The sequence below is a fragment of the Lithobates pipiens genome, unplaced genomic scaffold (assembly GCF_037356315.1).
Source record: "Lithobates pipiens isolate NorthernLeopardFrog02 unplaced genomic scaffold, aLitPip1_a1.2 Scaffold_25, whole genome shotgun sequence".
In the NCBI taxonomy this organism is placed as follows: domain Eukaryota; kingdom Metazoa; phylum Chordata; class Amphibia; order Anura; family Ranidae; genus Lithobates; species Lithobates pipiens.
In genome coordinates, this window is record NW_027507787.1 from 144,781,155 (window position 1) to 144,925,333 (window position 144,179).

The window sequence follows — 144,179 nt, forward strand, 5'->3', positions numbered from 1 at the left end:
GGGTCGAATACATCTGGCTCTTCCGAAAGTTGAACAACCAAGCGAAACGAGCTAGTGTTTGCAGGTGAAATTCCCATGAAGTAGAAGGAGCTCATTTGACGGACCCAGAAGTAGCATGTCATCCAGATAATGGAATATTTGCACTCCTTTGACCCTGAAAGTTGCGACGACAGCAGACAGTAGCTTTGAAAACATTCTCAGAGCCTTCCACGGAAAACCTGAGAAAGCGATGATGAGATGTGTCTATGGAAACAAGAAGATACGCATCCGCCAAATTGATGGAAACCATCCAGTCTCCTAAGTCCACCAAATTGATGGAAACCATCTAGTCTCCTAAGTCCACAGCGGAAATGATCGTTTCCACTGGCTCCATTTTGAATGGTGGAACCTTCTTGAAAGAATTCAGGACTTTGAGGTCAAAAACAGGTCTGAAACCCCCTGAAGCCTTTGGGACCAAAAACAGAGGGGAACATACTCTTTGACCCAATTCTTGCCTTGGAACCGGAAGGATGGCCCTTGCTGCCAACAGCTCCCCTATATATCCTCTCAAACATCTGTAGGAAGCCCAGTTTCTATGAACAAGGTCTGAGGGGGCCTTGTTCTGAACTTGAGGCGATCATGTGATCAAAATGATGGCTACAATCCAGGCATCCTGTAATTTGTCCACCCAAACCCCCCGAAATTAGGCTAGTCTTGCTCCTACTTGAAAGGGTTAAGTGGAGACACCTTCAGAAGGACTTATTTGAAGCCTTAGAAGCTTTGTTGGCCCTGGGCTTGGAAGGTTTCTGGAAGGTTGAACCGGCTCCTTTCCATGAAAAACTGTCGGTAAGTACTGGCCTCGCTGAATCCTTCTTTTGGATCTCTTGTTAAACCGAAAGGGCTGCTGTTGTATTTTTCTCTTCTGCATGATTAGGCTAGATCTGCCGCCAGAAAACCGCTAAATTGCTGATTCTAAGTCTTCCCGAAGAGTAGCTCCCCGTTGAATGGAATCTAACATAGACTGTGCTTAGAAGCCTTATCGGCCGACCAATGCTTCAACCAAAAGGCTCTGCGGCTGTGATGGAATGACCCATTATCTTTGCTGTCATCTTTTGAACCGGCTCCCTGCCCTGGTCAACAGCCACAAACTCTACAGCAGTCCTGAAAACTGCAAGAGAGAAGAACTTCCACTTCCCAGACTTTCATCTGAACATCCATCCACCAGCTCTGCTACCCAAAGCCTAAGGCTGGATTCAGACTCATGCACCCCCAACGCTCCCTGCATTCCGCATATCCGCACCACAGAACATGTCCCACAAACGGTAGCACAAAACTTTTCTTACCACTTCATCGCATCCTTAACAGCCTCCACCAAGGGGGAAACCAGTGCAAAAATCAAATGTATGCGATCCCAAGACCATCTCAGCCTCAGATGGATCTGAATCGCTATTGACGTCAAAGTTAAAACACACTGAAAACACATCATCTGAATCTGCAGATGCTGAAGATACAGCAGGATGAGCAGGATTCCTTGAAACACTGTTCAACCCTTCCTTGACTGTGTGCTTAATGTAGGATTTAACCTGGCGTGCATTAGCAGCATTGTCCTGAGCCGCCTCCTTAAAGCAAGATGCACACCTGCTTTCCTCTGATGACCTCAACTGAGCAAGCCCAACAGGATCCTTCTTCTGCCTGGGCTGGCGATGAAGAGCAATCTGAAGAAGAGGATCTTCACTGTCTGCGCCCAGATTTCCTCTTTCTAGATGCTTTCTGATGTCTTGACCTCTCTTGGCTCAGGTCTGAGCAACTAAAGTGAGATAAGGGTGAGGGAGATCGGGAATGCTGTGACAACAGGCGTCTATCCAGCTGCATGCGACTCTGCGATTTGTCATGTCTAGTCCTCTTTTTACTCCTTTGAGGCTGGAATGCTGATTAGGAATCTCTTTGTGGATGTTTAGCTCATGCTGGACCCTTCTCTCTGTAAAACAGAGGATGTGCTTTCTTTTAAATAAATAAATAAAAATAAATAAATAAAATAAACTTCTCCATCTGAGGCCGCGTACACACGGGCGGATTGTCTGCCCAACTTAGTCCGCTGAACCGTGTTTCAGCGGACAATCCGCTCGTGTGTGGGCTTCAGCAGACTTTTTCAGCGGACAGTCTGACGGACTTATGCCCCGTACACACGAGCGGACTTTTCAACATCCAAAGTCCGAAGGACCGAGTCCGTCAGACTATCCGATCGTGTGTGGGCTGCAACGGACTTTTGATTCGCCAAAGTCTGACGGACTTTAGAAATGAAGCATGCTTCAAATTTTCCCGAAGGAACTCCGCCGGACCCGGTCCCCTTCGAAAACTCCGCTCGTGTGTATGCTACTCCGACGGACTAAAACCGACGCTAGGGCAGCTATTGGCTACTGGCTATGAACTTCCTTATTCGAGTCGGGTCGTACGTCATCACGTTCGAATCCGTCGGAGTTTAGTGTGATCGTGTGTGGCCAAGTCCGTTCGGCCGAAAAGTCTGTCAGAACTCCGTCGGAACTCCGGCGGAACTCCGGCGGAACTCCTTTGGAAGTCTGTCGGACATAAGTCCTCTCGTGTGCACGGGGCATTAGTCTTTCGGAATTTTCGGAATTTTGTCCGTCCAAACTTGGTTTTGTCCGTCCAAACTTGGTTTCAGCGGACAGTCCGCTCGTGTGTAGGCAAGTTGGACGGACTAAGTATGGCGCATGCTCAGAAAGGATTTACACGGCCGAAGGTTGCATTGCAGTGTATTGGACGTCGTTTTTCTAGTCCCGTCGTACGTGCTGTACACGTCATCGCGCAAGTTTTCAGCGGACTGTCTGTTCATCGTGTGTGGTCAAGTCCGTTCATTCAAAAGTTGAACGGACTGTCTGTCGGATTGTCTGACGAACTTAGTTGGGCAGACAATCCACCCGTGTGTACGCGGCCTTAGTCTTCAGTGCTAAGACAGCTAGGCAGGCAGGCAAAACTCCCAGATCTATAAAGGCAGAGGATAATAATATAAAAACACTCTGACAGACAAGTAACACAGCAGTAAGAAATGAGAGTCCCGGAAACCAGGCTTACCAGAGCAGAGTAGCAGATTGATCAGCTGGAGACTGAGATTAGCCCTAGAGGACAGAGATTTCTGCAAATCAGCAGTGAGTATTTTGGTGTTTGCTAGGCAATCCAAGAGGAAGCTACCTCTGACCTCACCTGCTCAACTCTGAGCTTCCTGAAAGGAATACATGTGGAAGTGGTGAACCATAAGTCCCAGCGAGCCAAATCACTGCCTGAACACACAAAAAGATGGCAGGAGAGAGTGCCAACACCTGCCTAACGAAGGTATATACAGTCATTTATACTGCCAGTGACCTTTGCCAGTAATACACAGTCATTTATACTGCACCTTATTATCCCAGCACCAAGGTAACCTACACTTTTCAGGAGATTTACTGCCTCTATGAGGGATCTCCTGATACGATAGAGGCTGAACCTAAACAGAATGGATGGTGGATGGAGAAATAAATAAAAACAAAATAGAAATAAATAAACTTTAAAAGGTGTCCAGAGTGAGGACGAAAAAAGAACACTGGTGTGGGCAGACAGCCGCCCTTTATGTGCTAGGAAAAGGGTGGTCCTGGAGGGGTCAGAGGGGATGGAGCTGACCCATAGTAGGCTGACATGGGGAGGCCCGGGAAATATATATTTTTTGAGTGGGTCTTCATGGATTTTCACATTCAATTATAAATTTTTTCTGTATTTTGGTCACTGAGCACAGTTCATTTTTGTTTTCCAACATGTAATCTTAATGTGGAGAATATGCTGTATAGCTTCACTGTAAGTATGATCCACATATACTTACAGTATGTGGAAGATATGTAACTATCCCCAAGAAGTGCTGCTTTATTATAAGTGTAAACAGATATGGAGACCTGTGGGGCAATTCTAATTCATACCACATCCCAAAATAGCTGTAAATTAATAATGAAAAGTGAACCTGGACTTTAGTTGTATGGCTCCGCAGTCATTGAATCATCATAGAAGTAGATAAAACCCATATGTTTATTTGTACAAAAAGATAAAACATCCATGAAAACATCTGTTGAAGTATATCAATGGTGAACATCAATTGTAAACACCCTACAGAGGCAATATCAAAACAGTTAACATATATACAGTACATCAATTGTAGAAATAATCAGTGACTCAATATCAATGAAATGAGACTGGTAACTTGATGGAGAAACACCTCATGCTCGATATGTTTTGCATGTTTAGTTTAATAGCTTTATTGGGACCTGGGTGCTATAACAAAAAAAAAAAAAAGACCGGTTTCCAAATAATGGATCCACCAAACATTGCAGAGGCACCATTATTGAACATATAGCAAAGAAATGGAAGACTAAATAGTACTTATGTATTCAACCAAATACTATTAGTATACATAAACATAGTTCCTAAAAGAAAGAATCATACCAGAAAGGGGCCTGGAAGAACATAGACAAACAATATCCAAGCTCAATAGGAGCTGATAAATAAAGCTACTATCAAGCTCACCCCTAACTTAGCTGGTGAGACACTATAGCTAGCTTCTGTGTTCTTGTCAGGTCACCTGAGACCAGGTGACAGATGCACTCCGTAGGAGTCGGAAGTGCACCGCTAGGTAGTGGACCTTAGGACTGACTGCTGCGGATTGTACGCAGGGAGATTCAGGACACAGGTCTACAGGATCACTAATAGATCCCAATGGGAGCTGGAGCATAGATTCCCCAGGGCGTGGAGTCTAAGAGCCAGCAGATGTTCGCCAGAGCCTCCAGTGGTGAGGATGGACTTTGCTGCAGTCTGGCTCCAGGTCACGACCCCTAGGGTCTCACAGTTTACACTCACAGTAGACTACAGGAGAAGGAAGCAGCAGGCTGGAACGACAAGGATAGTAAGAGAATATGGCAGAGGTCAGGGCAACTAGCAGGCAGGGATGGTCAGAGACATGCAAAAGGTCAAGGTCGCAAGCAGACAGGAATCGTAGAGAACACGCCAAGGATGGTAACAGAGTCAAACATAGAACAAGCAGGAAACACACAATGGTTGATCAACACTGCTGGCTTGCAGTGCACAGGTTAATATATGGTTCCCTGATAGGGCCTGGGGTGGAGCCATGCTTAGAGGAGAAGTTATAAAAACCACCAGGTGGAAGTGGCTGGCCTCTTAGTCAGAACACATGAGGGGAGGTAAGCAAGCAGAGGAAGATCACTGTAGTACCATGACAGTTCTTCACCTAGAGCAGCCCCTTTCTCATAAGGCAAGCAGGCTTACCAGTTCTCGGTTGCCCCCAAGTCTAATACACAATGCTGTTGTGCTTTGCCACCACGCTGGGGCAGGTGTGACCTGAGCAAAGCAAACTACTACTTTTGGTTGGCAGGCAGGAAATGGCAAGTGGTCCATTGAAAGCCCAGGTACAAGGCAGGTGAGGTTCAAAATAGTCAGTCAATCCATACTCAAAAGGCAGGCAGAGTTCAGAGAATAGTCGTTATCTGAACCAAGAGCTTAGAACAAGTATTACACACACTATCACAAGCATCAGACTGTAGTCTTGGCTGGCTTAAATCAGATTTGGTGTCCACCCAGAGATCAATCACCTAGCAGGTGGACAGGAAGACAGGGAAAGTACATCATAGCCAAAACCAGGACGCTGGAACCTGCATTTATGATGCTCCATCATGCTGACAGCTGCAAAACCCAAAAACAAAGATCACAACTTTTTCAAATGAGAATGGCACTAAAATGACCAACAATGTGTTGTGGCAGTGCCCCCTTTATCTCCTCACCCTTCCAGTCAATGTACCTAAATAGAAGACAAAAAAACTGTCTGTATCAGATGCTGGCTGGCTTATCCAAGCTTGTCAAGCTAGTCGGTGCCTGTAAAGGAAGCAACACCCACCGCACCCGCATCTTGCAATGCACAAGTGTGAGGCATTGGATGGGATGTGCCACTGGGCAAGCACAATTTCCACACCCAAGCTGAAGAAGAATAAGATGGTGGCCTTGGAAATGCCCAGTGTGGCAGGGTGTGAGAAATGCCCTCCCCCAGGCAAAGCTGCACCCAGGCCAACCTCCTGGTGCAGGGGGACATTGCACAGACTTACCCCTAACAGCAGAGACTTGAAACAAACTGAGAGGGGGACAGGAGTAAGCCAGGCTCACCACACCCTATGGGGAAAAAGAACCCCCCTTATAAAAATGTAAAAACACACAGAAGACCAAAAGAAATACAACTAAATAGTTGACATTTCTCCCTGCATATACAGCACCGCCAATGCAGTGTCTAGATCAGGGGTGCCCAACTTTTTGAAGAGCGAGGGCCACTTAAGTGAATTTGTAAATGGTCACTGGCCACAATGAGCGGAGTGGGGGGGGGGTGACAGGTCTGTGTCCATGGACACAGCCCACTCTACGGGCCCTCTGATCCAATCCGATTTGCCCAGATGGAAGGGGCAGATCCCTTTCTATTTTTTTTTTAGGTAAGCGGGTGTAAACAGACACAAGTCTTTTTACATCTGCTGCTCCATAGAGGTGAATAGTAAGTCCGATTGGGTCAGACCAATCATATGAAAGGGTCCTAAGGCTGCTTTCACACTGATGCGCTATGATTTGCCCAAACCGCGGGTGCAACGCAGTGAAGTTGTGGATTTTCTGCGGGTTAGCTGCAATTTGCCGTAAACTTCTATTATATCCTGCAGGTGTGGCGCACTTTCTGAAGGTGCAACAAACCTGCAGGTAATAACAGAAGTCTATGGCTCAATGCAGGTAACCCACAGCTACACTGCACCTGCGGATCAGTTTCAAATGCGACCAGTAAACACTGCAAAACAGATATATCCATATATACTGTGAATTTAGTAGTAAACTTGCCTTTAATAACCGTCTTCCATTCTGGTATCACTGGCTGTTGCTGTCCCAGGCAGAGTGCATTTGGTATTACTTTGCCTGTGACAGGAGCAATTGCTATACAAGAAGCTATAGCCGCTGGCAACAATCACTGTGTGTTCTCCCAGAAATGATGGCTCCCCCGTCCTATGAGAACACAAAAGCTCCACTGGAGGGATTCTCCCATCAACATTAGTGTTGATGGGGAAATCAAGCCATTTTCTTTCCTGCAACCCATTGTTGCAGGAAAGAAAATTGCACATCTATAGCCCTCTTTAGTCCTATAGCTAATCTAAAGAGAGTGTATGCTTCTGATTGTCTACACACAAAAAGGCAAGTTCACTACAGGAAAGGCTTGAAACTAATATTTTCATTTAACTCAGGAGGAGTGGTAGCATGTAGAAGCTGGATCCATCTAGTCTGTAACTAAAGGAGCTTTTTATTGACATTTCCTCATCAAATTGAGATTGGTGCATGTTCTAATATTGCAAAGAAACACATGACTTGTGTGTCATATATATGACAAAGCCCCATGTGTCTTGAAATTGGTGAAACTATCTTCCTGGTATCTATTAAACATAAATGATTATTGATCCGTCCAAAATGGCCTTTTGGTTTTTCCAGCAGTAAAAGACTTTTTGCCGCGTACACGCGACCGTTTTTTCCGTCAGAACGCTGACTTTTTTTTCGACTGAGTTCCGATCAAACGGACTTGCCTACATACGATCACACCAAAGTCCAATCGTTTAGAACACGGTGACGTACAACATGTACGACGGGACTAGAAAAAGGAAGTTCAATAGCCAGTAGCCAATAGCTGCCCTTGCGTCATTTTTGGTCCGACGGAGCAGCATACAGAGGAGCGGTTTTCCTGATAGAAATTGATTCTGTCGGAAAGATTTAAAACATGTTCTATTTCTAGGTCGTCGGAATTTTTGAAAGAAAAAGTCAGATGAATCCCCACACACGATCGGAATATCCGATGAAATTATTCCGTCGGACCTTTTCTGCCGGAAAGTCCGGTCGTGTGTGCGCGGCATTATAGGTACACATCATAACATAAGCCACACCAATTGTTCACCATTGATGTACTTCAATAGATGTTGTCATTGATGTTTTATATTTTTGTACAAATAAACATATGGGTTTTATCAATTTTTGATGTGTGATTCTGTATCTGAGGAGCCATACTGCTAAAGTTTTGGTTCAATTTTCTGTATTCATTTATTATAAGTGTAGAAAAACAGCCAACTCAAGATTGTAATTAATATGTACTGTATAGCGCAACCTCCCCAACTTAACAATACCCTTTTTCGTTACTGTATTAGGATTCCCACTAGTGATGGACGAACTTCCGACGGAACGTTTCGCGAACCAGAACGTTCGCGGCGGGCACCATTGACTTTAATGGGAGGCGAACTTTGCAAACCTACAGGTCAAATTTGCAGCCACAAAATAATTAATAGCTGTGCAAACATAGTCCCACCACATGGCCAATGACATAACACATGTATGAGGTGAATCTGGGATCGACAACTACAAGCATTCTTTTTTTATATGGGAAATTGTTGTGACAATTCAGGACTGTGAAGCGCATGAAGGCAATGGAGGAGAGGGAAGGTCAGGGTAGGCAAAGAAGAGAGTGCAGGAGATGATCACCAGCAGCGTGACATACAGCAATGTCACCTGCACCGTGATAGAGTCATCTGACACCAGCACCATGATAGAGAGCACTGACATCAGCAGCGTGACATACAGCAATGACACCTGCACCGTGATAGAGTGATCTGACAACAGCACCGTGATAGAGAGCACTGACATCAGCAGCGTGACATAAAGCACTAACACCAGCACCATGATATACAGCACTGACAGCAGCACCGTGATAGAGAGCACTGACATCAGCAGCGTGACATACAGCATTGACACCTGCACCGTGATAGAGTGATCTGACAACAGCACCGTGATAGAGAGCACTGACAAGTCAGCATAGCACAGGGATGGTGGGAGCCACTCATAATGAGCATAGCACAGGGATGGTGGGAGCCCTTCATAATGAGCATAGTACAGGGATGGTGGGAGCCCCTCATAATGAGCATAGCACAGGGATGGTGGGAGCCCCTCATAATATGCACAGCAGAGGTACAGCCCCAGGAGGCAGTCAGCACAGCACAAGGATGGTGGGAGCCCCTCATAATAAGCAGCCCCAGGAGCATGTCAGCATAGCACAGGGATGGTGGGAGCCCCTCATAATGAGCATAGCACAGGGATGGTGGGAGCCCCTCATAATGAGCATAGCACAGGGATGGTGGGAGCCCCTCATAATATGCACAGCAGAGGTACAGCCCCAGGAGGAAGTCAGCACAGCACAGGGATGGTGGGAGCCCCTCATAATAAGTAGCCCCAGGAGGATGTCAGCACAGCACAGGGATGGTGGGAGCCCCTCATAATAAGCAGCCCCAGGAGGAAGTCAGCACAGCACAGGGATGGTGGGAGCCCCTCATAATGAGCATAGCACAGGGATGGTGGGAGCCCCTCATAATGAGCATAGCACAGGGATGGTGGGAGCCCCTCATAATATGCACAGCAGAGGTACAGCCCCAGGAGGAAGTCAGCACAGCACAGGGATGGTGGGAGCCCCTCATAATAAGCAGCCCCAGGAGGAAGTTAGCACAGCACAGGGATGGTGGGAGCCCCTCATAATAAGCAGCCCCAGGAGGAAGTCAGCACAGCACAAGGATGGTGGGAGCCCCTCATAATAAGCAGCCCCAGGAGGATGTCAGCATAGCACAGGGATGGTGGGAGCCCCTCATAATAAGCAGCCCCAGGAGGAAGTCAGCACAGCACAGGGATGGTGGGAGCCCCTCATAATGAGCATAGCACAGGGATGGTGGGAGCCCCTCATAATGAGCATAGCACAGGGATGGTGGGAGCCCCTCATAATATGCACAGCAGAGGTACAGCCCCAGGAGGAAGTCAGCACAGCACAGGGATGGTGGGAGCCCCTCATAATAAGTAGCCCCAGGAGGATGTCAGCATAGCACAGGGATGGTGGGAGCCCCTCATAATAAGCAGCCCCAGGAGGAAGTCAGCACAGCACAGGGATGGTGGGAGCCCCTCATAATGAGCATAGCACAGGGATGGTGGGAGCCCCTCATAATGAGCATAGCACAGGGATGGTGGGAGCCCCTCATAATATGCACAGCAGAGGTACAGCCCCAGGAGGAAGTCAGCACAGCACAGGGATGGTGGGAGCCCCTCATAATAAGCAGCCCCAGGAGGAAGTTAGCACAGCACAAGGATGGTGGGAGCCCCTCATAATAAGCAGCCCCAGGAGGAAGTCAGCACAGCACAGGGATGGTGGGAGCCCTTCATAATAAGCAGCCCCAGTACAAATATGACACCGCTCAACCTCTTCAAATAGGAGGGTACGGGCATATAGTACGGTGTGCTTTTTATGGACAAGGAAGTGAGCCAAATGAAGAAAGAAGGTCTGTGTGCTCGATTAAAAAAATTGTTTCTAGACATATACATGGTCTACTGGTCACATGTGTTGAATTCCTCCGAGATCCATGCCTCATTCATTTTTAGAAATGTGAGGTAGTTAACACTGTCGTGAGCTAGGCAAGTACGCTTATCGGTCACGATCCCCCTGCTGCGCTGAACGTCCTTTCGGACAGGACACTTGACGAGGGGCAAGCCAACAGTTCGTTTGCAAATTGTGCAAGCTCTGGCTAGAGGTCAAGCCCGCCCACCCAGTAGTCCAGGGGTTCATCACTCCTCAGAGCGTCCACATCGTCCGTTAACCCGATGTAGTCGGACAACTGACGGTCTAGGCGTTCCCTGATGCTGGATCCGGATGACACCTGTCGATGGGTCGGCTGAAAGAATGACCTCATATCCGAAGTCACCAACACATCTTCAAACCGGCCTCTTCTTGCAGGCGCTGTTGGATTGGTACCCGCAACTCCTTCTCTGGGAGTGGGAATTGCTCCTCTGCCAGCGCACGCAAAAGCAGAATGCAGCATTTCTCGAAGCAAGGCCTGGAAGTGCTCCATTCTGCCAGCCCTCTGTGACGGCGGTAACATTTCCGCCATTTTGTATTTGTACCGGGGGTCTAAGTACGTTGCCACCCAGTACTGGTCCTTGACCCTTATGCTTTTTATTAGGGGGTCCCTATTAAAATACTGGAGCATGAAGGCCCCAATTTGCAGTAAACTGGAAGCGGTGTGGTGGCCTGGCTCCTGCTCATCATCCAGGATAATGTCGTCCTCTTCATTCTCCTCTCCCCATCCACGCACAACAACAGGGATCCCAGAAAGGTTTAAAGCATGCTCTTCTTGCTCCTCCTCATCCGCCCCGCCACCATCCTCCTCTGACTCCTCTTCAGACTCCTGTTGTTCACTTGTCTCAGATAGAGTAGCCCCCCTGGGAATTCATCCAGCATTGCGACTTCCTCATCTTCCAGCTCCTGCTCCTCCACAGCTTGATCAATGACACGACGCAATGCACGCTCCATAAAGAAGGCATAAGGTACCATGTCACTGATGGCGCCATGGCTGCGACTGACCAGTTTGGTGATCTCCTCAAATGGGCACAGAAGTCTGCATGCGTCGCGCATGAGCAGCCACTGGCACGGTGAAAAAAAACCCAGCTCCCCAGAACCTGTTCTGCCGCAGAGTTCATACAGGTAGATGTTAACTGCACGTTTCTGCTGGAGCAGCCTATCAAGCATATAGAAGGTTGAGTTCCATCGCGTCAGGCAATCGCAAATAAGAGGTCTGACCGGCAGATTGTGTCGCCGCTGAATGTCAGCAAGGCGAGCCATGGCCGTGTAAGATCTTCTGAAATGGGCCGAAATTTTCCTTGCCTGCCGCAAGATGTCCTGGACCCCAGGGTATTTGACAACGAATCGCTGTACGACTAAGTTTAAGACGTGTGCCATGCATGACACGTGCGTCATTTTGCGCTGTCTCAATGCGCTAAGCAGATTGGCACCGTTGTCACACACCACTTTACCAACTGTCAAATTGAGCGGTGTTAGCCACTGATCTGCCTGTGAACGCAAAGCTGAAAGGAGTGCTGGGCCAGTGTGGCTCTTGGCTTCCAGGCACAACAGACGCAGCACGGCATGGCAACATCTCACCTGGCATGTCGAATAGGTTCTGGGGACCTTGGGCGGCGCAGCGGAAGAGACGCTAGCAGCGGAAAAGGAGGAGTCAGCCGAGGAGGAGAGGGAGGAGGATGGAGTAGGAGAAGGAGGATGAGACGGGCCAGGCCTGCATGCAATCCGTAGCGGTAAAACCAAATCTACACGGGTGCCACGGGTTACATGCTTGACGGCCGTCAGAAGGTTCACCCAGTGGGCAGTAAAAGTGATATACCTTCCCTGCCCGTGTTTGCTAGACCACGTGTCTGTGGTCAGATGTATCTTGGCACCGACACTGTGTGCCAGAGATACATTCACTTGCCGCTGAACATGGCCATATAGCTCTGGGATGCCCTTCTCTGAGAAATACTTCCTTCCTGGGACCTTCCATTTTGGTGTTCCAATGGCCACAAATTTGCGAAAGGCCTCCGAGTCCACCAGTTTATATGGCAGTAGTTGGCGGGCTATGAGTTCTGACAAGCCAGCCGTCAACCGTTGGGCAGGAGGGTTATCCGGCGTCATCATTTTTTTACGCTCGAACATTAGGCCCACGGAAGCCTGCCTTTTTGCAGAAAAACGTGAGCTTGGCGTGATGGAAGGTGGAGTGGAGGACAATTGTGAGGAGAGAGGAGAAGGAGAAGTAGAAGACGAGGCTGGATGGTGAGAGCCTGGAGTGTGGCTTTGTGTGTTCCATTGCTCCCACTGGGCTCGGTGATTGCTGCTCATGTGCCTTCTTAAGGCGGTCATCCCTAGGTGAGTTTTGGGCTTACCGCGACGAATGCGTTGACTGCAAAGATTGCAGATGGCAACGCTATTGTCAGCAGCGGACACGTTAAAAAAAGCCCACACTGCGGAGCCATGTGCCGGTGTCCTGGGAGCGCCAGATGTGACTGTACATGGTCGATGACTCGCTCCTGATACATTTGCAGTCTGCTTTGTCCCTCCTGTGCAATGTAAGTTATTCCTGCTTCTCCTCCCTATCTGCTGGTCCATATCTCCCTCTGAACTTCCCTCCTCTTCCTCTCTTGTGGGCACCCACGTGACATCACTAGACACATCATCATCGACGTCACCTTCCCCGCCGCTATAAGTAGAGATCTCGGAGTAGGCAGCAACACCGGGGACCAACCTCCTCCTTGGGCTGATCTGGGTACTGTCGTCAGACTGCTGAGTAGCGGTTGTTGCTACCTCCTCTTCCTGATCCAATACCAAGAGTGGCTGCGCATCAGAAATGTCTTGATATGGATCAGAAAATAATTCCTGTGATTCAAGCGGAAGGTATGTGGTGGTGGTGGTGGTGTTGGTGGTAGTGTCTTTGGGGGTGCACATAGCAGAGAGTGAAGAAGAGGGTGCAGATCGAGAGGATGAGGAGGGTGCAGAAGAGTAAGGCTGAGTGAGCCACTCAACCAAGTCTGGTGCGTCCTTTAAAGTAATTGAACACACCTTCTGCAACGTCCCACTTTGGCTCAAGCCTGTTAGTCCTGCCCTACCCCTACCACCCCTGCGGAAGGGCCTGCCTCTTCCTCTGCCTGTCATTTTTTAAATGACCCTGTGACAAAACTCTCAGTCCCTATACTGATATAGGACTGCTGCAGTATAGGGCAGCGGTCAGCAGTAGTGCACCTCAGCCCTATGTATTGTGGACCTATACCAGTCCTTACGGAATAGCAGACTGTACCTCACTCAACCCTATGTACTGTAGCACCCTAGACCAAGTTACCAGTCCTTATAAGGACCTTTGTGGAACAAGTAGGTTGTGACTGATTAGCAGACTGTACGTCAGTCCCTATACTGATGAAGGACTGCTGCAGGATAGGGCAGTGGTCAGCAGTAGTGCACCTCAACCCTGTGTATCGTGGACCTATACCAGTCCTTATGGAATAGCAGACTGTACCTCACTCAACCCTATGTACTGTAGCAACCTAGACCAAGTTACCAGTCCTTATAAGGACCTTTGTGGAACAAGTAGGTTATGACTGATTAGCAGACTGTATGTCAGTCCCTATACCGATGAAGGACTGCTGCAGTATAGGGCAGCGGTCAGCAGTAGTGCACCTCAACCCTATGTATGGTGGACCTATACCAGTCCTTATGGAATAGCAGACTGTACTTCACTCAACCCTATGTACTGTAGCACCCTAGACCAAGTTACCAGTCCTTATAAGGACCTTTGTGGAACAAGTAGGTTGTGACTGATTAGCAGACTGTACGTCAGTCCCTATACTGATGAAGGACTGCTGCAGTATAGGGCAGCGGTCAGCAGTAGTGCACCTCAACCCTATGTATTGTGGACCTATAGGAGTCCTTACGGAATAGCAGACTGTACCTCACTCAACCCTATGTACTGTAGCACCCTAGACCAAGTTTCCAGTCCTTATAAGGACCTTTGTGGAACAAGTAGGTTGTGACTGATTAGCAGACTGTACGTCAGTCCCTATACTAATGAAGGACTGCTGCAGTATAGGGCAGCGGTCAGCAGTAGTGCACCTCAACCCTATGTATTGTGGACCTATACCAGTCCTTATGGAATAGCAGACTGTACCTCACTCAACCCTATGTACTGTAGCACCCTAGACCAAGTTACCAGTCCTTATAAGGACCTTTGTGGAACAAGTAGGTTGTGACTGATTAGCAGACTGTACGTCAGTCCCTATACTGATGAAGGACTGCTGCAGTATAGGGCAGCGGTCAGCAGTAGTGCACCTCAACCCTATGTATTGTGGACCTATACCAGTCCTTATGGAATAGCAGACTGTACCTCACTCAACCCTATGTACTGCAGCGCCCTAGACCAAGTTACCAGTCCTTATAAGGACCTTTGTGGAACAAGTAGGTTGTGAATGATTAGCAGACTGCAGCAGAAGGGCAGCAGTCAAGTATAATATTCTTTCTATATTTGGAAGAAAGAATATTATACGTGTACAAGCCTATTACCATAGCAGTCCTGAAAAGAACCTTTGTGGACCTAATAGTAACAGCTACTGATTAAACTGACCCTCACTGCCTCACACAGAGCTTCCCTATATAAACTGACAAAACAGAGGCTGCTGGAACAATAACTTGAATAGCACTTTTGTGGACCTAATAGTAACAGCTAATGATTAAACTGACTCTCCCTGCAGCACACAGCGTCCTGTCACTCTCTCTACACTGACAAGAGACAGGCTGCTGCAACAATCAGTAGCACAGCAGTGCCTCAAACCTATATCCTGAACTACACCTAACACCTATACCAGTCCTGAAAAGAACTTTTGTGTTCCAAATAGCTAGCGATTTAGGTCACTGCAATCTCTCCCTGCTCCACACAGCAACCTCTCCCTATAGTGACAGAAGAAAGAATGTAAAATGGCCGCCGGATCGGGTCTATTTATAAGTTAGGGGGAATGTCCAAGTGTCCATGTGCTGTAATGTCTCAATTGGCTGTCCTGTACCCCATGATGCATGTGTCATCATAGTTCAAAGTTCTTTTACACAGTAAACACGGAAGTCCGCCGGGCGAACGGCGGCAATAGTCCGCCAATCGGGCGGACCGCGAACAGCCGAAATTCCCCGCGAAACGACCGCCGGGCGAACCGTTCGGCCATCCCTACTTGGGAATTCTTGAATGTTGCCACCCCTAAAACTCCTACCCTATACGCCTTGCCCAAAATTCACAAAAATGCCTCCAATCCCCCGGGGCGCCCGATAGTGTCAGGCAATGGCTGTCTTACGGAAAATGCCAGTGCCCTGATTGACGATTTTCTTCGCCCTCCTTTTGAGGGGTTGACATCCTATCTGCAGGATATTGCGGATCTACTGAGGGTTTTGGATGGCATCTCTATTCCGCTGGGATCTTGGCTCGTTTCTCTCGATGTTGAGGCCCTCTACAACTCCATTCCCCATGACCTTGGTGTCAGAGTTGTGGAGGACTTCATTTCCGAGAGCAATGGGGCATCCATTAAATATAATTAATCCATCTTGAATTTACTCGAATTTATTCTGACCAATAACATTTTTCTCTTTGGACGTTCCCACTACCTCCAGGTGCAGGGGGTGGCTATGGGGACCAAATGTGCTCCCTCGTATGCCAACCTGTACCTGGGGGGTGGGAATGACATCTCTTTCACAGAGATGATATGCAGATTTTCATGGACCAGATCCCTATTTGGCGATGTGTTTTTCCTCTGGATGGGGAGCGAAACAGATCTTGTGTCCTTTTTTGAGATCCTCAAGGTGAACATTTTCAACTTAAAGTTCACGATGGAGAAGAGTCAGTTGGTGCTGACCTTTTTAGACATACAAATTTTTGTTGACCCTCAGGGAAATATTGGCTCTACCTTATTTCGTAAACCCTCGGCAGCTAACACTGTGCTGCATGTGTCCAGTTCGCATCCTGCTCCCTTGGTGGCCAGCATTCCTTTCGGACAGTACCTTCGTTTGAAAAGGAACTGCAGTGAGGAAGCCCATTTTGAAATAGAAGCCAAAAAACTTCAGTTAAGGCTACACCAATTCGGATATAGCAATAGATGCCTTAAGAAATCCTATTTGAAAGTGAAAAAACTAAAACGGACTGATTTGGTCCATGGAAAATGATCACCTAAACCTATGTCGGGGTTAAGATTAATTATACCATTCAGTGGCCAACATTCCCAGGTACGTGACATCCTCAAGAAACACTGGTATCTCCAAGTGTTTCAAAACATCTGCGTGATTACCCTGAGATTACTTTCAGGAGGTCGCGATCATTAAGGGACTCTCTGGTGCACAGTCATAATGATCCTTCGTTATGTGTGGACAGGAGACATTTTGGATCCAGATCCTGCCACAAGTGTAATTTTTGTAGATATATTTTCGCAACCAAACAGATTCTTTTACCCACTGGTAAGATCTATAGACCTAATTTTCTGGTAAACTATCAATCAGTGGGAGTGGTTTATATTATGATATGTACATGCAACGCTTACTATGTTGGAAAGACCAAGCGACCATTTTTTCATCATATCAGGGCTCATGTTGCCCTGGTGCGAGGCAAAAAAATGGAGACCCCTATCAGCCGGCACTTGGGTCTTTTTCATAACTTTGACGATACCCAGATGCATTTTTTTTGCATTGGAACATGTCCCCCAAGGGGACAGGGGAGGCAATTATGATCATGTACTACTGCAACGTGAGGCATGATGGATATTTGATCTCCATGTCACAAGCCCCCCTGGCCTTAATGACACTCTGAGTTTCAAGGCATTTTTATAGTAGAATTATGGGCCTGTTTTTTTTTTCTTCCCCTCACAATAACTATTGTATATTGTAATTGTACGCTTGAGATTCATGATTATCCAGGTTATCTGCTAGAACTCTCATCACAATATAACGTGATACTCTAATCTATCTTGATTTTATCACTGTATTTAACCACTTGCTTACTGGGCACTTAAACCCCCCTCAGTCCCAGACCAATTTTCAGCTTTCAGCGCTGATGCACTTTGAATGACAATTGCACGGGCATACAACACTGTACCCAAATGAAATTTTTATCATTTTTTTCCCACAAATAGAGCTTTCTTTTGGTGGTATTTAATTACAGCTCGGAGTTTTATTTTTTGCTAAACAAAAAAAGATGCAAAAAAAAAAATCATGTTTAATAGTTTGTTATAAAATTTTGCAAACGGGTCATTTTTCTCCTTCATTGAAGTGCGCTGATGAGGCGGCACTGATAGGCTGCACTGGTGGGCACTGATGGGCTGCATTGGTGGGCACTGATAGGCTGCATTGGTGGGCACTGATAGGCTGCACTGGTGGGCACTGATAGGCATAGTTAAGGCGGCACTAATAGGCACAGATAAGGCAGCACCGATGGGCACAGATAAGGCGGCACTGATGGGCAAAGATGGGCACAGATAAGGTGGCATGGATGGGTGGCACAGATGGGTGGCATGGATGGGTGGCACAGATGGGCACTGATAGGTACCACTGATAGATGGGACTGATGGGCACTGATAGGTGGCACTGATAGGTGGCTCTGATAGGTGGCACTGCTAGGCACTGATGGGCGGCACTGCTGGGCACTGGTAGATGACACTGATGGGCACGGATATGTGGCACTGGGGTGCAGCACCTTTGTTGAGGCAGATTGTGGGCACTGCTGGGTGGCACTGTGGGCACTGCTGGGTGGCACTGCTGGGTGGCACTGTGGGCACTGCTGGGTGGCACTGTGGGCACTGCTGGGTGGCACTGCTGGGTGGCACTGTGGGCACTGCTGGGTGGCACTGTGGGCACTGCTGGGTGGCACTATGGGCACTGCTGGGTGGCACTGATGGGGGCACTTACTTTTTTTAATGTGGCACTGGCAGGGGGCAGGTGGGCACTAGCAGGGCTGGCCATGATCGGGACTGACAGCGCGAGGAGGAATAATAGCCGATTACCGACTCCGTTATATCACATGATCATCTGTCATTGGCTGAAAGCTGATCACGTGATAAGGGGTCGGGATCGACCCCTTGCACGGATCGGTGATCAGGCGAGTCTCGTAGACCCGCCGATCACAGAGCGCGCCGCGCGTGCCCCTCAGGGGGCGCGCAGGGCGCTCGTGCACGGGACTACGTCTATTGACGTCGTCCCGGAAAAGGAGATCCGCGCTGTAGCTGTCATTTGGCTATAACGCGGATCTCAAGTGGTTAATGTAGGTTCTAATTAAACTTATTCTCAAAGGGCAAAAAAAAAGAGCAATATAAATAAATTATTTTTTTTCATTTGCAGTTTCTCCTGTTTTTTTTTTTTTTTTGTTTTCCAGCTATTGACTTTGCGGTCCTGTTCAATGGAAATTTGTAGGTTCTGTATATAATTGTATTCTATTTTATATGTATTGCACGATGCCCTCACTATGCACACGGCACTAACAATGTTTTCAGTACATGTTTTGCATTCTTTCAAGTCCTGATTAGAATTAGCCTGCCTATGTAACACCCCTTATTACCATAAACGTACAATTGTAATATTAATGTGATACCTATGTAATCATGTGTATAAAAACCTTCAAATGCGTCATAATAAAGGAGAACGGTTATTTGGAAAGATGCTGAGCGTATCTTTTATGTCTGTTCCCTACTGCAGTAGTTATTAATTTGGAACCACTAATCAATATGAGGATAGGAGTTGCCTATCATCAAAATATAAATTTCAGGTGGCGAAGCCAGCCAGGTGGGGTTATCAGGTGACCCTGAGTATCCGAAACGAGGAGCTTGAGACGATCCGGGAATTTCTGATAATCAGCCGGCTGAGGTAAGCCTTTTGCTTACATTTTGAGTTATCAGAGTTCCTTGATTGGTAAGGCATTTTCAGGACAAAGGGTACCTATTTTACTCCCCTTAATCGAACTCTATTGATTGGTGGTTATATGTTATGTTGTCACTGTCTACTGTCCATCGGAGTGTTATAGAGAAAGGGAAGAATAGTGCTGTTCACAGGTATATGTAGTACTAGATAAAGTAGTTTAGAGGCAAGAGGGTATAGGCACACGTAGAGAAGACTGGCCAGTCATTATGGGCATTAAATTAAGTAAGGGAATGATGGGTAAGAGACCCTCAAAAATGCTCAGAGCAAGAGGAGCGCTATATATGAACCGAAGGTGCGGTTCCGCCTATACTGAGCCCCTAGATTAATGGTTAAAGTGGACAGGGATCCACAAAGGGTAACTGGGTTACCACCAAAGTCCACAGGGACAAAGAATCATGCAGAGTATACAGCTAGAGAAACAGCTATTTATGTGAGCAGGATGGATCAAGAGTGACATTAACACTAGACAGAAAGGGACTTTTGATGTTAAGTTGTGGGATGAATTTGGGGTCAGTCAAGAAACAGTAATGAGAGTTAAAACAGAATGCTTTATATGTTGTCAGAGAGGGAAGATGGGATGAGCACTATGGCTGCCCGTCTGATCATAGAAGGTACAGTATGTGAAGTAAGGTATTACAATACATTGGATGCAAAGAATATCAGAACAAAATAAAGAAAGCAGAAGTTTAAGCAAGGAAGTATTAAAAAAGCGTTAAAATAAAGTGAAAGAATGATATGCATGTGTTGTGTACATATGGGAATAATGTAAGCAATTTTAGAGATATATTTGAGTATGTTTGTGAATGCTGGAACCTTTAGTTCTATCGCTTGTGTCATGTACGCAGATGTGACCCCCTCCTTTGTGCTCTCCTGAAAGAATGTGGCTGGCATGAGAGGTTGGTGATAAGCTGGAAGGACACCATGCCAATTTCAGTTTTTTAGACAAAACATTTATAACAAAATGTGCCGGTTTAACAAATCTAATGATAAACAATGTGATCACAATTATTTTTGAATCTGTTTTCCAAACATGGTAAAAGGAAGGTTACATTTAACTGTGCCTCAAGCCGCGTACACACGTAGCCGTCTGTCCGACGTACTTAGTCTGGCGGACGTCCGCCAAACTGTCCTTCGGAATTTTCAAACGGGCTACTTACCCACACACGGCACTTTTTCAGCGGACTAATACGGCGTACTAAGTCCGCCGTACTTTCAAAATGAACGGACTCGCCCACACACGCGGAGGAAAGTCCGCTCATTTGGAGCGCGTCTCCAGGTAGGCGGGGCCCGCGAAGGAGACATCGCTGGCCCCGCCGCCTGGTATGGACTTAAAGGGGAACCCCAACGCCGAAAAAAATCGGCGTGGGGGTTCCCCCCAAGTCCACAACAGACCCTTGTCCGAGCACGCTACCCGGCCGGCCAGGAAAGGGGGGCGAGCGAGCGCCCCCCCCCCCCTTAGCCGTACCAGGCTGCGTGCCCTCAACATGGGGGGTGCCTTGGGGAAGGGGGGGTCGCTCATCCCCCCCTTTCCTGGCCGGCCGGGTAGCGTGCTCGGACAAGGGTCTGTTGTGGACTTGGGGGGGACCCCCACGCCGATTTTTTTCGGCATTGGGGTTCCCCTTTAAGTCCATACCAGGCGGCGGGGCCAGCGACGTCTCCTTCGCGGGCCCCGCCTACCTGGAGACCCGCTCGAAATGAGCAGACTTTTCTCCGGGCGGGAAAAGTCCGCTCATTTCAAAAGTACGGCGGACTGGCATACCCACGGCCGGATTGTCCGCCGAAATGCGAGTACGGCGGGCAGATTGTTGTGCAAACCGAAATTCTAAGTCCGCCGTACTGTCGGGTCAAAAAAGTATGCCGGAGGCTACACACGGGGGGATTGTTTGGCGGACTTGAGTTTGCCGGACTTCTCCACCGGATTGTTTGATCGTGTGTACGCGGCATTACACAATTTGAATATCCTTTGATAGTGCATTAAAAAAAAAAGAGAGAAATTGAGTAAAGTGAAGTAATATGTCCCCCTTTAAGGACATCTATCTGTGCATATATATTAGTGTGTGATATTGAAATGATCATATGAGTATTAATTTCTAATATGAGTTTAACAATTTTATTAATAAATATAGATATATTGAAACTGGTTTAGACAACCTTTGGTTGGAAATGAAATCAAGGTTAATAGGGAAATTGGTAAAAATTTAATTAGTTTAGATTAAGATAACAATTTTGTAATTTTACATTTATTGAGTGGAAAGAAAAAAAAGATTAAGATGAGGTTGTTAATTTGAATACAGCTGCAATAATGTTTAACAAAGCCAAGATGAATGGGATACATAAGGAAGTTTTTCTACAGAAATTAAATCTTAAAGTCTGATAATAACTTAATGTGCGGTCCATGATGTGAGAGTAATAATAACATTTAAATATAACAGACCCATCACATCAAGTCCACACACCCTGTTAGGATAGCTGCTGCCTGCAGCCAGTTGTTTTATAGTTTTTGATGGCCAAGTGCTTTCTGGTCCATCATACATATTATTGGTCCTTTTGTTTTTATGTATTTTTATTTTTGAAATCCAAAGCAGAATGTGTGGATTGTGAAATGATGTGCCCCTTTTCCTTGTAAGTGCAGTGGGTATAAGTAGAAGAATATTTTGGATTTATGGACATCTCTGCATGACTGCAGGGTATTCTTATCATTTATTATAATATTGCCAGGAAAAAGTTGTCTTTTTGAAACATGAAACTGGTGTTCTTACACAAACAGCATGATAGAAAACAAGCCATTGTTATATTTATGCAAGCTGGACCCAGTAATGAAGGTTTCCCCCCGATAGATCAGAGCTGTAGCTTTATGCAAAGTTGCTATTAGACAAAGTTACAGATATTATTTTGGTTGAATATTTAATTTTTAATGGTCCGATATTCTGTACAGCAAATATATAGCTAACTAAGTGTTTGTCTAATGAAAGGTTCAAAATATGAATTTGTTTTGTGTGTTTATGTACAAATCTAACAATGAAAAATGCATACATTTGAATCCAGCCACCTTATTGCCTCTATTGGAGGAGGCTGGAGACAAAGAAAAAACATATGTGTTAAATTGATGATGTAGGAATCAGCTGCTGTGAGCCTAGTGCAGGACACACTCCCTGAAGACCAGAGTATTTACTTTTTTGTAGTGTTATTCCTGGTTTTATACTGAGGATGAAGTTTATCACCCAGAAGGATTCCCTGTATTCAGAGTCATTGGATCCCTTTTCCCCAGCTCAAGAAGCAGAGCTCCATGTTTTAGCAAAGCCTGTGAGCTATAAAAAGAGTATACATTTATATAGATAGTCGAGATATAGAGAGCTTTTGGTTCCATTTGAAGGGCCAGAAGTTTGTTTTTACTTCGGCGGGTAAACCAATCAAGCATGCCAAGTTAATTTGATTGGCTGTTTTCAGCCTTCCAGGTTCTTGCTGAGGTAGCCATACTAACAGGAAAACTCACACATGGAAGCAGACCAGGCGACTCTAAGGATGCTGCATTTACAGCCCCAGACACTTGCTGGGTCTGTGCAACTCACAGATTCCACCCTAGTTCTGGCCCAGTATAGCTGGGATTAATAATTCAACTTTAAGGCCCCCAGAACGAGAAGCACAAGTGGTCCACAGAGGGCAACTTCTTACGAAACAAGACTTTGGAAAAGGTGATCATTTATGTTTGCCAGACACTCTTTTCCCTTCAGCTTGACACATGGACCGTGTCATCAGTCACAAGTAGTTATGGCTGCCTTAGTAAATGAGCGTGGTATAGAGCCAGGGTTCTCCACAGTTGTTTTTATAACATACCACTTCTTGTTTTACCTGTTACCAAAGGTGTTACCAAAAGCTGAACATCCCTTCCAGAGATAACAAAAAGATATATCCAGATGCCCAAGTCAGGATCTTACGAGTATGTATTTTGTTTGTATGGACATGTTTTTTGGATGTCCAGTGGCAAATGCTACTGCAATGGCCACAGTAAAAAAGTGTTATCAGAAGTAGTTTTTAAGTACAGAGTGCAGAATCTACAGAGAGTAACAGAGGAAATCATTTTTATAGGAGAGTCCTTACAAGAAGTTTTGAGGTTTTATTTTTACACCCCCTGCTGTCTACAATGTAGCGGACAAAGTAGAGTAAGAAACTAGAAAACTTTTGCCTGAATGTTTTATTATATTTTATCAAGCCCCTAAGTGGATGTTGGACTCTCTCCCTTTGGGATTTGGTTTGGGAGTGTGTTACGCACTTGCTTATATTTTGTCTCAGCATTCGGATCTCACAGGGAATGTTGCTGATTTTTTAAGGTTTTTGACAAACTTATTTATGTATTTTCTCCCCAATTCCAGATCCTAAAAGTTTGGAAGGATCTAAAACTAAATCCAGATGACTTGTGGATTGTTAAGAGACATTTATATATAAGGAAATGTTTGGAGACTCAATACAGCATCTATTTCATGTACAGTTTTGCAAAACTTGAAGAAAAAGTCACCTGGATCCACACCAGACACTGCAAAAATGTCTAAATTAAAGAAATCTCTGTGTTTGATTTGTTTCCCTTTTGTGTTCACAGTCTAGGGCAATTTTTGATTCAATTACTTTAATTGTAAGGGATATATATATATATTTGAAAAGTAGTTTAGCCATGTTGAAGTCATATTTGTCTTTTGTACCTCTTCCATTTTATGTAGAATTGTCTGTGTTTACATATGCTGATAAGTCAACATACCAGCAATTAAGCTAGAAGGCCATTCTGACCACAGGAGTTTACAGCCAGTACTCTGTAAATATGTCTTTGTTTTTCACAATGAAAAGTCATTTTGTAATGAAAAAAGCTGCTGAGCTTTTATTTTCTCCACAATGGTGTTTTTGCCTCTTTGGCCAGGACTACCTCCACCTAAGCGTGTGGAGGTTCCAGGTTAAAGGTGATAGCGGGTATGGTTAGTGATCAAAATATTGATCAAAAGAGAGGAGACTGTAATGGAAATTTGTAGGTTCTGTATATAATTGTATTCTATTTTATATGTATTGCACGATGCCCTCACTGTGCACACGGCACTAACAATGTTTTCAGTACATGTTTTGCATTCTTTCAAGTCCTGATTAGAATTAGCCTGCCTATGTAACGCCCCTTGTTACCATAAACGTACAATTGTAATATTAATGTGATACCTACGTAATCATGTGTATAAAAACCTTCAAATGAGTCATAATAAAGGAGAACGGTTATTTGGAAAGATGCTGAGCGTATCTTTTGTGTCTGTTCCCTACTGCAGTAGTTATTAATTTGGAACCACTAATCAATATGAGGATAGGAGTTGCCTATCATCAAAATATCAATTTCAGTCTGTATGGGCGCCCAGAGGCACTAATCTTGTCCATCTCTTTGATCAGTCTAATGGATGCTCTATTTGCCCCTTTATTTTTCAGCTTCCACCTTTGGCTTTTCATTCGCTTCTGTCTGTCTGGATTCTTGTTGGCTTAGCTTTGAGTCAATTCCCCCCGGCCGGCTTTGTTCCCACTTGTCTCTGTTCCCCCTTCCTGTCGGGTGACAACAGGGAGACCCCTGGGTCTCTTTCCTTGTTGGGGAGCAGGTATCCGCCCTATATTTGGCGGAACGCCCCCAGCCTTGGTTCCTATCCTCCCCGTTCAGGGAGGTAGGGCACTGACAGTTTCCAATATGGCCAGCACTGTCTCGATGACGCAATTTGCATCATCCTGACATGCGCACTACATTCTGGCTTTGGAAGCCTTCTGTTAGCGGCCAGCTGTGAGCGCGTCCACGTCCCTGCGGTGACGTCAGATGCCAGCAGGATGGAGAGGGCTACAAATAAAGTCCCAGCCTGTCCCCCGACGTGGATAGCTGTCTTTCCGCGCTGGGAAACTAACTGGGAGTCTGACGAGGGACTACAAACTCTGTTTAAATCGGTTTTGGCTACCACTTGATTATAGGTAATCAATCCTTTATTCCACCCATTTGCAAATTCTTCTCTTTGCCATATCACCGCTGACAGATGACACATTATTCATTATTATGTGTCATTCTGTGGGGCTGTCGGTGCTATTGTTTTTAATTATGTTTTTTTGTTTTTTATTTTTTATTTAGGGGTGTGCAGACTTTTCCAGTCTTTTCTCTCCCCCCCCCTTCTTTCATGATTATGGATTTTCTGACATATTGCTCTGCAAATATGTGTGCGTTTCGCCTACCCGAATTCAACAACTGATGATTGATCCCATAACCCCTTCTCTCTCTTTTTATTGAGGACGTATCAATAAAGGTAATTTGTGATTATAGGGAGGTAAACGGTGGTCGATAATAATATACTTTCTTTTTAAGAATATATATTTTTTCCTTATGATTCATTGTACATCTTTTGATTTTTTTTGTTGTCCCTCCCTGCAGACCTAACTGGACGGGGTTGTTGGCTCTTTGCTGGGAAGTGTATCCTCTCCCCTCCCCCCCCCCCCCCCTTTTTTTTTCTCTCCCTGAGATAAAGCCTCTTTGCTCAGAATCACTGGACAGCGATCATATGGGTGAGATTTCTTTCATGGATATTCCTGGTTTATGTGCGTCTCAGGCTGTGGATAATTTATGTATTTTTATTATGCTACTGTTTTTATTATTTTGTACTCTTTTGTTAAATGCACCAATATATAATCTCACTATGATGTATTTTTTCATCAGTTTGTTGCTACGGCAAGTTACAAAACAAGCTACACCACAAAACTCTTTTTGGAGAGAAATATTTAGAGTGTGGAAATGCTTGACCAGATTTATATGATCATATCATACTAATGCTGTAAAATGTTTGTTTTCTCCTGGTTCTTTTTGGTGCATGGGGTTTTTGTTAAACCTATTTTTAAACAATAAAATTAATTTATAAAATGTTTCCATTATTATATATGGTCAATTTATTTAATTTGATACCGTAAAAAATCCCTAAGGCTCGTTAACTTCCAGCCTTGTCTGTCCCCTTCTCTGCTTTGTTAGCCTTTTTGTGAGTTGGCGGGGACAGTAAAACTGTAGCTCAACTTCCTGTATTTACCACCCTACCCTCAGCTGCCAGTGTGAAAGCAGTCTTATTGATTGACATTGTTTGCTCTTTTCGCTGAGAACAGACACATACACTGCAGAAAGACACAGGAGGGCACAAACACCTGGTGCATTATTACCAACACCATTTTTTATTAATAAAAATATACTCACAAATGCAAGAAGATACAAGCTTCTCAAATCACAACTCCAGCATAGGTGATGTTCAAAAACGATGTGGTTGAAAAACTGATGCGTTTCAGGGGACAAGCCCTCTTCCATCAGCTCTGAGGAAAGGTCCCTCGAAACGCATCAAAGTTCCAACCACATAGTTTTTTGGACATCACCTATGCTGGAGTTGTCACTTGATAAGCTTGTATCTTCTCATGTTTGTGAGCATGTTTTTTGCGTTTTTATTAATAAAAATGGTGATGGTAATAATGCACTAGGCGTTTGCCCCCTCCTGTATCCTTCTGCAGCGTATGTCAAGTTTCCTTACTTGAGGAGAGCAGCATTGCTCTGGGCAGTGCACGTGCACCGTTGGTTGTTGCATACAGCAAGCGCTGAGGTTCTGTTGTGCTTTTGAGAACAGAGACAGTTTGCAGAACAAATCTTTATTGCAGAAACAAATTACATTTTAACAGGGGTTCAGAGTCTGGAGGACCTCTTCTCTCACTGTTCCACTGCCACAGAAACGGTACCTGGAAAGCAAAAGAAAGATTATATACCATTTGCAGGGGTTCCACAGCTCAGGAATATCTGTAGAAAGATTGACTAATTTTTGTGTCAGCATTTAAAAAAATGAGATTTTGACTGAATATTGGTTTTGGTTTGCAGTCAATAGTCAAGAAAGAGAATAAAGTAGATTCCTTGTTTCATTTTTTTTATTCAACCCAATTACCATATTTATCGGTGTATAACATGCACTTTTTTCCCCCTAAAATCAGGGGGAAATCGGGGGTATGTGTTAGACGCCGATCCCCCGCTGTTTCTAAGCCTTTTTGCCGTTTTCGGCGGCTTCTGGGTATTTTCGGCCACACTCGGCCGTTCTCGGCTATCTTTGGCCGTTCTCGGCTATTTTCAGCAGCACTTGGCCGTTCCCACCAAGAACGGCCGAGAACTACCGAGTGCCACCGAGATACACAGGACATCCGCTCTTTATCTCGGCGACACCATTTTTAAATGGCAAACACACAGACAACGCTGCAAACGACTGACAAAGCAAAATGGATGGCTGCAAATGACACTGACAAGGCTAAATGGATTGCTGCAAATGACACTGACAAGGCTAAATGATATATTGCTGCAAAATACACTGACAAGTCTAAATGCAAGGCTGCAAATGACTGACAAGGCTAAATGCAAGGCTGCAAATGACACGGACAAGGCTGCATTGATGAATGTAATTTTTTTTCCTTAAACTTTTTTTCTTTTAAATTCCCTCCTAAACTTGGGGTGTGTGTTATATGCCGGCTTGTGTTATACACCGATAAATACGGTAGTTGCTATGTGCCGCTGCCCTGTGTGGTGTGTGATTATAAATTACCTTGTTTTAGAGGTTGTATGTGTCTGATTATATAGGTATAAAGGTTGTATAAATCTAGTTGTATAAGTCTGGCTGTATGGGTATAGATGTTTTAGGTATAGTTTGTATAAGTCTGTATGTATAGGTATATGTTGTATATTTTTGGTAATATAGGTCTAGTCGTATTGGAATATTTTGTATAAGTCTGGTTATATGGGTATAGATTTTTTTAGGTCTAGTTGTATAGGTATACGTTGTATAGGTCTGGTTGTATAAGTCTAGTTGCATAGGTATAGCTTGTATAAATTTGGTCGTACATGTATAGGCTGTATACTTATAGATCTAGTTGTTTATGTTGTATAGGTCTGGTTGAAAAAGTATAGGATGTATAGGTCTATGTGTATAAGCATAGGTTTTATAGGTGTAGTTGTGTTGGTATAGGTTGTATAGATCTAATTGTACAAGTATAGATTTTATACAGTAGGTCTGGTTGTATACATATAAGTTGTATTGGTTGAATAGGTCTAGTTGTATACAGTAGGTATAGGTATATATTGTATATGTATAGATTGTATAGGTCTGTATCTCTACAGTCTATCATACTCACGATTTCCCATTTCTGCCATCCAGTACTGTTATAGAGGAGGCTCCAAGTGTGGGAAATAGAGGATTAACAACATTGTTGTTCCAGACAAACTTTACTCTGTTCAGAGCTCCTGGATCCATCTCCACGTCAATGAAGCCTGAGTAGGTATTTGATGAGCTAATGCTTCCCCTATGAATAATAAAATAAAATAAAAAGGATGCGCTATCTGTTTTAGGTCGATTGCTGAATAGTAACGTCTTGACAACATGGTAACCCATATACAGTATGCAATGGCAAGAAAGGTGAACTTTAATGCCCAACCCCCACACATATGCATCCATGATCAATAGAGGTTGTTTGCTGAGAGCCCTATGCAGTCAGGGATGAATGCACAAAAGACAGAAGCCCTACAATTCATAAGGCCCTAAACACAGGTACCACTCAATACAGCATTCCGCCCAGTCCAGCTACAGCCTGTCATAAACTTTGACAGGCTGTAGGCAGTGGGGACGGACACCTCACTTGTTCCTGCCGGGTGCAATAAAATGCCAGGTGGGACACATAGCAGTTAAGCAGCGACATATATATATATCATGTGACATTGGGGGATGTCTAGCTCAGTGGTAGATGCCTTTTCAGTAAGTTCACAGCGAACAGGACCTTTAGTTTAAGGGCATGGTAGCCCACTTTTATTAAAAGGAATAAAATAAAGGAAAGTTCATACATGCACTTGGATACCCACACAGGGGTTCTTATCCCAAAAATAATAACAAATGAAAAAATGCCAAGCCACCTGGCTCTCTTCAGTAGTACTGCCACTTAGGCTTTACTCTTCAGCCCTCTTGGCCATATAACAGGATTCTCGTACAACTACTGTACCTCTTTTCAGCTTCCTTGCTGCTCAGGCCTTCCACTTTAGGCTCTCATCTGTCTCCTTAGATGCACACAGCATCTATCTAGAAAGCAGCCTCTTACTGCTAGGGTTTCCACCTGTCCGGGATTCACCTGCACAGTTCGGGTCTGGAATCATGTGTCCTGGTTTCAAACTTCCTGAAACCTGGACACATTATTCAGACTTAACTATGACTTCCCAGCAGGGATGCTGGCTGCAGCTGTCTAAGCTGAGGGTGTCCGTTACACTCTCTTTCACACTGCCCAAAGCCAGCAGTAACAATCCCCTCCACCCCATGCATACACAGACAGGAGAGGAGAGAGAGCTTGATCTGCTCTTCTTCCTCCGGCACCTACCCCTGTGACTTCCCACATTCCAATACCCAGCACTGTGCCTCAGAAAAGGAAAGTGGGGGCCGGAAATTTGAAATCCAGCAGCCTCAGATACATCTGGATGAGAGGTGCTGACTGCCAAGAGGTGAGTGAGCTCACCATCCATCCCTGTCTGTGACTGAAGTCTCCCCCCTTCTCTCTCCTACCTCTGAGTGGGTACACTAAGGTAAATCTGAGTTCTCAGAGCACCCCTTATATCAGAGTTCCCCTTTACAATAGAAGCCACAGTGTCCCCCCTTACATCAGAGTCCTCTCCGTGCATCAGAGTTCTCAGTGTTCCCCCTTAAATCGGGGTTCCCAGAGCATCCCTTATGTTAGAGTCTCCAAAGTCTCCCTTACATCAGAGTCTGCAGAGTCCCCCCTTACAGTGTAAGGGAACTCTGCGAGTTCAGATGTAAAAGGGGAACTTTGTGGATTCAGATGTAAAAGGGGAACTCTTGGGGTCAGATGTACTGTAAAAGGGTAATTCTGTAGATTCAGATGTAAAAGGGAAACTCTGTGGACTCTTATGTAAAGGGGGACTTCATATGATTACAAATGTTTTTTAATTGCTAAATATATGTATAGTTTATACCATAACAAAAATTGCTATGCGCCGCTAAAGTTTTCGGGTTTGGCTTGAAGAAAAGGTGGCAACTCTACTTACTGCTCTGATCCTCAGACTTGGGTCTCTGGCTTACAATAGTGCACATCTGGACTCCTTGGGAGGGTGGAGCCCAGAACCCTAATCCTGACTCTGCCATAAGCCCAGCCCAACCTGCTCAATCAACCAGCCAGACTCCTAGCTGTTCCCAAACCCCGATCCCAGGATTGAAGATTGTCAAATCCATAGCATTATGGATGGGACGGACACTTTGGAGGAAGTTAATAAAACAGATTCCTCCACATTAAATACCCCTGGAGACCCTCAACCTGCCTATTTGAGAACCCTGGGTGACAATTACTAGGACAGGGAACCGTACTGTCACACACATATACATTCAGTCTGACATTCAGAAAATCTTTTTTGCAGGTAAATCTTCTAGGTCCATGTGTTTTAATTGACAGAGATTGCATAGCTCCCAACTGTCCCTGATTTTGAGGGACTGTTCCTGATTTGTAACAATGTCCCTCTGTCCCTATTTCCTCCTCATTAGTCTCTCATTTTGGTCTGACCTATATAGTTGTATGTAAAATGCACTATTTATCTTTCAAAAAGTGTTTCCCTGTGCTAAACCTTTCATTCAATTTCTAAATTATTGCATTTGTACATTTCAATAACCATAATTCTTCTTTAAGGAGAATTGAACAACAAAAAAAAAAAAAGATTGGTTAAACCCACAAGTGCTTTTTTTAACACCACTATTCCTTCAATTATCAGAGGTGTTACAGGGCATTTTACTTGGAGCAGCTCTTGTTAACCCATCCTTTTCTCTACTATTCCTTTATATTGGCTTTTAGATTTTACCAATGCAGCAATTTAGAAATTGGAAGAAAGGTTTAGCACGGGGAAACAATTTATGATAGATAAAAAATGCATTTTATATACAACTGTAGAGATCAGACCAAATTGAGGGACAAATGAGGAGGAAAGAGGGACAGAGGGACTTTGTGCTGAATGAGGGACAGTCCTTCAAAATCAGGGACGGTTGGGAGGTATGTAATAAGTGTCCCTCATTCCCATCTCAAAAAGTTGGGAGGTATGGTGATTGCATCTCCATTAGTTGGTGAAAGTCACATTCACTGCTTTATACATAGACCCCTAAGGCTGGGGGAGAAAGAGCTAGAAAATTCAGGGGTCTCAAACTGACGGCCCTCCAGCTGTTACAGGTCCCATCATGCCTCTGCCTGTGGGAGTCATGCTTGTAACTGTCAGCCTTGCAATGCCTCATAGGACTTGTAGTTTCACAAGAGCTGGGCGGGTGACAGTCTGATACCCCTGAGCTAGATGATGCAGTGAAATCAAAGTAAGCCATTTCAAGACAGGAGAGGAGCCTGTACAACTGTGCAAAACTGAAAGGGAAGGCTGGAGTTCAGCTTTAAATTCATTGTCAAATTTCTGTGCCAAATGTGTACTTACTTGTAAACCTGATACTGACGAGTGTTTCCATTGGGACCAAAGAGAGAAACCTGAAAGTATCCCTGCACGCTAGCTCCGGTGGTCTGCACGCTCACCTTGTAACGCCAGCCTATGGGAATGACATTAATTCAATTGAAATGACTGCAAGATAGTGTACAGCAGAACAAACAGACAGAATATAATAAAAAAATATATAATATAATACAAATATATTATAATATAATACACATGTAGCTAAGTGCTGGCTATATCACGTTTGCCATCCTGAGACATTCTTTAACAAAGATTGCATTGAGCGTTATTCCCTCTAGTGCTCAGCCTGGGGATTGTGACATCATTTCCCTACTGCATAAAGAGAGAGAGAGAGAGAGAGAGAGAGAGAGAGAGAGAGAGAGGCCAATACTGAAAGCAGGGGGTCATGGGACATGTAGTCCAGAAATCTGGAATTTCAATGGATCTAATGTTGCTGCAAACTACAAGTTCCTTAAAAAAACACAAATAATATCTGTGTTTTGGCTAAATATAAGCTGGATAACAATATCCGCGGCAGCTAGCACTAAAGGTTTGATCGTAGAACCACTAGAACAGATATATATATAAAAGGTGCAGCACCAATCAGAAAAAAGTTGCAATAAAAACTCTGTAATGTACAGTCCTGCCATAAATCACCACCAGCGATAGATGATAAGTTGGTGAAAAGTCTCAGCGCCAACAGTGTGTAAAGGTATTGAATGCACTCGTCACCACCAGTGTGTAGAGGCAATCCTGCTTACCAGAAAAAGTTGACTCTCAGATTATAAAGAGTCAGGGAACGTGTATAATAAGGAGGTGAATGATCATCTAGACATCCGTAACAGCATCACTCCAGCTCTTACCAGTTATGGAAGACGCGATCCCAGCGCAGGAAGCACTTTCCCCAGGTAAGGGGATGTATATGTATACAGCTGCCATTTTTCCCTCAAAAAATGTAAGGGCACCACAATAGTGTAATATTATTTAAAAAAACACTTCTTTATTCAAAGGTAAAATGATGTACTCACATTTCTGTAGATAAACAACAGGCATAACTCTTGTGAATAATCTGTATGTCGAGGCGTGCTTACGTTGTCCCGAACCGCCTTACATGTTTCGTAATCATATTACGTCTTCAGAGGCATGGCGGCCGAACGCAAGCACGTCTAATATGCTAGTCTCACCGGAAGTGACCCGCCGAAAAGAGTCAGCTCTCATGTGATTCACTATGCATTCCATGGACTGGAAAAAGTTATAAGCCGATCCCTCAGCTCTCAAATCACATAGGTAATAAGGTACTATAAAAAATAATTTCTCCACTTTATAAAAAGAAGCCAAATCATTGCAAAGGTTGTATTTAACTGCCCTTTGGACCAATTCAACACTCACATAGAAATCCACTAATGAAAAGTTTAAAAAGGACACGCAAAGTGAACATGCCATCTAGTGGACATGATATATACAATATTTAAACATTCTACACAGATGCATTTAGATTCATAGAAATTCATACCATTAAATTTATTCAAGAGAAAAGTGGACAAACAGGAAAATATATCAATAGTCAATGTATTGCAAATAAAAAATATAAAAAAATATTTTTGTTGTTATATCATATAAATAAAGAAAAATATAAATGATAAAGATCGTACAAAAAAACTCCAAAATTATTCAACCATTATTTATAAAGCAGTTAACATCCCACTCTATATTCATTCCAAATGGTGAATTACTCTTAAGGTCATAAATCCAGCGGGTCTCTATTTTAGAGATTTCCCATTGGAGAAATGTGGAGAAAATCTGTCAATACCCAAAATCAGTGTCCCCTTTGGTTCCTTTGCATGACAAAGTGCATAATGCTTAGACACACTGTGTTCAGGAAAAGCACGCCATATATTACCTAGATGTTCATTAATGATTTAATATTGTATGTTCTAGATGTTACTGCAGAGCGAAAGTTACATACACCTCTATCTGTTAAAGAATTAATGCGGCACACAGCGCATTTTCTACATGGAAAAAAAGCCATTTAAGTCCTGAAAATATATTTTTCTTTAGGATTATCCACACAACATTAGGGGCTACATATAGCCGTAAAGGTTGTACACAACCTGAGGTTTATCATCTAGCCTAGGGCCCAACAGACTATCATTTTTGAGAACCTTCCAATGACAGGCAATTATTCGTTTAATATCTTGGTATTGGTTAGAATAAGTCGTAAAAAAAAAAAACGATTTGATTCAAATTTTCTCGATTGTGGGTTTGTCCTCTAATGGCTGTGTCCTATCCAGAGTAGCAATCTCAGAGATAACATTATCCAACTCATTAAGACTGTAGCCTCTATCAATGAATCTAGTTCGCAACGTGGAGGCCTGCTGATGATAATCATTAACCACTTGACCACTGGGCACTTAAACCCCCTTTCTAACTAGACCAATTTTCAGCTTTCGGTGCTCTCACATTTTGAATGACAATTACTCAGTCATGCAACACTGTACCCAAATGAAATTTTTGTCCTTTTTTTCACACAAATAGAGCTTTCTTTTGGTGGTATTTAATCACCACTGTTTTTTTTTAATTTTTTGCGCTATTATCAAAAAATACTGAAAATTTGTTAAAAGAAAATATTTTTGTTTCTTTAAAAAATTATTGCAGAGTATTGGTGAGTATTGGCGAGTATTGGCAGAGTATTGGCAGAGTATTGCAGAGTATTGCACAGTGTTGCAGAGTATTGGCAGATTACTGCACAGTATGGGCAGAGTACTGCACATTATTGGCACTGAGCAGCGCTGTGGGCAGTTCACATCCAGCCCACAGCGCTTTTGCCATCTCTCCCCCTCTCCCCCTCTCCTCTCTCACTGTACTGATCGGTACAGAGAGGAGAGGGAGGAACAAGTGATCGCTCCGTTATTTGACGGAGCAATCAAGTGGTAAACGCCCGATATCAGCGGGCACTTACCACGATCCGTCCGGACACGGCGGTCACGGATGTTCCCGGGTGCGCGCATCCATGGACGCCCTCCCAGAATAAGCTTACCACACTGTAGCCGTCTTTCAGCTATGGCCTGGCCGGCATGTGGTTAAGGATGGTACAATTCCAACGTACTCTAAGAAACTGACTCTTAGGGACAGACCTAAGCCATGATGGGTGATGACAACTGCCTGGCCAATAAAGCTATTACGGTCTGTCTCCTTAAAGTAAGTGGTAGTAACCAAAGCACCATCCCTGACCTCCACGCTAAGATCCAGAAAATTAATCCTTTCATGACTGGCTTCATGTTGTAGGAGAATACCCAAAAAATTATCATTCAAGCGGTCAATATAGTTATTGAGGGACTGGATATAACCCTCCCACAGGAGGAGGATATTGTCAATATACCTCCGCCATAGGAGGAGCTTAAATCTCCGATTACTATAGACGCATTCCTCGTCCCACTTGGCCATGAACAAATTTTGCGTCTGTGGCTACTCTCCTACTCTGCACATAGAAGGTGCCGCCAAACCAGAAGTAGTTATGATTCATGGGGAATGTCAAAAACTTCAGGATGAAATCACGCTGTGTGGGTAACAAGCTAGGGTCACGTCCCAAAAAGCAGTCCACAGCATCAAACCCATCCTTATGACATATAATGGTGTACAGAGAGGACATGTCAGCTGTCTCCAAAATGTATCCCTACTTCCACTGCATACCACAAAGTAGATTTAGGATTTATGTAGAGTCCTTTAAAAAAGACAGGGTCTGCACTACCAAGGGTTGCAGAAATCCAACAATGTATCTACCTACCCTAGAAGTCACAGAATCTATCCCACTGATGATTTGCCTAGCGGGGGGATTAGCCGGGTCCTTGTGAACCTTCGGAAGTTAGTACATCACTGGAACATGTGGAGCCATAGGAACCAAATGGTCCTTCTCCTACTTATGCCCTGTACACACGGACGGAATTTCCAATGGAAAATGTGCGATCGGATCTTGTTGTCGGAAAATCCGATCTTGTGTGGGCTCCATCTGACTTTTTCCATCTCAATTTCCAACACACAAAGTTTGAGAGCTGGATCTAAAATTTTCCGACAACAAAATCCGATCGTTTAAATTCCAATTGTGTAGACAATTCAGACGGATAAAGTGTCACGCGTGCTCAGAATAAATTACGAGACGAAAGCTATTGGCTAATGCCCTTTTTATCGTCCCGTCGTATGTGCTGTACGTCACCGCTAGGGATGAGCTCACTTGCATGGAACATGCGCAGAGCCCGTCAGGAAGTCGGTGCAAGGCTGTGCTAATCACTGGCAGTGAGACATTGCCTGATCTCTGCAGCCTGTGATTAGCGCAGCGCTGCGCCGACTTCCTGGCGGCTTTGCACGTGTTCCATGCGAACACGTCTGAGCTCATCCCTAGTCACCGCGGTCTGAACGATCGGATTTTCCGACAACTTTGTACGACCGTGTGTATGCAAGACAAGTTTGGGCCAAAATCCGTCCCCAATGAAGGGGCCAACATACCAGGGGGGTTGAATAAAGAAGCATTAGCCAGCCCAGAATATCTAATGCCATCGGCTTCACTCCTACTCGTGACAATAGGATTAGAGATCAGGTGGCGTTTTATGTTAAATTTACGGATGTATTTCTGTATATCCATGAATACACCAAACTTATCTAATGGTTTTGGGGGAGCAAATTTCAGACTATGATTAAAAACCAGTTTTTCTTGATCCATAAGGGTGGTCTGACTCAGGTTAAAAATGCCTACATCATTCATACCCTTTTTCTTTTCCTTTCTGCTCCTCCTCCCCCCTCTGGTCCCTCTGTTTGATCCATATTTGATTTGTTTCTCTGTCCGCTCCCCCGAAAAAAAGGGGGTCTAAATTGATTATTAGGATTCCGAGGTGGACCAAACCAACCCTGTTCTTGATTCCTATACCTGCCCGGAGTGTTCATAGGGTTCATAGTGTCCATAGGGTGACCCATGATGTATCTATCCATGGACCTACAGATTATTCATAAGAGTTATGCCTGTTGTTTATCTACTGAAGTGGGAGTGTATCATTTTATCTTTTAATAAAGAAGTGTTTTTTTAAACAATATTACACAATTGTGGTGCCCTTACATTTTTTGAGGGAAAAATGGCCGCTGTATACATACACATCCCCTTACCTGGGGAAAGTGCTTCCTGCACTGGGATCGCGTCTTCCATAACTGGCAAGAGCTGGAGTGATGTTGTTACGGATGTCTAGATGATCATTTATCTCTTTATTATACGCGTTCCCTGACTCTTTATAATCTGAAAGTCAACTTTTTCTGGTAAGCAGGATTGCCTCTACACACTGGTAGTGACGAGTGCATTCAATACCTTTTCACACTGTTGGTGCTGGGACTTTTCACCAACTTATCATCTATCGCTGGTGGTGATTTATGGTAAAACTACAAGTTCTGGCTTGCTGGAGAGAGGAGGAATGCTAGGTGAGCAGACAAATAAAACGGTCCAGGGATTGGCTCACTCTCTTGGGACACGAGGCCTGCAGCTACATGAGTGAGAGGCTAGGCTCCCCTAGTTGGTGTGAGCGAGCGCCATGCCTGGAAGCTGGAAGGCACAGAGGGTTTTCTGCATCTGAGCCCTATTCCTGGAAGCAGATCCTCAGTCATCGACTTCTCATTAGCAGAGTAGCTATCCAGGGCCACTCACACCTATGCCTACACCAACCCTGATGAATCCCCGATCTGATTGCAGACCTTTCAAGAGCCTGTTCCGGGACACCCTATCTCCACACAAGCTTTGATATCCTCAGGATTGGCGAGTGGGCAGAAGCCCACCCTAAGTATTACATTCAGAGACACTGCATGCAGACACCTTTACCCTACCCTGTCTACATTAAGGGCCCTCTTCTGGGGAACACCTTGATTATGCTATTAACCTTTGCTGGTCGCCTTTGCACAGCAACATCTTTGGGCCCCAACATAGCTATCTGAGGATTCTGGATACCCTTACTTCAAAAACTTTCCCACACAAAGGAATCAGCCAACAACACCTGTTAAAGCACCTTAAAGGGTAACCATAAATGGGAACTCTCACTCAGGCTATTCATTTTGTTTTTTGTTATTTCTTTTTGCCTGTGGCATCAGGACTAAGAAGGAGCCGACTGACAAAAAGTCTTTCTTCCTCCTCTTGTTTCAGGGGTCATAGATTTCCATTGAGATCTGTTGGTTTCTACTGCCAGGTTCACTGTTATTGCCATTTCATTGTATATTTCTGAAATTCTGTTTATGCCAAAGTTGCAACTTGGGAGAAACCAACATTCTAAATTCTCTTTCTCTTGTTAACTCTATAATTTCCAGTAAATATCCATTTGAAATCTCGGTTATTTCTATGGTGTCTTGCAAGGTTAGGGTAACCTTTGGGGACAGTCATCTTCCAGCGGCCCCATGGGGCTGCCGCTACACCCATATATTTCAATGTATACAAACTGAATAAATTCATCATCACCAGATGAGATTTGGGGTGGTAAGCTAAAGTCATCATCAACCCATATTTCACTACATGCTAACCAGAACATACAGTAATAAACAGGTATTATCATATGACATACCGTACATGATATACCAGAAACCAAGTCCATTCTATTGGAACCAGTTATTATTATGTTACTCTTCAATTTTAAAGGGTCAGTTTATCCAAAGTTGTTATTGTAGTGTTTGATGCTGGAGAAAAATCCCCTGACACTTTGTTCTTTCTCTAGGGGACTATTGGTAAGATCTGTCTCTGCACCTCTGCTGTGCCCATTTTAAGGCATTCCCACTGTAGCAGATGACATTTTGGACAAAGTGTCATGCAGATGAAAATTTTGTTTTTGCCTCAGAACGGTAGGGGTTCTGAGGGTTAATTATGTAGGTTGGTCTTGACATCAGTCTAGCTGGGCTGTGTTAGAAGTTCTGCCTGGTCATGTGAACAGGAAGGTGCACATGACAGGCCAGAACTAGGCCTGGTTGGACGTTTTGAGTATCAGTGGGAGTGTCGGGCCCTGCTGGGGAGTCTGGGAAGGGGCATTTAAGATGTGTGGGTCACGTGTTCAAGAGAGGAGTTTGTGAAGCCCGTGTGGTCTGTTCTTGTTCCAGGACAGGGGTAGCCCCGTGAGGGGTCCCGGTCATGGGGGGTTCGGCATCCCACAGCATGTTCCTGTTAGATGCCCCCAATAGACCCGTCTGGTCTGGGGCAGGTATCCGTCTGTCCCCGAGTCTCAGAACTGGCTGGTCCGAGGCACAGTAACGGAGGGAGGATTCAAGGTGTCCGGGTGTGCTCTTGGCTAGGGAGGACTCTTCGGAGGAGGGCCGACAAGTGGAATCCTGAGAAGTGCCTGGTTACTGAGTTTAGAAGGACATTGATGAATCCACGCTTTTTCCAGTACTATTAAGGAGACAGAGAGCGTTCCAGGTACTGAAGAAAAATGTTCCTGTTCACCCTTAGTTACAACTTGTACACCTTCATAGGAGTGTTTCAAGTTTTGAGTCAACGTGCTGACTGCCATGATCTCTGGCTAGAGATCTGTTCAGCCTTGAAGTACCCAGCTGCGAGTGACTACTCTCTGGGTGGAAGCGGTAACAAATTAAGAGTTATTTGGCTATATTGAGGGCATCTTGATTGTAAATTGTCCCCAAGTCAGTGTATTTGTGGCTGGGGGACTTGAAGTTGATTTGGGTGGTAAATGCAGCCAGTTGGTTTAATAATGGTGCCTTCAAGTACCCCAGAATTTTCTGGAGATCTGTTACTATACTGTTATTGTATGTATAAAGTTGTATATTATTGTTATAATTGTGTTATTTAATAAATGGCTGCTATTGCCTTTAAACGCCATAAAGGAAGTCTCAAGTGTCTTTTGTTGTGGGGGGCACGATTAAGTGAGGTGGAGTTTTTGGGTTTAGGGCAGCCATAATACAGTGTCTTGAAAAAGTTTTCATATCTCTTGAAATTTTGCACATTTTGTCATGTTACAACCAAAACCGTAAATGTGATTTATTAGGAATTTTGGTGATAGACCAACACAAAGTGGCACATAATTGTGAAGTGGAAGGAAAATGATAAATGGTTTTAATTTTTCTTTTAATAAATCAATATGTGAAAAGTGTGGCATGCATTTGTAGTCAGCCCCCAGTCAATAATTTGAAGAACCACCTTTCAATTACAGCTGCAAATATTTTTGGGGATGTCTCTACCATCATTGCATATCTAGAAAGTAACATATTTGTCCATGCTTCTTTGCAAAATAGCTAAAGCTCTTTCGGATTTGATGGAGAGCATGTGTGAGTAGCAATTTTCAAGTCTTGCCACAGATTCTCAAATGGATTTAGGTCTGGACTTTGACTGGGACATTCTAACACATACATATGCTTTAATCTAAACCATTCCATTGTAGCTTTGGCTGTATGTTTAGGGTCATTGTCCTTCTGGGAGGTGAACCTCTGCCCTTGTCTCAAGTCTTTTGCAAACTCTAAGGCCGCGTACACACGGGCGGACTGTTCGCCCAACCTTGTCCGCTGAACAGTGTTTGGGCGGACAGTCCGCTCGTGTGTGGGCTTTCAGCGGACAGTTTCAGCGGACAGTTGGACGGACAAAGTCTTTCGGAAATTCCGAAAAACTGTCCGCTGAAACTGTGTTTGAGCGAACAGTCCGCCCGTGTGTGGGCTTGTCCGCTGTACTTTCGAAATGAGCGGACTGTTCCCGCTCGGAAAGTCCGCCCATTTCGAGCGCGTGTACAGGTAGGCGGGGCCCGCGAAGGAGACGTCGCGGGCTCCGCCGCCTGGAATGGGCTTAAAGGGGAACCCCAACGCCGAAAAAAATCGGCGTGGGGGTTCCCCCAAAGTCCACACCAGACCCTTGTCCGAGCACGCTACCCGGCCGGCCAGGAAAGGGGGGCGAGCGAGCGCGCCCCCCCTCCCGAGCCGTACCAGGCCGCGTGCCCTCAACATGGGGGGTGCCTTGGGGAAGGGGGGGCCGCGCGGCCCCCCCACCCCAAAGCACCTTGTCCCCCATGTTGATGAGGACAAGGGCCTCTTCCCGACAACCCTGGCCGTTGGTTGTCGGGGTCTGCGGGCGGGGGGCTTATCGGAATCCGGGAGCCCCCTTTAAGAAGGGGGCCCCCGGATACCGGCCCCCCACCCTATGTGAATGAGTATGGGGTACAATGTACCCCTACCCATTCACCTGTGAAATAAAGTACAAAAAAAAACACAACACAGGGAAAAAATATTTTATTGCACAGCTCCGGGGGTCTTCCGTCTTCGGGGGTCTTCTCGCCGGACTCCTCCGCTATGTGTGTGTAGCTCTTTTACTAGCGGAGGAGTCCGGCTTTCTTCCTCCCTGCCGCCGGCCTCTTCTCCCGACTTCGGGGGTCTTGTCCCCCTCTTCGGTTCTTCTGCCGGGCCACCGCGCCTTCTTGTAGCTCTTTTACAGGCGGTGGCCCGGTCTTCTGTCGCCGCCGCCGCCGCCGCCTTCCGTTCTTGTTCTTCTTCTTCTTGTTCTTCTTCTTCTCCTGGAGATGTTGACTCGACGATCTCTCCGGCCGGAATGCCAGAGCCGCGCTGTGCGGTCACTTATATAGTGACAATGGGGCGGTGTCACATGGTATATGTCACATGGGTTGGTCACATGGTGACCCCGCCCCCTTACGATGTCATAGTCCCCATGTGACATCAACCCATGTGACCAACCCATGTGACATATACCATGTGACACCGCCCCATTGTCACTATATAAGTGACCGCACAGCGCGGCTCTGGCATTCCGGCCGGAGAGATCGTCGAGTCAACATCTCCAGGAGAAGAAGAAGAAGAACAAGAAGAAGAACAAGAACGGAAGGCGGCGGCGGCGGCGGCGACAGAAGACCGGGCCACCGCCTGTAAAAGAGCTACAAGAAGGCGCGGTGGCCCGGCAGAAGAACCGAAGAGGGGGACAAGACCCCCGAAGTCGGGAGAAGAGGCCGGCGGCGGGGAGGAAGAAAGCCGGACTCCTCCGCTAGTAAAAGAGCTACACACACATAGCGGAGGAGTCCGGCGAGAAGACCCCCGAAGACGGAAGACCCCCGGAGCTGTGCAATAAAATATTTTTTCCCTGTGTTGTGTTTTTTTTTGTACTTTATTTCACAGGTGAATGGGTAGGGGTACATTGTACCCCATACTCATTCACATAGGGTGGGGGGCCGGTATCCGGGGGCCCCCTTCTTAAAGGGGGCTCCCGGATTCCGATAAGCCCCCCGCCCGCAGACCCCGACAACCAACGGCCAGGGTTGTCGGGAAGAGGCCCTTGTCCTCATCAACATGGGGACAAGGTGCTTTGGGGTGGGGGGGCCGCGCGGCCCCCCCTTCCCCAAGGCACCCCCCATGTTGAGGGCACGCGGCCTGGTACGGCTCGGGAGGGGGGGCGCGCTCGCTCGCCCCCCTTTCCTGGCCGGCCGGGTAGCGTGCTCGGACAAGGGTCTGGTGTGGACTTTGGGGGAACCCCCACGCCGATTTTTTTCGCCCATTTTTAAGCCCATTCCAGGCGGCGGAGCCCGCGACGTCTCCTTCGCGGGCCCCGCCTACCTGTACACGCGCTCGAAATGGGCGGATTTGCCTCCTTACGTGGGCGAGTCCGTTCATTTCAAAAGTTGAGCGAACTGTTTGCCCAACCTTGTTCGTCAAACAGTCCGCTCGTGTGTGGGCAAGTCCGCTCATGCAAATTTTGAGCGGACTGTTTGCCGAAACTGTTTGACGAACAAGGTTGGGCAAACAGTCCGCGCGTGTGTACGCGGCCTAACAGGTTTTCTTTTAAGAATGCTTTATATTTGGCTCCATCCATCCTCACATCAACTCTGAACAGCTTTGCTGTCCCTGCTGAAGAAAAGCATCCCCACAACAGGATGGTGTGTTTAGGGTCATGTTCAGTGTTAGTTTTCAGCCATACATAGCGTTTTGCTTTTTAGACCAAAAAGTAAAATTTAGGTCTCATCTGACCAGAGCACCATCTTCCACATGTTTGCTGTGTCTCCCACATGGCTTCTCGCAAACTGCAAATGGGACTTCTTATGCCTTTCAGCAATTTCGTTCTTCTTGCCACTCTTCCATAAAGGTCAGATTTGTGGAGTGCACGACTAATAGTTGTCCTGTAGACAGATTCTCCCACCTGAGTTGTGGATCTCTGTAGCTTCTCCAGGGTTACCATGGGCCTCTTGGCTGCTTCTCTGATTAATGCTCTCCTTGCCCAGCCTGTCAGTTTAGGTGGATGGTCATGTCTTGGTAGGTTTGCAGTTGTGCCATACTCTTTCCATTTTTGGATGATGGATTGAACAGTGCTCCGTGAGATGTTCAAAGCTTGGGATATAACCTGACCCTGCTTTAAACTTCTCCACAACTTTATCCCTGACATGTCTGGATTGTTCTTTGGCCTTCATGATGCTGTTTGTTCACTAAGGTTCTCAGGGCTTCACAGAACAGCTGAATTTATACTGAGATTAGATTACACATAGGTGGACTCTATTTACTAATTAGGTGACTTCTGAAGACAGTTGGTTCCACTAGATTTTAGTTAGGGGTGTCAGAGTAAAGGGGATGAATACTAATGCATGCCACACTTTTGAGATATTTATTTTCAAAAAATTTTGAAAAGCATTTATCGTTTTCCTTCCACTTCACAATTATGTGGCACTTTGTGTTGGTCTATCAACATCATTTAACATGACAAAGTGTGAAAAATTTCAAGGGGTATGAATACTTTTTTAAGGAACTGTATCTGGCAATACCTAAGTCATGATTCTAGTGTTCCAGGTATGAGACAGGAAGTCTCGGCTTATACCCCTAACACAGTGTAGTGTGCTGTATATAGCATTAGCTACATACAGTTTGTACCGCACATCCAGCGGCCTCACATGTTAGTGAGGAACATAGTTGGTTTGGGCCGAACTGAACTGTAAGTATATCAAAAGCTAGAGTTCAGCTTTAAGCCAGTTTTTGGAATTATTTTCCTCAGCAGAAGAAGCACAGAAATAGAGGTACTATTGTAGAACTTTGTTTATATTCAACCCCATAGCCAAAAAGAAATGGTGGGCCATTTCCTTTGCAGGGGTAAGGTTTTTCTGCCCATTGTGTGCATATTACAAAAAAAAAAAAAAAAAATGTCATATAACTAATAAGTAATGTTCTCTATGAAGGAGCCACATACGTGCAAATGCATTGGTCTGATCTCCAGTGTTGAAGTAGAACCTCTGGCTTGAAGAAGTGATTCCGGAGTAGGAATCAGCATAGTGACCCATCAAGGGGCATCCACTACTAGAACATGGGAACCCGGTGCCCTGAGGAAAAAGACACAGCCATATCATTTATTAAAATACAGTCCTGAAATATATCTAGTTCAGTAACACAAAGATGTCCCACCATCGTGCAGCTTTTGATTTTTTTTTGGAGGGAGAACTTTAAATACCGAGTTCCTTGCCCCCTGAATAATATAAAGAACTGGGGGGGGGCATTTGATGAGACTCAGAAAATGATTGACTGTTAAGCAGACCTCACCACTGTCCCTCTTTTGGAATAAATCCCTCTGTCCCTCTTTCTTTCTCAGCTGTCATTCTTTTTGGTCTCATGTAAGGATCTTCAAAAAAAAAAAATTATTTGAGCTTGGTTCACAGCAGGGGGTACGACCTCATACGCACACTTTTTTTGCGTGATCCCTTGCGTCGCAATTAGGGCAACCTTAGTCATTTCAATAGGCTGTCCTATGGGTGAGATATGCATAAAAAAAGGTTTCGGTACAATTTTCAAAATTGGATCACACCAAACCACATAGTATTGGGGTACAATGCATTTTAGCAACTGCAAACACATGCATTTGCACGGTGCATATGGGTGCCATTAAAGAGGAAGTAAACCCTGATAGGTTTACTTCCTCTTTGATTCCCTGCAAAGGTAAAGCATAATGGACTACTATGCATTGCATAGTAGTCCATTATGTGTCACTTACCTGACACAGGAGCCAGCAAAGTCACCACTGTCCCCTGTAGTTCCGAGCGTCCATCTTCTTGGTGGGTCTCCGTGGGTCTCGCTGCTCCGGCGCTGTGATTCGCTGGAGCAGCGAGGACGTCACTCCCGCGCATGCACATGGGAGCCGACACTCGCGGCATATCGCCGCGATCTGCGGCTTACCCAGTGCGCCTGTGCGCCGTAGACAGTGGTGGCTGTCTTCAGGTAAATATATCCTAAACCGTATAGGTTTAGAAGATATTTCTTGGACCTACAGGTAAGCCTTAATCTAGGCTTACCTGTAGGTTAAAGTGGTTTGTAAGGGTTTACAACCAGTTTAAGAATTATTGGCTCTGCCACATGCCTGCAAAGGGGCAGTATATTTTTGTATGTTGCAGGAAAGCTTGCGTTTTTGCATGCGTTCCCACAACACACTGGTGTGAACAAGCCCTCAGGGCAAAACAACATGCTTACAATAAAACACTGCGAACAGGAAGGCTCTGTATTGCAGATGAGACATGCAATGTCTCTTTTGCAATAAATCAACTTACCTGCCTGTGTGCAATCCTCTCCAGAACATACATTTCAAGCACAGTGGCAGTGTGCCAGGAATGCTTCCCGAACAGGCCAAACAAGATGGCCAAAAACCAGCACCCGGAAGAGGCCGAAGAGAAGATGCCAGAGCTGGCAAGGGACCTCGTAAGAGTTTGACCAGTGGACCATAGTTGAGTATTTCTTACTTAAAGACGACTTTCAGTCATTATTTAAACTTTCCATCTATTAAATCTACTGCCCTTGTTGTTTTAATGTTTTAACTTTGGACAGTAAAGCATTTTTTTTCTGAGAGTAAATACCTTTTACAGCCTAATTTCTGTTTTAACTTTGGACAGTAAAGCATTTTTTTTCTGAGAGTAAATACCTTTTACAGCCTAATTTCTGTTTCTTGTCTGGTAAAAAGCCTAGGCATATGATATCATGCACAGCTCTCTCATGAGAGTTTGCCAGGAAGAGGGGGGGGGGGGGGGGGTGAGTCATAAGAGGACCAATGAGAGCTGTAGGGCTGCAGAGCTGGAGGTGTGCCTCTGTTTGTCTGTGTAAATCCAGAAAGTGAACAGGCAGCAGCTTCAGCTGCCCACAGTTAAAATGGTTGCAGCCAGACTCAGTGGAGGGAGATTTCTGCAGCATATTTGTCAAGTACAGAATCACAGTATAAAAAAAATTACTTTTTAACTATCAAAAGTGTCTTACTGCACTATAAACCTTTTATCCAAAGACATGCAGACAAGGTATGCCAGATGTCCCTGGGCACACCCTAATAACCCCATGTGCTATGGCTGCTGATAAGGCAGTACAGCTGGCCCTCCTATACTTGGCCCCATGAGTTCAAAAGGGGTTCTGGGCACCTGCCGAGCAGGAGGATGGGCTGTACTACCTTATTGCAGACACTGATCGACTTTTTATTCCCCTTACAGCACTACCGGCATCCAGGGCTGGTGTAAGGATCCTAGGCGAAACCCCATTTTGCCACCCCCTTGGCTCTGACCCCTACACTGGCCTACCTACACTAACCTACCTAACCCCTACACTAACCTACCTGACCCCCCCCCCAACACCTACACTGACCTACCTGGCCACTACACTGACACCTACACTGACCTACCTGACCATTACACTGACCTACCTGATTCCTAATACAATGTTTGTGTTCTTCACTCACTGGGGCTCTACATGCATCCGACGACCCTGCCAGTGCCAGGAACAAACCCTGCCTTTGTCCCTCCAGCTGTCACCAGCCCCGGAGCAACTACTACTCCGATCAGGCTATAGCGCATGCTGCCGCTGTACAGGACAGGTCTGGGAGGGAGAGCGGCCTCTACGAATTGTGGTGACATGGCTGGGGGGTGGGGTCAGGGGGGGTCACATGACTCGGTATAGGAATCATGTATGGGCAGAGGCAGAGACTCAGAGAGGGAGAGACAGACATAGAGGCAACACGCAGGGGATGTGTGCTTCCGTTCTGTTCTTACATGCTGCAGACAGAGGCATCCTCTGCATACAGTCACCACCGGACCGAAAACCTACATAGCGTGGGGACCGGCGGGTGACGGAGAGTAGGGAAATCAGTGGCCTGGGCGCCCTAGGCATCAGTGCACCCTAGACAGCTACCTAGTTTGCCTAATGGTAGCATTGGCCCTTCCGGCATCTACTCCTTTCTCTTTCCCTTTGGCTGCACTACACTGGGATCAGTTCTAAAACCTACACCCCCATTCCCCTGCTGTCTGCAGGGCTGGTGGCATCCCTCCTCAGCTCTACCACTGGCAGCTGCTGTGGGCATACAGGGGGATGTTTCAGGATGGAGAGTAGGGGAAGAAGCCAGTAAAAATGTCATTTATCAGCCCCTTCCTATTCTGAATGCACACAGTGAGCAATTGGTGGCACTCACTCCCGTGTCCATTCATCACGGAATCATAGTAAACTGTATTTACTATGCTTCAGTTGGTGAATGGACAAGAAGCCTCAGAGTGCTCCTCTGAAAGTGTGAAAAGTGAAAGTGTTGTAGGCATATGAGACCAAAATCTCATCTTTCGCATCAACTCAACTCACCGTGTTTGGAGGAGGAGGAATGCTGCCTGTGACCTCCAAGAACACCATCCCCACTGTCAAATATTGAGGTGGAAACATTTTGCTTTGGGGGTGTTTTTCTGCTAAGGGGACAGGACAACTTCACTGCATCAAAGGGACAATGGACGGGGCCATGTACCATCAAATCTTGGGTGAGAACCTCCTATCCTCAGCCAGAGCATTGAGGAGCATGACAATGACCCAAAAACACACGGCCAAGGCAACAAAGGAGTTGCTCAAAAAGAAGCACATTAAGTTTTTGGAGTGGCCTAGCCAGTCTCCAGACCTTAGAAAATATGTGGAGGGAACTGAAGGTTCGAGTTACCAAACATCAGCCTCGAAATCTTAATGACTTGGAGAGGTTCTGCAAAGAAGACTGGGACAAAATCCCTCCTGAGATGTGTGCAAACCTGATGGCCAACTACAAGAAACGTCTGACCTCTGTGATTGCCAACAAGGGTTTTGCCACCAAGTACTAAGTCATATTTTGCGAAAGGGTCAAATGCATATTTCACTGATTAAAATGAAAATCAATTTTTTTACTTTTTTTAAATGCATTTTTCTGGGTATTTTTGTTGTTTTTCTGTCTCTCACTGTTAAAATAAATCTACCATTAAAATTATAGACTGATCATTTCTTTGCCAGTGAGCAAATATACAAAATCAGCAGGGGATCAAATAATTTTTTCCCTCACTGTATCAAAAATTTTAATGCTAAATGTTATTTTGCCAAATATAAAGTAAAGCTAAAAAAAATAAAATTAATGTTTAATCCTTTCATGACTAAGCCTATTTTTGGCATTTGGTGTTTACAAGTTAAAATCCATAGTTTTTGCTAGAAAATTACTTGGAACCCCCAAACATTATATATATTTTTTTTAGCAGAGACTCTAGAGAATAAAACGGCGATTGTTGCAATATTTTATGTCACACGGTATTTGTGCAGCGGTGTTTTATACACAACTTTTTGGGAAAAGGGACTCTTTCATGAATTAAAAAAAAAAAAAACAGTAAAATTAGCCCAATTTTTTTGCATAATGTGAAAGATAATGTTACGCCAAATAAATAGATTGCAAACATGTCACACTTTATAATTGCACGCACTCGTGGATTGAGGACAAAGTACGGTACCTAAAAATCTCAATAGGTGACGCTTTAATTTTTTTTACAGTTACCAGGTTAGTGCTACTGAGGAGGTCTAGTGCTAGAATTATTGCTCTCGCTCTGACGATCGCGGCGATACCTCACATGTGTGATTTACCTGGTACCTGGACCTCGATGCAAGAACGAGGTTTTGCCTGTAATGCTTCTTTGAGAGCTGGACCCTAGGAACCAAGATGCTTTTTGGTCTTGCTACATTTCCTAAAGTTGTCCTGAGGGGTGCTATACAAGGCCCAAAGGAGTGGAACCCCTTTTAAAAGGGCCCCAGTCTTTGAGCGTGTTTAAACGCAGCCCACCGTGATGGGTGAAAGTTGGATCTGTCTGATGCGGGCGCGACTTCCGTATGCGTTTTCTTTGCTCCGCGAGCTTGCGGGGACGGCGGGCGCTTTAAAATTTTTTTTTATTTTTATATATTTATTTTAAAATTAATAAATTGTTTTTAAAAAAATAAATAAAAATGTGATCACTTTTATTGCTGTCACAAGGAATGTAAACATCCCTTGTGACAGTAATAGGTGGTGACAGGTACTCTTTATGGAGGGATCGGGGGTCTTTTAGACCCCCGATCCCTTCTTTACACTTCAATGTATTCAGATCGCCGAAAACAACGATTCTGAATACTGTATATTTTTTTTAAACCGGCACCATTGGCAGCCGAGTAAACGGGAAGTGACGTCGCTTTCGTGTTTACTATTAGGATACTGGAACGAAGCGGATTACGTTCCAGTTCCTCCCCAGCAGCCGGAGGCATCGGAGCTTGAATCTGTGCTCCCGATTGTGTGGGAGCACCGGTAACAGCGGCGGGAGGTGGCGGGAGGGGGGGACGTCCCCTCCCGTTCCTCCGGCATAACAGCCCGGTGCGGGCATCATCCCAGTATAACCCCCGGAAGCCGAGTAAGCAGATCTGCGTACGCTCGGCGGGAAGGGGTTAGCCACTTCCGGACCACCCCCCATCATTATACGGTGGTACTTTGAAGAGGAATATCGTTGTTATAGCAGCAGCTAGCTGCCATAACCCCGTACCCTCTTCTTCAGCAGGCGGTCCAATTTCAGATAAAAGTGGTCTCTGTGGCGGATTCGCAGCAAGATCACTTGGTGCCCCCCTCCCACCACGCTGTGTGGAGCAGGGACAGTCAGGGACAGTCAGTTTAATCACTAGCTATTACTATTAGGTCCACAAAGGTCCTTTTAAGGACTGGTATAGGTGTACTGTATATAGGGTTGCACACGTATAATATACTTTGTTTCAAATATACAAAGTATATTATGGTGCACTGCTGATTGCTGTGCTGCTGAGTGCTGCCCGATTCTGCAGCTGTCTTTTATCAGTGTAGGGACTGAGGGAGAGTTTGGTGTTCTGAGCAGGGACAGTCTGCAAATCACTAGCTACTAGGTCCACAAAGGTCCTTTTATAGGTGTACAGTATGTAGGGTTGTACACGTATAATATACTTTGGATACAGAATACAGAATGGAGCACTTACAGACCTTGCTCCGACAACTGCTGCATTCTGCTTTTGCGTGCGCTAGAAGAGGAGGAATTCACACTCCCAGAGAAAGATTTGCGGGTACCAATCCAACAGTGCCTGCAAGAAGAAGGCGGTTTGAAGATGTGTTGGTGACTTCTGATATGAGGTAATTCCTTCAGCCGACCCATCGACAGGTGTCATCCGGATCAAGCATCAGGGAATGCCTAGACCGACAGGTGTCCGACTACATCGGGTTAATGCCCGATGTGGACGCTCTGAGGAGTGATGATCCCCTGGACTACTGGGTGGGCAGGCTTGACCTCTGGCCAGAGCTTTCCCAATTTGCAATGGAACTGTTGGCTTGCCCCTTGTCCAGTGTCCTGTCCGAAAGGACGTTCAGAGCAGCAGGGGGGTTTGTGACCGAAAAGCGCACTCGCCTAGCTCATGACAGTGTTGACTACCTGACATTTATAAAAATGAATGAGGCATGGATCTCGGAGGAATTCAACACATGTGACCAGTAGACCATGTATATGCATAACTCTATAAACGATTTATTTAATCGAGCACACTGACCTTTTTTCTACCTTTGGCTCACTTCCTTGTACAAAAAAAGCACACCATACTATATGCCCGTACCCTCCTGTTTAAAGAGGTTGAGCGGTGTCATATTTTTGGGTCCTGCAGCGAGTTGCTGGTATCAGTGCTGCTGTCAGTGCTCTCTATCTCAGTGCTGGTGTTAGTGCTCTCTATCTCGGTGCTGGTGTCAGTGCTCTCTATCTCGGTGCTGGTGTCAGTGCTCTCTCTCTATCTCGGTGCTGGTGTGGTCTCAGTCCCCTCTATCTCGGTGCTGGTGTGGTCTCAGTGCTCTCTATCATGGTGCTGGTGTCAGTGCTCTCTATCATGGTGCTGGTGTGGGGTCAGTGCTCTCTCTCTCTATCTCAGTGCTGGTGTGGTGTCAGTGCTCCCTATCTTTTCTTGCTGGTGTGGTCTCAGTGCTCTCTATCTCAGTGCTGGTGTGGTCTGAGTGCTCCCTATCTCGGTGCTGGTGTGGTCTCAGTGCTCTCTATCTCGGTGCTGGTGTGGTCTCAGTGCCCTCTATCTCGGTGCTGGTTTGGTCTCCTGTTTAAAGAGGTTGAGCGGTGTCATATTTTTGGGTCCTGCAGCGAGTTGCTGGTATCAGTGCTGCTGTCAGTGCTCTCTATCTCAGTGCTGGTGTTAGTGCTCTCTATCTCGGTGCTGGTGTCAGTGCTCTCTATCTCGGTGCTGGTGTCAGTGCTCTCTCTCTATCTCGGTGCTGGTGTGGTCTCAGTCCCCTCTATCTCGGTGCTGGTGTGGTCTCAGTGCTCTCTATCATGGTGCTGGTGTCAGTGCTCTCTATCATGGTGCTGGTGTGGGGTCAGTGCTCTCTCTCTCTATCTCAGTGCTGGTGTGGTGTCAGTGCTCCCTATCTTTTCTTGCTGGTGTGGTCTCAGTGCTCTCTATCTCAGTGCTGGTGTGGTCTGAGTGCTCCCTATCTCGGTGCTGGTGTGGTCTCAGTGCTCTCTATCTCGGTGCTGGTGTGGTCTCAGTGCCCTCTATCTCGGTGCTGGTTTGGTCTCAGTGCTCTCTATCACGGTGCTGGTGTCAGTGCTCTCTCTCTATCTCGGGGCTGGTGTGGTGTCAATGCTCTCTATCTCGGTGCTGGTGTGGTCTCAGTGCTCTCTATCACGGTGTTGGTGTCAGTGCTCTCTATCACAGTGCTGGTGTGGTGTCAGTGCTCTCTATCTCGATGCTGGTGTGGTCTCAGTGCTCTCTATCTCTGTGCTGGTATGGTCTCAGTGCTCTCTATCTCTGTGCTGGTGTGGTCTCAGTGCCCTCTATCTCGGTGCTGGTGTGGTCTCAGTGCTCTCTATGATGGTGCTGGTGTCAGTGCTCTCTATCACGGTGCTGGTGTGGTGTCAGTGCTCTCTATCTCGGTGCTGGTGTGGTCTCAGTGATCTATATCTCGGTGCTGGTGTGTTCTCAGTGCCCTCTATCTCGGTGCTGGTGTGGTCTCAGGTGTCAGTGCTCTCTATCACAGAGCTGGTGTGGTGTCAGTTCTCTCTATCTCAGTGCTGGTGTCAGTGCTCTCTATCACCGTGCTGGTGTCAGTGCTCTCTATCACCGTGCTGGTGTCAGTGCTCTCTATCATGGTGCTGGTGTGGTGTCAGTGCTCTCTATTACGGTGCTGGTGTCAGTGCTCTCTATCATGGTGCTGGTGTCAGTGCTCTTTATCTCGGTGCTGGTGTCAGTGCTCTCTATCTCGGTGCTGGTGTCAGTGCTCTCTATCTCGGTGCTGGTGTCAGTGCTCTCTATCACAGTGCTGGTGTCAGTGCTCTCTATCATGGTGCTGGTGTCAGTGTTCAGTCTCTATCACGGTGCTGGTTTCAGACAGTGAGGGAGATAGCAGCAGAGACGTTAATCAGCAGGCAGTGCCAGCACCATGGCTGAGGATCAGCACTGGACTGGCACCTCCGGACCACTGCAGTGGAGCCCTGCATAGGTGGGGGTAAGGGCCGGGCAGAGGGAGGGGCTCAAGCACAGGTCTGCACACTGGGACACTGGCACAGGACTGCACTGCCCTGACTGTGGCACTGATCATCTCCTGCACCCCCTTCATAGCCTGCCCTGACCTTGTCTCTCCTCCATGGCCTTCATGCACTCCTGAATTGTCAAAATTTCACAGATAAAAAAAGAATGCTTGTCGTTGTCGATCCCAGATTCACTTAAAACGTTTGTTATGTCAGTGTCCATGTTGTGGGACTATGTGTGCACAGCTAGTAAGTATTTTGTGACTGAAAATATGACCTGGAGGTATTTAAGGTTCGACTGCCATTAAAGTCAATAGGGTCCGCCGCAAACTTTGCGGTTCGCAAACTTTTGGCCCCGTTCATGCTTCGCGTTCGCGAAACGTCCCGTCGGAAGTTCGTCCATCACTATTTTTAACCACAGATCTCATATTTAAGAGGTCCTGTCATGCTTTTTTTCTATTACAAGGAATGTTTATATTTCTTGTAATAGGAATAAAAGTGGCACTTTTTTTTTTTTTTTAAAGAACAATGTGTAAAAATAGAAAATAAAAAGTAAAATAAATATTTTTTTTTTTTTTAAATTTTAAACGCGCCCTGTCCTTCCGAGCTCGCGTGCAGACCACACATGTGAGATATCACAGCGATCATTAGAGTGAGAGCAATATGGAGATTTTTAAGGATAAAAGTTTGTCGCCATTCCATGAAGCGTGACATGTTGGGTATCAATTTTCTTGGTGGTAACATCATATTTCACAATGTAAAAAATGTTTTTCTTTTTTATCAAATAACGTGCGCTTGTAAGACCGCTGTGACAGAAAATCTTGCAATGACCGCCATTTTATTATCTAGGGTATTAGAAAAAATATATATATAATTTGGGGGTTTTAAGTAATTTTCTAGCAAAAAAAAGGATTTTTATGTAAGAGGTAGGTAAATTTAGGCAGGCCTGGCCACACAGGCAGCATCACTGGGACCTCCCTCTTCTTTCTAGAGCCTTCTGGAAGGTACTGAAAAGAGAGGAGGAGGTGAGAAGTGGAGCTGCCTGGGGTACTCTAAGGAGCCCTGACCAATCCCCAATTTGAATTGGCAGGGGGCATGCTTCCTTAAAGCGGGGGTTCCCAGTTAAAAAAAATCTAAAAAATAAAAGTCAGCAGCTACAAATACTGCAACTGCTGACTTTTAATAATCGGACACTTATCTGTCCCAGGGTCCAGGGATGCGCGGAATCGAAGCCCCGTTCGCCCCCCCCCCCCTCCACTCGGCGGCGCCAGCCTTTTAACAGGCCTCAAGGGTCTGGTATGGATTTTGGGGAGACCCCTACACCATTTTTTTTATTTGGCTCGGGTTACTCCTTAATTTCCATATCAAACTTGAAGGGCCTGGTATGGATTTTTGGGGGACCCCCACGCAATTATTTTTTACATTTTGGTTTGGGGTTTCCCTTAATATTCATACCAGAACCAAAGGGCCTGGTAATGGACAGGGGGGGGGACCCATGCTCTTTTTTCAATGAGTTTTATCTATATTGCCAAGACCCGACAATTCATTATAGCCGCAATCAGTTTTAAATGACAATTTTTCCTTTAGAAATGTAATTTTGCTGTGGTACTGTTCTAAACACAACAAAAATGTGCCATTTTACAGGCATACTGTAGACACCCCCCAGGCATGATATTTAAAGGAATATTTCCTTTTTATTGTTTCCCTTTAAGCATTAAAAAAAAATCACTGCTTCTGAAAAAACTGCCGTTTAAAAAAAAAAAATTTGCATTGATACAGGTCCACTGGGGCAGGACCCAGGTCCCCAAACACTTTTTATGACAAAAACTTGCATATAAGCCTTTAAAATTAGCACTTTTGATTTTTCAGTATGTTCTGGTGCGAATTGAACCGGGGGGTGTTCGGCTCATCCCTAAATGGGAACATCAGGGGCTTTTAAGTTGCTTGTATCTGGTAGTAAGGAAGTGGTAATTGTCCCTGAGCCAGTGTAAGTTGCGGCTGGGGACCTTCAAAGATTTTTGGGCCGGGTAGGATTAGGCTGAGGTTTTTGTTAATAAGTTATGTATTGTATGTATTTATGCATTTCGACTGTTTATGGAATTTTTGTATTTCAGTTGTTTGAAAGAATAAAACAAAGGTTGCTATGGCCATTAGGCCTCATGCACACGAGACGCAGATGAAACCTCTGTCAAAAAAAAGCTGAAACGCGCGTTTAGAAACGCGCGTTTTGCCGCGTTTGCATGTCGCGTTTAGACGCGTTTAGACGCGTTTAGACGCGTTTGCGTTTAGACGCGTTTATAAAGATAACATCATGTAGACCCTCCCCAAGCTCTCAAAGCATTTTTTTTAACTATTTCTGCTATTTTGATCAGAGTGAGCAGCAGCAGCATAGAGAGCAGTTGTACACTTGCATTTGCCGTGTCACTTGCCACGGCACCTGCCACAAGTTGTGGATTGTCCACTTGCCACGTCACTTGCCACAAGTTGGGGATTGTCCACTTGCCACATCACCTGCCACGTCACCTGCCACAAATTGTGGATTGTCCACTTGCCACGTCACTTGCCACATCACCTGCCACGAGATGTGGATTGTCCACTTTCCACGTCATCTGCCATGCCACCTGCCACAAGCTGTGGATTGTCCACTTGCCACGTCACCAGCCACATCACCTGCCACAAGTTGTGGATTGTCTACTTGCCGCGTCACTTGCCACATCACCTGCCACGTCACTTGCCACATCACCTGCCACAAGTTGTGGATTGTTCACTTGCCACGTCACCTGCCACGTCACCTGCCACAAGTTGTGGATTGTCCACTTGCCACGTCACTTGCCACGTCACCTGCCACGTCACTTGCCACGTCACCTGCCACAAGTTTTGGATTGTCCACTTGCCATGTCACTTGCCACGTCAGCTGCCACGTCACTTGCCACGAGATGTGGATTGTCCACTTTCCACGTCATCTGCCATGCCACCTGCCACAAGCTGTGGATTGTCCACTTGACACGTCACCAGCCACATCACCTGCCACAAGTTGTGGATTGTCCACTTGCCACGTGACTTGCCACATCACCTGCCACGTCACTTGCCACATCACCTGCCACAAGTTGTGGATTGTCTACTTGCCGCGTCACTTGCCACTTCACCTGTCACGTCACTTGCCACGTCACCTGCCACAAGTTGTGGATTGTTCACTTGCCACGTCACCTGCCACATCACCTGCCACAAGTTGTGGATTGTCCACTTGCCACGTCACTTGCCACAAGCTGTGGATTGTCCACTTGCCACATCACTTGCCACGTCACCTGCCACGTCACTTGCCACGTCACCTGCCACAAGTTTTGGATTGTCCACTTGCCACGTCAGCTGCCACGTCACTTGCCACATCACCTGCCACGTCACCTGCCACAAGTTGTGGATTGTCCACTTGCCACATCACCTGCCACGTCACTTGCCACAAGATGTGGATTGTCCACTTGTCACATCACCTGCCACATCACTTGCCACATAACCTGCCACAAGTTGTGGATTGTCCACTTGCCACGTCACTTGCCACAAGATGTGGATTGTCCACTTTCCACGTCACCTGCCATGCCATCTGCCACAAGTTGTGGATTGTCCACTTACCACGTCACCAGCCACATCACCTGCCACAAGTTGTGGATTGTCCACTTGCCACACCACTTTCCACGTCACCTGCCACGTCACCTGACACAAGATGTGGATTGTCCACTTGCCACGTCACCAGCCACATCACCTGCCACAAGTTGTGGATCGTCCACTTGCCACGTCCCTTGCCACGTCCCCTGCCACGTCACCTGCCACAAGTGGATTGTCCACTTGCCACGTCACTTGCCACGTCACCTGCCACAAGTTATGGATTGTCCACTTGCCACGTCACATGCCAGTCACCTGCCACAAGTTGTTGATTTTCCACTTGCCACGTCACCTGCCAAGTCACTTGCCGCGTCACCTGCCAGGTCACTTGCCACGTCACCTGCCACAAGTTGTCTATTGTCCACTTTCCACGTCACTTGCCACTTCACCTGCCACGTCACTTGCCACAAGTTGTGGATTGTCCACTTGCCACATCACTTGCCACCTGCCATGTCACTTGCCACAAGTTGTGGATTGTCCACTTGCCACGTCACTTGCCACAAGTTGTGGATTGTCCACTTGCAATTGCAATTGTTTAAAATATTTTTCTAATGGTTTTTCATCATTTGCAATCATTTTTGAGATTTTTAATGTAAAAAAAAAGGTCACCTTTAAAAACGCATATAAACGCAAACGCGGCTAAACGCGGTTGCCGCGTTCAGCCGCGTTTAGCCGCGTTTAGCCCCGTTTTGCGTCTGAAACGCAGAAATTTTTGTCTCTGAACGCATTTTTTTGCTTCTGGAAAAACGTGATTAAACGCAACTGCATATAAACGCAAAAAAACGAGACTGTGTGCATGGACACATAGGATAACATTGAATGAGTTCAGGTGCAGTTGAAAAAACTGTCCAACTGCATCTGAACGCGCGTTTAACTGCGTCTCGTGTGCATGAGGCCTTAGACTCCAAAATTACTGTGTCGTCTGGTCAGTTTGGGAGGGGAAGGAAGAGGTCAATTGTTTAATTTTATGGGTAGCCGTAGCCTCATCAATCTGTACATCCATCAGTCATGTGTCCCTCCTTCCTATCTTACAAAGTTGGGAGGTATGCTGTTGGGACCCTCATGGATAGAAATTAAATTGGCTAGCAAGATTTGCGAAGAATACATTATTTGTTTGAACAAAAGGCCATTGTGCAAATGACTCACAGAGGAGAAAGTGCTGTAGGTGGAGGCGGCGTATCCTGCGAAGCCGTCACGTTTCAGAATGCTCTCTGTGTAGTATTTATAGCTTCTTAGGTGATTGCAAGCTACGAAATTCCGGGTACCTGGAGGGGAACAAATCTGGATAATGTCATCTGAAAAAAATCACACACCTGTGGCAATGTATCAAGTGACACATAATTGTGAAGTGGAAGGAAAATGTTAAATGGTTTTCAACATTTTTTACAAATAAATATTCGATAAGTGTGGCGTGCATTTGTATTTAGCCCTGTTTACTCCGATACACCTAATAAAATAGTGGAACTAATTGCCTTCATAAGTCACCTAATTAGTAAATAGAGTCCACCTATGTGTAATTTAATGTCAGTATTAATACAGCTGTTCTGTGAAGCCCTCAGGGGGTTTGTTAGAGAACCTTAGTGAACAAAAACAGCATCATGAAGGCCAAGGAACACTCCAGACAGGTCAGGGATAAAGTTGTGGAGAAGTTTAAAGCAGGGTTAGGTTATAAAAAAATATCCCAAGCTTTGAATATCTCATGGAGCACTGTTCAATCCATCATCTGAAAATGGAAAGAGTATGGCACAACTGCAAACCTACCAAGACATGGGCAAGGAGAGCATTTATCAGAGAAGCAGCCAAGAGGCCCAATGGTAACTCTGGAGGAGCTGCAGAGGTCCACAGCTCAGGTAGGAGAATCTGTCCACAGGACAACTATTAGTCGTGCACTCCACAAATCTGACCTTTATGGAAGAGTGGCAAGAAGAACGACATTACTGAAAGAAAGCCATAAAAAATCCAGTTTGCTGTTTGCAAGAAACCATGTGTGGGACACAGAAAACGTGTGGAAGAAGGTGCTCTGGTCAGATAAGACCAAAATTGAACTATTTGGCCTAAAAGCAAAATGCTATATGTGGAGGAAAACTAACACTGCAAATCACCCTGAACACACTATACCCACCATGAAACATGGTGGTGGCAGTATCATGTTGTGGGGATACTTTTCTTCAGCAGGAACAGGGAAGCTGGTCAGAGTTGATGGGGAGATGGATGGAGCCAAATACAGGGCAATCTTAGAAGAAAACCTGTTAGGCCGCATACACACGGGCGGACTGTTCGCCCAACTTTGTCCGCTGAACAGTGTTTCAGCGGACAGTCCGCTCGTGTGTGGGCTTCAGCGGACAGTTTCAGCGGACAGTCTGACGAACAAAGTTTTTCGGAATTCCCGTAAGACAGTCCGCTGAAACTTGGTTTGAGCGGACAGTCCGCTCGTGTGTAGGCTTGTTCGACAAACTAAGTGTCGCGCATGCTCAGAAAGGATTTACACGGCGAAGGTTGCATTGCAGTGTATTGGACGTCGTATTTTTCGTCCCGTCGTACGTGCCGTTCACGTCATCGCGCACGGTTTCAGCGGACTGTTCGTTCATCGTGTGTGGTCAAGTCCGCTCATGCAAATTTTGAGCGGACTGTTTGTCGGATTGTTTGACAAACTAAGTTGGGCGAACAGTCCGCCCGTGTGTACGCGGCCTTAGAGTCTGCAAAAGTCTTGAGACTGGGGCAGAGGTTCACCTTCCAGCAGGACAATGACCCAAAACATACAGCCAGTGCTACAATGGAATGGTTTAGATCAAAGCATATTCATTTGTTAGAATGGCACTGTCAAAGTCCAGACCTAAATCCAATTCAAAATCTGTGACAAGACTTGAAAATTGCAGTCCATCCAATCTGACAGAGCTTGAGCTATTTTGCAAAGAAGAATGGGCAAAAATGTCACTCTTTAGATGTGCAAAGCTGGTTGTGATGTACCCAAAAAGATTTTCAACTGTAATTGCAGCGAAAGGTGATTTTGCAAAGTATTGACTCAGGGAGGCTGAATACAAATGCATGCCACACTTTTCACATATTGATTTGTAAAAAAAAAAAAGGTGAAAACCATGCATCATTTTCCTTCCACTTCACAATTATGTGCCACTTTGTATTGGTCTCTCACATAAAATCTCAATAAAATACATGAATATGGTATTAACTATGGCTTGTTACCTGCTATACCAATAACCCCACCCTTCCCTCTAATGACCACACAACACTGATATGGAGTAAATTGGCCATAGCAGCCATTTTATTAACCAAGTATAAATCTCTAATAAATTACCATAATAATTAACATAATAACCTTTTCAAACATACCATCTAGTTTATTCACTAAAATGGAGGACAAGGTATGCATATATGCATATAATATGCATAAAACCAGAACTTTACCAGCTAGTCACTTCTCAGGCCTCCAGTCGCAAGTCACTGACTCGGAGACAACTAGCAGGTACCCATATACTAACTGGGAGCCGTACCTCAGACGAGTCCCTACACCATACCTTTTTGATGTGCCCATATGACCTAAAAGGATCCTGCACCCTGGCAAGTGCCACAACCAGCCCCCTTAGTGGCTCAAGACCCACCAATACTAACTCACAATGCCCACCAAAATTGTAGGGCGGGCAGGTGGGAAGCTGCTCACCCTCTCTCTCCCTCGTGGTGACTGTCCCTCCCCTTCCTCTCTAGCTCACTTCTTCCCCCCAGCTCCACCATTCCACATAACACACTGCATAATCCTGCTTCCTAGACCCTCCCTAGTGGAGACGGATGTCAGCGGATGTCAGCGGATGCGTATTTATGAGCATCCCTATACTGAAAAATTCTTCTGAAAGATAAAAGTTTTATTTTCTAATTTTCACCTTTTAAGATTTCAAAATAAATTTAGTGCGCTTGCATAGCCAAAATCATTTTAAATAGCAGCCTGGATATATCAAATATGTGAAAAGCCCCAAATATGATAAAAAAAAAATACATTTATTTATTTCTAAAAGAACATTTAAGGCATTGCTTGCTCTCATTCAAATATGGCCTTATTTATTTAGGTTTCGAGTGTTGTCAGTTATATAAACACTAGACATGTATTATTAGTATATTGTGTATACTATATGTTTATAAATACTGTAGTATTAGAAGTTGATTTCATATCATTATAAAGTTGAATGTTTGTTATTTTTTTTTCAAGTATGTACAAAAACGAAATGTGTTGTGGACCAAAAACGTGCACGTGAACACACAAAAGAGTGCACAGGGTGTGCACTGCTCCGATCCCCAAGAGGAAGGACCCCCTAACCCCCTGGAGTGGAAGACCCCTGGCAAGGGCAACCCTTCTCCATGTGGCCAGTCAAAGTTGACCACCGCGTACTAGGTTAGGGGCTTCCCAAAGAGAGACCCCCCAGACAAGGAAGGAAGGAACCTAAGGCCACACATCCCACTCTGCTATGCTAGGCCAGAATCTATGTTGGCTATTCAAAAATCCAGCCCTGCTTACAGTGTATATTAAGTATTCAATGTGCAGAGGACCATCTACATTACCTTGCCAGATACCATCGAGGTCAACAATCTGAGAGAGAGCGTTCTTGGCACAACCAGGCATTTCCTCTCCTCCATTTGGGAAAAAGTCCAAATGTCCAGCTACCTGACTCATCCCAAGACCTGCAAAACAAAGACACAGCAAACATCATTATTACTCACCATTATGGCAATAACCTTGCTAGGTGTCTCTTACATCATTGTATATTACAGAGAATCAACAGGCTTAGAGTAAATACAGATGTGAATGTATTAATTTGTAAAAAAAACTTTGCGGTTGATTTACTAAAAGAAAACAGACTGTGCACTCTGCAAGTGCAGTTGCTCCAGAGCTTAGTAAATGAGCAGAAGCTCTGCTGACTTCCATCATCCAATCATGTGCAAGCAAAAATGATGTTTTTTTTTAATTTTCTTTACATGTGATTGGGTATTCTTTGCTCAGTGACGCCTTACCTCACTTACTAAGCTCTGGAGCTACTGCACCTGCAGAGGGCAACTGCACTATGCAAAGTGCACAGCATATTTGCCTTTAGTAAATCAACCCCTTTCTCTTTCTGTAGCATGGCTTGTAATGAGATATGGACATGGGGGGCTCAGTATGTTACATGCTTAACCACTTAACCACTTAAGGACCGGACCTATTTTCCAAACGTGTTGTTTACTAGTTAAAATAATTTTTTTTTTTTTGCTAGAAAATTACTTAGAACCCTCAAACATTATATATATATTTTTTTCTAACACCCTAGCCACTTCCCGACCAGCGCACGACGATGTACGTCGACAGAATGGCACGGGCAGGCATATTGGCGTACATGTACGTCCAATATTCGTTGCCGCCGTGCCATCGGGAGCGCGCCGCCGGTTGGGACCCCCGTGAGTCCGGTCGCGGGACCCGCGGACTCGATCGCCGCGGGCATCCCCGCGATCGTCTCACGGAGCAGCCGAATGGAGGAAATGCTGTATAAACAACATTTTTCCATTCTGCCTAGCAACTAGTGACGCTGATCTCTGCTCCATGTGATTGGAGCAGAGATCAGTGTACACTAAATGAAAGACCAACCCCCCCACAGTTAGTAACACACCCCTAGGAACACTTAACCCCTACACTGCCACCCACTGGTTAACCCTTTCACTGCCAGTGTCATTTACACAGGAATCACTGCATTTATATAGCAGTGATTACTGTATAAATGACAATGGTCCCAAAAATGTGTCAAAAATGTCCGATGGGTCCCCCACAATGTCGCAGTCACAATAAAAATCGCAGATCGCCGCCATTACTAGTAAAAAAAAAAATAATAAAAAATTATTAATAAAAATGCTATAAAACTATCCCTATTTTGTAAACGCTATAACTTTTGCGCAAACCAATCAATAATCGCTTATTGCGATTTTTTTTACCAAAAATATGTAGAAGAATACGTATCGGCCTAAACTGAGGGAAAAAAATGTTTTTTTATATATTTTTGGGGGATATTTATTATTACAAAAAGTAAAAAATAATGCGTTTTTTTCAAAATTATCGCTCTATTTTTGTCTATAGCGCAAAAAATAAAAACCGCAGGGGTGATCAAATACCACCAAAAGAAAGCTCTATTTGTGGGAAAAAAAGTACGTTAATTTTGTTTGGGAGCCACGTCGCACGACCGCGCAATTGTCAGTTAAAGCGACGCAGTGCCGAATCGCAAAAAGTGGTCTGGTCTTTGACCAGCAAATTGGTCCGGTCTGAAAGTGGTTAAAGAATAAAATGGCATCTGCTTTGTGGTCGCGGAGTGGGTACAGCTTATTTTGTGGAGCGGGAGCCCAGGGAATTGGGGGTTTTCCCCTCCCTGAGGACGACTGCTCTGAGCGCACTCCACTTCGAAACTCACATGACCATATGAGCCTCCATGTTATTTTGTTAGAGCTTTAAAGGTTATGGGGGCCAGGCCCGGCACAGTTAGATCCCATTAGGGGTGTCGGGAGGGCCCACCGGTACTAGATCTTTAAGAGAAGGGTGGGGGCGAGGGTTCCTCTAGGTGACCTCTGGGGGACCTGGGAATAGCAGCTCGTGGCAATTTCAGACCAACGAACAAGATATTTCTATGTCTGGTCCATGATCTTGCCCGATTGAGATTTTACTTTGTAACTGTAGCTTAGTAAGAGGTGGTTCGCCTCTTCTCATTTATTCTTTGTACCGTTATGCTTTTGTTTTTGTATTTTCTGTATCTTTGAAAAGCAATAAAAAAAAAATAATTGAAAGTGAAAATGGCATCTGCCACAGAGACCACTTTTATCTAAAGCGGACCACCTGTTGAAGAAGATGATACCGGGGTTTTGGCAGCTAGCTACTGCCATAACAACGTTATCTCTCTTCAAACAGCCAAGGTCTAACGACGGCGGGCGGTCTGAAAGTGGTTAAGGACGGAGCTACGTTTTGAGATTTGGGGTTTACTGGTTTAAAACAGTTTTTTTTTTTTGCTAGAAAATTACTTAGAACCCCCAAACATTATATATACATTTTTTCTAACACCCTAGAGAATAAAATGGTGGCCGTTGCAATACTTTCTGTAACACCGTATTTGCGCAGCGGTCTTTTATTCTTTATTTTTACACTGTTCTTTTAAAAACAAAAATTGTGTCACTTTTATTCCTATTACAAGGTATGTAAACATCTCTTGTAATAGAAAAAAGCATGACAGGACCTCTTAAATTTTAGATTTGGGGTCAAAAGACCTCAGATCTCATATTTACACTAAAATGCAATTAAAAAAAATGTAGTTTGAAAAAAAAAAGTCTCTTTAAGAGCCTTGACGTCGCTTACGCCCTGTAATGGTATGGAGCCGGGTGGGGGTCATCTTTCCCTCACTCAGCTCCATACCACAGACGGGAGCAGACGCGAACGCCTCCGTCGCTACCGACGACTCCGGGAATCCGCCGCAGAGACTACTTCTATCTGAAAGTCAACCACCCGCTGAAGAAGAGGATACCTGGGTTATGTCAGCTATCTGCTGCCATAACAACGATATTCCTCTTCAAAATGCCAATGTATAATGACGGTGGGCTGTTCGCGAGTGTTTTTTTGTTAAATCAAAAAAGGTTTTATTGAAACTTGAATCAGTACATGTCAAGAACAATGATATGAAGCCAACGGATATCAGTACTGTTAACATCCAACATATATATTGCAATAGTCCACAATAGAACACCCATCTACCGTAAATTTGCAGATTAGACCTGTCTCCCGAGCCCCCAAAAGCTTACTCAGTCTGATAAGATAACTCACCATTCCCTGCCTATTTTGTTGAGCAAAAATTAGATAAGTACAATCCAGACCAGAGGTTACGATGGTTGGCAAGGGGTTAACCTCTTGCCAGCCCACTGCAGTATATGTACGATGGCTCGTGCAGGCACATTAATGTACTTGTATGTCGGGACTTTCTTCCAGGTCCATTCCTGCATGCGTGCACGCACCCGGAAACTGCTGATCGGCTGGGCGAATGACAATGTTTGGTAAACAACACAGAGCTCTCTACTGACAGCAGTGATGTGCATTTTTTTTCTCTCCCTGCATAGCAGGGAGTAAAAACCAGCACATTACTTAGTAAAAACAGCACAGAATACACACTTTACACGTACCATATTTTCCGGCGTATAAGATAACATTTTACACTAAAAAAAATGGCCAAAAAGTGGGGGTCGTCTTATACGCTGGGTATAAAGCGGGTATTGTTTTATACGCAAGCCGCCTGCTGGATGACAGCCCTCCAGATGTTCGCTGAATGTGCGGTAATACCGTATACATACAGTCTACACCACTGAGCCAATCGCCAGCAAGCGATGTATTCTATTAATGAATACAAAGCCTGCTCAGATTGGAGTAACAACCTCTGCCAATCCGAGCAGGCTACATGCAGTAGCCTGCTCTGATTGGCTTTGAGAGTCAGAGGCGCAGGCTGATGATGTTACAGCCTCTGCCAATCCGAGAAGGCTTTGTATTCATTAATAGAATACGTTGCTCGCCGTGATTGGCTCAGCACGGTATACTGTATGTATACTGGGAGACAGTATGTTACCTGTTACCGAAGCTACTGAACATACGGTATTACCGCACATCCAGCAGGCTGCAGACTGGTCGGGAGGGGGTCATCTTATACGGCGAGTATAGCACAAAACCAATGTTTTAAATGGAAGATTAGGGGGTCATCTTATACGCCCAGCCACCTTATACGCCGGCAAATATGGTAGGTAACCTCTTGATTGCCCTTAAATGTTAACCCCTTCTCAGCCAGTGTCATTAGTACAGTGGCAGTGTATATTATTAGCAGTGATCCCCGCATTAGTGTCACTGGTGATGTTAGTGTCAGTTAGTCAGTCCCCTCCAGCGTCACTTAGTGTTAGATTGCCCACCGCACTATCAATGCCCCACTATAAGTCCCTGATCATAGCCATTACTAGTATTAAATAAATAAATAAAAATTCCAATATATACTGTATATACCAGTGATGGTGAACCTTGGAACCCCAGATGTTTTGGAACTACATTTCCCATGATGCACTCTGAAGTGTAGTTGAGCATCATGGAAATTGTAGTTCCAAAACATCTGGGAGGGCCAAGGTTAGCTATCACTGGTATATACAGTACCATAGTTTATAGATATAATAACTTTCACATAAACCAATCAATATACATTTTTAGGGATTTTTTTTATTTTTTTACCCAAAACATGTAGCAGAATATATTTGGGCAAAAAATCATGACGAAATTAGATTTAAAAAAAATAAAAATAATTATTGGATATAGTTTGTAGCAAATGTTCTGTCTTTTTTAGTTCATGTCGCAAAAAATAAAAAATCCAGTGGTGATAAAATACCACCAAAAGAAAACTATTTGTGTGAACACAAATGTAAAAGTTTAATTTGTGTACAATGTTGCATGACTGTGCAACTACTAGTTAAAGTGGCGCAATACTAAATGGCCTGGTCATGAAGGGGGTAAACTCTTCTGGAGCTCAAGTGGTAGTGGTGGTAAACTATCACCTAAAACTTGTGCCTACAAGTAAGCTTATAATAAGTCTTACCCAGTGATGGCCCATCCACAGGGGGCGCCCGGGCACCGCCCCCCATCCTGTAGTCACAAAAATAAATAAATAAATAATTAATTAATTAATTAAATTTAAAACTGCCCCTTTAAGAAAAAAAGTCCTTTAAAAAAGTGCACTGTGGCGCCGGACGCAGTGCACTATGGGAAGCGCCACGTCAATGCAATCATGAGATTGCAGAGGTGGCGATTCATTTGTGGGCTTTTAATCCGCCTTGCAGCGCAATACAAAATGCTGAGTAGCTTCCGCCCGTAAAATCACTGTGATTCTACCGGTGGGAGCATTGTTGATCAAATCTCGAGGTCACTTTCTGGTTTCACAAAACAGACGAAAGCCGGAAGTGACATCAGTAGTTCCGTTCTACGGCCCGGGCGGAGCTGCAGGAAGGAAGGTATGAGAGCCCGCCCCGCTGCACGATTAGGGTTCAACTTTATAAAGGCTCCTAGGCTGGCTGACTACATACTCCCTTTGTTTGTGCCTTTAGAAACTGGAAAATATCAATGGCATCTCCCGATTTTAGAATGTATTCCAGTCCTATGTGATCTCTATGTGACTGCAAGCACTGCCTGTATGGGACAAAGAATCACATACAATTATAATATATACTAAAATGTGTATTAAATATGGCTTCCTCCACCCAAGCAACAGGATCTCAAAAAAAAAAAAAAAAAAAAAAAAAAAAAAAGCTCAAAAACATAAATATATTATATACGGTATATATATAAAAAAAATAAAATAAAAATATATATATATATATATATATATATATTATACTTCGTGATAGATTCTCTACCCATGCCCTATATATTGCACAGCCTTTGCTGGGGTCACAGGTGTGATGCACAGAGCATATATGGTCATCCCAGACAGAGTGGGTGGAATATATAAGGGGTGTGGTTTATGAGAAGTGGGAGTGGTCAAAATGATGTTTGGGCTCTGGTGCCCCCCCATCCAAAAAACGTCACCAGCCACCACTCTTACCTCTAGGTACCCTGAATATCTCCTAAACTTGCACAGTTTAAGACATATTCATGTTGGCTGCAGTCAATGACGTCAATGACTGAGCGTGCTTTGAATGCAGAGAGTGCCGTGCCGCGATTGTGACTCTCATGCGTGACATCATCACAGCCCAACCATTCAAACAGCTGAAAAGCAAACCCAGAAGAAAGAAAATGGAAGCTTAGGAAGCCGTGGCGTTGGAACGCTGCATTTCACAGGGAAGTCTGCCATGATGTGCTAGAATGCATACCAGTACGTTATGGCATAACACTGCATGGGGACCTTTTTTAAAAATATCCTGAGTTTACTATTGCATTAAAAGGACAGAATGTGCTCTGTATGTTAGTGTACTTCTTGTCTCACTGCAAGTCTGTGATCCTCCTCTGACAGACCTAAAGTGATACTAAGCACACACTGCTTAATTTACATTGTCCCTTCTAATTCTGTATGTGGATGATGGCACAGTAATTTTTTTAATTAAAAAAAATCTAAGTAATGTAGCACTGACCCCCAAAGGAGCGGCTGAATTTATTGGGCTTACCATTACCTTTCTCACCTTGTATGCATCTAGGGCAGGGATATGCAATCAGCGGACCTCCAGCTGTTACAGAACTACAAGTCCCATGAGGCATAGCAAGACTCTGACAGCCACAAGCATGACACCCAGAGGCAGAGGCATGATGGGACTTGTAGTTTTGCAACAGTTGGAGGTCCGCTAATTGCATATCTCTGGTCTAGGGGCAGTGGCGTAACTAGAATCTTCAGGGCCCCGATGCAAGAAACCATGAAGGGCCCTCCTGAACCCCAGCCAGGGCCCTTCCCTTCGAGTCCAGTGGTGGAACTCCAGGGCGTGGTCACAGGTAAGACCTTTATGAGGCCTGTAGTTAAACCACTGGCATCAGTAGTTTTTTTTATTATTTTTTATTTTTATTTTTAGGTTCCCCATTGAGGTACTGTCCCTAGGCAGGATGGGGTCTCCGTCCTCAGAAGAGATGAGGTCCTTTTCTCCAGGGCAGATGAAGTTACTGCCCCCAGGTGAGAAGGGGTCCCTGTCCCCGGGGGAGATGGGGGTCCCTGTCCCCACGTGAGAAGGGGCCCCTGTCCCCAGGGGGAGATGGAGGGGGTATGTAATAGTGTGTGGGGGATGGGGTCCTCTCACTCACCATGACCAAGCTGCAGGCCGCGCACTCATCCATGTTGGCCTGGACTCCATCCAGTGTGCTGGATGAGTGATCAGCATATCTCCCAGAAAGACCTTTCATCATCTGTGTATGACAGGGGAGGAGGGGGGCTGGCAGACAAGCCTGCAGTGTCCTCCGGGGAGCTCTCATAGGGCTGCACTACATCTGTGTTCTTAAAGTTTGTTTACCCGGGAGAAGCATGCAGTGCAGTGTAGGCTGGAATCGGGGGGGGGGGGGCGGGACTCTGGCTGGGGAGAACAGACATTGGACTGAGTGGCAATGCATGGAGCAGGAGAGGGGTACTCTGAGGAGCTGGCCGAGGACACAGGTCATGCGGGGAATGCATAACTAAAGAGCAGCCAGTGCGATAGTCGAGCATGGAGCTCTGCTAGTCACCCTCCACCTCCAGCCACCCGTGTGCATGGTGCACTGGTACCCCTAGCTGCCTATGCTGCTGCTGGCCATATGTAGAGGGGGCTGCATGGGCCCCCTGCAGCACAGGGCCCAGTTGCGGTTGCGACTGCTGTACCCCCTATAGTTACGCCCCTGTCTAGGGGTTTCCCGAGGTAGATGGCCCAAGAACTACAGAGACTGACGACTGATCCGCTTGAAGGGATTTTTATTTGCAAAAAAGTAGTTAACAAACAGTCTCTCAGTATAGGATCAGAGGTACTATTAGTATCAAAGTCAGTATGAAGAAATAACTCTCTTATTCTGAGTTACTGCCCCCAGGTGAGAAGGGGTCCCTGTCCCTGGGGGAGATGGGGGTCCCTGTCCCCACGTGAGAAGGGACCCCTGTTCCCAGGGGGAGATGGAGGGGGTATGTAATAGTGTGTGGGGGATGGGGAGTGGGGGCTGTGTCCCCCACTCCCCCTCTGTTCTACTGCTGTGTCCCCACTCCCCCTCCATTCTGCTGCTGTGTCCCCCACTCCCCCTCCATTCTGCTGCTGTGTCCCCCACTCCCTCTCTGTTCTGCTGCTGTGTCCCCCAATCCTCCTCCATTCTGCTGCTGTTTCCCCCACTCCCCCTCCGTTCTACTGACGTGTCCCCCACTCCCCCTCTGTTCTGCTGCTGTCTCCCCCACTCCCCCTCCATTCTGCTGCTGTGTCCCCCAATCCTCCTCCATTCTCCTGCTGTGTCCCCCACTCCCCCTTCATTCTGCTGCTGTCCCCCCCTCCGTTCTGCTGCTGTGTTTCCCACTTCCCCTCTGTTCTGCTGCTGTGTCCCCCAATCCTCCTCCATTCTGCTGCTGTTTCCCCCACTCCCCCTCCGTTCTACTGCTGTGTCCCCCACTCCCCCTCCGTTCTGCTGCTGTGTCCCCCACTCCCCCTCCGTTCTGCTGCTGTGTCCCCCACTCCCCCTCCGTTCTGCTGCTATGTCCCCCACTCCCCCTCTGTTCTGCTGCTGTTTCCCCCCCTCCCCCTCCGTTCTGCTGCTGTGTCCCCCACTCCCCCTCCGTTCTGCTGCTGTGTCCCCCACTCCTCCTCCGTTCTACTGCTGTGTCCCCCACTCCCCCTCCCTTCTGCTGCTGTATCCCCCACTCCCTCTCTGTTCTGCTGCTGTGTCCCCCACTCCCCCTCTGTTCTACTGCTGTGTCTCCCACTCCCCCTCCGTTCTGCTGCTGTCTCCCCCTCCCCCTCCATTCTGCTGCTGTCCCCCACTCCCCCTCTGTTCTGCTGCTGTCTCCCCCACTCCCCCTCCGTTCTGATGCTGTCCCCCACTCCCCCTCCTTTCTGCTGCTGTGTCCCACTCCCCCTCCGTTCTGCTACTGTGTCCCCAATTCTCCTCCGTTCTGCTGCTGTGTCCCCCACTTCCCCTCTGTTCTGCTGCTGTGTGCCCCAATCCAACCCCATTCTGCTGCTGTTTCCTCCACTCCCCCTCCATTCTACTGCTGTGTCCCCCACTCCCCCTCCATTCTGCAGCTGTGTCCCCCACTCCCCCTCCATTCTGCTGCTGTGTCCCCCACTCCCCCTCCGTTCTGCTGCTGTTTCCCCTCTGTTCTGCTGCTGTCTCCCCCACTCCCCCTCCATTCTGCTGCTGTGTCACCCACTTCCCCTCTGTTCTGCTGCTCTGTCCCCCAATCCTCCTCCATTCTTCTGCTGTTTCCCCCACTCCCCTGCCGTTCTACTGCTGTGTCCCCCACTCCCCCTCCATTCTGCTGCTGTGTCCCCCACTCCCCCTCCATTCTGCTGCTGTGTCCCCCACTACCCCTCTGTTCTGCTGCTGTTTCCCCTCTCTCCCCTCTGTTCTACTGCTGTGTCCCCCACTCCCCCTCCGCTCTGCTGCTGTGTCCCCCACTCCCCCTCTGTTCTGCTGCTGTGTCCCCCACTCCCTCTCCGTTCTGCTGCTGTGTCTCCCACTCCCCCTCCGTTCTGCTGCTGTCTCCCCCTCCCCCTCCATTCTGCTGCTGTCCCCCACTCCCCCTCTGTTCTGCTGCTGTCTCCCCCACTCCCCCTCCGTTCTGATGCTGTCCCCCACTCCCCCTCCTTTCTGCTGCTGTGTCCCACTCCCCCTCCGTTCTGCTACTGTGTCCCCAATTCTCCTCCGTTCTGCTGCTGTGTCCCCCACTTCCCCTCTGTTCTGCTGCTGTGTGCCCCAATCCAACCCCATTCTGCTGCTGTTTCCTCCACTCCCCCTCCATTCTACTGCTGTGTCCCCCACTCCCCCTCCATTCTGCAGCTGTGTCCCCCACTCCCCCTCCATTCTGCTGCTGTGTCCCCCACTCCCCCTCCGTTCTGCTGCTGTCTCCCCTCTGTTCTGCTGCTGTCTCCCCCACTCCCCCTCCATTCTGCTGCTGTGTCACCCACTTCCCCTCTGTTCTGCTGCTCTGTCCCCCAATCCTCCTCCATTCTTCTGCTGTTTCCCCCACTCCCCTGCCGTTCTACTGCTGTGTCCCCCACTCCCCCTCCATTCTGCTGCTGTGTCCCCCACTCCCCCTCCATTCTGCTGCTGTGTCCCCCACTACCCCTCTGTTCTGCTGCTGTTTCCCCTCTCTCCCCTCTGTTCTACTGCTGTGTCCCCCACTCCCCCTCCGCTCTGCTGCTGTGTCCCCCACTCCCCCTCTGTTCTGCTGCTGTGTCCCCCACTCCCTCTCCGTTCTGCTGCTGTGTCCCCCACTCCCCCTCCGTTCTGCTGCTGTGCCCCCCCCCCCCTCTGTTCTGCTGCTGTCTCCCCCACTCCCCCTCCATTCTGCTGCTGTCTCCCCCACGCCCCCTCCGTTCTACTGCTGTCCCCCACTCCCCCTCTGTTCTGCTGCTGTGTCCCCCACTCCCCCTCTGTTCTGCTGCTGTGTCCCCCACTCCCCCTCCGTTCTGATGCTGTGTCCCCCAATCCTCCTCCGTTCTGCTGCTGTGTCCCCCACTCCCCCTCCATTCTGCTGCTGTCCCCCTCCAGTTTTCCTTCATGTCCCCCTCCAGTTTTCCTCCATGTCCCCCTCCGTTCTGCTGTCCCCCTCCGTTCTTGTGGTGATTATTCTGTTAGTTTGACAAGTTAACTTATTTTGTTCTTGTAAACTGGCACTTTACAATAAATGTTGCACTGTATTTTATGTGAAATATATATGCATATGAGTGTATCATTTTTTATTTTATTTTAGTGGGGGAGTGGATCTTGGGTGGGAGTTCCCACACTTTTTTAACCAGGACTTGACTCCTGGATATATATAATCATTTGTTAAAAAAAGAAAACCCAAACATTGTATAGCACAGCTAGAATGGATAATATACAAACCGAGATTGGGGACCATGGGAGCAGCATCTGTGTGAATTACATCAACAAAATTTGCATCTGTAATGTCCAGTCTGACCTCATTTGGGGTTCCCTGGAAATAGGGTTCAGCTGGATCCAGACCTGTATGAACACATACTTTTGTTAGAAATAATACTAAGAAGGGAAATTTTCTAATTACTAGCATAATGTATCTTATACATCCAAAAGTATTATCTGTATCCTTTACTATTGCATCTATATGAGCTGGTTAGACATCCTATTTCAAAACCATAACCAATAAAATGGAGTTGCCCCTCTTTGGGGCTATAAGAGCCTCCACTCTTCTGAGAAGACTTTTGGAGGGTGTCTGTGTACATTTTAGTCCATTTGTGTGGTCAGGTAGTGATTTGAATGAGGAGACCTGGCTAGACATGTGCAAAAGGAAAAAATTTGTTTAGTTTCGTTTCACTTTAATTCGTTAATTAATTAATTTTGTTTAGTTATATTCGTTAAATTCATTTTCGGATTTCGTTTCATTTTCTAACGAATTCGAAAAATCGGTCGCATTTGAAAATATTTCAACCAAATTCGAAAATATTTCTACCGGATTCGAAATGATTTCAACATTATTAGAAATTATTTCAACCGCATTCGAAACTATTCGACCGGATTCAAAAATATTTTGCAACCTGATTTTAGGGCCATGTATCTCAGGGTCACTTGGTGCTAGAAACCCCAAATTTGGAAATGTTGTAGTGCTAGTTCTATTGTGTTTGCATACTAAATTTGGTGTTTCTAGCTATAAGTGACCCCAAGATATGTGGCCCCATAGTTGGGTCGCAAAATTTAATTCTCTGCTGCAGAAAAGTGCTTGACATTTTGTGACTCGACTTTGGGGCCACGTATCTCGGGGCCACTTGGTGCTAGAAACCCCAAATTTGGAGATGTTGTAGTGCTAGGTCGACTGTGTTTGCATACCTAATTTGGGGTTTCTAGCTATAAGTGGCCCCAAAGTCGGGTCACAAAATATCATTCTCTGCTGCAGAAAAGTGCTTGGCATATTGCCCATATCTGGGGTCACTTGGTGGCAGGTGACGTGGCAAGTGGACAATCCACAACTTGGCCACGTGGCACTTGTGGCTGGTTATATAGCACTCATGTCAGGTCACGAGGCACTCATGGCCGGTCACGTGACACTCGTGGCAGGTGTCGTGGCAAGTGGACAATACACAACTTGTGGCAGGTGACGTGGCAAGTGGATAATACACAACTTGAGGTAGGTGACGTGGCAAGTGGACAAATACAATACACAACTTGTGGCAAGTGGACAATGACATACAGCATATGTACTTACCTTGCGATCGACATCCGTAACTTCTTCAATCAGGCATGCTGACAACTTCATTGATACCATAAATATAAATGAAATAAGATGTGTGTGTTTTTTTTTGCACTGGTGCACTGCAAGTATGAAAAGTTGATGACAGATATATATAAGTAAGTATAAGTAACTAACCATCTTCCAAAATTTCTAATTCAAATAGAAAAGATTAGAACAGAATAGAAAAAATATATATATAATTTAATAGAATAAAAATAGAAAGAATATACAACCATCTTCTGAAATTCGAATTTGAATAGAATAAATTTGAATTTCGAATAGTATGAATTCAAATTTTTAAATTCATTAATTTTAAATTTGGATAGAAAAGATTATAATAAAATAGAAAATAGACTAGAAAAACGATAGAACAGAACAGAATAGAGTATATTATATTTTATTCTGTTCTGTTCTATTGTTTTTATAGTCTATTCTTTTATAGTCTATTAAAATCTTTTCTATTGAATTTGAAATCATTATATACTAAATTAGAATTTCGGAAAATGTTTATATATATATTCGAATTTCGTATAGAATGAATTTGAATTTGAATAGAAAAGATTAGAATAGAAATAGAGAATAGACTAGAACAATAGAACAGAATAGAATATAGATACTATCTATTTAATTTTTATTTTTTTTGCAGATTACGATTTGTTTTAATAAGATCTTCTGCAGACTATTAGCATCTATTTAATTTTTTTGCAGATCTTGTGCAGACTATTAGTACCTATTTAGTTTTTTCACCAGATCTCCTGCAGACTATTAGCATCTATTTCATTTTTTTTTTTGCAGATCTCCTGCAGACTATTAGTATCTATTTTGTTTACTCACCAGAACTCCTGCAGACTGTTAGCATCTATTTCTTTTTTAGCAGATCTCCTGTAGACTATTAACAGCCATTTCACTTCTTTTTTTTGCAGCTTTTTTTAGCATCTATTTTGTTTACTCACCAGAACTCCTACAGACTGTTAGAATCAATTAAATTTTTTCTTTTTTTGCAGATTACTATTTATTTCCATCAGATCTCCTACAGTATATTAACATCTATTACATTTTTTTGCAGCTCAGCTGCAGACTATTAGCATCTATTTCATTTTTCTTTTTCTTTTTCTTTTTTTGCATTAGAACAGCAATTTCCTTTAGTTCAGCAGATCTCCTGCAGACTATTAGCATCTATTTCATTTTTCTTTTTCTTTTTCTTTTTTTGCATTAGAACAGCAATTTCCTTTAGTTCAGCAGATCTCCTGCAGACTATTAGCATCTATTAAATTTTTTTTTTGCAGATTACTATTTGTTTCCATCAGATCTCCTGCAGACTATTAGCATTAATATCATTTTTTTGCATATCTCCTGCAGACTATTAGTATCTATTTAATTTTCTCATCAGATCTGCAGACTATAAGCACCTATTTACTTTTTGCTGGTCTCCTGCAGACTATTAGCAGATGTTTCCCTGTGTATAGAGATATAAGCGGTGATATCTTTCTTGTTGTCTCTTGTTCATACCATTCCTTCATTCATAAATGAAATAGATGCTAATAGTCTGCAGGAGATCTGCTGAAATAAAGGAAATGGCTGCTCTAATGCAAAATAAGAAAAGAAAAATGAAATAGATGCTAATAGTCTACAGGAGATCTGCAAAAGAATGAAATAGATGTTAATATACTGCAGGAGATCTGATGGAAATAAATAGTAATCTTCAAAAAAAATTAAAGTGATTCTAACAGTCTGCAGGAGATCTGCAAAAAAAAAAAAAAGTGAAATGGCTATTAATAGTCTACAGGAGATCTGCAAAAAAAGAAATAGATGCTAATAGTCTGCAGGAGATCTGGTGAGAAAACGAAATAGATACTAATAGTCTACAAGAGATCTGCAAAAAATGAAATAGATGCTAATAGTCTGCAGGAGATCCTATGGAAACAAATAGTAATCTGAAAAAGAAATTAAAAAAGAAATAGATAGTATTTTATATTCTATTCTGTTCTATTGTTTTTCTAGTCTATTCTTTATTTCCATTCTAATCTTTTCTATTCAAATTCTAATTCATTCTATACGAAATTCGAATGTCGAAAAAAAAAATATATATATATATATATATATATAAAACTATCTTCCGAAATTCACATTTAGTATATAATGATTTCGACTTTAATAGAAAAGATTTTAATAGAATATAAAAGAATAGACTAGAAAAACAATAGAACAGAATAGAATAAAATATAATATATTCTATTCTGTTCTACTGTTTTTCTAGTCTATTCTCTATTTCTATTCTAATCTTTTCTATTCAAATTCAAATTCATTCTATACGAAATTCGAATGTCGGAAAGAAATATATATATATATATATATATATATATATATATATATATATATATATATATATATATATATATATATATATATATATATATATAATAAAACCACCATCTTCCGAAATTCGAATTTAGTATAATGATTTTGATTTTAATAGAAAAGATTGTAATAGAATTTAAAAGAATAGACTAGAAAAACAATAGAACAGAACAGAATAAAATATAATATATTCTATTCAGTTCTGTTCTATCGTTTTTCTAGTCTATTTTCTATTTTATTATAATCTTTTCTATCAAAGTTTAAAATTAATTAATTAAAAAATTTGAATTCATACTATTCGAAATTCAAATTTATTCTATTTGAAATTTGAATTTCAGAAGATGGTTGTATATTCTTTCTATTTTATTCTATTAAATTATATTTTTTTTCTAATCTTTTCTATTTGAATTAGAAATTTTGGAAGATGGTTAGTTACTTATATACATCTGTCACATCAACTCCTCATACTTGCAGTGTACCAGTGCAAAAAAACACACACATCTTATTTCATTTATATTTATCACATCAATGAAGTTGTCAGCATGCCTGATTGAAGAAGTCACGGATGTCGATCGCAAGGCAAGTACATACGCTGTATGTCATTGTCCACTTGCAATGTCACCTGCCACAAGTTGTGTATTGTCCACTTACCACATCACCTGCCACAAGTTGTGTATTGTCCACTTGCCATGACACCTGCCACGAGTGCCACATGACCTGCCACGAGTGCCCCATGACCAAGTTGTAGATTGTCCACTTGCCACATCACCTGCCACAAGTTGTGGGGTTCCTAGCACCAAGTGACGCCAAGATATGGACAATATGTCAAGTACTTTTCTGCAGAAGAGAATGCCATTTTGCGACCCAACTTTGGGGCCACGTATCTCAGGGCCACTTGATCTCAGTAGCACTACAAAATTACCAGGGGTTCCTAGCACCAAGTGACCCCCGAGATACGTGGACCCAAAGTTGGGTCGCAAAATGTCATTCTCTGCTGCAGAAAAGTGCTTGACATTTTGCGACCCGACTTTGGGGCCTCGTAACTTGGGGTCACTTGGAGCTTAGGAATAACTATGTTATTATGGAGATGGTGTTGCCCACAGGGAAAAAGTCATGGTGGAACAATAAACAGCCTTCCCCAAACCGGTACTAAGATGGAAGCACACAATTGTCTACAATGAAGTTGTATGATGTAGTGTTAACTGTACTCTTCACTGGAAAACCCTGGAACTCAGTCATTTGGAAAGTGGAGTCCACATACTTTTGATCACATAGGACATATTTAGTAACTACACTATATTGCCAAAAGTATTGGGACACCTGCCTTTACACACACATTAACTTTAATGACATACCTGTCTTGATTCCTAGAATTCAATATTGAGTTGGTCCACCCTTTGCAGCTATAACAGCTTCAACTCTTCTGGGAAGGCTGTCCACATGGTTTAGGAGTGTGTCTATGGGAATGTTTCACCATTCTTCCAGAAATGCATTTGTGAGATCAGTTACCGATGTTGGACAAGAAGGCCTGGCTTGCAGTCTCCACCCTAATTGATCCCAAAGGTGTTCTATCAGGTTAAGGTTAGGAGTCTGTGCAGGCCATTAAAGGTCCCCCACCCAAAACTCTCTTATCCATGTCTTTATGGACCTTGCTTTGTACACTGGTCCAAATCATTTGGCGGAGGTGGGATTATGGTATGGGGTTGCTTTGCATGGGTTGGGCTTGGCCCCTTAGTTCCAGTGAAGGGAATTCTTAAGCGTCAGCATACCAAGACATTTTGGACAATTTCATGCTCCCAACTTTGTGGGAACAGTTTGTGGATGGCCCCTTCCTGTTCCAACATGATTGAGCACCAGTGCACAAAGCAAGGTCCATAAAGATGAGCGAGTTTGGGGTGCAGGAATTTAAATGGCAGACATAAAGACTGGCCTGCACAGAGTCCTGACCTCAACCCAATAGAACACCTTTGGGATAAATTAGAGCGGAAACTGCGAGCCAGGCCTTCTTGTCCAACATCAATGCCTGACTTCACAGATGCACTTCTGAAAGAATGGTCAAACACTCCCATAGACACATTCCTAAACCTTGTGGACATCATTCCCAAATTTGAAGCTGTTACAGCTGCAAAGGGTGGGCCAACTCAATATTGAACACTATGGACTAAGCCTGGGATACCATTAAAGCTCCTGTGCTTTTATATGCAGGCGTTCCAGTACTTTTGTTAATATAGTGTATGTCTCTGTGTTCTGTTACACCCTAAAGATGGGGTCACATTTTATAGAGGTGCCTTGGAGCAGTTTAGGGGTACCACATGTCACCATAATGGGTGTACTTTAGAGCCCCCCCCTGCTGGCTGAGTGCTGGGATTGTATGGCACTTGGTCATTCAACTGCACTAAATCGAAGGTCTTCCATTGGTTGACACCCACCAGTAATCCTGCCGATTCCTCTCTTCCTCTTGCCAGCTTCTCCTGCAGCATGGGAGCCCAAACTGTGTCCGATGACGTGCACGTTTGCGGGAGAGTAGCCAAAGTTTTTCTATAGACAAATCACACAATGTCAACAATACGTTAGAAATCAATATGGCAACACATTGGTGAGGATTATACATTTGACCATATGAGAGGTAATAAAAAAAAGAAGATCAGATATGTCTTTGTAATGGAACGTGTGCATGAGGCCATAGACTGTTGCTCAAGAATAGGGATGAGCTTGGTGTTCGAGCCGAACGCATGTTCGACTCGAACACTGGCTGTTCGCCCTTTCGGCAAAGCTAGAACTATGTGGGCCGTTCGCACCAAATTCGTGTGGCGCTCACGGCCCACAATGCACTGCGCCATCGCAGTGCATTGCTGGCTCCTGATTGGCCAAGCATGCACTGTGACCCTGCATGCTTGGCCAATCACAGAGCCGGCAGTGAGGAGAGCCATGATCAATCAATCAATCAAAGCTCAGGCTGTGTAGTACATGCCCAACACTATATAAGGCCGCCAGCGCGGCGGCCTGGTGTAGTGTGTTGGCGTCTGCAGGAGTTAGTGGGTGTTCTCTGTGTACCTTCAACGCAGTATACACTGTCCGTTATCCACCTATTTAGCATTCTTGCTCTTCTGTAATTGAGCTATCAGCCATCTGCAGGAGTTTGTGGGTGTTGTCTCTGTGCCCTGAGTGCAATATACACCATTATCCACCTATATAGCTATATTGCTCTTCTGTAATTGAGCTATCAGCCATCTGCAGGAGTTTGTGGGTGTTGTCTATGTGCCCTAAGCACAGTATACACCATTATCCACCTATATAGCTATATTGCTCTTCTGTAATTGAGCTTTCAGACATCTGCAGGAGTTTGTGGGTGTTGTCTGTGTGCCCTGAGCGCAGTATACACCATTATCCACCTATATAGCTATATTGCTCTTCTGTAATTTAGCTTTCAGCCATCTGCAGGAGTTTGTGGGTTTTGTCTGTGTGCCCTGAGCGCAGTATACACCATTATTCCCCCATATAGCTATATTGCTCTTCTGTAATTGAGCTATCAGCCATCTGCAGGAGTTTCTGGGTGTTGTCTGTGTGCCCTGAGTGCAGTATACACAATTATCCACATATATAGCTAATTATATTGCTCTTCTGTAATTGAGCTATCAGCCATCTGCAGGAGTTTCTGGGTGTTGTCTGTGTGCCCTGAGTGCAGTATACACAATTATCCACATATATAGCTAATTATATTGCTCTTCTGTAATTGAGCTTTCAGACATCTGCAGGAGTTTCTGGGTGTTGTCTGTGTGCCCTGAGCGCAGTATACACCTGTATCTACCTATTTTGCTCTTCTCTAATTGAGCCATCTGCCATTTGCAGAAGTTATTTGGTGTTGTCCCTCCAGCACAGCACAGTATACACCGGTATCTACCCTTTAATTCCTGTTGTTCTATAATAAAGGCATCTGCAGGAGTTAGTGGGTGTTGTGTGCCTCCAGCACAATATACACTACCCAATTGCTGGTTTTCCCATCTCTCTTCAGGCCATTACCATGTCTGGAAGGCCAACAAGGAGAGGCAGACAGGCACGAGCCGATAAAAGAGGGCAAGCAGGCTCTGTGTCTAGAGACAACAGTGCTGGTCGTGGACGCGGTGCATCGTCATCATCAGCAGGGGGCAATGGGACACACTTGTCCTTCTTTTCGGCAGCTGGACGTGTTGAGCCGCATCATGCCGAAGACTTGGTAGAGTGGATGACCAAGCCCTCTTCATCCTCCTCATCCTCTCTCACCCAGGCTAAGGGTACAAAGCAGCTGCCAACGCATCGTCTTCCCTCCTCTCAATGTCATCATCAGTGACTCCTTCCCTAGACCCACCACGTCCTCCTGAGGAGTCTCCTGAACTCTTTGAGCACAGTGTTGGGTACATGCTCCAGGAGGATGCCCAGTGTTTTGTAGGCTCTGATGATGATACTCAGCTAGAGGAAGGCAGTAGCGTGAGCACAGAGAGAGGGAATGCTCAAGAAGGACAGCAATCTGGCAGTCATGTTCCACCAGCTGCAGCATACTGCCAGGTTTTCTGCAGCGATGAAGAGGGAGGGGGTGATGAGGGCACTGACTCCACGTGGGTGCCTGGTAGGAGAGAGGAGGAGGAGGAGGCACATCTCCAACAAGGCAGGATGCCCTCCGGGGGCCAGCTTAGGGGCTGCACACCAACTGAATGACACCGCAGAGCTCCGCCTGTGCCGGGCACTGCCTCTGCGCGTTATTCTAAAAGTTCTTTGGTGTGGGCCTTTTTTTGAGACGAGTGCATCAGATTGCACCACTGCTATTTGCAACATATGTCTCAAGCGTATCTTGCGTGGCCAAAACATCAGCCGCTTAGGCACCACATTCTTGACCAGACATATGTTGACCTGCCATGCAGCTCGTTGGCAAGCATACCTCAAAGACCCACACCAAAGAACAAAGTGGACCTGTCCTTGCTCCTCATCCTCTCTGAAACCTGCGCTGAGAGGAATGAAGGTGTAGAATTAGGTGTGTCACAGCCAAGTGTTTGCGGGCATTTTGCTAGCAGTACACCCAGGTCCGATTGTAGCAGGCAAATTTTCCTGCCCCAGCTGCTGGACCGTCAAAAGAAGTTCACTCCCAGCCATCCACATGCCCAGCGGTTGAATGCTAGCTTGGCTAAATTGCTAGCACTTCAACTGCTACCTTTTGAGCTGGTAGACTCGGCCCCCTTCCGTGAGTTTGTGCAATGTGCGGTTCCTCAGTGGCAGGTCCCCAAACGCCACTTTTTCTCACGGAAGGCGATTCCGGCTCTCTACCGGCATGTGGAAGGCAATGTGCTTGCCTCGCTGGACAGGGCGGTCAGCGGTAAGGTGCATATTACCGCTGACTCATGGTCCAGCAGGCATGGACAGAGACGTTACCTGTCTTTCACGGCCCATTGGGTCACTTTTCTGGCAGCTGGGAAGGATGCAAGACAAGGTGCAGTAGTGTTGGAGGTTGTTCCGCCACCACGCCTCCAAAATGCTACTACTGTTTGTGACACACCTCTCTCCTCCACCCCCTCTTCTTCTTCTTCCTCCATGGCCTCTTCCAGTGCTCTGTCCTCGGAACCAGCGGTGCTCCGTATGCGTTCAAGGGGCTACGCAAGTACGCAGGCAAAACGTTGCCATGCCGTGCTTCCGCTGGTTTGTGTGGGGGACAGGAGCCACACTGGGGCAGATATTTTGTCAGCTCTGCAGGGGCAGGCCGAGAGGTGGTTGACGCCACGCCAGCTTAAGCCAGGACTGGTGGTTTGCGACAATGGCACCAACCTCCTCTCCACAGTCTGTGTGCATTTCCGCCGATCATTTAATGCCTGTGCTCGGCTGGCTGAGCTCCAAAAGGAGTTGAACCTGCCCAAGAACCGCCTTATATGTGACATGCCCACCAGGTGGAACTCAACGTTGGCCATGCTGCAGCGGCTGCACACACAGCAGAGGGCCATCAATGAGTACCTGTGCGACTACGGCACCAGGACAGGGTCAGGGGAGCTCAGTTTTTTCTCACCACGCCAGTGGGGCATGATCAGGGATGCATGCACTGTCCTGTCACCGTTTGAGGAGGCCACAAGGATGGTGAGTAGTGACAGTGCATGCATCAGTGACACTGTACCTCTTGGCCACCTGTTGGAGCATACTCTGCGTGGAATAATGGACAGGGCACTTGAGGCAGAACAGAGGCAGGAAGAGGAGGACTTCCTTGTCTCTCAAGGCCCCCTTTATCCAGACAGTGTTCCTGCTGTCCCACCCATCACACAGGAAGAGGATGAGGAGGAGGGGGAGGAGGATGATTGTGTCAGCATGGAGGTGGAGGCTGGCACTCAGCATCAGCAGCAGCAGAAGTCTTGTAGGGATGATTTACAGTCCCAAGAAACCCGTGGACTTGTACGTGGCTGGGAGGAGGTAGCTGCTTATCATGTTGTCCTTAGTGACCCGGAAGACTCCGGATCGAATGCCTCAGCTAACCTACGTTGCATGGCCTCCCTGATCCTGCAAAGCCTGCGGAAGGATCCTCGTATTCTTCGGATCAAGGAGAGGGACCATTACTGGCTGGCCACTCTCCTTGATCCACGGTACAAGGGTAAGGTTGCCGACCTTATCTTGCCGTCGCAGAGGGAGAAGAGGATGAGACATCTCCAGGAGGCCTTACAGAATGGTCTGTGCAATGCGTTCCCAGAGACTGGGAGGTTACAAACTCCTGGTCCTGGACAACGTGTTGCTGAGGCATCGGTCAGAAGGAGTGGTGGAGAAGGTGGCCGTCTGACCGATGCGTTCAGACAATGTTTTAGTCCGCAGCCCCAAGGTATGATCGGTTCCAGCAACCATCGCCAGCATCTGATTTACATGGTGCAGGAATACCTAGGGGCAAGGCCAGACTTGGACACCTTTCCCACCGAAAATCCTCTGGCTTACTGGGTCTTGAGGATGGATCACTTGCCAGAGCTTGCACAGTATGCAATTGAGCTACTGGCCTGTCCTGCATCCAGCGTTCTTTCGGAACGCACCTTCAGTGCTGCTGGTGGCTTTGTTACCGATCACACGGTGCGCCTGTCCACCGACTCGGTTGATCGACTGACCTTCATAAAGATGAATCAGTCTTGGATCACCACCAGCTACCAAGCACTGAAGCTGATGTAACCGAATAATTTTTTTTGAAATATCATATCACTTTAAGACTGCCTATGCTGATGCTGAGTGACTGTCCTGTTTTGTTGACTGTCTATCCTCTTCCTCCTCCACTGATATCTTGGAAGAACATTTTTGGTTCTGGGTGATGCCACCAGCCCAATTTTTAGGCCCCTGTTTAACAGGGGCGTTTAATTACAATTTTTGATGCAATACTTTGCAGCAGGGCTCATTCCTGCACTACAACTAGAGTATATGGGAGAGGTTGTAGTGCCTAAGGCCCAATTTTTCTGCCCCTGTTTAACAGGGGCATGTAATTACAATTTTTGATGCAATGCTTTGCAGCAGGGCTCATCCCTGCACTACAACTAGAGTATATGGGAGAGGTTGCAGTGTTGTGACACCAGCACCAGTGCCTAAGGCCCAATTTTTCTGCCCCTGTTTAACAGGGGCATGTAATTACAATTTTTGATGCAATGCTTTGCAGCAGGGCTCATCCCTGCACTACAACTAGAGTATATGGGAGAGGTTGCAGTGTTGTGACACCAGCACCAGTGCCTAAGGCCCAATTTTTCAGCCCCTGTTTAACAGGGGCATGTAATTACAATTCTTGATATATTTCACAGCAGGGCCCATTCCTGTGCCCACAGAGAGTAACTGTGAGGACTTATTATGTTGTGGCACCAGCACCACCCCACCACAACCACCAAATTCCCAATTTTTCTACCACTGTTCAACAATGGCATGTAATTACAATTATTGATATAATCATTCATAGCAGGGCGCTCCAGCACCCACCAAGAGTCACTTTGAGGGCTTACATTGTTGTGACAACACCAACACCTTGTTCCGCCATTTCTGCAGAGCATATAGGGCAGGCCCCTACTTTCAAACATCCAACTTACAAATGTCTCCTACTTGCAAACGGAGGGAGACAACAGGAAGTGAAATGAAAAACGATGAACGGCAAAATAAAGTATACAGGGGTGATAACCCTTCCCTATGTTTTCCAAAAAGCTTAAAAATAGATTTTTTGACTGGATCAACACTTTAACAATGTACCAGTTCAAAATTACAAACAGATTCTACTTAACACAACAAACCTACACAGTCCCTGTCTTGTTTGCACCGCCTGTATACTGCTGTTCTGAGTATATAGGGCCTGGGGGCTCCACGTCTTTCCTTTTTTTAATATGGGTACGGGGTTCTCCTTAATATCTGTACAAGACCCAAAGGGGTTGGTAATGGGCAGGGGGGCTACTCATGCCATTTTTCTCAATGATTTTCATCCATATTGCTGGAACCAGATATTACATTAAAACCGCAAGCAGTTTTAAATGACTTTTTTTCCATTAAATGTAATTTTGTGCAGGGACTGTTCTAAACACGGGAAACACGTGGCACTTCACAGGCATACTATAGACACCCCCCAGGCACAATATTTAAAGGAATATTTCACTTTGTTTTGCTTCCGATAAAACTGTCATTTTTAAAAACATTTTAGGCATTGACCCATGTCCCCTGGGCAGGAGCCAGGTCCCCAAACCCTTTTTAGGACAACATCTCGCATATTAGCCATTAAAATTAGCACTTTTTATTTTGAACGTTCGAGTCCCATAGACTTCAATGGGGTTCTAAAGTTTGCACGAATTTGCGGTCCGTTCGAAAGTTCTGGTGCGAACCGAACCGGGGGGTGTTCGGCTCATCCCTACTCAAGAACAGTTTGAGCCTTAATCCTTTGCAAAACTTTAATATGCAAATCTTATACCGAATATACAACTCTGACTCACCTCCTGTTCATTGCTATTCTTCAATGAAACTTGACACAGCTACTGCAAAAAATCTCCCCATTGTGGGAGGGGCAGAGACACAAACTACTGCAGGACATCTCACCATTATGGGAGGGGCAGAGACAAAAACTACTGAAGGACATCTCACCATTGTGGGAGGGGCAGAGACACAAACTACTGCAGGACATCTCACCATTGTGGGAGGGGCAGAGACACAAAATACTGCTGGGAAACCTCAGCTTTGTGGGAGGGGCAGAGACACAAATTACTGCAGGGAACCCTTAGCTTTGTGGGAGGGACAGAGACACAAACTACTGCAGGGAACCCTTAGCTTTGTGGAAGGGGCAGAGACACACACTATTGCAAGAAATGTTAACATGGTGAGAGGGACAAAGACACAAAATACTTCTGGAAAATCTCTGCATTGTGAGAGGGCAGAGGCACAAACTACTGCAGGGAACTCTTAGCATTGTGGGAGGGGGAGAGGCACAAACTACTACAGGGACATTACAGCATTGTAATAATAATCTGCGATATGTGAAATAATTTAAAACAGCATTGTGTAAACAATGTATTAACATTCATGAGATGTATTCATCTTTCTATTTTAATACTTATTTGCAGCCATGTCTTAAATTTTCCTACCTGGAGAATGTCCACAAAATAGGCCACTTCGGCCCCCACAACTCGGATATTATTAGCCGCTATGCTGTAGAGGGTGCGGGATCCTCCGACCCAATCCACACAGATACAATTCACATCTTCCACTTGTAACATTGTCTGAAGACAGTAATGATAAGAGACGTCAGATTGTCATGAACATTGATAAATGGTAAGATAACAGTAGTTACTATAAAATCATGTTACATTTTTATTAGTTTGGAATTTGTGTGTACTTTATTGCAATGTTATTAGCAGAGGAATGTTGTTCATAGGCAGTGGAAATTAATTGAAAGAACTGGAATCCAATGTATGAAAGGGGTTGGCCAGGGACAGTCAGGCTGGGGAGGAAATGCTCCAGGGATCTCCAAACGACAGCCCTCCAGCTGTTGCCGAACTACACGTCCCATGAGGCATTGTAAAACTCTGACAGGCATGACTAGGCATGATGGGAATTGTAGTTCTGGAACAACTGGAGGGACATAGTTTGGAGACCCTTGGGCTAGATGATGCTAGTGAGGTGGGCTCAGAAGGAAGCTAATCGTCTACCAAATTTTATGTGGTTTGTATTTTTGCTTTGTGCTCTAAAATGTTTTAATCTGATTTTGTCTCTCAATCATAGGCCTGTGCACAGAGTGTGGCGGATGGGCCAAGGCACACCATAATCACCCTGTGCGATGCAGATTCCCCACGGCTGAACGCCCCTACCCTGTGGCAGCTAGGGCTACAGAAAATGGGTCGCCTAACAAATTGTAAAACTAAATAAAAAATATTATTTAAAAATAATAATAATAAAAAAATGTAAAAAATAATAACAAAATAAAATAATAACAAAAAACTACTGACACCAATTTCAACCCTACGAACACCATCCACTGCTCTACTGATACCATCCACTGCTCTGCTGCACTGTGTTTGAGCTTTGGAGTGCATGTCCTAATGCAATAGGCTGGGCACACCTATGCTCTAAATAAAATGTTTGATGATGAAAACCTAAAGACGGTGTCACTTGTCAATCATTTCACAATGATGTTGGCACACTCACCTTGCACATGTTACTCAGCCAGCTCTCTTCTCCTTTATCGATGAAACCATGAATGATGAATCGGGTCTTCCTGCTTGTCCTAAAGTTTGAGGCAGATATAGTGGAAGGGTTCACTGCGCTAATTTCCTGTTAATAAAAAAACACTGACAGTGAATATCTTGCTATTTGGGACGGATTTTATCAGGAGTTTTTAACTGTTGAAAAGTAGAATTTTTCTTTTCATTTTAGCATTTTAGCATTGCAGATGGGATATATAGCAGGTCTACCAATACTGGCAGGCAATGTGACATTCAACTGAGCCATGAGCAGTTCTTTCTAATGATCACAAGCATTTTAGGCACAGTTAGATTCCAATACTTCGTATGAAGTAAATAAATGTGTGCATAATGTTTATGTATTTTTTATAAGTCTGCTGTCTCAGTTTTTATAATGGCAATTTGCATATACTCCAGAATGTTATGAAGAGTGATCAGATGAATTGAAATTAATTGCAAAGTCCCTCTTTGCCATAAAAATTTACTTAATCCCATAAAAAACATTTCCACTGAATTTCAGCCCTGCCACAAAAGGACCAGTTGACATCATGTCTGTGATTCTCTCATTAACACAGGTGTCAGTGTTGGAGAGGACAAGGCTGGAAATCATTCTGCAATGTTGATTGAGTTAGAATAACAGATTGGAAGCTTTAAAAGGAGGGTGGTGCTTGACATAATTGTTCTTCCTCTGTTAACCATGGTTACCCGCAAAGGAACATGTTCATCATTGCTTTGCACAAAAGGGGATTCACAGGCAAGGATATTGCTGCTACTAAGATTGCACCTAGATCAACCATTTATCACCATTCATTCTGCAATGCTGATTGAGTTAGAATAACAGATTGGAAGCTTTAAAAGGAGGGTGGTGCTTGAAATAATTGTTCTTCCTCTGTTAACCATGGTTACCCGCAAAGGAACATGTTCATCATTGCTTTGCACAAAAGGGGATTCACAGGCAAGGATATTGCTGCTACTAAGATTGCACCTAGATCAACCATTTATCGAATCATCAAGAACTTCAAATATAGAGGTTCAATTGTTGTGAAGAAAGCTTCAGGGTGTCCAGGAAAGTCCTGAAAGCACCAGGACCATCTCCTACAGTTGATTCAGCTGCAGGATCTTGGCATCATCAGTGCAGAGCTCGCTCAGGAATGGCAACAGGTAGGTGTGAGTGCATCTGCATGCTCAGTGAGGAGAAGACTTTTGGAGGATTGCCTGGTGTCAAGAAGGGAAGCGATGAAGCCACTGCTCTCCGGGAAAAAACATCAGGGATAGACCAGGGGCAGACTGACAACTCATGGGGCCCCCGGGCAATAGGAGATCATGGGGCCTCCGGGCAATAGGAGATTATGGGGCCCCCAGGCAATCAGAAATTATGGGGCCACACAGTATACACAAACACACACACACAGTATACAATTACACAGGTTACACATACATGTACACACAGTATACACAGATATGTTTCTATTGGCTGGGAAGGTACTGGAGAGGTGGGGCAGCTATAATCTTGGGATTTTTAGACCAAAAGGATGTCAGCAAGGGACATTTCAGATGGCAGATGTAAAAAAAACTAAGAGTTTTACATACTGTCCCAGGTTTTACTGAGGCTGGCAACCCTGGTGGGGCCCCCTACTGTCCCGGGGCAGTGCCTGAGTTGCTGAATGGTCAGTCCGCCCCTGGGACAAACTGATATTCTCCAAAAGGTACAAGGATTGGACTGCTGAGGCTTGGAGTAGTAATTTTCTCTGATGAATCCCCTTTCCAATTGTTTTGGGCATTCGGAAAAAAACTTGCCTGGAGAAGAAAAGGTGAGCACTACCATCAGCCCTGTGTCATGCCAGACAATGCCAAGTATGCATGTTCATGTGAACTGAGTAGTCTGGAAGGCGGTCAGAAACTTATTTAGAGGAAACAGCAAAGATTGGCAAGTCTGCCGATAGCAGGAGTAGAACCAGCCATGCTGTACCAGACCCAGGTCCCATCAATTCAGCAGAGGGCCTGAGGGCAGAGAGTATGACTTTAAATACCTTTGGGTACATGCACAGTAATCTCATAGGTTGTGGTTGTTAATAAATAGTATTGGTGCAGTGTATAACTAGTGTGCACCAAAAGCATCACATTCACCCTCTATTGTGATAGTTTCAGTAAATGATAGACATTCCATTCACCTCCAAAAAAGTACTACAAAGACATACAGGACTAAAGTGACAGGTAGACGTGCTGCACTTTAAGGTTGTAAGGGGTGAGCAGGACTTGTAGGACACAGAGATGGTAGGGCCACACAAACTAGAGGTAGGGCACATCTGACTTTTTTCTCCAAAGTTGCCAACCAACACATCTACAGCACACCGTTATACAATCCATGCTAATCCCAAATGCGACCCCGCTGTCCTCACCTGAAAGTTGACATTGTTGGCCTTGGTATAAAGCAAGAATCTGGGATTAATCTTCTCTGGAGCCCAGGGTAACTGGGCAGACAATCTCTCCAATGTGCCAGACCAGGGAACAGTGTCTGTGAAACATCCGATTCTGGAGAAACAGACCTCTCCACCTGAAAACAGCACAAGGAATGTCATCACCAAAGAGCCAAAGAAGTCTAATGTCTAGAGCATCATACAGGATTATTATGTAAAGCAGTGTCTAACCAATCATTTCTAGATTTCATTGCCCTGACAGTGCTCACGATTGGTTGCTGTCTGCCACATAAAGTAGGGATAAAGTCATAAAGTGAATATTTGCTATGGTAGAGGTGAAGGGATCTCCAAACTATGGCCCTCCAGCTTTTGCGGAACTACATATGCTCATGAGGCATTGTAAAACTCTGGTTTTCACAGACATGATGGCAATTGCAGTTCCTGAACAACTGGAGGGCCATAGTTTGGAGACCCCTGTGGAACAACTAGAAATGTTAATTGCCGCTAAGCAGTGCCCTGAAAAATGTACCCTTTGTAGGGTATTCCCCCTGAAAAATAGCAGGGTTCATCCTGGTATGTGGGGGTGCCTAGGCAATCCTGTGTGTACAGTCTTATAGTTTGCATCTGCTGTATAAGATCTAAGGCAATGCTGCCTCTGACTGCTATCCTCAGGAGCAAAATCCTGCCTCTACCAAGATGGCTGCCTCCACACAGGGACACATGCATGGAGAGCTGGTAATGGGGAGAGGTCATGTGCTTGTAGATGGCAATACTGGTTAATTGGTAATTTTGTCCTCTGCTTGCCTTTTTTCTGGGCACAGCTTCCAAAATTCAATTTAACTTTACCTGTACATGTCATAATTTATCTTTACATTGCTTTAACCACGTGCGGACTGCCCCCCATACACGTACTGCTGCAAGGCGGTCACTCTGTGCCAGATCACGTGACTAGAAAATGATCCGACACTTCCAGGTCTTTGGCGCACGTGCGCTAGGGTTGCCACCTGTCCAGAATACACCCATATAGTCCTGATTTTGAATCGTGTCCAGGTTTCAGTGTGCCTGAAACCCAGGCACAATTTTCAGACTGGGCTATGGCTCCCCAAGTAACCAAGATAGTCACAAAAAAAACTGCTGCCGTCCGGAGCTGTGGGCGGCTGTCTGGGGGCAGGTTTGCCATCACTGGGGGGGAGGGGGCGATGATGTCAGCAAAAGCAATTTGGCCACATCCAAATGTGTCATTTATAATCCTATAGTCAAGTGTATACAACTGGGAAAAAATGGCATGTACCACTAAACTGTTCAGGTTTGGCTTAAAGAAAAGTTGGCAACCCTAATGCGCACACCGCCGGCGACCCGCTACCGCTTTGGACAGACACGGAGGGGCCAATCAGCGGGTTCAGCAGTAACGATGTCCACCGGGATCATTTGGGAGAAAGGCAGAATGACGGCCTGTGAGAAGGGAATGTATTGATCCTGTGTTTCTGCTCAGTAGGAAAATTGATCTTTACCTTCCCCTAGTCAAACTACCTCCCCCCACAGTTAGCAAGCACTCCCTAGTAGCACATTTAACCCTTTGATCGCCCCTGATGTTAACCCCCTTTTTCAGCCAGTGTCATTAGTACAGTTATAGTGCATACTTTTAGCACTGATCACTGTATTAGTGTCACTGGTTCCCAAAAAGTGTCAAAAGTGTCAGTAAGGGGTCCAATTTGTACAACACAATATCGCAGTCCCACTACAAGTCGCTGATCCCTGCCATTACTAGTAAAAAGAAAAGAAAAAAAATATCTCAATGCATCAAAACATCAATATACGCTTATTGGAATTTGTTTACCAAAAATATGTAGCAGAATACATATTGGCCTAAATTGATGAAGAAAGAAGATTTTTTTTTACATTTTTTGATTGGATGTTTTTTTATAGCAGAAAGTAAAAAATATATATTTTTTTTAAATTGGTCTTTGTTTATAGTACAAAAAAAAATAAAAAATGCAGAGGTGATCAAATACCACCAAAAGAAAGCTCTATTTGAGGGAAAAAATAACTCAGATTTTATTTGGTTACAACATCGCACAACCGCGCAATTGTCAGTTAAAGTAACACAGTGCCGTATCGCAAAAAATGGCCTGGTCATGAATGGGGGTAAATCTGAAGTGGCTAATAGCTGTTCACATGGTCCATATTGCAGATTAATACCTTCACTTTCTAACAATTATATTCAAGTAAGCAATATACTTTTTAATAATAAGTACTACTACTAATCTTTACTTATAATTGTAGAATGCTGTCCTTCAAGGTGCTTATTGAAGGGCAATATTCTGCATTCATAAGTAAAATGACATTTTATGACACTTTGTACAGAAAATATCATTTGCAGCACAGGTTCTGGTTACTCTGGCTACATGGGGTTTGCAGGTTCCTTTCCATTCCTGTGTTGCAGGAATGTCTTCAGTATATATACAAAAAACATACTGGTAAGTTAAAGTGACTGTAAACGATCACCTTGTAAAACAACCCATTATGTTTAAAATAGAAATTAAAGGCAAAGTATGTTTGTATAGATATAAAAAAAAAACATTATAAATACCTTTTTTCCCTGATCACATTTCCTCTGTTCTCAGCTGCATAAGAGCTGGGAGGAGGAAAAGCAGCAGCACATTGAGCTTCCCAGTGAATGGGTGTGCAGGGGGAATGTCAGGACAAGTCTGATCATTGGAGGCAAGTACACCAAGTTCTCAGCATAGCTAGAGGACTGACCATTATGTGTTCTCCTGCTTAGTGAGGTCAGTTTTAAATAGGAAAGCAGGGGGGCTGCCAGGAACACCGGGGATTAAACTCAAAGGAAGCAATACAAATAGAACAGGATACCTTCTCCTACAAGTACAAAGCCAGGGTGGCTTGGGCCAATTATGGCTCAGGGGGTTTAGTAGGAGCCCCACACTATATAAGGCTGCCTTGTGTAGTGTGCTGTGGCGGCGGAGAGAGATAGACGGAGAGACAGCGTGATTTAATTTCATTTGAAGCTGTTGCAAATACAGCTGGTGTATTGTGCCACCTGCACAGTGTACACCTAAAGTTACCCCAATTGCTGGTGTTCTGCTGATCCTATACCACAGGCAGGCAGCTGCAGCAATTACAGTCAGTGTATTGAGCCACCTGCACAGTGTACACCTAAAACTACCCCAAATGCTGGTGTTCTGCTGATCCTATCCGCAGGCAGCTGTAGGAATTACAGTCGGTGTATTGTGCCATCTGCACAGTGTACACCTAAAGTTACCACAATTGCTGGTGTTCTTCTGATCCTGTACAGCAGGCAGCTGCAGTAATTACAGTCGGTGTACTGTGTCATCTACACAGTGTACACTTAAAGCTATGCCAATTGCTGGTGTTCTGCTAATCCTATACCGCAGGCAGCTGCAGTAATTACAGTCGGTGTACTGTGTCATCTGCGCAATGTGCACTTAAAGCTACCCCAATTGCTGGTGTTCTGCTGATCATATCCACAGGCAGCTGTAGCAATTACAGTCAGTGTATTGTGCCATCTGCACAGTGTGCACCTAAAGCTACCCCAATTGCTGGTGTTCTGCTGATAATATACCCAGGCAGCTGCAGTAATTACAGTCGGTATACTGTGTCATCTGCACAGTGTGCACTTAAATCTACCCCAATTGCTGGGGTTCTTCTGATCCTATACCACAGGCAGGCAGCTGCAGTAATTACAGTCGGTGTATTGTGTCCCCTGCACAGTGTGCAGCTAAAGCTACCCCAATTGCTGGTGTTCTTATGATCCTATACCACAGGCAGGTAGCTGCAGTAATTACAGTTGGTGTATTGTGTCAGCTGCACAGTGTGCGCCTAAAGCTACCTCAATTGCTGGTGTTCTTCTGATCCTATACCACAGGCAGGCAGCTGCATTAATTACAGTCAGTGTATTGTGTCATCTGCATAGTGTGCGCCTAAATCGACCCCAATTGCTGGTGTTCTTCTGATCCTATACCACAGACAGGCAGCTGCAGTAATTACAGTCGGTGTATTGTGTCATCTGCACAGTGTGCACCTAAAGCTACCCCAATTGCTGGTGTTCTGCTGATCCTATACTGCAGGTAGCTGCAGTAATTACAGTCGGTGTACTGTGTCTTCTGCACAGTGTGCACATAAAGCTACCCAATTGCTGGTGTTCTCATACTAGCAATACCACAGGCAGGCAGTTGATTCTGCTAGCTGCAGTATATCAGTATATAGGTCCCAGCTTTGTGCAGCTACATCTCCCTGCGGGCCAATAGTATGTCTGGAAGGCCAACAAGGAGAGGCAGACAGTTACGAGCCGATAAAAGAGCGAGTTCACAGCAGGGAGTTCCACCAAGAGTCACTTTGAGGACTTACAGTGTTGTGGCAACACCAACACCTTAGGCCCAAATTTCTGCAGAGCATATAGGCCAGGCCCCTACTTTCAAACATCCAACTTACAAACGTCTCCTACTTGCAAGCGGAAGGAGACAACAGGAAGTGAGATGAAATCTACCCCTAGGAAGATATGGGTGTTGATATGGGAAAAATGTGTCTCCTCTCCACTGATGCTTAATCCCAATCCTTGTTTTGCTAAAAAACCAAATCTTCAAAAAAAACATTTGTCATTGGGACATAAAGTGAGGTGAAATATTCTGAAGAGGTGCACAGATAGCAAAAATAAATGTTACAGGGGTGATAACCCTTCCCTATGTTTTCCAAAAAGCTTAAAAATAGATTTTTTGACTGGAGCTACACTTTAAAAATTTACCAGTTCAAAATTACAAACAGATTCTAATTAACAACAAACAGCAATCTGCAGGGAACCATTCCAGTCAGTAAACTGTTGGTAAAAATTAGGAACAATGGTCTGGCAATTACTTGACTGAGCTCCTCGGGTGCAAGCTATCTGGTCCCGGTGACTTATTAATGTTAAGTTTTTCAAGTCTAATTATATCCTCTGTTAGCCATGAGGGTGCTTCCTGTAACGTGTCATGAGGATAAACATTGCATTTTTGGTTACTAAATCCCCCCGTTTCCCTCGTGAGGACTGAGGAGAAGAATAAATTCAATACCTTTGTCATCTCTCCATCCTTAGTAACCATATTCCCTTCATCATTCTTTATGCGACCAATATGATCTGATCTCTCGTTCTTACTATTTACTGTATATACTTAAAGAATTTCTTGGAATTTTTTTTTACTCTCCTCCACTATGTGCTTTCCATGTTCTATCTTAGCCACCCTGATTGCGCCCTTACATTTCTTGTTGCATTCTTTGTAAAGTTGGAATGCTGATGATGTCACCACAACAGTGTCACCACAACAGTGCCACCCCATAGTGTCCCCAAACATGCCACCACACAGTAAAAACACCTGTCCCACATATATCCCAGGAAAATCATCTGTCCCAGTGGTCTTTTATTGCTCTTGAGCTCCTCCATATCCTGAAATGTCTTCTTTTTTTTCTGCTGTTGTGATCTGAATTCCTATTAGAAGGTGGCTACCTTTGTTTTCCATGGTCTCACTGTATGTAGGAATGTAGCCACCCTATCTTTCTCACTCTCAAGGTTTACTATGCACAATGGGATTCATAGTGTGCATGGAGCCAACTTATTCCAAATTAAAAAAAACACCCTGTTTAAAAACCATTTAATAAAAAATACATTACAATGAAATAGTGAATGAATATGTATCAATAGAACACCTTTGGGATGAATAAGAGCGGAGACTGCAAAACCAGGCCTTCTCATCCAACATCAGTGCCTGACCTCACAAATGTGCTTCTGGAAGAATGGTCAAACATTCCCATAGACACACCCCTAAACCTTGTGGACAGCCTTTCTAGAAGAGTTAAAGCTGCAAAAAGTGGGCCAACAATATTGAACCCTACTGAAGCCCTGGAAGAATGGTCAAATTCCTAAACCTTGTGGACGTCCAGACACTACTAAACCTTGTGGACAGCCATCCCAGAAGAGTTGATAGCTGCAAAGTCAAATATTGAACCCTACGGACTAAGACTGGAATGTCATTAAAGTTCATGCCTGTGTAAAGGCAGGCGTCCCAATACTTTTTGACAATATAGTGTATATTGTGTATAACAATGATAGGGTGTGACTCCTTTGGTGAAGAGGGTGATGTGACTGGCTCAGTATTCTCTGTACTGCACAAATATGTCAGAGCTATAGTAATAAAGGAACACTCCAGTGATAGATATATTTTCAAGTATCTCCTCTCACTGCCCAAGAGCATTTCTTACCTTTGACTGCTCCCACCAGGAACAGGACGGGGAGTATGCCGATCATCTAAAAGTAAATACAAAGTAAAAATATAGCGTTACTTGTAGCTGTAAAACCCAAGCAAAAAATACATAAATAAATGAAATATATGCAGGTAGAATAGTCCAGGTAGTTTTAAAACTTATTTCTTTCAAAGCAGCAAAATGATGATCAGGAGTTTTCTTGGGTGGGAGAGAATGGGGTCTTGATGGGAGCGTGGAGCCGTTTTCTTGAGGATGAGTCTGTTTGAGAGGGCTAAGATTTGTACTTTAGGACCCTCTTTGCCTTTTGTTGGCTCCTTCCCTGGCTTCTTCCCAGGAGAGCAAGGTCTTAAGAGGGGTCTCCTCTTGGCTGGACCCTGGAATGCTTCCTTACACCAGCATGCTGCAGACTCCCCTTGTTGCTCAGGCTCAGAATATTTAAGGGCTCTTCCCCCTCATCCTGGGCACACCTCCTCAGGGATTTGTGGAGGTTCCATAAATGTTTAGGCTGCAGCCTTTGCCCTCTGGCCCACTATGTTCTGTAAATCCCCAGATAGTTCCAGATTACAGGGTAAAGTAGCAAAGAAGCAGCCTATGAAACCCTGAGCAGCCCTAACTTATCAACCTAAAATCCACTTTTTACAATGGGACCATACTAAATTGACCTCACAGCCTTACACAGTGCTACACAAGCCAAAGTAGTGAGTGAGTAGTAGTGAAGATACAGGTGGTAGCAGGAGAGACAAAAGCAAGATATTGGCTGGAGAAGAGCACAATAATTTGGCAAACAGGAAGTGCATATACATGGCTTAAAGTAATTGTAAACCTCAGACATTAAAAAGGAACAAAGCATATCCCTCTATAATGTGTACTTGTATCAATAATGTCATATCTGTCTGCTGCCTCATTTCTCTGTTTGCAAACTACCAACTCCTACACTCTGTATACTACTGACCTCTGAGCTCTGTGCAGTAGTCCTCCTGCAAGCTGTGGGTTACATACCTCCTGACACTGCACTCTGTTCAGTACATTCTATTGTTTGTGCTTGGGAGTGAGGTACAGTTGAGAGACTAATATGTGTTCTACATATAAACTCTATACCAACACACACCACTGTTAAGCCTGCCAATGTGAGCAGCGGGTGGAGGGCCATCTTTCATATTGATTGGACCCTGGTCAAACATTTTCTTGGGCCCCCCCCAAGACATGCAATTTCACTCTCCACCTGCTATGAAAAATACAATAAATATCAGCTAGACTCAAAATCAGTTTAGTGAATCAGATCAGGCAGCGATTGCGACTGGATGCCAGAGGTTACAGTGTTTAATTACCGCTCACTGACTGGCTGCTAGAGGATATAGCACACAATATGGCTCACTGTTTGCTACTAGAGGCTACAGTAAATGGCACCTGCTTGTTGATTGGTTGCTAGAGATCACTGTACATTAGGGATGAGCCCGATGTTTGAGTCAAACGTAAGTTCAACTCAAACATCGGGTGTTCGCCTGTTTGACAAACAATGAACTTTATGCGGTGTTCACGGGAAATTCAAAAACCGCGGAACACAGTTAAGGTCTATGGGAAACTAACATAAAAAACCGAAAGTGCTCATTTTAAAGGTTTATATACAAGTTATTGCCATAAAAATTGTTTGAGGTCCCAGGTCCTGTCCCAGGAGACATGCATCAATGCAAAAAAAAGTTTTTAAAATGGCCGTTTTTCAGGAGCAGTGATTTTAATAAAACTTAAAGTGAAATAATAAAAATGAAATATTCCTTTAAATATCATGCCTGGAGGGTATGCTTAGTATGCCTGTAAAGTAGCACATCTTTCCCATTTTAGAACAATACCAGAGCAAAATTAAATTTCTAAAGGAAAAAAGTAATTTAAAACTGCTCGCGGCTGTAATGAAATGTCGGATCCCGGCAATATAGATAAAAATCATTGAAAAGAACGGCATGGGTTGCCCCCCTAGTCCACTAGCAGGCCCTTTGGGTCTGGTATGAATATTAAGGGGAACCCTGCACCAAAATGTAAAAAAAAAAATATGGGGATCCCCCCAAAATCTGGTATCAATCCCCTGGATCCCCCTTCAGATCTGGTATCAATATTAAAGGGAACCCTGCGCCAATTTTTCTTTTTAGATGGCATAGGGGTCCTCCCAAAATCCATACTAGACCCTTATCCAAGCATGCAACCTGGCATGCCGCAGAGAGCATCCCCCTCCTGAACCATACCAGGCCACATGCCTTCAACATGGGGAGGGGGCTTTGGGGTTCCCCCAAAGCACCATGTTGATGCTTTCTGAGGCCATCACTTCCTGTATCATCATGTCACCACCCAGGAAACTTCATATCCCATCATGCACTGCCTTTCTGCATCACATAATAGGGTGTTCTATCAGATTACCGCTACCCATCAGATTGTGCAATGGAAGTGAAGTTCTGATCAAAAAAAACCTTACTGCGCATGTGCGATGCATTCCACCATGCATTCCACGGCGAGATGTGTTCCAGACACTATGATCTGATGGGTAGCGGTATTCTGATAGAACAACCAGCAGATTTAGAGAAATGCACACGTGCAAGCGGGACCAATGACAATTACAGATCAGATTGTTATAGAGCCCATCAGATTCTTGCACCATTTACAACAACCCATGCGGACATCTTGAATTTCTGAGTAATTTTAGTAATAAAGTGAGCATATATGAATAAATATAGTATATTGACATCAATGATGCTGCTTGGATATTAAATTTTGAAAGAAACTGGATGCCAGCAGTAGGAAATTGGAGGAGGCCATGTGGGTACACACCATACTGCTCAGTGCTAAACCTTTAGCCTTTCAAATTTGAACACCTAAACAGCATCACAGATGTCAATATACTATATTTATTTATATACACTCACTTTATTGATAAAAATTACTCAGAAATTCAAGACGTAGCTGGGTGTAGTAAGTGTCCGCATGGGTTGTTGTAATTGGTATAACAATCTGATCTGAAATTGTCATTGGACCGCACTCTTGCCCCAGCCCGCTTGCACATGGGCATTTGTCCAAATCTGCTGGTTGTTCTACCAGAATACCGCTACCCGTCAGATCATGAAGTGTGTGGAACGCATTGCGCTGTGAAGTGCGTGGTCAGGACATCACTTCCATTGCACAATCTGATGGGTAGCAGCAATCTGATAGAACAAGGGCATGTTTACCCCTCTAGACACACCTCCTTCATCACTATATTACTATATACTAGGAGGATATACCTAACTATACAATCACTCTGTATCCAATCAGGCAGACCCTTGCACTACATAGTTGATGGTAGATCTAAAGGAGATTGTACAATCAGGTTGCATAGTGTATGGTGAGCTTTACAAACTTCTAGGGACACAATTCTTCTGTTTTCAGTACTACAGCTCCACATAGGCTGTTATGTGATCACTCAGCTTCTATACACTCTTACATTCTGCCAAATGAATGATCAATGCAAGAAGAAGGTAAGGTACAAAACAATCAGTCAGCAGAGGAGGACACTGGCTGTGTGTTCAGGGAGAATGGTGCTCACTGACTATGTCTGCTTTGGAAAAGCATGTAACATAGAAACAGAGAAAAGAGACGGCAGTAAAAAACCAAGTAGTCCATCGAGTCTGCCCATTTATTTATTTTTGTTTGTTTTTTTGTTAACTTTTTCGTATAGATCTGTGTTTGTGTCCAGCATGTTTGAAGCCACTTACTGTTGACTGTCTCACTACTTCTGCTGGAAGTTTATTCCAAGCACCAATCACCCTTTCAGTAAAATAATATTATACAAACATAGTTTGGAACTTTCCTTCAGTTAGTTTGAGGTTATGTCCCCGTGTTCTGGATTTTGGTTTCATATTGAAAAAATTGAACCTTATTCACCCCCTTGATGTATTTAAAGGTTTCAATCATTTCTCCCCTTTCCGTTCTTTTCTCCAGACTATACATTTTAAGTTCCTGAAGTTGCTATCAATATGTTTTATCCCCCATACCTTCCACCAGTGGCGGAATTATATGGGTTGCTGAGATCGCCATGGTGTCCAAGCCCCTTGCTGCAGGGGGCCCTTGAGGGCCCCCTGTACTCTTCGATAGGAGGAACGGCAGGGGCGGCTCAGAGGAGCTCCCCGATCATTTAAGAGATATTCACACTGCATGCAGCCAGTGACATCACTTGGGCATGCGCTCTGAAGGGGCGGCATATCATGCTTGACCTTTAGAGTTCCTTGCTGCATCCATGGAGTGATGTCACCGTGGCCCAGGACACTCATACAGCTGGAGCTTGTGAACCCAGAACAAAGACCAGGAGAAGATGGAAGCCCTGTCAGCATTTACAGCGCACTGCTGGAGGTTCTAAGGTAAGTATTTAATAATGTGTTAGTAGTATGCGATGCATACTAGCAAATTATGCCATTGCCTTACAGTAATTTTTTTTCTTTTAATGCTGCAGTTCACTATCACTTTAATGGTATATTGGAGCATAGGGAAGCTGTATTTTCTAGAAAAAAAAAAGTTTAATTATTTTTAAAAAGTTAAAAAGATTTCATTGGCGTGCAGGAAAAAAAAAATAGGAATGTGAAATGTTTGTGTGGCAAATATATTGGTATATCTTATTTCTCCTAAAGTGGATATTTCTATTTAAAGCTGCATTCACATCATAAAAAAATGTTTGCTGCTTTCATGGCACAGTATCCACATCTTTCATACATGTGAATGATAACACATAAAATGCAATTGGAAAGCATCTGGAATGCATAACAATATTTTTGTGAAATAAATTGGAGTAAACGAGAAAGGTGAAATGGAGGTGATTTTTGGTACAGTGGGCTTTAAATGTCTCCTGAGTAGGACCAAAGATCCTTTCACCTATCCCAGACAAATTCTTATGCCAAAAAAAGTGCTCCTCATTAGCCTAAATAGTTTTCTTTTTGCAGAAAGGAAAAAACAGACAGCTCATAAAAGTCCAATAGTTAAACAAACAAATAAATAAGATAATAAATAAAAGTGACCATACAGAAATAATGATAAAATACACACAAAAATACAAAAACAAATGACATTAAACGAAATATGATAAACTATCCTGAATACCCTACCCCCCCATGAACCACATCCAATAAAAAACAAAACAAAAAAAAAACAGTTCTTTTTTTATTGTTGTATGTATAACAAACACACACACACATTAAAATAAAAAACACAAATTACACTAATATAATAAACTACCCTAAACACTCTCCCCACCCTCATGAAATACATCCTTTCATTGTATTTTTTATCAAACAAATTTCTCCTTAGACCCCTTTCACACTGGGGTTCTTTGCAGGCGCTGCAGCACTAAAAATAGCTCCTGCAAAGCGTCCTGAAAGAGCCACTGCTGGGTCTCCAATGTGAAAGCCCCGAGGGCTTTCAGACTGGAGTGGTGCACTGGCAGGATAGTAAAAAAAGTCCTGCTAGCAGCATCTTCACCACTCCTGCCCATTGAAATCAATGGGGCAGCGCGGATAAACCGGCGGCAAAATGCAGCTGCAGCAGCACTTTGTGGTGGTTTTAATCCTTTCTCGGCCACTAGCAGGGGGGTAAAACCACCCCCAGCTAGCGGACAAATACTGCTGCTAAAATGACGGTACAGCGGCGATAAAAATATCGCCATATTAGCGTCAAAGCCGCTCCCACCCCAGTGTGAAATGGATGCTAATTTGGCTACATTTTGACAACAGAAACATTGTAAACTTTGCAGCCTAATTAATTTCACCAAATTTGGTGCTCATCCCTATCGGTCTGCCATGGGCATATTTGTGCTACAGTACAGAGAATCACAATTGATCCTACAAATTTCAGCTTCTCTCAGAGGTAATTGTACATCTGCACTGTCATTATTCTGATATTGGTGATCAGCACTTACCTTGTTCAATTCCACAGCTGCCTCTCTGGAAATGGGACTCACAAGACGTCTCTACTATAAATACATCTGTGTGTGTGGGGGGGGGGAGAGAAATGTTATATCAGAGAGATAAAACTTAAAAAAAAAAAAAACAGAACACCAAATGATTGACTACAAAAGACCTTGGTATACTTTTCAAACATATGTGAAAAGAAAAGGCAGCACTTTACATTAACCACTTAAGCCCCGGACCAATTGTCAGCCTAAGGACCAGAGGTCTTTTTACAATTTCGCACTGCACTGCTTTAACTGGTAATTGCGCGGTCATGCAATGTTGTACCCAAACGAAATTTGCGTCCTTTTCTTCCCACAAATAGAGCTTTCTTTTGATGGTATTTTATTGCCGCTGCGATTTTTATTTTTTACGATATAAATGGAAAAAGACTGAAAATTTTGAAAAAAAAATATATTTTCTACTTTTTGTTATAAGAAAAATCGAATAAACTCAATTTTAGTCATACATTTAGGCCAAAATGTATTCAGCCACATGTCTTTAGTAAAAAAAAAGTCAATAAGCGTATATTTATTGGTTTACGCAAAAGTTATAGCGTCTACAAACTAGAGTACATTTTCTGGATATTACACAGCTTTTAATTTATGACTGCCTATCTAATTTCTTGAGGTGCTAAAATGGCAGAGCAGTATAAATCCCCCCCCAAATGACCCCATTTTGGAAAGTAGACACCCCAAGGAAATTGCTGAGAGGCATGTTGAGCCCATTGAATATTTTTTTTTTTGTCCCACGTGATTAAATAATCACAAAAAAAAAGTTTACAAAAAGTTGTCACTAAATGATATATTGCTCACACATGCCATAGTTATAAGTGGAATTACACCCCAAAATATATTCTGCTGCTTCTCCTGAGTACGGGGATACCACATGTGGGGGGACTTTTTGGTAGCCTAGCCGCGTACGGGATCCCGAAACCAAGCACTGTCTTCAGGATTTAAATATAAAACGCTACCAAAAATAACTGTTAGCGATCGCAGGGATCAGGCCCGACTCTGCGAACGCTGCAGTTATGTGTTTAGTGTTTTGTAAGTGACAGTGATCGATCGATACTGCACTTGGGTGGGCTGGGCGGAGGGACAAAACGCAGGTGCTAGCAGGTATCTGGACTGATCCCGCTAACAATGCATTTTTTGCAACCCTAAACTGCTGGGGACGCTAGTATAGATCTGATCAGATCAGATATTGATCTGTTCAGATACTATACCACTACGGGAGGTACCTAGCGCTGCCTGGGGCTACGCAGACCCTATCTGACCCTAAAACCTAATTGATATCACCCACCGGGTGATCAGGGGGTTAAACCTTTATTGGGTAATAAATGGTGGGTGCCCTGATGCTATAAAAAGCAAACTAACTAACCAGCGTCACCCGTAACACTTATACGGTGATCACTGGTGAAAGGGTTAACTAGGGGCAATCAGGGGGTTAAAACCTTTATTAAGTAGTATATGGGGGTCCCTGACGCTATATAAAAACCTGACGGGGAACCTAAATAACGAAATAACTAACTGGCTAACCAGCGTCACCAGTGACACTTATACGGTGATCGCTGGTGAAAGGGTTAACTCTAGGGGCAATCAGGGGGTTAAAACCTTTATTAGGTAGTATATGGGGGTACCTAACGCTATAAAAACGGGGGGTGATCAGGGGGTGACTGGGGGTTAAAGTGTGCCTATGTGTACCTACATGTCAGTGTAGTGTTGGTGCACTTACTAGGATGTCTTCTCTCCTCGCCATCCGGTCAAAAAGACCGCCTCGAGGAGAGTGACATCACTTCCTGCTGCCTGTGTTTACACTACACAGGCAGGGGAAGCTTCTCATTTGCCAGGAGCGATTGAGAGGGGATGGCCAGAAACCACGGCTATCCCCTCATCCCAGATCACTCCAGAAGTGAAACGGATCGCCGCAGCCAGCGGGAGGGGGTCCTACCGGACCCCCCACCCGATGGAAGGCAGGCACGTACGGGTACGTGCTTGTGCCTGTCCGTGCCATTGTGCCGACGTATAATTACATGCGGCGGTCCTAAAGTGGTTAAAACCAATTTTTCCAAATTTTTCAATATTGTTTGCAGAACTACACACATTTGTCAAATATTTAAATCTTTTTCTCAAAATCATTTAAAAACAATGTGTCTCATACCATTCATGGATAGTTGTAACCCTACTGATACTCATTTAAAAAATGTTCAGTATATGCATGCACAAATATATTCCCATATAAAGGCCAAGCTTTAACAAAAATAATAGATGCACAAATTGTTGCATGGATGCTGTTCCTGGCTCGTTAACCTCCTCCCATTCCTGCACAAGGCAGGTCCTGTTCCCCCACACAGCTAATATTGTAATTGAGATTGAAGAGAAGGGTTTTTGGGACTTTGCGTGAGGTGGGTATGTGTGGCCAAAAGAACAGTCAATTTGAGCAAAAACATTTATTATGAGGATGTTTACACAGTATCATAATATATGCCCAAATCAATGGGCTGAACAGTCCCCTTATTAACAACCAATGATGAACACATTGATGGCAATATAGCAATCCATAATATGATATAAAGCAATGATCATACATAAGTACGCAGCACTTTAAAATGCACATGGTCTACTGACCTCTGTATGTAAAAATCTTCTATTAAAAAAGTAAGTGCATAGCGTAGGTCGTGTGAAAAACACTCTTCAGGGGTAGGTGCACCAAAGTCTACAAACAAAATATATGAATAAATCAATAAAATTCAATGTACATTAATTAAATAAGGTATATGTAAAAATGAGTGAGGAGGGATGGCCACTCGTCCCAAATAGACACTTAAAGTGGGAGTCCGCCGGGACTCCGCGTTTTTTTTTTTTTTAAAGCCAGCAGCTACAAATACTGCAGCTGCTGACTTTTAAAATAGTGACACTTACCTGTCCAGCGCGCCCACGTTGTCGGCACCCGAAGCCGATCTCTAGATCGTCACTCGGGTGCTGCCGCCGCCATCTTGGGTATGGGAATCAGGAAATGGAGCCTTTCGGCTTCATTTCCCGGTTCCCTACTGCGCATGCGCGAGTCGCGCTGAGCAATAAGGAACGATCCCCGCTGCCTCTGGGATCTGTGTGTTTCCCAGCAGGCAGCGGGGCACTTGCGGAAGGGGCGGGCACTTGCGGAAAGGGGCGTAATCTACGCCCCTTTCCGCAGAGAGCTATCCCGGACGTGGGTGCAGTTACCTGGATTATCCAGGTAACTGCACCCCCCTCCCCCCTGAAAGGTGCCAATTGTGGCGCCGGAGGGGGGGAGGATTCCGATGAGCGGAAGGTCCCTTTTAGGGTGGACCTCCGCTTTAAATGCCGGTGGAGCATAGACCACATGGGACCAGAAACTGCAGGCTGCCAAATATGTCAGTTCCGGGAGCTGAGGCAAGAGCCCACTGGGTGAAGACCGGACGCGCACACTTCTGGTCCGCCGAGGCTGCAGTACACCACTGAACCATTGGCTGTTGTTTGCTGTGTGTTACACTTAAAGTGTTTGTAAACCCTTACAACACACTTTGACCTACAGGTAAGCCTAGATTAAGGCTTACCTGTAGGTCCAAGAAATATCTCCTAAACCTACACGGTTTAGGAGATATTTGCCGAAAGACAGGCACCGCTGTCTACGGCGCATGTGCCGTAGACAGCGGCGCGCAGGCGCACTAAGCGCGACCCCGTCAACAGCGATATACCGCACGTGGCGGCTCCCATGCGCATGCGCGGGAGTGACGTCATCACGGCTTCGCCGAATGACAGCGGTGGAGCAGCGAGACCCACTGAGAAGATGGATGCGCCGGACTACAGGGGACAGCGGTGTCATCGCTGGCTCCTGTGTCAGGTAAGTGACACATAATGGACTACTATGCAACCATTATGCTTTACCTTTGCAGGGAATGAAAGAGGAAGTAAACTCATCAGGGTTTACTTCCTCTTTAAGGCTTTTTTCTACTATGTGAAATGTGAGTGCAATCATTTTAGTGTTGGTGTGATTTAATAAACTGGTTTTAACGTTATCACGCTATGTGGAGCACTTTTTTACTTTCTCTACATATAGAGTCACTTTGCTGAGTTAACACGTGGATCAAGTGGATGTTCGTCTTTTACCCCAGGTTTGGGTGTAATAGTGTAGAAGCCAAGCACGAGAGTGGGAGGCATTGCAAGTCGGTGAGTGTGCTCTTCAGAGGGAGAGGTGTCACAAGCACGCAGTGTGGTGGAAGATTCAAGAATTTGAGAAGAGTGTCTGAATCATACTACCAATTTAGGACTGGTTTAATTTATCTTTTGCATTTTGTCACTTATCATTCATTACATTAGCGCTACTAGTTTTACTTATTGATATTTCATCTATAGGTTTAATTACAGTTTACACATGTGATAGTATAGATGAAAAATGAATAATGTGTTAAAAAATATATATGGTAAAAAATAATAATAATGATGACTTGAACCCACCCCCAAAAAAGTGAAAGCATCATGTGCAAACGTTGTATGATGTCTGGTGTTGAGATGGAAAAAAAAATGTCCATTGTGGGGAAAAAGAAAAACAACAAAAAAACTGATAGCATAAAAATAATGAAAATCTGAAAACATAAGCTATGGCCATGTGAAAAACTACAGTACCTTGAGATGTGATAAAGAATGACTCATTGGATATGCGCTGTGAAATGAATGTGCTGCCTAGAGACAGGCTAGCATGGAATAGGGGCATTATATGCACCCGGCATACCCCCGCAGGCTCCTCCCAGTGTTACGCGATACAATCAAGGAGGCAAAGAAGAATCATCTCAATGAGTGGCAACCAATGCCCACAGCGGCTGAAGACACCAAAATCCTAATGTTGGACCATATGGAAAATACAGCACCAGCGCTGGAACGTCACCTAAGACGTCACGCGCAAGACATGAAGGCATGGTGCGGAGTGGGTTGTCAAACACCAGTAAATTTACTGACAGTTTGTAAAAATCTGTGATTTTTTTTACAGCTGTCAGTAAATATTAGGGGTTAATAATTTAATGCTGCGTTTACTTTTTAAGTGTAAATCAAGCAAATTACTTTGTTATAGGTATTGTTAGTGTTTCCATATCATGTTTTACTGTTTAACCACTTCGCGCCCGCGCTATAGCCAAAAGATGGCTGCAGCGCGGACGCTAACTGCCGGGAGGCCGTCCCTGGATGTCCTCCCTTTAACTTCCCCTCTGCGCGCCACCGCGGGCACGCATCGGAGAAGTTCTGTGCTGGCCGTGTTCCCCGGACACAGCCAGTCACAGATCGCTGTAAACGGCGAATCACAGCGGCCGTTTACAGCGTCATCGGCGTGCCCAATGAGAGATGATCTTGTATGTAAACATATGAGATCATCTCTCATCGCCGGCTTTCCCTCCTCATACAGACAGCGTGTGAGGAGGGAGAGATGAACCACTGCATCTCTGCAGCGGTCAGTGTAAAAAATAAATAAAATAAAAAATAAAGTAAAATAAAATAAAAATACAGTGCCCATCTGTCCCCACTGCCACCTGTCCCCACTGCTTCCACTGCCATCTGCCCCCACTGCCATCTGTCATCAGTGCCATCTGTCATCAGTGCCACCTGTCCACAGTGCAACCTGTCATCAGTGCCACGTGTCATCAGTGCCACATAGTGCCATTTGTCATCAGTGCCATATCAGTGTCACATGTCATCAGTGCTACATATTAGTGCCATCAGTCATCAGTGCCACCTGTCAGTGTCACTTGCCATCTGTCATCAGTGTCAAGTGTCATCAGTGCCACGTATTAGTTCCATATGTCATCAGTGCCATGTATTAGTGACATGTGTCATCAGTGCCACGTGTCATCAGTGCCACGTATACGTGCCATCTGTCATCAGTGCCACATATTAGTGCCATCTGTCAGTGTCACGTGTCATCAGTGCCATGTATTAGTGGCATCTGTCATCAGTGCCACGTATCAGTGCCACGTGTCATAAGTGCCACGCATTAGTGTCACGTGTCATCAGTGCCACGTCGGTGTCACGTGTCATTGTCCTGGTGTTTCAAGGCCTTCAAAAGTGTAATAGGTAGTCAACAAGTTAGATGTGTAATTTATGCTCCTAGAACAAGTGATGGCGCTCCCTGCATGTTGGTCCAGGCTGTGAAAAAGTCCCACACATTTGGTATCGTAGCAGAATTAATTTTGGGGCATTATTTGTTGTATACACATGCTACGTGAGAGAAATAACCTATTACAATGACAATTCTGTGGAAAAAATTTAAATAAAATAAATAATATTCATTTTGCAAAGAATTGTGGGAAAAAATTACAACATCAAAAAGCTCACCATTCCTCTTACTAAATACCTTGGAATGTCTACTTTCAAAAAAGGGGTCATTTGGGGGGTATTTGTACTTTCCTGGCTTGTTCGGGTCACAAGAAATGAGATAGGCCACCAGTACATCAGATGTGATCAATTTTGTTTGATTCGCACAACAGCTTGTAGACTGTCTTATGCCACGTACACGCGTATCAGACTATCCGGCAGACTTAGTCTGGCGGACTGATCGCCGGACTGTCCGCCGGACTTTCCGAATGAGCTACCTGCCCACACAAGGTACTTTTGCCGCGGACTAGGTACGGCGGACTAAGTCCGCCAGACTATCCGCTGTACTTTTGAAAAATGAACGGACTCGCCCACACACACACGGAGGAAAGTCTGCTCATTTTGAGCACGGCTCCAGATAGCCGGGACCAGCGTAGGAAGCGTCGCTGTCCCCGTCACCTGGTATGGACTTCAAGGGGAATCCCTAGGCCGAAAAAACGGCGTGGGGGTCCCCCCAGGTCCATATCAGACCCTTAACTGAGCACGCTACCCGGCCGGGCAAGAAAGGGGGTGGGGACAAGTGAGTGCCCCTCCTCCTGAGCCATACCAGGCCACCTGCCCTCAACATGGGGAGGTGCCTTGGGGAAGGGGGGGCCGTGCGGCCCCCCCCACCCCAAAGCACCTTGTCCCCATGTTGATGAGGACAAGGGCCTCTTCCTGACAACCCTGGCCGTTGGTTGTCGGGGTCTGCGGGCGGGGGCTTATCAGAATCCGTGAGCCCCCTTTAATAAGGGGGCCCCCAGATACCGGTCCCCCACCCTATGTGAATGAGTATGGGGTACAATGTACCCCTACCCATTCACCTGTGAAAAAAAAAAAAAACACAACACACAAGGGTTAAAATAGTTTATTGCACAGCTCCGGGGGTCTTCTGTCTTGGGGGGTCTTCTCGCCGGACTCCTCCTTGTCCCTCTCTTTGGTTCTTCTTGCCGGGCCACCTCGCTTTCTTCTAGCTCTTTTACAAGCGGTGGCCCGGTCTTCTGACGCCGCTGTCGCCGTCGCTGTCTTCTGTTCTTCTCTTCTTCTCTTCTGGAGATGTTGCCTCGTCGCTGTCTCCGGTCACTATGACAGGACACGAGGCGTGCGGCGACTTATATAGGGACATCACCGGATGATGTCCCCACCCATTATGATGTCACAGTCCCGGAGGATGCTGGGACTGTGACATCATAATGGGTCCGCTGGACTTTTCCATCGGATTGTTTGATCGTGTGTACGCGGCATAACTTTCACAAAGACCAAAAAATATCTACTAATTTGAGTTATTTTTACCAAAGATATGTAGCAGTATAAATTGTGGGCAAAATTTATGAAGAAAAATTAATAATTTGCAAAATTTTATCACAGTAACAAAGAAAAATGCGTTTATTTTCAAAATTTTCGGTATTTTTTCATTTATAGCGCAAAAAATAAAAAACCCAGAGGTGATCAAATACCACCAAAAGAAAGCTCTATTTGTGGGAAAAAAAGGACAAAAAATTAATTTGGATACAGTGTTGCATGACTGAGTAATTGTTATTCAAAGTGTGAGAGCACCGAAAGCTGAAAATTGGTCTGGGCAGGAGGGGTGTTTAAGTGCCCAGTAGGCAAGTGGTTAAATATTCACTGTGTTAGTTTTCAATAGGAGTTCTGTCATTTCTCAGGTTGCCAATAAAAAAAATGTGCTCTGCCAGTAAATTTTCCATGTTTTGTCAGTAAAAAATGCTGCAGGAGGTTATTATGGGAGCCGACAATTCATTATAGCTGGGAGTGATTTTAAAGAACTTTTTTTCTGCAGAAATGACACTTTGTACAGGAACAGTTCTAAGCACTGGAAACATGCGCCCCTTCACAGGCATACTATAGACACCCCCCAGGTACAAAATTTAAAGGAATAGCACACGTTTATTGTTTCACTTTAATCATTATTAAAATCACTGCTCCCGAAAAATCGTCAGTTTTTAAAACTTTTTTTTGCATTGATCCATGTCCCCTGGGGCAGGACCCAGGTCCCCAAACACTTTTTAGGACAGTAACTTGCATATTAGCCTTTAAAATTAGCACTTTCGATTTTGAACGTTCGAGTCCCATAGACTTTAATGGGTTCTAAAGTTCACACAAAGTTTAGGTCTGTTCGCAGGTTCTGGTGCGAACCGAACAGGGGGGTGTTCGGTTCATCCTTACAAGTACTTCAACATCATCACATGCCATACTGCTGGAGTTTCCCCTTCGCCATTCTTTTTACCTACAAAAAAAACACCTATCCTGTAAAACAGCTAACGACCTACTAGCCACAATCCTTGAACTTCGCCTGTCAACACCAGAAACACTTGCAGAAAGTACCGAATTCTGGCTCCTCTCAACAAAAAAAAAACAAAATCCTCAACAGCTACCGTCATCTAGCATCCATAAGAGAAGTCGCTTTGCTTCACCTACTTCAGAAGTGGAACCAATGAAGTGATAGATAGATAGATATAGATATATATGAATATATAAATATATATATATATATCCTGTACAGAGTGATAATTCTTCTAATTCTTCTTAAATATATGTATAAGTATATATGACTTTTCACAAAATTACATCCTCCACACAAACAGATCCAAACTAAATCTAAATCTTGGTTCCTGATCTGTTTGTCTGGGTATATCCCAAATACTTTGTCTATAATATGACTCTCTTAACGAGACATATCACTCTAACCTTCCTGTCTTTCTACAATTTATAAATGATTCACCCTTATTCAGAAAGAATATAATATTCTTGTATAGTTTAGTACTTTATTTCCTTTTTTTGGATCCCTTACCTATAAATCCATATTAAGATGCATATTATCCTCATATTATCCTCATATAGGTAATAGGGAACCCATTCTCTCTCCTTTACTCTTTTAAGAATGCATTTGTTTCTTGGATCCTATTCTAAAACAATGATTTCATTCTACTTACATGTTAACTGAAACAATGTTCTAGAATAAACAACCTGGTTTACTTAAAGTGGTTGTATGCTCAATTTTTTAACTTTTACCTACAGGAAAGCCTATAATAAGGCTTACCTGTAGGTAAAAAAAATATCTCCTAAACCTGTACGGTTTAGGAGATATTCCCCTCGGTAAGCGCCGCTGACTGCAGTGGCGCATGCACACAAGGGGGTTCTCGGCCTGAAAATCCGGCAGTGGCCGACCGGCCGGAATGAAATCTCCCGCGTGCATGCGCGGGAGTGACGATATCGAGGCTCCGGCCACTCACAGCGCCAGAGCCGCGATACCCAGAAGCAACGCAGAGGGAGCATGTCAGCTCCCTCGGCGTGGATTGGGCCAGATGTCGGGGCCTCGTTCTAAGGTAAGTATTTCATAATGAGCTAGTATGCGGTGCATACTAGCTCATTATGCCTTTTGCTTTGCAGGTTTAAAAAAATAAAAAATTAATTTGCGGGTTTACTACTGCTTTTACCATAACAACTAGATCCACACTTGTTACCTTAAATATTTACTGTACTTGAGACTTGATTGTTTCCATGTTCTTTTTCAAATCACACATTTGATGGCTATCGTAGTCCCAAAGACAGCCACTGCACCTTCAATACAATCTCGAGTATCCAGCGGTTTTGGACACTCTTTGGACAAATTGTACCCATAGGTTGGTTTTCTTTCACCACCCTGTGGATACTAGCTTCTTATGTTATTAACTGAATATATAAACTCAACATACTGACTAAACTCATCCTCAATCCTAATTTTTCACTATTCTCTCACTAACCATTATCACCCCGATCCTGATTTTTACACAAACTATCTCAATCACACCTGAAATTATATATATATATATATATATATATATATATATATATATATATATATATATATATATATATATTTTTTTTTTTTATATATATATATATATTATATTTCAATAATGGCAGCTCTAAACATAATAACTCTTAATGTACAAGTCCTTAATTCACCCCCGAAATGTACCAAAGCTTTTCGATCCTTTTCAAAACTAAATGCACATGTGGTGTGCTTACAAGAGACACATTTTTCAACTCAATCGTTCCAAAATTCTTTAGTCGTAAATATCCCCAAGTTCACACCTCATCAGCACCAAACTGATTGCTTTTCAATATACAACACCATTTACGCTTCAAAAGGAACTTAAAGACCCTGAAGGTCGATATATACACTTTTCTTGATCATACATCACGGGACACAGGAGCTTCATTACATAGTGGGTTATATAGGCACCTCTGGTGATTGGACACTGGTTAACCCCAATTAAGGAGAATTCCTCCCCTATATAACCCCTCCTATATGGGAGGCACCTCAGTTTTTTCGCCAGTGTCTATGGTGGTTGATCACGTAAAACTTTAGCTCTGTGCAGGTCCCTGCGGGGGCCTAAGGGCTATAACAAACCGGATCCATATCTCGGGCCGATATTTGACTCCCAAGATGGTATGGTACCCGGGCCTCGTCAGCCGAAGAAACGAGGTTTGGCCTGTAAGTCCTCTCCTATTGGAATACTGGGCTCTGGGAAAACCAGACTTGGTGTACTGTTTACACAGAGCACATGAAAGTTTCTGGCAGAGTCTTTTACATGGTCCAGGTAGGAGGCTCTTCCGAGAAAGAGCTCCAGATAAAACTGAAGGTTGGCTAACACTGCCCGCTGTGATGGGTGAAGGCTGGAATTTGTCTGTTTCAGCAATTCCTGCGGCGGGGACAGGTAAGGGAAGTTAATCCTATATATATAATTATATGATGGATTTCTTCATTTTGAGTAGTTGTATGTCTTACCTGGTTTCCACCACTAGAGGGAGTAAGAGCAGCCTGATGCATACTTACATGCCTTTCAGTACACACGCTCAGTGAAGCCTGGTTCTCCAGCTGTCTCACGTCTCCACTGCAGTCCCTGCCACAATAGAGGTAATACAGGGGTCCCACGTAGTCTGGGGGTCCCACACAGCTCCGATGGAGTTTTCCTTTCCCCCCCGGATTCCGCGGTCCTCGTGCACGCGCGCCGGGTGCGTTCCTGGCCTAATGGAGGAGGGGGGAGTGTGGTTGTGAGCCGTGCACATCAGTGTGCACGGCGCTGTACTGCGCAGGCGCCAGGTGGCAGTTTTAAAAAGCCCAGAGCGTCAGGGTGCTGTAAGTGGAGACACAGGAGCTGTGGGCAGTAAGCATCCGAGGGGATTGGATCCAGGCAAACACTAGACACCTACTCAGCATCAGGTTGTGCAGTTTAAGCATATATATTTATTTTGAGACTTTAAGCACAACAGTGATTGCACTTTGTACTAGTACCTCTGCTTTGTAGCTTAGGACTATGTCTCCTCGTAAGAGGGTCTCAGGGGGAGGTAACAAGAGCACTGGTAAATCACCGCCTAGGTCCAGGGGTTCTAAAAGTGCCTGTAAGTTACCACCCCCCCCCCCCCTGCAAGACTGGAGCCAGCCTCTCAAGACGAGTCAGTGCCCCTGTCAGGTTTTGCAGCCTCTCCTAATGTCCCAGCCCCGGTTTATGTCACTGAGGACTCCCTTAGGGCTACATTGGAGGGTTTTGAAGGGAGAATAATGAATTTTATTTCTGCTTCCCTGAAAGATAGCACGAAAAGGGGTAGATCCCCTCCCTCTGCTGAAATTCCTCTCTCAGATGATTCTTCTGACAATGAGGTGAGATCCCTATCTTGGGACAGGGATCATGAGCAGTCAGATGAATCAGAGGAAGAGGAGAGAGTCCCCTCCTCCCAGGCGCTCAGAAAACAGGTACAGTATTATATTGAATTGGTGCGTACCACATTCAGGATGCTGCTGAAGTCGCTACGTCTTCTGTTTCTTCCCTGGGAGTCAGGAAAGCCCCACAGACTGCCTATTCCTTCCCAATTCATCCCTTAATTGATGAATTGTTGTATGAGGATTGGGGACATCAACTGTTTGCTCCTCCTAAAAGGTTTTCTATGCATTATCCTCTGGAGGAAAGTTTCACCAAGAAGTGGGGGGTCCCATCTGTTGATGCGGCTGTTTCTTGCGTGAATAAAAACCTGACTTGTCCCTTGGATAATGTGCAGGTATTTAAAGATCCAACTGATGAGAAGCTTGAAACCTTATTAAAAGCCTCCATTTCCATGACTAGCGCTGTAGTACAACCTACAGTCGCAGCCGTGGGGTTGTGTCAGTTCCTCAAGGAACAAGTTAAGCAGATGCTTGGGCTCCTTCCCAGTGAGGAAGTAGAAAATTATGCAGAATTGCCACATATTCTGTGTTTCATGATTGATGCGATTTTGGATTCTGTCCAACAAGCATCACGTTTATCTCTCATGTTGGTACACATGCGAAGGGCCCTATGGCTAAAGAATTGGGCAGCTGAGCTGTCATGCAAGAAGCATTTGATTGGGTTCCCGTTTAAAGAGGAACGTTTGTTTGGGGAAGAATTAGACAAATTCGTCCAAAAAATTTCTGGAGGTAAATCTACTCTCCTTCCAGTCAAAAGGAGCAAGTGTCCTTCATTTAGGTGTGCTCTCTCGCCTGTAGCATCAAGCTCTAAGCAGTGGCGACTGCCTTCTCAACCCTCCTCTACAGGAAAGGCTCAGGGCCGGGCCCAGGGGCAGAAAAAGACTTGGGGGCAAAAGCCTGCCAAGCAGAGCCCAAAAGCTTCCTTGTGAAGGGGCGCCCCCGCTCGGCCGAGTAGGGGGAAGGCTCCTGCAGTTTCCAGGAGCCTGGCGGGAAGAGATCCGGGACAAGTGGGTGATCTCTTCGGTATCTCTGGGCTACAGGCAAGAGTTTCAGGAGATTCCACCGTCTCGCTTTCTAAGGTCAAGGATCCCTAGGGATCCAGTAAAGCAAAAAACGCTATTTCTGGCCTTAGATCACTTACTATCCCAGGGGGTGATAGTAGAAGTGGACCCAAAAGAACAGGGTTCAGGGTTTTACTCGAATCTCTTCACCGTTCCGAAACCAAATGGAAGTGTCAGACCTATTCTAGATCTGAAGGATCTGAACCGATTTTTACGCATCCGGTCCTTCCGAATGCAGTCAATCCGCACTGTGGTCTCCTCCCTGCAAGGGGGAGAGTTTATGGCATCAATAGACATCAAAGATGCATATCTCCATGTGCCAATTTTTCCCGCACACCAAAAATTTCTAAGGTTCGCGGTAGAGCGGCGCCATTTTCAATTTGTGGCCTTGCCGTTCGGGCTTGCTACGGCCCCTCGAGTCTTCACAAAGATTCTGGACCCTCTCTTGGCAAACCTAAGAGCTCAGGGTATAGCCGTCATGGCTTATCTAGAAAATTTACTTCTCATGGAGAAAACAGTAGCGTTCCTGAACCACAGCGTCACTAGAACGCTAGAACACCTGGAATGCCTAGGTTGGCTTATAAACCTAGAAAAGTCGTCCCTACAGCCTGCCACCAGGTTGGAATAACTAGGTATGATCATTGACACTGCTCAGGGGAAGGTGTTTCTTCCAAGGCCAAAAGCCTTGGCCATTGGGTATCTGGTGCATCTAATTCTGGGCAGGAGATTATCCCCCATTCGATTGTGCATGAGACTTTTAGGGAAAATGGTCGCCTCCTTCGAGGCCGTCCCATTTGCCCAGTTCCACTCAAGGCCTCTGCAAAGATGCATCCTTGCGGCTTGGAACAGGAAGCCCCAATCCTTGGATCTTCCTATGCGTCTATCCCCAGGGACACGCAAGAGTCTCGTCTGGTGGTTACAAACCAAGAATTTGCTGAAGGGCAAAACTTTTCTTCCTCTTCCATGGAAGATTATCACGACAGATGCCAGCCTGACAGGCTGGGGAGCAGTGTTGGAGGAGACGTGCTCGCAGGGGAAATGGTCTGCGATCGAGAGGCTATTGCCCATAAATGTCTTGGAGATCCAGGCAGTTTATATGGCTCTCATAAAGTGGTCTTACAGACTACGAGGTCTCCCTGTCCGGTTTCAGTCCGACAATGCCACAGCAGTGGCCCATATCAATCACCAGGGCGGTACCAGGAGTCTGGTGGCCCAAAAAGAGGTGAATCGCATACTTATCTGGGCAGAAAAGCATGTTCCGTGTCTTTCTGCAGTCTTCATTCCAGGAGTGGAAAATTGGCAGGCGGATTTTCTGAGCCGCCAGCAGTTGTGCCCAGGAGAATGGGCTCTGCACCCCGACATGTTTCGGAACATATGTCACAGGTGGGGTACTCCAGACGTAGATCTGTTTGCATCCAGGTGCAACAGGAAACTGGACAATTTTGTGTCAAGGACAAGAGATGCACTTGCTCAGGGGTCAGATGCTCTGACAGTTCCCTGGGATCAGTACAATCTGATCTATGCCTCCCCCCAAGCCCGCTTCTGTCTCGGTTCCTTGCCTTTCGGGGCCAGTCCTTTCTACTCTGGTCAATGCCAGAAAGCCAGCCTCCAGGCTTATTTATTACAAAATCTGGAGGGCATATGTTTCCTGGTGTGAACTCAGGAAATGGCATCCTAGAAAGTATGTCATTAGCAGGATCCTGGCCTTTCTCCAGTCAGGCCTAGAAATGAATTTGGCCATAAGCACTATCAAGGTGCAGATTTCGGCCCTGTCAGTGTTTTTTCAGAAGCCACTTGCATCGCATTCCCTGGTGCGGGCTTTCATCCAGGGGGCCATGCGGATAAGACCGCCAGTCAAACCTCCGATATGCCCATGGGATCTGAATTTGGTTCTCTCGGCTTTGCAGGGGCAACCATTTGAACCTTTGCATCTGGCTTCATTAGTTCTCCTGACTAAAAAATTGGTTTTCTTGGTAGCCATATCCACGGCTAGAAGAGTATCAGAGCTAGCAGCTCTTTCCAGCAAAGAGCCATATCTAATTATTCATAAGGACCGGGTGGTCATGTGTCCCAACAGGTCCTTTCTACCTAAGGTGGTTTCAGGATTCCATTTGAATCAAGACGTAATCCTACCATCCTTTTTTCTGGACCCACAGTCCGCAGAAGAAGAATCTTTGCACACTTTGGATGTGGTTAGGGCAATCAGTATATATATTCAAGCAACTGCTCGGATAAGAAAAACTGATTGCTTGTTTATTTTGCCGGAAGGCCCTAGGAAGGGCCAGGCGGCATCAAAATCCACTCCCTCAAGGTGGATTAGACAGATTATTTCTCAGGCCTATAGTGTTAAAGGGAAAATCCCTCCTTTTCCAGGACTTTACTAGGGCTGTAAGTGCTTCTTGGGCAGTGCATCACCAGGCCTCCCTGGCTCAGATTTGTAAGGCTGCAGCTTGGTCATCAGTCCACACATTCACCAGATTCTATCAGGTGGATGTCAGAGGGCAAGAGGATATCGCCTTCGGGCGCAGTGTACTGCAGGCTGCAGTTTAGGTCCTCCGGTCCCTGGCGGTCTATAATTATGATCTGTGTCTCCCTCCCCTCAATCTAAGCATTGCTTTGGGACATCCCACTATGTAATGAAGCTCCTGTGTCCCGTGATCTATGATCAAGAAAATGGGATTTTTATATACAGCTTACCTGTAAAATCCTTTTCTTGAGAGTACATCATGGGACACAGGGCTCCCGCCCCACTTGGGTTTTACGTGGTTTCTTATTGCTTTGCTACAAAACTGAGGTGCCTCCCATATGGGAGGGGTTATATAGGGGAGGAATTCCCCTTAATTGGGGTTAACCAGTGTTCAATCACCAGAGGTGCCTATATAACCCACTATGTAATGAAGCTCTTGTGTCCCGTGATGTACGCTCAAGAAAAGGATTTTACAGGTAAGCTGTATATAAAAATCCCATTATCTTGTCTCCTACAAGATACTGAAATTACAATACTTTCTTTTTATGCTCCAAACAAAAATTCAATATAATTTCTATCCCTCTTCTTGATACTTGGAGAGAACAAAACCCAGCTAAACGACAATATACCCATTATGCCTATCCTCACAAACAATTTTCACGCATAGATCACCTATTAATCAAAGTCAATTGCTCTGTATATATTCTAAACTCGAACATTATACCATGTTCATGGTCTGATCATAACATGGTTATGACATCCCTTTCTTCTCTAATCCCAAGACCAAATCACAGAACTTGGTACATTAATGGTGGATTATTAGCATTAACAGTACTGATGATACAAACCCCCTGACTCGTTGGGATGCACTAAAACCATTTAGCCCTTGCATTACGGAAAAAAAAAACATTAGACTAAAACTAACTAAAGGTAATTATACCAGCAATCCACTAAAAATGTTACAAGAATTTCAAAGAAAATTGTCCGAACTCTATAAAGACCCCCATAAATTCAACCAATCACGATTAACTACCCTTCTATCCTCAATTCATCTGCCTTCCCTTTCTAATACTCAACAAGAAACTCTAAACAAGCCAATAACTGAATTAGAAATACAGACAGCAAAAAAATCATTAAAAACACATAAACGCCCCAAGTAGATGTTTTTTCAGGCACCTATTATAAGAGATTTGCAACTATCCCCGCTCATGGTAGAAGCCTTCAACTCCCTCCTCACTGGCCACTCCTTCCATTGGGAATCCCTTGTTTCCTCTATTTCCATGATCCCAAAACCAAACGTAGATGACACCTCTTGGTCTAATTACAGGCCAATATCAATACTCAACATTGATATTAAATTATTAGCTAAGGTCCTCTCTAACAGACTCAATCCCATTATAGGTACTCTAATCCATCAAAAAACAAGGATTAATCCCCTCTAGACAAGTAGGCGACAACATATTAGCCCCGTACACACGGTCGGACATTCCGGCAACCAAATCCGTCGGATAAATTCCGACGGATTTAGTCCGGAAGTGGTCCGGAAATGGTGTTGCATACACAAGGTCGGACTAAGTTGTCGGAAGTTCCGGTTGCCAAGAACGCAGTGACGTAAGCCGCGTACGATGGGACTAGAAAAGGGAAGTTCAGCACCACATCTGGCACCCTTTGGGCTCCTTCTGCTCTTCTCGTGTTTATCGCGTGTTAGTAGAAGTTTGGTGAGAGACGATTCACGCTTTTCAGATTTGTGCTTCAGATCGTTACTGCTCTTCAGTTTGTGCTTGTCGGCGCGTATCTGATTATCAGTGTGTGTAGTCAGTAAGCATTTGTTGCTCATTGTGGACTATATCTTGGTATAGTACGCTTTGATTTGCATTGCTTATTGTCTGCTCGTTTCTGCTTTTCAGGTCATTCTTTCAGGCATTGCTGTTTATCGGTGCTTTCTGTTGTCCGTTCTGACCAGCCGACCATTTTAAGCCATGTTTCGTGTACGTACTCGTCGTAGAGTTTGTGCTGTGCAGGGGCTTGGTGTTGGGCTTTTAGCTTTGACACAAGCCCGTGAGCAGGGTGAGGAGGAGTTTGTGGACCAAGAATTGATTGCGCCAGAGTGACCAGTTCTCGCACATGCCTTTGCTTCGTGAGATACCTGAGAATAATCCTGATGATTTCAGGAATTATCTCTGGATGACGGACCCCGTTTTTCACCATCGGCTGGCTTTGCTGTGCCCTTATATCAGCAGGCAGGATACCTGCATGCGGCAAGCCATCACTCCGGAGCAGAGGCTCATCGCCACGTTGCGCTACTTGGCAACAGGGAGAAGCCTTCAGGACCTGAAGTTCTCCACAGGCATCTCCTCCCAGGCTCTGGGGATCATTATTCCAGAGACCTGTTCTGCCATAATTCAGGTCCTGCAGAAGGACTATATGAATGTACGTTTTCTCCTTTAACATCACATTCTATGTATTTAATGATTGCTAATGTATTGGATTTCTTTCCTCATTCCCTAATTACCATGATTGCAATATGCTCTAATTGATATGCTGTGCCCCTTTGTCCTCATGCATGCTGGAAGCTTTTCAAGCTCCTTTTTTGTCCTTCGTGCATATTTGCCTTCACTAACTTCCCCAGCATGCTCTTCTGGGCCCATAAACCTATAGTCTAGTCACTTAGCAATGTATTTTGTCAGCTCCATAGTATTGCTTTCCCCTAAAAACCCCCTAAAATGTGTACAAATGTTATGTGTGTGCTTAAATTCATGCAGAGTGCCATTTATTTATTTTTGGTTGGGCTAAACTCATTAGGAACCTCCTCCCCCCAACTGCTAGGTCAGCTGATAGCAATCCTCTATCTGCTGACTTTGCCAAACCCAATACACACTATACCTACCTTTTTTATGGTCAGATTTATGGACAAATTCACCAAAGCATGTAGTGCAAGGGCCTACCTCAATACTTTCAAATGCTACAGTTTCAATTTTTTTTTCTCCTATTATTATCTTGATAGGTAATAGCAGAATGTCCAAATGTGCTTCCATTTGTTTCTTTTTTCTGGTATTATGACACTTCTTACCTGTCCGGTGGGCTGCCAATAGTGTAAGTAAGGAGGGGCTGGCCAAAGTATCACACATTATTTCTGCATTCAGCTCTCAATGAAGTGGAGAGGGCTACCTGTCCAAAACATCCTCCCCCCCTCATTTTTTTGCAAGGGTCCATCAGATGGGGGCGTGGGGGAGGGATGGGGGGGTGATGACTCTGATAAGGTGACCTTATACTTTAGGCTTTAAATACTAATTTCCCAAAATGTTATACTGATATTGTCCAAAAATGTTTGTGTCTAATCTGCTTGCAATGTTGATGTGCCAAATTACAATTTTTTTTTCTTCTTTCACTCCACAGTTTCCTTCAACGCCACAGGAATGGCAGACTGTGGCCTCCCACTTTGCCAGCTTTTGGGACTTTCCCAATTGTGGAGGTGCAATTGATGGGAAACACGTCCGCATCGTCCTTCCCCCCAACTCGGGGTCCTACTATTATAATTACAAGGGATTTAATAGTATGACTTCCTTTATGTGGACGTGGGGCAAAATGTCCAGATGTCGGATGGTGGAGTGTTCGCACGGACGGAATTCTACTGGCGTCACCAGATTGGCAGTCTGGGCTTGCCACCCCAGAGGAGAATGTAGAAGAACTCGCGGATGAGGCGTTTGCCCTGGCAAACCACCTGATGCGGCCTTTCCCGATGAGGACCCTCACCCCCGATCAGAAGATGTTTAATTTCCGGCTGGCCAGAGCCAGAAGAGTCATGGAGAACACTTTCGGAATACTGGCCAGCCGGTTCCGCCTATTTTTGACGCCAATCCACATGGCGGAATATAAACTAAATCACATAGTGCTTGCCTGTTGTGTTCTGCACAATTTTTTGAAAAAACATTCCTCAAACTATGTGGTCTCAGTTGGCCCAGATGCAGACTTACCGGACAATGCCAATCTCATGGCCCTTGAAGCTGCTCATCCTGGCTTGCCCCCCCAAAGCGCCCGCGAGGTCAGAAACCAATACATGGAGTATTTTTTGGGTAGGGGGGGCATTGATATGCCCGACAATGTCTGAGAGGCATTATTTGAATACATTTTTCTTTGAAACTCTAACAAACTTTGTTTTCATTTACTGCTTGGCTTTAGGTGTCTCAAAAGGTATTTTTGCTGTTTTTTTTGGCCCTTTTTTAACAACAGTGCAAACCCAAGTTCTAAGCAAGATGAGGTGACAGTCTCTTCTTCAGATAATCTTATTATGTCTGCTACACACACACCTTGTTTTTGTTGATAATGTATGTAGTGCATTACTGACAAAAATATTGCTCTTTTTCAGCACCATGGCAGAAATATGTGGGATCAGGCTCGGTTCACACAGGGGGCGACACGAGGCGACACGACTTGCCGCGCCGCGACCTGCCGCGACCTCAGCGGCGACTTGCAAATGACTTCTGTATAGAAGTCAATGCAAGTCACCCGAGGTCGCCCGAGGTCGCCCAAAAGTAGTACAGGAACCTTTTTTCTAAGTCGGAGCGACTCGAGTCGCTCTTCTTAGAACGGTTCCGTAGTACAGAACGGGGGCGACTTGTCAGGTCGTGGCACGGCAAGTCGTGTCGCCTCGTGTCGCCCCCTGTGTGAACCGAACCTCAGGAAAATGGCATGATTGGGGAAATTTAAACATCACTGTGGGTGTTATTTACTAAAGGCACATCCAATATGCACTACAAGTGTACTGCAAAGGTGCACCTGAAACTGCACTTGGGGTGGAAAGTGGATTTGCCTTTAGTTGTAAATAATACCCATTGCCATAGAAAACAACAACTTTACTCCAAATACTGCTTTTGCGCATTGAAAAAGGAAGCCACACATTGTTGATAATTTCACTTTTTACTCAAAGCACATTCACATGTGCGTTTAGAAAAGGGTTTTACAACAAACCAACATATTTGGTGTATAGAGAACATTATTTTGGGTAACATTTTTATAACTTGGCATTTTTGTGTAAACAGGCATGTATCAAAGCATAACATACAGTACACAGGAACTTACAAAGTTCAACTTTGAAAAGTGAAGACAATATCAGACATGAGTATGTACAAACTGTGCTGATATTGCCTTCATCGGATGGGGTGTCACCCCTGGAAAAGCCAAATTTGGAAGATGCACACACATTGAGAACAAAAGTGGCCATTTTCCTCCTGATCCCATGCCTAATGTCAACAGGTGCTATCTCCCATCATGGGGTATCAATGTACATTTTTTGGGGGTGCAACCCCTTCATCTCAGCCACTTTCCACAAAACACGTACATTGATCCCCCATGATGGGAGATAGTACATGTTGACACAGTGTGTGCATCTTCCAAATTTGGCTTTTGGAAAAATAGAAACGTTTTTTGAAAATAAATAAATAAATATGCTAGCTAGTTTGGGGTGTTTCAGACTCTCCCCAAAACATCAATGATGTTCTTCATTTTCTGTTGAACATCATTGATGTTTTTCTGTATATTTTCTAAATTGCGATTTCACCCCATTATCTCCTCAATGAGGATCTGGGCACTTTCACTGGTAAAATGTGATTCTTCTTCCACATCACCTAAAAAAATAATAAACACACCATGTGTTATAAATATGCAGACATACTGTGGTCTCTGACACTCACCTGTTGTGGGGACAATTTGTCCAACTTCAACAATCTCTCCTTCCTTCTCCTCCTCTGCTTCTGGTGTTGGAATTTCCCCTTCTTTGGGAGGTGTGGGGTCCCTGGTGTCCACACACAACCCAAGTCTTCTCTCCCCTATGAGAATGTAAAAAAGGAATACTTAGCACACAGGGGGCAGAAATAGGAATATGAAACATTGCTTGGAAGTGTAGTACAATTGTGTTTTTGGCTGAGTTCAAAGATGAGAACATTATTGAACATGAAAGTGGCTATTTTAAACTGTACAACATTAAATGAAACCACACGGAGCAGTATGCAAGCAATAACAATAATAATAATAACACACGACAACTACTTTTTTGAAGAACTCACTTGAGCCTGTACTGATCGTGCTTCCTTAGTTTCAGGTCTGATCAGCGTTTTCTCAGTTGATCCTTGGATCGTCATACCCCAAAATTCTTCTGAAGACTCTTCACAACTTTAGTCATGATCTTGGCCTTCTGATATTTGGGTTTGGGTAAGACATATTTGAGGCCTTAAATCTTCTCCTCCAGGATCGGGACGTTTCAGGCTCCGGGCTTTCCTCGTCCTCCTCCTCCTCGTTAGTGGAACTATGATTGCGCACCTGCGTTGTCTCCGTCATGTGCTCTCCCCACTGCGCCGAAAGAGAAGGGGCAGGGAATAGTCTAGAAAGAACGTCAGGGGCGGGCGGAGTTTCACGCCTGCGCACTGTATATAAAACGCAACACGCGTGTGTCGTATGTACGATCTGTGAACAGAGGGAGAAGCTGATGCGCCGATCGTGCAAATGAAGGTACAATTTTTTACTTGGTACATCACTAGCCTATACTGCTTCTAGATTGAGGCCTGCATTGGGACAAGATTTAGTCAAGTTTAGCCTGACATTAGGGTTTGTCTTTTGAGATTATGTGTCTTGCAGAGATTATGGATGGGTTTAATGACCACAGTTTCCTCCCTCTGTTCATTGATAAGTACAGGGAGCTGCCCTGCCTGCGGAAATCTATGCATCCACATTACAGTAACAAACTAAAGAGGCAGGCAGCGATGGAGAAACTGGTTGAGTTTGTGAAGCTGGTGGTCCCCAGGGCAGACATCAACTTGAGCCAGTTATAGTATTGTTCTACATATTTTGGGAGTAAAAATGAATGATGTTAACTTGATTTTTGCTAATTGCTGATTTTAGAAAGTGTTTCACATATCAATAAACAGTAGTGGCCAAAACCTTTGGGCCAAGAATGAAAAATGCTGGGCTCAGAATGATAGTATTTTGTATTGGTTAACAATTTGCAACAGTCTTGAGCTGAAAATTGTGTGTGTGTTTGATGAACCAAAAACTAAAACGATGTCCCTTTTTCATACACAGGAAGACATCAGCAAGGAGGAGGGTGTGGAATGCAGCAGCCAGGAGGTGGCTGTGGAAAGTGGCAGCCAGGAGGAGGCAGGGGTAAGCGGCAGCCAAGTGGTGGGCGGCCGGAGGAGCCTGACTGAATCCCAAGCCCCTCCCCTCCGCCTTCCACGCAAAAGGGCCAGAAAGGGGGGGAATGTGGAGGAGTCGGCTCTGATCAGGGAGGCTTCAGCAGCCCTCAAAGCCACCCCCACCTATCAAGAGGCCTTTGCCACCTTTGCTGTCTGCAGACTCCAGCAAATGGAGGAGGGGCAACAGATCTTGTGTGAGGAGCTAATTATCCACACCCTCAACAAGGGGATGTTGGGCCAAATCACACAAGCAACACACTTGTGTGATTTGGCCCATGCCCTTCCTCCTCCTCCTCCTTCTGCCACAACTCCAGCACCACAGCCACAGCCTGGAAGGAAGCGTGGAAGGAAAACCAGAGTGTCATAACCTGGGTTCAGTCTGGTCTGACAGAAGATGCAGCCTCTTGTAGGACCACAGCCTGGGAACATAGATGTCATCTGCTGCTGTTTTCCGGGTTTCTTGGACTTCAGGACCAGACTGCTCTCCCTCAGATATGTACTTCTTTGCCCACCAATTTTTGCGTTTAAATAGTTGATGTGTGCCCTGGGGGCCAAAGGCTTCGCTAACCTCCCCAGTTTCTCCAGCGCTGCCTCCCTCTTTATTTGTTACTGACACCTAAATAAAGTTTTTTTTTGGTTGAAGAAATACTTACGTATGTGTTTTAATTCAAAAAGGACAGTTTATTTGTGAGTAGGCAGGTACATTTCAAAAATACAAAGTCAAATGAATAACAAGGGGCACCAACACCAAACAACCTCCTGTAGATTAAAAAAGAAAAAAAGAAATTAAAAAGATAATAATGGTGTTGTGGTAAGTTGACACACAAAACACACCAAAAAAAATGCAAAAAAACCAACCACAAAATAAAAAAATAAAAAAATTGGGGATATGTGACGAATTAAAATATTGTATTGCTGAAATGAGTAAAAAGAATAAAGAAATATGTTTGGGAGAAGTGTGTGTGAATATGAGCATCAGAACAACTTCATTCTTGTAGCATTGTAAAGAAAAAGAGAATGCGTTGCATGAAAGAATTTTTAACATTGCAGCGCAACGAATTTGCTATATCGATTACGAGCGATAGTTTTACCTGAGCGAGTGCCTCTGTCTCCGAATTTTATTGTGAGCATGCATGGCACCTTGTGTGTCGGACTAGGCTACAAACGATCAGAACTGACGCGATCGGATCATGTTGTCGGAAAATTTTATAGCCCAGCTGTAAAACTCCAACGGTGATATTCCAACGGTGATATTCCAACGGAAACAGTCCAATGGAGCCCACACACTGTCAGATTATCCGACAACACGGTCCTATCCGACATTATCCAACGGAATATCCGACCGTGTGTACAAGGGCTTAGCCTTTAAAATTAGCACTTTAGATTTTGAACATTCGAGCACCATAGACTTTAATAGGGTTCTAAAGTTCACACGAAGTTTAGGTCTGTTCGCAGGTTCTGGTGCGAACCGAACAGGGGGGTGTTCAGCTCATCCTTACTTACAAGTACTTCAACATCATCACATGCCATACTGCTGGAGTTTCCCCTTCGCCATTCTTTTTACCTACAAAGGAACCACCTATACCTGTAAAACAGCTAACGATCTACTAGCCACAATCCTTGAACTTCGCTTGTCAACACCAGAAACACTTGCAGAAAGTTTCGAATTCTGGCTCCCCTCAACAACAGCAAAAAAATCCTCAACAACTACCGTCATCTAGCATCCAGAAGAGAAGTCGCTTTGCTTCATCCACTCCAGAAGTGGAACCAATGAAGTGAGATATATATATATATATATATATATATATATATATATATATATATATATATATATATATATATATATATATATATCCTGTACAGAGTGATAATTCTTCTAATTCTTCTTAAATATATGTATAAATTTTATATATATCTTTTCACAAAATTACATCCTCCACACAAACAGATCCAAACTAAATCTAAATCTTGGTTCCTGATCTGTTTGTCTGGGTATATCCCAAATAATTTGTCTATAATATGACTCTCTTAACGAGACATATCACTCTAACCTTCCTGTCTTTCTACAATTTATAAATGATTCACCCTTATTCAGAAAGAATATAATATTCTTGTATAGTTTAGTACTTTAGTTCCTTTTTTTGGATCCCTTACCTATAAATCCATATTGAGATGCATATTATCCTCATATAAGTAATAGGGAACCCATTCTCTCTCCTTTTACTCTTTAAAGAATGCATTTGTTTCTCGGATCCTATTCTAAAACAATGATTTCATTCTACTTACACGTTAACTGAAACAATGTTCTAGAATAAACAGCCTGGTTTACTTAACCATAACAACTAGATCCACACTTGTTACCTCAAATATTTACTGTACTTGAGACTTGATTGTTTCCATGTTCTTTTTCAAATCACACATTTGATGGTTATCGTAGTCTCAAAAACAGCCACTGCACCTTCAATACAATCTCGAGTATCCAGCAGTTTTGGACACTCTTTGGACAAATTGTACCCATAGGTTGGTTTTCTTTCACCACCCTGTGGATACTAGCTTCTTATGTTATTAAATGAATATATAAACTCAACATACTGACTAAACTCATTCTCAATCCTCATTTTTCACTATTCTCTCACTAACCATTATCACCCCGATCCAGATTTTTACACAAACTATCTCAATCACACCTGAAATAATATATATATATATATATATATACCGTATATACTCGAGTATAGGCCGACCCGAATATAAGCCGAGGCCCCCAATTTACCCCCAAAAAAACTGGCAAACTTATTGACTCGTGTATAAGCCGAGGGTGAGACATGCCTGTCCATCCCTGTGTGTGTGTCCGTCCATCCCTGTGTGTCCGTCCATCCCTGTGTGTCCGTCCATCCCTGTGTGTCCGTCCATCCATCCCTGTGTGTGTGTGTGTCCATCCATCCATCCATCCCTGTGTGTGTGTGTCTCCATCCATCCATCCCTGTGTGTGTGTGTCTCCATCCATCCATCCATCCATCCCTGTGTGTGTGTGTCTCCATCCATCCATCCATCCATCCCTGTGTGTGTCTCCATCCGTGTGTGTGTGTGTGTGTGTGTGTGTGTGTGTGTGTGTGTGTGTCCAGCCTACCTTTGTCCCGAGCCTCCGTCCCGTGCCTTGCCTCCTTGCCTCCGTCCCGTCCCGTGCCTTGCCTCCTTGCATCCGTCCCGTGTCGTGCCTTGCCTTGCCCCCGTCCCGTCCCGTCCCGTGCCGTGCCGTCCCGTGCCCTCTTCGTCGGCGGCCATTGTAAAGTTCAAAAGCTGCGCCGCCGCCTTCGCCTGTGATAGGCGGAACACTGAATTTCCCAGCAGCCTGTGTTCCGCCTATCACAGACGTCGTATCATCCTCGTCCGTAGTACGAGGATGATACGACGTCCGTGATAGGCGGAACACAGGCTGCTGGGAAATTCAGTGTTCCGCCTATCACAGGCGAAGGCGGAGCCGGAGGCGCGGCTTTTGAATCAGAATGGCCGCTGTCTGTCTGCTCGACACGCTGATCGAGCGGGCAGACAGCGATGACTCGAGTATAAGCCGAGGGGGGCACTTTCAGCCTCAAAAAAGAGGCTGAAAATCTCGGCTTATACTCGAGTATATACGGTATATATATATATATATATATATATATATATATATATATATATTTTTTTTTTTTTTTTTTTCTCAACTCCAATAATGGCAGCTCTAAACATAATAACGCTTAATGTACAAGGCCTTAATTCACCCCCGAAGTGTACCAAAGCTTTTCGATCCTTTTCAAAACTAAATGCACATGTGGTGTGCTTACAAGAGACACATTTTTCAACTCAATCCTTTCCAAAATTCTTTAGTCGTAAATATCCCCAAGTTCACACCTCATCAGCACCAAAGAGGTGCACTGATTGCTTTTCAATATACAACACCATTTACTGAAACTTAAAGACCCTGACGGTCGATATATACTCTTATCTTGTCTCCTACAAGATACTGAAATTAAAATACTTTCTTTTTATGCTCCAAACAAAAATTCAATATAATTTCTATCCCTCTTCTTGATACTTGGAGAGAACAAAACCCAGCTAAATGACAATATACCCATTATTCCTATCCTCACAAACAATGTTAACGCATAGATCACCTCTTAATCAAAGCCAATTGCTCTGTATATATTCTAAACTCGAACATTATACCATATTCATAGTCTGATCATAACATGGTTATGACATCCCTTTCTTCTCTAATTCCAAGACCAAATCACAGAACTTGGTACATTAATGGTGGATTATTAGCAAAACACACATATAGACAGAAAATAGAGATAGCTATTAAAGATTACATAGCGAATAACAGTACTGATGGTACAAACCCCCTGACTCGTTGGGAGGCGCTAAAACCATGTATTGGAGGGGTTTGCATATGTCAAGCCTCTCATATCCATAAACAGAAGAGACTGCTACATAAAAAACTAGAAGCTGCATTCAACGAAGCTTCGGAGAATTTCCAAACCGCTCCCTCCCCTCAACAAGAAAACAATATGACAAAGCACGTAAGGAACTTGATATTTTCTTGAAGGAGTATGTGGAAAAGATCTTCTGAAAATCTAAACATACTTTCTGTATGAAGGCCAATAAACCTAACACTTTTTTTTAGCCCTTGCATTACGAAAAAAAAACTATAACACGAAACCCATTAGACTAAAACTAACTAAAGGTAATTATACCAGCAATCCACTAAAAATGTTACAAGAATTTCAAAGAAAATTGTCCGAACTCTATAAAGACCCCCATAAATTCAACCAATCATGATTAACTACCCTTCTATCCTCAATTCATCTGCCTTCCCTTTCTAATACTCAACAAGAAACTCTAAACAAGCCAATAACTGAATTAGAAATACAGACAGCAAAAAAATCATTAAAAACACATAAACGCCCCAAGTAGATGTTTTTTCAGGCACCTATTATAAGAGATTTGCAACTATCCCCGCTCATGGTAGAAGCCTTCAACTCCCTCCTCACTGGCCACTCCTTCCATTGGGAATCCCTTGTTTCCTCTATTTCCATGATCCCAAAACCAAACGTAGATGACACCTCTTGGTCTAATTACAGGCCAATATCAATACTCAACATTGATATTAAATTATTAGCTAAGGTCCTCTCTAACAGACTCAATCCCATTATAGGTACTCTAATCCATCAAAAAACAAGGATTAATCCCCTCTAGACAAGTAGGCGACAACATATTAGCCCCGTACACACGGTCGGACATTCCGGCAACCAAATCCGTCGGATAAATTCCGACGGATTTAGTCCGGAAGTGGTCCGGAAATGGTGTTGCATACACAAGGTCGGACTAAGTTGTCGGAAGTTCCGGTTGCCAAGAACGCAGTGACGTAAGCTGCGTACGATGGGACTAGAAAAGGGAAGTTCAGCACCACATCTGGCACCCTTTGGGCTCCTTCTGCTCTTCTCGTGTTTATCGCGTGTTAGTAGAAGTTTGGTGAGAGACGATTCACGCTTTTCAGTTTTGTGCTTCAGATCGTTACTGCTCTTCAGTTTGTGCTTGTCGGCGCGTATCTGATTATCAGTGTGTGTAGTCAGTAAGCATTTGTTGCTCATTGTGGACTATATCTTGGTATAGTACGCTTTGATTTGCATTGCTTATTGTCTGCTCGTTTCTGCTTTTCAGGTCATTCTTTCAGGCATTGCTGTTTATCGGTGCTTTCTGTTGTCCGTTCTGACCAGCCGACCGTTTTAAGCCATGTTTCGTGTACGTACTCGTCGTAGAGTTTGTGCTGTGCAGGGGCTTGGTGTTGGGCTTTTAGCTTTGACACAAGCCCGTGAGCAGGGTGAGGAGGAGTTTGTGGACCAAGAATTGATTGCGCCAGAGTGACCAGTTCTCGCACATGCCTTTGCTTCGTGAGATACCTGAGAATAATCCTGATGATTTCAGGAATTATCTCTGGATGACGGACCCCGTTTTTCACCATCGGCTGGCTTTGCTGTGCCCTTATATCAGCAGGCAGGATACCTGCATGCAGCAAGCCATCACTCCGGAGCAGAGGCTCATGGCCACGTTGCGCTACTTGGCAACAGGGAGAAGCCTTCAGGACTTGAAGTTCTCCACAGGCATCTCCTCCCAGGCTCTGGGGATCATTATTCCAGAGACCTGTTCTGCCATAATTCAGGTCCTGCAGAAGGACTATATGAATGTAAGTTTTCTCCTTTAACATCACATTCTATGTATTTAATGATTGCTAATGTATTGGATTTCTTTCCTCATTCCCTAATTACCATGATTGCAATATGCTCTAATTGATATGCTGTGCCCCTTTGTCCTCATGCATGCTGGAAGCTTTTCAAGCTCCTTTTTTGTCCTTCGTGCATATTTGCCTTCACTAACTTCCCCAGCATGCTCTTCTGGGCCCATAAACCTATAGTCTAGTCACTTAGCAATGTATTTTGTCAGCTCCATAGTATTGCTTTCCCCTAAAAACCCCCTAAAATGTGTACAAATGTTATGTGTGTGCTTAAATTCATGCAGAGTGCCATTTATTTATTTTTGGTTGGGCTAAACTCATTAGGAACCTCCTCCCCCCAACTGCTAGGTCAGCTGATAGCAATCCTCTATCTGCTGACTTTGCCAAACCCAATACACACTATACCTACCTTTTTTATGGTCAGATTTATGGACAAATTCACCAAAGCATGTAGTGCAAGGGCCTACCTCAATACTTTCAAATGCTACAGTTTCAATTTTTTTTTCTCCTATTATTATCTTGATAGGTAATAGCAGAATGTCCAAATGTGCTTCCATTTGTTTCTTTTTTCTGGTATTATGACACTTCTTACCTGTCCGGTGGGCTGCCAATAGTGTAAGTAAGGAGGGGCTGGCCAAAGTATCACACATTATTTCTGCATTCAGCTCTCAATGAAGTGGAGAGGGCTACCTGTCCAAAACATCCTCCCCCCCTCATTTTTTTGCAAGGGTCCATCAGATGGGGGCGTGGGGGAGGGATGGGGGGGTGATGACTCTGATAAGGTGACCTTATACTTTAGGCTTTAAATACTAATTTCCCAAAATGTTATACTGATATTGTCCAAAAATGTTTGTGTCTAATCTGCTTGCAATGTTGATGTGCCAAATTACAATTTTTTTTTCTTCTTTCACTCCACAGTTTCCTTCAACGCCACAGGAATGGCAGACTGTGGCCTCCCACTTTGCCAGCTTTTGGGACTTTCCCAATTGTGGAGGTGCAATTGATGGGAAACACGTCCGCATCGTCCTTCCCCCCAACTCGGGGTCCTACTATTATAATTACAAGGGATTTAATAGTATGACTTCCTTTATGTGGACGTGGGGCAAAATGTCCAGATGTCGGATGGTGGAGTGTTCGCACGGACGGAATTCTACTGGCGTCACCAGATTGGCAGTCTGGGCTTGCCACCCCAGAGGAGAATGTAGAAGAACTCGCGGATGAGGCGTTTGCCCTGGCAAACCACCTGATGCGGCCTTTCCCGATGAGGACCCTCACCCCCGATCAGAAGATGTTTAATTTCCGGCTGGCCAGAGCCAGAAGAGTCATGGAGAACACTTTCGGAATACTGGCCAGCCGGTTCCGCCTATTTTTGACGCCAATCCACATGGCGGAATATAAACTAAATCACATAGTGCTTGCCTGTTGTGTTCTGCACAATTTTTTGAAAAAACATTCCTCAAACTATGTGGTCTCAGTTGGCCCAGATGCAGACTTACCGGACAATGCCAATCTCATGGCCCTTGAAGCTGCTCATCCTGGCTTGCCCCCCCAAAGCGCCCGCGAGGTCAGAAACCAATACATGGAGTATTTTTTGGGTAGGGGGGGCATTGATATGCCCGACAATGTCTGAGAGGCATTATTTGAATACATTTTTCTTTGAAACTCTAACAAACTTTGTTTTCATTTACTGCTTGGCTTTAGGTGTCTCAAAAGGTATTTTTGCTGGTTTTTTTGGCCCTTTTTTAACAACAGTGCAAACCCAAGTTCTAAGCAAGATGAGGTGACAGTCTCTTCTTCAGATAATCTTATTATGTCTGCTACACACACACCTTGTTTTTGTTGATAATGTATGTAGTGCATTACTGACAAAAATATTGCTCTTTTTCAGCACCATGGCAGAAATATGTGGGATCAGGCTCGGTTCACACAGGGGGCGACACGAGGCGACACGACTTGCCGCGCCGCGACCTGCCGCGACCTCAGCGGCGACTTGCAAATGACTTCTGTATAGAAGTCAATGCAAGTCACCCGAGGTCGCCCGAGGTCGCCCAAAAGTAGTACAGGAACCTTTTTTCTAAGTCGGAGCGACTCGAGTCGCTCTTCTTAGAACGGTTCCGTAGTACAGAACGGGGGCGACTTGTCAGGTCGTGGCACGGCAAGTCGTGTCGCCTCGTGTCGCCCCCTGTGTGAACCGAACCTCAGGAAAATGGCATGATTGGGGAAATTTAAACATCACTGTGGGTGTTATTTACTAAAGGCACATCCAATATGCACTACAAGTGTACTGCAAAGGTGCACCTGAAACTGCACTTGGGGTGGAAAGTGGATTTGCCTTTAGTTGTAAATAATACCCATTGCCATAGAAAACAACAACTTTACTCCAAATACTGCTTTTGCGCATTGAAAAAGGAAGCCACACATTGTTGATAATTTCACTTTTTACTCAAAGCACATTCACATGTGCGTTTAGAAAAGGGTTTTACAACAAACCAACATATTTGGTGTATAGAGAACATTATTTTGGGTAACATTTTTATAACTTGGCATTTTTGTGTAAACAGGCATGTATCAAAGCATAACATACAGTACACAGGAACTTACAAAGTTCAACTTTGAAAAGTGAAGACAATATCAGACATGAGTATGTACAAACTGTGCTGATATTGCCTTCATCGGATGGGGTGTCACCCCTGGAAAAGCCAAATTTGGAAGATGCACACACATTGAGAACAAAAGTGGCCATTTTCCTCCTGATCCCATGCCTAATGTCAACAGGTGCTATCTCCCATCATGGGGTATCAATGTACATTTTTTGGGGGTGCAACCCCTTCATCTCAGCCACTTTCCACAAAACACGTACATTGATCCCCCATGATGGGAGATAGTACATGTTGACACAGTGTGTGCATCTTCCAAATTTGGCTTTTGGAAAAATAGAAACGTTTTTTGAAAATAAATAAATAAATATGCTAGCTAGTTTGGGGTGTTTCAGACTCTCCCCAAAACATCAATGATGTTCTTCATTTTCTGTTGAACATCATTGATGTTTTTCTGTATATTTTCTAAATTGCGATTTCACCCCATTATCTCCTCAATGAGGATCTGGGCACTTTCACTGGTAAAATGTGATTCTTCTTCCACATCACCTAAAAAAATAATAAACACACCATGTGTTATAAATATGCAGACATACTGTGGTCTCTGACACTCACCTGTTGTGGGGACAATTTGTCCAACTTCAACAATCTCTCCTTCCTTCTCCTCCTCTGCTTCTGGTGTTGGAATTTCCCCTTCTTTGGGAGGTGTGGGGTCCCTGGTGTCCACACACAACCCAAGTCTTCTCTCCCCTATGAGAATGTAAAAAAGGAATACTTAGCACACAGGGGGCAGAAATAGGAATATGAAACATTGCTTGGAAGTGTAGTACAATTGTGTTTTTGGCTGAGTTCAAAGATGAGAACATTATTGAACATGAAAGTGGCTATTTTAAACTGTACAACATTAAATGAAACCACACGGAGCAGTATGCAAGCAATAACAATAATAATAATAACACACGACAACTACTTTTTTGAAGAACTCACTTGAGCCTGTACTGATCGTGCTTCCTTAGTTTCAGGTCTGATCAGCGTTTTCTCAGTTGATCCTTGGATCGTCATACCCCAAAATTCTTCTGAAGACTCTTCACAACTTTAGTCATGATCTTGGCCTTCTGATATTTGGGTTTGGGTAAGACATATTTGAGGCCTTAAATCTTCTCCTCCAGGATCGGGACGTTTCAGGCTCCGGGCTTTCCTCGTCCTCCTCCTCCTCGTTAGTGGAACTATGATTGCGCACCTGCGTTGTCTCCGTCATGTGCTCTCCCCACTGCGCCGAAAGAGAAGGGGCAGGGAATAGTCTAGAAAGAACGTCAGGGGCGGGCGGAGTTTCACGCCTGCGCACTGTATATAAAACGCAACACGCGTGTGTCGTATGTACGATCTGTGAACAGAGGGAGAAGCTGATGCGCCGATCGTGCAAATGAAGGTACAATTTTTTACTTGGTACATCACTAGCCTATACTGCTTCTAGATTGAGGCCTGCATTGGGACAAGATTTAGTCAAGTTTAGCCTGACATTAGGGTTTGTCTTTTGAGATTATGTGTCTTGCAGAGATTATGGATGGGTTTAATGACCACAGTTTCCTCCCTCTGTTCATTGATAAGTACAGGGAGCTGCCCTGCCTGCGGAAATCTATGCATCCACATTACAGTAACAAACTAAAGAGGCAGGCAGCGATGGAGAAACTGGTTGAGTTTGTGAAGCTGGTGGTCCCCAGGGCAGACATCAACTTGAGCCAGTTATAGTATTGTTCTACATATTTTGGGAGTAAAAATGAATGATGTTAACTTGATTTTTGCTAATTGCTGATTTTAGAAAGTGTTTCACATATCAATAAACAGTAGTGGCCAAAACCTTTGGGCCAAGAATGAAAAATGCTGGGCTCAGAATGATAGTATTTTGTATTGGTTAACAATTTGCAACAGTCTTGAGCTGAAAATTGTGTGTGTGTTTGATGAACCAAAAACTAAAACGATGTCCCTTTTTCATACACAGGAAGACATCAGCAAGGAGGAGGGTGTGGAATGCAGCAGCCAGGAGGTGGCTGTGGAAAGTGGCAGCCAGGAGGAGGCAGGGGTAAGCGGCAGCCAAGTGGTGGGCGGCCGGAGGAGCCTGACTGAATCCCAAGCCCCTCCCCTCCGCCTTCCACGCAAAAGGGCCAGAAAGGGGGGGAATGTGGAGGAGTCGGCTCTGATCAGGGAGGCTTCAGCAGCCCTCAAAGCCACCCCCACCTATCAAGAGGCCTTTGCCACCTTTGCTGTCTGCAGACTCCAGCAAATGGAGGAGGGGCAACAGATCTTGTGTGAGGAGCTAATTATCCACACCCTCAACAAGGGGATGTTGGGCCAAATCACACAAGCAACACACTTGTGTGATTTGGCCCATGCCCTTCCTCCTCCTCCTCCTTCTGCCACAACTCCAGCACCACAGCCACAGCCTGGAAGGAAGCGTGGAAGGAAAACCAGAGTGTCATAACCTGGGTTCAGTCTGGTCTGACAGAAGATGCAGCCTCTTGTAGGACCACAGCCTGGGAACATAGATGTCATCTGCTGCTGTTTTCCGGGTTTCTTGGACTTCAGGACCAGACTGCTCTCCCTCAGATATGTACTTCTTTGCCCACCAATTTTTGCGTTTAAATAGTTGATGTGTGCCCTGGGGGCCAAAGGCTTCGCTAACCTCCCCAGTTTCTCCAGCGCTGCCTCCCTCTTTATTTGTTACTGACACCTAAATAAAGTTTTTTTTTGGTTGAAGAAATACTTACGTATGTGTTTTAATTCAAAAAGGACAGTTTATTTGTGAGTAGGCAGGTACATTTCAAAAATACAAAGTCAAATGAATAACAAGGGGCACCAACACCAAACAACCTCCTGTAGATTAAAAAAGAAAAAAAGAAATTAAAAAGATAATAATGGTGTTGTGGTAAGTTGACACACAAAACACACCAAAAAAAATGCAAAAAAACCAACCACAAAATAAAAAAATAAAAAAATTGGGGATATGTGACGAATTAAAATATTGTATTGCTGAAATGAGTAAAAAGAATAAAGAAATATGTTTGGGAGAAGTGTGTGTGAATATGAGCATCAGAACAACTTCATTCTTGTAGCATTGTAAAGAAAAAGAGAATGCGTTGCATGAAAGAATTTTTAACATTGCAGCGCAACGAATTTGCTATATCGATTACGAGCGATAGTTTTACCTGAGCGAGTGCCTCTGTCTCCGAATTTTATTGTGAGCATGCATGGCACCTTGTGTGTCGGACTAGGCTACAAACGATCAGAACTGACGCGATCGGATCATGTTGTCGGAAAATTTTATAGCCCAGCTGTAAAACTCCAACGGTGATATTCCAACGGTGATATTCCAACGGAAACAGTCCAATGGAGCCCACACACTGTCAGATTATCCGACAACACGGTCCTATCCGACATTATCCAACGGAATATCCGACCGTGTGTACAAGGGCTTAGCCTTTAAAATTAGCACTTTAGATTTTGAACATTCGAGCACCATAGACTTTAATAGGGTTCTAAAGTTCACACGAAGTTTAGGTCTGTTCGCAGGTTCTGGTGCGAACCGAACAGGGGGGTGTTCAGCTCATCCTTACTTACAAGTACTTCAACATCATCACATGCCATACTGCTGGAGTTTCCCCTTCGCCATTCTTTTTACCTACAAAGGAACCACCTATACCTGTAAAACAGCTAACGATCTACTAGCCACAATCCTTGAACTTCGCTTGTCAACACCAGAAACACTTGCAGAAAGTTTCGAATTCTGGCTCCCCTCAACAACAGCAAAAAAATCCTCAACAACTACCGTCATCTAGCATCCAGAAGAGAAGTCGCTTTGCTTCATCCACTCCAGAAGTGGAACCAATGAAGTGAGATATATATATATATATATATATATATATATATATATATATATATATATATATATATATATATATATATATATATCCTGTACAGAGTGATAATTCTTCTAATTCTTCTTAAATATATGTATAAATTTTATATATATCTTTTCACAAAATTACATCCTCCACACAAACAGATCCAAACTAAATCTAAATCTTGGTTCCTGATCTGTTTGTCTGGGTATATCCCAAATAATTTGTCTATAATATGACTCTCTTAACGAGACATATCACTCTAACCTTCCTGTCTTTCTACAATTTATAAATGATTCACCCTTATTCAGAAAGAATATAATATTCTTGTATAGTTTAGTACTTTAGTTCCTTTTTTTGGATCCCTTACCTATAAATCCATATTGAGATGCATATTATCCTCATATAAGTAATAGGGAACCCATTCTCTCTCCTTTTACTCTTTAAAGAATGCATTTGTTTCTCGGATCCTATTCTAAAACAATGATTTCATTCTACTTACACGTTAACTGAAACAATGTTCTAGAATAAACAGCCTGGTTTACTTAACCATAACAACTAGATCCACACTTGTTACCTCAAATATTTACTGTACTTGAGACTTGATTGTTTCCATGTTCTTTTTCAAATCACACATTTGATGGTTATCGTAGTCTCAAAAACAGCCACTGCACCTTCAATACAATCTCGAGTATCCAGCAGTTTTGGACACTCTTTGGACAAATTGTACCCATAGGTTGGTTTTCTTTCACCACCCTGTGGATACTAGCTTCTTATGTTATTAAATGAATATATAAACTCAACATACTGACTAAACTCATTCTCAATCCTCATTTTTCACTATTCTCTCACTAACCATTATCACCCCGATCCAGATTTTTACACAAACTATCTCAATCACACCTGAAATAATATATATATATATATATATATATATATATATATATATATATATATATATATATATATATATATATATATTTTTTTTTTTTTTTTTTTTTTCTCAACTCCAATAATGGCAGCTCTAAACATAATAACGCTTAATGTACAAGGCCTTAATTCACCCCCGAAGTGTACCAAAGCTTTTCGATCCTTTTCAAAACTAAATGCACATGTGGTGTGCTTACAAGAGACACATTTTTCAACTCAATCCTTTCCAAAATTCTTTAGTCGTAAATATCCCCAAGTTCACACCTCATCAGCACCAAAGAGGTGCACTGATTGCTTTTCAATATACAACACCATTTACTGAAACTTAAAGACCCTGACGGTCGATATATACTCTTATCTTGTCTCCTACAAGATACTGAAATTAAAATACTTTCTTTTTATGCTCCAAACAAAAATTCAATATAATTTCTATCCCTCTTCTTGATACTTGGAGAGAACAAAACCCAGCTAAATGACAATATACCCATTATTCCTATCCTCACAAACAATGTTAACGCATAGATCACCTCTTAATCAAAGCCAATTGCTCTGTATATATTCTAAACTCGAACATTATACCATATTCATAGTCTGATCATAACATGGTTATGACATCCCTTTCTTCTCTAATTCCAAGACCAAATCACAGAACTTGGTACATTAATGGTGGATTATTAGCAAAACACACATATAGACAGAAAATAGAGATAGCTATTAAAGATTACATAGCGAATAACAGTACTGATGGTACAAACCCCCTGACTCGTTGGGAGGCGCTAAAACCATGTATTGGAGGGGTTTGCATATGTCAAGCCTCTCATATCCATAAACAGAAGAGACTGCTACATAAAAAACTAGAAGCTGCATTCAACGAAGCTTCGGAGAATTTCCAAACCGCTCCCTCCCCTCAACAAGAAAACAATATGACAAAGCACGTAAGGAACTTGATATTTTCTTGAAGGAGTATGTGGAAAAGATCTTCTGAAAATCTAAACATACTTTCTGTATGAAGGCCAATAAACCTAACACTTTTTTTTAGCCCTTGCATTACGAAAAAAAAACTATAACACGAAACCCATTAGACTAAAACTAACTAAAGGTAATTATACCAGCAATCCACTAAAAATGTTACAAGAATTTCAAAGAAAATTGTCCGAACTCTATAAAGACCCCCATAAATTCAACCAATCATGATTAACTACCCTTCTATCCTCAATTCATCTGCCTTCCCTTTCTAATACTCAACAAGAAACTCTAAACAAGCCAATAACTGAATTAGAAATACAGACAGCAAAAAAATCATTAAAAACACATAAACGCCCCAAGTAGATGTTTTTTCAGGCACCTATTATAAGAGATTTGCAACTATCCCCGCTCATGGTAGAAGCCTTCAACTCCCTCCTCACTGGCCACTCCTTCCATTGGGAATCCCTTGTTTCCTCTATTTCCATGATCCCAAAACCAAACGTAGATGACACCTCTTGGTCTAATTACAGGCCAATATCAATACTCAACATTGATATTAAATTATTAGCTAAGGTCCTCTCTAACAGACTCAATCCCATTATAGGTACTCTAATCCATCAAAAAACAAGGATTAATCCCCTCTAGACAAGTAGGCGACAACATATTAGCCCCGTACACACGGTCGGACATTCCGGCAACCAAATCCGTCGGATAAATTCCGACGGATTTAGTCCGGAAGTGGTCCGGAAATGGTGTTGCATACACAAGGTCGGACTAAGTTGTCGGAAGTTCCGGTTGCCAAGAACGCAGTGACGTAAGCTGCGTACGATGGGACTAGAAAAGGGAAGTTCAGCACCACATCTGGCACCCTTTGGGCTCCTTCTGCTCTTCTCGTGTTTATCGCGTGTTAGTAGAAGTTTGGTGAGAGACGATTCACGCTTTTCAGTTTTGTGCTTCAGATCGTTACTGCTCTTCAGTTTGTGCTTGTCGGCGCGTATCTGATTATCAGTGTGTGTAGTCAGTAAGCATTTGTTGCTCATTGTGGACTATATCTTGGTATAGTACGCTTTGATTTGCATTGCTTATTGTCTGCTCGTTTCTGCTTTTCAGGTCATTCTTTCAGGCATTGCTGTTTATCGGTGCTTTCTGTTGTCCGTTCTGACCAGCCGACCGTTTTAAGCCATGTTTCGTGTACGTACTCGTCGTAGAGTTTGTGCTGTGCAGGGGCTTGGTGTTGGGCTTTTAGCTTTGACACAAGCCCGTGAGCAGGGTGAGGAGGAGTTTGTGGACCAAGAATTGATTGCGCCAGAGTGACCAGTTCTCGCACATGCCTTTGCTTCGTGAGATACCTGAGAATAATCCTGATGATTTCAGGAATTATCTCTGGATGACGGACCCCGTTTTTCACCATCGGCTGGCTTTGCTGTGCCCTTATATCAGCAGGCAGGATACCTGCATGCAGCAAGCCATCACTCCGGAGCAGAGGCTCATGGCCACGTTGCGCTACTTGGCAACAGGGAGAAGCCTTCAGGACTTGAAGTTCTCCACAGGCATCTCCTCCCAGGCTCTGGGGATCATTATTCCAGAGACCTGTTCTGCCATAATTCAGGTCCTGCAGAAGGACTATATGAATGTAAGTTTTCTCCTTTAACATCACATTCTATGTATTTAATGATTGCTAATGTATTGGATTTCTTTCCTCATTCCCTAATTACCATGATTGCAATATGCTCTAATTGATATGCTGTGCCCCTTTGTCCTCATGCATGCTGGAAGCTTTTCAAGCTCCTTTTTTGTCCTTCGTGCATATTTGCCTTCACTAACTTCCCCAGCATGCTCTTCTGGGCCCATAAACCTATAGTCTAGTCACTTAGCAATGTATTTTGTCAGCTCCATAGTATTGCTTTCCCCTAAAAACCCCCTAAAATGTGTACAAATGTTATGTGTGTGCTTAAATTCATGCAGAGTGCCATTTATTTATTTTTGGTTGGGCTAAACTCATTAGGAACCTCCTCCCCCCAACTGCTAGGTCAGCTGATAGCAATCCTCTATCTGCTGACTTTGCCAAACCCAATACACACTATACCTACCTTTTTTATGGTCAGATTTATGGACAAATTCACCAAAGCATGTAGTGCAAGGGCCTACCTCAATACTTTCAAATGCTACAGTTTCAATTTTTTTTCTCCTATTATTATCTTGATAGGTAATAGCAGAATGTCCAAATGTGCTTCCATTTGTTTCTTTTTTCTGGTATTATGACACTTCTTACCTGTCCGGTGGGCTGCCAATAGTGTAAGTAAGGAGGGGCTGGCCAAAGTATCACACATTATTTCTGCATTCAGCTCTCAATGAAGTGGAGAGGGCTACCTGTCCAAAACATCCTCCCCCCCTCATTTTTTTGCAAGGGTCCATCAGATGGGGGCGTGGGGGAGGGATGGGGGGGTGATGACTCTGATAAGGTGACCTTATACTTTAGGCTTTAAATACTAATTTCCCAAAATGTTATACTGATATTGTCCAAAAATGTTTGTGTCTAATCTGCTTGCAATGTTGATGTGCCAAATTACAATTTTTTTTTCTTCTTTCACTCCACAGTTTCCTTCAACGCCACAGGAATGGCAGACTGTGGCCTCCCACTTTGCCAGCTTTTGGGACTTTCCCAATTGTGGAGGTGCAATTGATGGGAAACACGTCCGCATCGTCCCACCCCCCAACTCGGGGTCCTACTATTATAATTACAAGGGATTTAATAGTATGACTTCCTTTATGTGGACGTGGGGCAAAATGTCCGGACGTCGGATGGTGGAGTGTTCGCACGGACAGAATTCTACTGGCGTCACCAGATTGGCAGTCTGGGCTTGCCACCCCAGAGGAGAATGTAGAAGAACTCGCGGATGAGGCGTTTGCCCTGGCAAACCACCTGATGCGGCCTTTCCCGATGAGGACCCTCACCCCCGATCAGAAGATGTTTAATTTCCGGCTGGCCAGAGCCAGAAGAGTCATGGAGAACACTTTCGGAATACTGGCCAGCCGGTTCCGCCTATTTTTGACGCCAATCCACATGGCGGAATATAAACTAAATCACATAGTGCTTGCCTGTTGTGTTCTGCACAATTTTTTGAAAAAACATTCCTCAAACTATGTGGTCTCAGTTGGCCCAGATGCAGACTTACTGGACAATGCCAATCTCATGGCCCTTGAAGCTGCTCATCCTGGCTTGCCCCCCCCAAAGCGCCCGCGAGGTCAGAAACCAATACATGGAGTATTTTTTGGGTAGGGGGGGCATTGATATGCCCGACAATGTCTGAGAGGCATTATTTGAATACATTTTTCTTTGAAACTCTAACAAACTTTGTTTTCATTTACTGCTTGGCTTTAGGTGTCTCAAAAGGTATTTTTGCTGTTTCTTTTGGCCCTTTTTTAACAACAGTGCAAACCCAAGTTCTAAGCAATATGAGGTGACAGTCTCTTCTTCAGATAATCTTATTATGTCTGCTACACACACACCTTGTTTTTGTTGATAATGTATGTAGTGCATTACTGACAAAAATATTGCTCTTTTTCAGCACCATGGCAGAAATATGTGGGATCAGGCTCGGTTCACACAGGGGGCGACACGAGGCGACACGACTTGCCGCGCCGCGACCTGCCGCGACCTCAGCGGCGACTTGCAAATGACTTCTGTATAGAAGTCAATGCAAGTCGCCCGAGGTCGCCCAAAAGTAGTACAGGAACCTTTTTTCTAAGTCGGAGCGACTCGAGTCGCTCTTCTTAGAACGGTTCCGTAGTACAGAACGGGGGCGACTTGTCAGGTCGTGGCACGGCAAGTCGTGTCGCCTCGTGTCGCCCCCTGTGTGAACCGAGCCTCAGGAAAATGGCATGATTGGGGAAATTTAAACATCACTGTGGGTGTTATTTACTAAAGGCACATCCAATATGCACTACAAGTGTACTGCAAAGGTGCACCTGAAACTGCACTTGGGGTGGAAAGTGGATTTGCCTTTAGTTGTAAATAATACCCATTGCCATAGAAAACAACAACTTTACTCCAAATACTGCTTTTGCGCATTGAAAAAGGAAGCCACACATTGTTGATAATTTCACTTTTTACTCAAAGCACATTCACATGTGCGTTTAGAAAAGGGTTTTACAACAAACCAACATATTTGGTGTATAGAGAACATTATTTTGGGTAACATTTTTATAACTTGGCATTTTTGTGTAAACAGGCATGTATCAAAGCATAACATACAGTACACAGGAACTTACAAAGTTCAACTTTGAAAAGTGAAGACAATATCAGACATGAGTATGTACAAACTGTGCTGATATTGCCTTCATCGGATGGGGTGTCACCCTTGGAAAAGCCAAATTTGGAAGATGCACACACATTGAGAACAAAAGTGGCCATTTTCCTCCTGATCCCATGCCTAATGTCAACAGGTGCTATCTTTCATCATGGGGTATCAATGTACATTTTTTGGGGGTGCAACCCCTTCATCTCAGCCACTTTCCACAAAACACGTACATTGATCCCCCATGATGGGAGATAGTACATGTTGACACACTGTGTGCATCTTCCAAATTTGGCTTTTGGAAAAATAGAAACGTTTTTTGAAAATAAATAAATAAATATGCTAGCTAGTTTGGGGTGTTTCAGACTCTCCCCAAAACATCAATGATGTTCTTCATTTTCTGTTGAACATTATTGATGTTTTTCTGTATATTTTCTAAATTGCGATTTCACCCCATTATCTCCTCAATGAGGATCTGGGCACTTTCACTGGTAAAATGTGATTCTTCTTCCACATCACCTAAAAAAATTATAAACACACCATGTGTTATAAATATGCAGACATACTGTGGTCTCTGACACTCACCTGTTGTGGGGACAATTTGTCCAACTTCAACAATCTCTCCTTCCTTCTCCTCCTCTGCTTCTGGTGTTGGAATTTCCCCTTCTTTGGGAGGTGTGGGGTCCCTGGTATCCACACACAACCCAAGTCTTCTCTCCCCTATGAGAATGTAAAAAAGGAATACTTAGCACACAGGGGGCAGAAATAGGAATATGAATCATTGCTTGGAAGTGTAGTACAATTGTGTTTTTGGCTGAGTTCAAAGATGAGAACATTATTGAACATGAAAGTGGCTATTTTAAACTGTACAACATTAAATGAAACCACACGGAGCAGTATGCAAGCAATAACAATAATAATAATAACACACGACAACTACTTTTTTGAAGAACTCACTTGAGCCTGTACTGATCGTGCTTCCTTAGTTTCAGGTCTGATCAGCGTTTTCTCAGTTGATCCTTGGATCGTCATACCCCAAAATTCTTCTGAAGACTCTTCACAACTTTAGTCATGATCTTGGCCTTCTGATATTTGGGTTTGGGTAAGGTCCATACTTCTCATCATAGTCGGTCCTCTTCAATATGTCCACCATCTCCAACATCTCTCCAAAAGACATATTTGAGGCCTTAAATCTTCTCCTCCAGGATCGGGACGTTTCAGGCTCCGGGCTTTCCTCGTCCTCCTCCTCCTCGTTAGTGGAACTATGATTGCGCACCTGCGTTGTCTCCGTCATGTGCTCTCCCCACTGCGCCGAAAGAGAAGGGACAGGGAATAGTCTAGAAAGAACGTCAGGGGCGGGCGGAGTTTCACGCCTGCGCACTGTATATAAAACGCAACACGCGTGTGTCGTATGTACGATCTGTGAACAGAGGGAGAAGCTGATGCGCCGATCGTGCAAATGAAGGTACAATTTTTTACTTGGTACATCACTAGCCTATACTGCTTCTAGATTGAGG

General features: G+C 44.4%; 1 protein-coding gene and 1 long non-coding RNA gene across 2 annotated transcripts; one reads left to right on the forward strand and one right to left on the reverse strand.

The window, feature by feature from the left end:
• Nucleotides 1-27,018: 27,018 nt before the first annotated feature.
• Nucleotides 27,019-100,964, reverse strand: LOC143930544 (pancreatic triacylglycerol lipase-like). The gene is made up of 13 exons (XM_077454927.1): nucleotides 100,875-100,964; nucleotides 94,949-94,994; nucleotides 88,664-88,818; nucleotides 86,230-86,355; nucleotides 85,170-85,304; nucleotides 78,021-78,129; nucleotides 71,874-71,993; nucleotides 60,887-61,006; nucleotides 57,467-57,585; nucleotides 44,068-44,197; nucleotides 31,875-31,983; nucleotides 28,553-28,720; nucleotides 27,019-27,121 (listed from the first exon to the last, which is right to left on the reverse strand). The coding sequence occupies exons 2-13, from the start codon at nucleotides 94,992-94,994 to the stop codon at nucleotides 27,058-27,060; spliced, it is 1,401 nt and encodes a 466-aa protein (XP_077311053.1). The 5' UTR covers nucleotides 100,875-100,964; the 3' UTR covers nucleotides 27,019-27,057.
• Nucleotides 85,218-86,182, forward strand: LOC143930545 (uncharacterized). Its single transcript, XR_013262793.1, has 2 exons — nucleotides 85,218-85,356; nucleotides 85,807-86,182. It is a non-coding gene; the product is annotated as an uncharacterized LOC143930545 (long non-coding RNA).
• Nucleotides 100,965-144,179: the final 43,215 nt, after the last annotated feature.

Coding starts and splice junctions, on each gene's coding strand:
- LOC143930544 (XM_077454927.1), bottom strand. CDS start 94,994: ATGATCGGCATACTCCCCGTCCTGTTCCTGGTGGGAGCAGTCAAAG. Junction 61,007..71,873: donor TCCCATGGTCCCCAATCTCG/GTTTGTATATTA, acceptor TTTGTTTTGCAG/GTCTTGGGATGAGTCAGGTA. Junction 31,984..44,067: donor TCAGACCAATGCATTTGCAC/GTATGTGGCTCC, acceptor TCATTCCCATAG/GCTGGCGTTACAAGGTGAGC.